This window comes from Vidua macroura, chromosome 3 (genome assembly GCF_024509145.1).
Source record: "Vidua macroura isolate BioBank_ID:100142 chromosome 3, ASM2450914v1, whole genome shotgun sequence".
NCBI lineage: Eukaryota > Metazoa > Chordata > Aves > Passeriformes > Viduidae > Vidua > Vidua macroura.
In genome coordinates this window covers 34,562,772-34,694,853 of record NC_071573.1, presented here as the reverse complement: position 1 = coordinate 34,694,853, position 132,082 = coordinate 34,562,772, and the positions used below count along the sequence as shown (strand labels likewise).

Genomic DNA, 132,082 nt, shown 5'->3' with positions numbered 1-132,082 from the left:
CACAGGATCAGCTACAATAAGACGACACCCCAGCACCAGAGGAGAAGTACACACAGAGAAAACATGCAAGAAACTGGAGAGTCAGAGTGCTTATTTTTTCCAGAGGAAACTATGTGTTTTCTGGCTCTCCTAGCTACAAGGGAACTGAGAAAAACCAGTAGGGATGGCCTGTCAGGTAGCAGAGAGGCTGGAGCACACAGGAAGCTCAGCAAGGACTAAAGAGCCAACACCTTCCCTTTCACAGAAGGCTCAGGACGAGCAGGAGCCTGTGCAGAGCTTCCCCGGCTCGCCCTGCTCAGAGGTCACACCAAGGAACCAAAATCTCTCAGAAGCAAGAGCACTGCCTGGATGTGGATTGACAACAGCACAGTGACACGTGTAGTTCTAGGCCAGGCACAGAACCATTCCTGCAGCTGAGTCACAGCACCAGGGAGCTGTGAGTGGGTGTGAAGCAGTTAGAGACCACAAGCCTACCAGGGGATGACTGTCAGAGATGACTGGTGGTTTTTGCTTTGAACCAGTCTGTGAGGAGTGCAGATATATGAATGCTGCTGTTTCTTTTACAAAGATAATGATTGGAGCCTTCTGGAGATTGTGTCCCTTTGTCTGTGAAGTCACAGTCACTTTACCTGTGAAATATGGGAGGTCAAAATGACTCAACATGAGATGACAGAGTCCACGACCAGCTACTGCCTTTGTGATCAGCATGCAAATATAAAAGCGTTGAACCACGGTAACAAGCACCTATTGAAGTGAGCCCAGACTTTTTTTTTATGGAAACACACATTTTAAAACAGAGAACAAATGATGGGTTGTGGCAGCAGCTCTCTGACCACAGAGAGCAAGCACAGACTCTCCGAGGCATTTTCCTGAGGAAGGCTGTGAGAAGATCAGTGAAAAGAATGAGAATAAATTCTTATCTCCACTTGTTGCACCTGCTGTTGTGCGCATGTGGAATGTGTAATGGAGATTTGTTTACCAAAGGGTGATTTCTTAATTAAACACTAGATGGTGTTCAGATGGATTGACCAATTAGGTCAAAGCTGTATTGGACTGGCTGTAAGGGTTACTGAGTTTCTGAATAAATATAGTATAAGATGATATAATAAAGCAATTAATTAGCCTCTGCAATCATGGAGTCAATGCTAATTATTACCCAGCTGGGGGCCTGTGGCCACAATGGGCTACATGAGGAGGGTTGCTCTCCGGACTAGAGAAGGTTCCAAGGAGACCTTATAGTGGCATTTCAGTACCTATAGGGCAGCTACAAGAGAGCTGGAGAGGGACTTTTGACAAGGACATGGAGTGATAGGACAAGGAGGTATAACTTCCAATTGACAAAGAATAGGTTTCAATTCGATGGTAGGAAGAAGGTCGTTACTGTGAGGGTGGTGAGACACTGGAACAGGCTGCCTAAAAAAACTTTTGGATGCCCCATCCCTGAAAACATTCAAGACCAAGTTGGAAGGGGTTCTCGAGCAACCTGATCTAGTGGGTGGCATCCCTGCCTGCCCACAGCAGGAGGCTCGGAAGCAGGTGAGCTTTAAGGCCCCTCCAACCTGATTCTATTTTCTGATTTGCTTGAGCCAGGAGTAGTCGGACACTGCTCCAAGGCTGAGTTATTGTCCTGCATATGACAGAAGCATACTGAACACTCACAGAATCACAGAATGGTTTGGGTTGGAAGGGACCTCAAAGACCATCTGATTCCATCTCCCCTGCCATGGGTAGAGCCATCTTCCACTAAACCAGGTTGCTCAGAGCCTCATCCAACCTGTCCTTGATACAAAACTTTTAGTGTAAGAAATAGTACCCGCCATCCAAAAGCAGTAGATTCACCTGACCTTGGGAAAAAAAGATGGAACTCATCCAACACTATCATTATGGAAAGAGCTATTTGCATTCATACTGGACAGACCTATGCAGTGGATTTCTATCTTCTCTGCTTTTAAAACCATACTTTTTGGGTACATCCATTAGAAACCATTCTAATGTTAGAACCATTAGAAAATAATGCTTTTTGGGTAGATCTTGGAAGAACATCTGGATACGCTGTGCATGACTTCATATATTACTTTTACCTTTTTGGGCAAAAAACCCAACTAGACTAGACATTTCATAAAATGTTTTTCATCCATCAGGACTTGCTTGAGATTTGTTGAAACATATGGCATAACAGTACCTCCTAAACAGAGGTATTTATTAAAGAAAACAGTTATAAATAGAGCTCCAAATAAACAGCTTTCAGTAAGAAAAGCTCTCCAGCTTTACCTCCAGGCTAGATCTTCCTTGGAGCACTGTGTGCCACACAGACGCCAACGGCTGAATAGTAGTGCAAAATATTACAGTGTCATTATGGTTTGCTTAAAACTGACTTTATACTGCTCCAGCTCTTCTTTTCCAAAACCAGTCCTTGGCCAAAACAAACTAGCAAAGCAAAAAAAGCCCACTGAGAACAGAATTTTTTATTCCAAAGAGGGTAACTAGAAAGACGGAGGAGAGGCTGACTGCTGGCATGGAAAATGGCTCAAAGACATCTGTTGAACAGCTGACCTCCACCCACTACACAATGGACTGAAACATCTACAAATTAGCTACTGAAACCCCCAGTTTACAGCTCAGTATTGTTTTAGTGCATTAAAGGGCTGTGGGTTAAACTGCTGGAGTTCAGCAATGAAAGCACAGGGACAGGCCAGAGTACTGGGGGTGCTGACCTCTTTAGTCTCACTATTCCCACCCACCATCCAGAGCGAAAATATTTTGAGAACCCAAGTTCAACAACCGTGCTCCGTACATTTAACATTACCAATATAAGCAATACTGAAGCATTTCACTGGTGCAATGGGATTCAGGGAGAAACACTGCTAAGGCCTAAGCTGCTCTGGAAACAGGTATGTGCAATGTACAAGAAATGTAAAATGTACATTTGCAACCCAACTTTAGCAACATTCCAATTTTACAAGCACTTTATGCAAATTAAACTGAAGGACTGGGACTGAGGTGCTTGCCTTACCACAGCAGTTTGCCTGCAGTCCCATGACAACATTGCAGCAAGGCAGAGTAATTGATGACTTAGCTTTATCATAGCAACCAAATTCTTCAAATTCTATTTTTTAAAATTTATTCTACTAAAACCAGATAGGGTTTGGAAGGATTGAACACCTGCCACTTTCTCTGTCCTTCACTTATTGCCCATCTGCAGCTGACAGAAGTGTTAAAGGATACAAATAGCAGAGGGAAGAAAAGCAGAGCAGCAAATCTTTTCTTTGATTTGCATAGTTTCTCCAGGCATAAATTCAGCAAAAAGCACAGATTTTCTCTCTAATGGTTTCCCTAGTCTAACAATTTGCAAAAGAAGCTAAGTCTAGAAGAATGGAATCTCTCATCCTCGATATCACGGGCATCTCAAAGGTTTCCACCTTTAATGCAGCATGGACTTCAGTATTAACTTCACACACAGGTATAAGAGAACTATGATATAAAGCTACCAAATCCCAAATGCCCAGATCAAACGAACACATACTCTTTAACTCATAAGGACATGGATGTAAAGTAGAAAAATTCAGGCCCTCTGTCGGCAAGATGTGCGTTTAGGACTCAAGAGACAAAAGATCATATACCACCTCTTCCTACCTAAGGTGTGACCTACAGCATCCTAAATTAGGCTTCCTCTTCTAACCCATTGGGAAGCCACATCTCCCTACCTTTGCTCTGTTGTAGTGATTACCTAAGTGAGCCTCACGGGCCCCTTTTCTTTTATATACAGACAGTTCTGACTGAAGAATTTTTTTTGTTTCCTTTTTTTTTTTAATAAAACCTGGAAATAAACATGTATGCCTCCCTCTCATAAGGCTCAGGTTCAGCTTGTGGTCTCTTATCACTGGCACTCTCATTATGAATGATTCAAGGCTGCTCCTGCCACAGAGGTCACTACTCCATCACAGGTCATTTGTCCAGCCTACACTGCGCTTGGCAGTTGTATTTTTAAATCTGTGTTTTGCATACTTGTAACAACTCACTGCATTAGTTCACTCAGAGCAATGGGACCATCTAGACATCAGGAACATAAACCACTTTAAATATTTGCTGTTGCAGAATAACCCCAGTCTGGAGTGCATCCACTATGAAGTAAGTGCCCTGGGTAACTTCAACTGTAAATCTCTTTTATTCTTAAATAATTTGTATTATGACTTACCATCTGATGCTGGGGGCTCTAGAAGAAATGGCATTGAGCCTGGGTGGGCAAAACACAGATACCTAGAGAACTCAAGAACAGGACAGGAACATCTTTCTTTCCCTGCTTTAATGCAATAAATCTCTCTGGCTCTCTAGCTCAGGCCTCTGCTCTGTCCCCAACACAGATAAAAGTGACCTCCATGATCTCATATTGTTCTGACCAAAACAGAGACAAACTCTGTCACTGAAGTGTGATCCAGGGCCTCGCAGACAGTCCATATAAACACTTTTGGATCTTATCCTGCCACATCAGTATTTCCATCACCATGGCTTTTAGGCACCACTCTTAAAACTCACACAAAAAGGCTCAGCCCTAGACATGCTCCTTCATGATCTGAAATCTTAATTCAGCACATTTGTTTTGTCCTCTTCTTTTCTTCTGAGCCAGAGTTAAGTTCCTCCAAATAAAGACAAACCTAAAGAAACTCGCATTTAGGCATTACTGAGAAATTGCCTTACGAATGCCCATTAAAACTGACAATCCAGATGAAGCCTGACCCAGAAGTCCCTAACTTGCTGATTGCTAGAAGCTAAAAGAGCTGTCCAGGAAAGTTCTTGCTGTTCTTCCCTCAGCACTTAAAAGGCCACTGTAGAGGATGAAGACAATTGTATCTCAGCTGAGAGTGTGCTTACTTTGTGTCTCATCATCACTCGAATCTTTTGAGGGAAGAGAAAATGGTCTTTTTGGTCTGTATCTTAGTTCTTCCTGTATTCAAACAGTGTCAAGAAACTGACCAAATTTTCAACATTGTGGTGGGGAAATGACACCTTTTCATATCCCAGAACCAAAAAGAAACACACATTTCTAGGATCTGTCCCAAATTTTGAATATTCCAATGTTTAAAAATTGGAATAAAATCAGATTCTCATGTTTTCTTACAAGTCACTGTAATTCCACCATTTCAAGAAAAGAAGGCAAAAAATCTTAACACAGACAATCACAATAAAAATAAGAACACTATTCTTTGAAAAGAACAGAATTTCATCAACTCCAGCTTCTCCAAGTGAAGTTGAGTACTCAGCACTATGACAACAACCTCCTGGCACACTGTTCAAGGTCAAAAGAAACTAGTGAGTGCTTGTGCAGTCTCCGAGAAGGGAGCAGATCCCACTCTCACCATCTGGCTGGAGCTCTTTGCAAGACAGGCACTTCCCATACAGAATCTCCAGGTTCTCCATTCGAGGTGGGCAGGCAGAGCACAGCCTGCCTCACTCTGACAATCCCCAGAACCACGCAGACCTTCAATTCATTACACCAAGAACCTGCTGCTGAGGTAATTTCGTCAACTCTATTCATTACCAACCTGTCCCAGAGGATTTTGCCAGGAAGAAGCTGAAGCACAGTGTTTCTGCTCCTGGGTGTTTCATTACTGCACAAGTTCTCACCTGAGTGACTTGCCCCTAAAAGAGATAAACATCTTGTTCAGCTGGAACTTCCTCGATAGCCAGAGCCCTCAGCAGGGCCAATCTTTTGTTCCTGTGACAACTATTGAGAGCATGTGTGCCTAGGAATTTGGATAAATTTTTGATTAAACATTAATGATCACAAGTAACAAGCATGTGGGACAGAGTTTGCCTATCTTTTCCCAATAAAGTTCAAGCTTATATATTCAATAAACTGATTTTTTGTCCAGGTATTCTTTCTACTACACACACAGTTAAGACCATATTGTCCTTGCCAAACAACTCTGTTTTTACTACCTGAAAACATCAATCTAATTCTCCATTCAGGGAGCCTTACTACACAATTATGATAAAATTGAGTGTTTTCTTTCCACCCTATAGAGAAAGAATCTCTTGGCCTGTGGCTCCAAATCCACTCTCCTCTGTGTTTCATGGCTGTTTTTTAAACTGTATTTGTTACAGCTATGGAATTGACTTTGTACCTTACAATTACTGCTGGCTTTGACAGTCACTACACACAGTCACTTAGGTTGGCAAATATTCTCTATCTGAAGCTGTAAATACAGATAAGTATTTTATTTTGAGTCCTTTACAATCACCTGCCTGGCACCCAGCAGCAATGCTAGGTATGACAAAAGCATCACAGCAAATAAATCCCTATTTCCCAATATTGCAAGTCATCCTTGTAAGGCTGGTATGCACATTCAAGAGACGTTTTATAATTAAGCCATTACAAAGATAACTATCTGCAACACTTCTCACTATCCAAAGCTTCAAGCAAAACGCCTGTCAGCAAGATGGAAACTCACCTCTGCTTTTTGCAGAGGTACTATTCTTGTTTCCCCTAAAATGCATTTTAATATCATAAAACTTTTTCTTTTCTTCCTCCGACATAAAAACAACCACCTTCCTTTCTCTACAGGCACTAGGTTCAGACAGATGTAGTTCTAGATGACCTTATGCCTAGAAGTCATAGTTTTAAGCAATTATAAGTAACCTATGATATGGAAATTATCTTGCTTTCTACTCTAACGGTTTTAGGGCCATTAGCAGGGGAGGTTTTAGATCCCCATCCAATGTGCAAGCCCAACCAAAACCACATTTTTAAGATTGTGGATGCTTATGTTTCTTTTGGTGTTTAGGAAACTTATTTTGCCACTTTGCCATGAGGTTTTTGGCCTAAACTTTGCAACACATAGTACATCAAAAATCATCCAAGACGTGCCTCCTTCAATCAGCACTACTTCAAGAAACTTGAAACTTTCATTCTGGGCTCCTACATGAATTTTGTATAAATGTAGCAATTGTTATGACCAAAGTATGAACACTGAAACAAACTGCTCCTTCAGACTATTTGCTGTAGTTTGCTTAAAATAAACTTAATTATAATACAATCTTAAAATGCTTAGATCAGTTCAGCCACGCAACTGCACATTCTTCTCAGTTAAGAGAGAACCCCACTGCCTTACACACACACCACATTAAACACACACCATGCACAAGGCATGTACTGCTGCTCATTGCCCACAGCTCCTCACAAACTGGTTCCACTCCAAATGAAGAATATCCAGAAACACAGTGTTTCTCTGGTATTTACCCCAGCAATCAGTTAATCTCAGAAATTCTGTGATGCATTCCATCTATTCCTTAACACACTATATTAAAATTAAGCAATAAGGCCATGCATGAGTTATTCTTGCAGTGAAGTAAATCCTTCTCTGGGCCTAACTAAAAACTGGAGTGACATCTGCTGTTTCGCATGCAGTTTTAGAAAGATTTTTCATTTAGCAGCTATTTTGATTAAACAGATGCAACAGATCTTCTTAACACCTAAAACCAGGACATGTGCACTCACAGTCCCCTCAGAATTCTGGTCTTCTGAAAACACTCATATAAAGAACTCCTTGAAGGGGTTTTACATTCACAAAGACATCAAGTGCATACTGCTTTTATAAATTTTATTTGATGCTATAATATTTCAGTACCCAAAGGAGGGTTTTGCACAGCAATTTTTGTTATTAGAAGTCTAAACTAATTTCTCTGCTGCTTTGCTTTGGGGATAAATTCTTTATTTGGAAAGGAAAAAAAAAAGAGAAAACTGGATTATTTGATATAGGGCTCAAGTATTCCCCTTTCTTAGCATTTTGTATTATATTCTTCTAATTAGTTAATGTCAAAGGTAAGAAACAGCAAGGGCATCTTCAGCTGTCTTAGCTATTACCCAAATAACCTTGTTTCAGCTGAAAACAACTTTCAATTAGAAATATTCCCAGCTGTAGAACATTAACACATTTGACTGGCCAGACCAAACAGTTTATGGAACAAACCAGAATAATTTATGGACAAATTCACAATTACAAGTAAAGCATCGTGACAGGACAGTTCAAAACCTGATTCAGCTAAGATATCTGGGTCAAACACAAAGCATGGAAGTCAGTGCCATGCTGATCACAACTACATAACACTTCAGTGATACAGGGACAGGCAGTTTCAAGACATGCTTCCTAAGATCATGATTTTAAATACCCAAAAAGAACTCAAGTAAAAACAAAAAAAATCTAATTTTCTTTTCCTCACCTCTGCTGGCAATCCCAAAGAAACACATACAGTATGCATACCAGGGTTAAGGTATGCAAAGTCAAGTGAAGAATTTGTCCTACCTTCATTAGTTACAGGAGAAATATTTCCTGGCTTGCTTAAAAATGAAGCAATGGAAAGCAGAAAAAAAGAAAAAGGGCTGGCATAGACAGACAGCCATGTGACCAGCTACCTGCTTAGCAGGTATAGTGCTGGTGCAAAGTAAACATAAATAAATTAAAACTCACTTTTCAGAGTCATCCCATGGACTGCAGCTCACATGATGATGGAGGGGCCATGGGTCAATCCTCTGTCTCTCTCCCATACATGCTGGTGTCCTCAGACCACTCCTGAGGAGACTTCACAGGTGTGGGTAGGTGGTTGTACTGTGGGAGCTCCCTCATGAAGCATTGCTGAGCCTTTCCCCTCTTCAAAGCTACTGGGAAGCAATCTCACCTTCCCAGAAAGTGCCCAAATCTTAGAAGCTCCCCGGTCTTTCAGCACACCATCGACCCTTGCTTCTCCACAGGTGGGATCTATCTCTGAGGGGAGCAGGGCAGCCTTTCACAGCTGCTCTGTGTAACAGCCATCAGGAACCATCAGCTTTATACCACCCTTGTCAAAGAGGAGCCAGGTTTTTCTCTGTCCATGACCTTTTTGAGGTCAGCTCTCTGGCTGGCTCATCTCCAGGGTGCCTATCCCTCCGGAAGCACTCACTGGACAAGGAAAAAAATCCCATTTTCCCAGCACCTTTCCCAGGACTAGGCTTTGCTGACAGCCCCAGTGCTCCTCCCTGGCTCCAGGTTTCATCAAACTCAGTGATTTTTGCACACCCTCCAGCAGCCTTCGTGAGGCCTCTCAAAATGGCTCCCTGTGAGGTACCTCAGGAGCCCATGGGGCAGCGCCTGGCTCCAGCAGCTGCCCCAGGCCTGTGGTGACTCTCCTTAAACACATCTGAAAAAGGGCAAAATGCCACTTTGCAGTGAGGAATTTAGGGGAGAAGAGTGGGAAATACAGCAGGAGAGGCTTATCTGGACACAGAAGGTTTTTCATCCCATTTCCTCCCTGTTGAGTTGAGGCATGAGCAAGTGGCTGGGCTGGCGCGTGGCAGGAGGAATATTAATTACAAAGATTAATAAATGAGGGTGAAATAGCTTTGGTTCTGGCTCTTAAATGAGTCACAAAGTCTTCCAAGAACTGAAGGTACCACAGTCCCTACAATTCCCTGGAAAAACCATTCAGCCATTGCCTGAGTGCACCATCCATCAGCAGGGCCTGCATAGCCCACACGCAAATGGTGACTCAAGGTCCTTCGGAGTCATTGCCGCAGATTAGGGAACTCCGTTTTCCCCAAACCTCACAGTTCTTTTATCAGGGATAACATATTAGTCTACCAATGTCAAAAAGCCTTAGAGACTAGATTTAATGGATTATAAAAAGAAGGTTACCAATCAGGAATAGTTGTTGACATCACAGTGCTGCCACACAAATGCTTAGCAGACATCATGTAATAGTATTTAATTGAGGGAAAAAAAAAAAAAAAAAAAGCAAGCAGCTAGTATTTAATGTGTACCTGAAGAGAGCTGCTGTTGTCTGGACAGAAAATAACAAGGACACTAGTAATCAGTTTCCAGAAGGCAGACACAAACAGCTGGGGTCTTCCAGGCACATGATAAAAGCTTTAATAAGAGCTTTTCATATGCAAGCAGATTTAAAAGCTCAAGTTTATAAAGATGTTTGCAGTAAGGTATGAAAATAAAATGTGTTTAATGATTAGGTCATGCAGCCCAATCCTGGAACCTGTTCCACAATTAATTTTATTGGTGCCTGGAATAATGACATGGTGGCTCGACTTGCAAACACTGTAACTACATTTCTGCTTCCAGCATAGAGAATAAATTTGTATATGCATTTGAGCTTATGATGTGCAAGACTCATTTAAACCAGGCAATGCATACAGACAAAAAGCAAAGGTATTTCTTAATTGAGAATTTAAGATCACAGTGTTACATAGCTGACATGGCTGGAAATGAATGTTCATACTTTCTGTGCATTATCAGTAGAATTATTAAAGTTTAATTTAATCTGAGGAATCTGTGGAAATCAGACACGACCAAGGTCATGATCAGAAAACACTTGTCTCCTAATACTTACGTAGTGCTAATTTTTCCCACTGAACTTCAAATGCCAAGGGGAACAGGAATAAAACCAGAGTGGCTTCTCAGAGGCATTACAGCTGAGGATATTTCATTCTGTCAGCTTTAAAACACAGGGGGAAACCTAACCGTTTTTGCACGCAAATTTTATTAGAAAACATCAAGTTCAAAAAAGTTACTTTATGCTGCTGTTAGATTAAGTCAAAATTCTTTTTACTTGGATTTTAAAAAGTATCCAAATCTGTACTCCTCCTGTGTTACCCCTTAAAGATGAGGCAACACTAAACACTAAAGGTTCAAACCTACTGTAGTACAACTGAGGACTGAACCTATATTGTCCATGAACAGCAGAGCAAGTTTCTTATCTGTCCTTTTTAGTCACAGTAGGAGGCAAAAATTCATTGTTATTAAAATTACCTATATATGAAAAAAAACTTTAGTTCAGGTATAAATGCATTTTTAGCTACTTACCAAAAATTAAATTTAATTATTTCATTTTTTAAACTGTGACTTTCTTTTTCGGGGAGAATAAAAACCATTGTCAGCTCTGATTCAAGACCTGTGATTTGACCTTTAGACACCAAGACAAAAGAACACTCACAACTACTTCTACTTGAATATTGTTTTAATTTTCACTTCACAGCTGTAGTCACTAAACTCAACATTTTCCACACTGCATAACAAGCTGCTATTATAGGAAATAAAACAGTATAATTCAGCACTCTGATCTGGAGAATCATAATTAGATGAAGTATTACCAAGATTCTTCTGTGCCTTAAGATATGCACCATCATTTGGCTTCGTTATTCCTGATGTTTTCATATAGTTCATGGCATATGGGAGGATCAAGATATGAAAACAGCCTTATTAGCTTTCAAGCCAGCTTTCAGCAGCCGCCATTCTCAACCCCTGTAACATTCTTGCACAAGTCCCCAAAGGATGCCTTACAGCACTGAAGCAATAATTTCAGGTCATAAAAAGATAAAGAGCTTTAAATAACTCTTAATTTTTTTTCCCAGTGAGAAAATGATTACTTATGTTCTCAAAATTAAAAGGACTTTGTACAAAAGGTCTGGAAAGATCTGGTTTTAATTACATGTTTCAAAACTGAGTTATACATAACAACTCTACTGCTTATATGCAGTAAAAAAATATATTAAAAACTTAAGAGACCAAGAAAAAAATAAGCAGACTAGACGACAACTGACTCGGATGTTTTCTGGAAACGCACCATGAATGATTTGTCCCGTGTGACTGAAAACAAAGAAGAAGAAAAGTGGCAAAGAAAATGAGCTTAAGTAAGAAAATGTAGCACCCTTTTTGATCTTGCATGCAAGCTGAGAATGAGAAAAAGTTTTGAACATTCAGTCTACAGTCTTATTTAAAGATCAAAACAAGTCTATGCAGCTTAAAGCCTTACTTCATTAAAAGAAGCCATGCACAGTCAAAGAGTGAATTGAATGGTAAGTGGGACATTCTTTCTTGAAGCTTTGCTTAAATGATAGAAACTTCATTACAGACTGCCCTGTATTCCCCAGAAGACAATCAAGGTCCACTTGACAAGAGTTTTTTCCATCCACTGTGCTATTTCTTTTCAAATCTTCTATTACCTACCTGCTACCTTAAGAGCTCCAGGTTGAGTTTCTATAACTTGTTAAATAAATTACATATATGAATTTAAATCTTTCATTGATTTAGAAATAAAAACTGCATATACATATAGTATACAGAGACAAACACTTCAGGACAAAATTAAAAACAAGTGGCTCAGTGTATTTGCTAAGCCTTTTTTACCTACAAAATTAAAAATACTAGTGATACAATTCTGCTGCAATATAAAAGTCTCTTTGAACGTGTAAAGCTTTTGCTGAGACTTCATAAACCCTAACACATAACATGTTTTCTCAGCAAGTGAATCTATTTTTCCCATTCCTTTGAAGATGCAACAGAGCTAACCAACATCCAAAACTTTCCTTAATGCAGAGGGAACAGGTTGAACATTTGAAAATGCTTGAGAGCACAGTAGGTTAACAATTTGAAAAGTATTCAATGGCCAGCTGTTGAACTTAAAATTTCTGTCTACTGTCCACATTCTAACCTATTCAAATATTTTAACACATTATACATTACCCTGCCTTCAATTCAGTATTGCCTTGCTATACAACTCAAATCACATAAGAACAGAGCTAATTTTGATCTTCAATTATGTATGAGAGATCCAAAATCAGGCTGGCTGTCTCCAGAGCTACTTGCAGGCCACTGCACTTGGCAGCAAAGCAATCCAGAGTCCGGAGGTCAGCAACCTTTACTGAGGGCTCTTTAGGACAGCCCTGTAAAATGGTAGAGCCAGACTGGCCTTGCAAAAAGCTCCAGCTGAGGTCCTCTGTGTTACCATTCACCCCACAGCCGCATTTTGAAACTAAATCTGACCACCTGGAGACACAGGGAGAACCTGAGGGAACAAACCAACAGTGTCCATAAACCACATCTGTCAGAACTTCTTCACCATCATGACTCAGAGAGCGAGCTACAGTCTCCAGGGAACGGCAAAACCCGTCAGCAACCAATTGGTACTGGGTCTGAGAACAACCCAGGTCTTTGAAAGTGCTGGCAGGCAGACTAGAACTCTAAAACAGAAACCAGAACCAGGAAAGCAAAGTTAGAACACTGTTTCACAGAAACAATTTAAAGCATGTATCATACTGCTGCTTTTATTCCCCCTAAAACAGATGGTTCATTTCTAATTAAAAAATGTTTAATTATTATCCCGCAATAGGAAAAGTCAAAGCAGAGTTCTGCATGATCATCTTTCCATATAAAAACTCTACATATTTTCAACACTTCAAAACATGCCTAAAGATCAACGAGTACAAATATAGTATTAAGTTTAAAAGATATAATTAAAACTGAGTGCTTCAAATAGACCCCTTTATTTTATATTAGTAGTTAGTAAAAATGCCACATTAATCTAGAAAGAATTTTACTGTTGCCGTGATTCTACATAAATTCTTGTTTCTTAAGTATATTAAGCATCTTTAAAACCCTTATGTCTTACATACCTTGTGTCTTATGTATGAAGCCAGGTGAGTTTCTGTACAGCCCCCTCCTAATAATGCCCAAGGTTCCTTCACTGTTAACTGTAACACGTGTTCTGCAGTTTCACAGACACGCTGAAAATCACATGAAATTCTTGTCAGACATACCACGATTAATAGGATTTGTCCCCATTGAAAAAAAACACTGGAATAAAATCTTCAGTAGTTTCTGGTACAGATTCCATAAACTTGAATTACATGTGGATATAAAGCTGCTGAGAGATTTCCAAGACCTTGTTCACTTAATGAGAAATTATCTTTATTTGTCCGCACTATGGAAAGGCAGAAATAAAAAGCTACATTTTAATCCTTCTTTTTCCAAAATAGGGCTATATATAAAAAGTCAATCAGTATCAATGGCATTTCCAGACAAACTGTTCAGTGCAAAACAATGCTTGACTATCATTGTATGTGTTGCTACTGGCTTTTTGTTAAGCAGTTTTGATTTTTATCTTCTCATAGACCAACTAATGAAAATGAAAATATTTATCCAGCACTGGCCTCAAGAACAGGTAAAAGATGTACCAGTCCCTAAACAACTTCCTGTATTAAAACAGAGGTATTAAATGAACATGAGCACTTCAAGGATTTTGAAATTCTGGAAACATATGAACTTAATTTATGTACTGAAAAAACTATGTTTATAAACTCAATCTATTTAATATTTCTCAGTACTTTTCCATTAAAAACTTGACTTTCCAAGAAAAGACTTGAAGAAAATTTGCCTACCTTCAATTCATCCCATGCTGTTTCACTTCTGTTACAGAGTATCAGGCTGCAGATAACTGTGTCCTCAGGAATTAGATGTAGAAAATGCTTTGAAGCAAAACTCTCAACGCACAAATCTTTCAAACTGCCGTAACAGCCAGGAGACAATGAATGTATGGAAGCTATAGGCTGTGAACCTGTCAATTAAAAAAGGAAAAAACAGTATGTGGTACCATCAGAACAGCTAGCTGATGCATTTCATAAAGCATAAACTTTATTCCTCTTGGCTTTTTAACTTCTATACATTGTTCAATACCTGTCATTTCAATTCACACAGGAAATCACAGAAACCAACACATTTTGAGTGCAAGACTTGGTGGCAATTTGAGATTAAAAAATAATTTTTTCATTTGTCTTGAATCAGTTTGAAAATAAACTGGAATTGGATATCCCTCATGCAGCAAGCAGTAATAACACCTGTGGTATGCCACCATCAGGGTCTGCACAGAAGACCTATTCATCTTGAAAAATGGTTTTTAGACTAGAAAAGAGCAACTCTTGTTCGGCAGCTGACGTAGAGGAAAATAAGAGACCTTCCTCTGCAATGACATCACCCCAGGTGACGCTCTCCTCACAATGACAACTCCAGGACAATGGTTTAGGCAGAGAACTGGTCTGTTACCTGTCACATGGCCCAGGGGCTCCATCAGAGACAGCCCAGCCCTGTCCACAGCCACAACACCGTTCTCCTTCAGGTACTGCTTCAAGGAGGGATGCATCACCTTCTGGCACACCACAAGGCCCACCTCATCCTTAACCAGTTGCTTTCCCACATTAAGCAACTGATTCAGCTCTGACACTTCCAGAGAAACTCCATGATGGACTGCTATAGTTCCTTCCTCAGGGTTAGAGCCATCACCTGACATGGACACACTGAAAAGTGCAATCTTGATCATGTTTGAACCAGTCCTTTTGACAGCAAGTGGTTTTCCCAGCTGGATTTCTGGCGCTTCTATCAGCAGTCCAGGAAGAACTGCAGAATCCACAACTCTTCTACCTTTCACAGGTATCACCACACACTTCCCTAAAACAGCATTAGTCTCAACATGACATGGAACAGTAAATATAAAAGCCTTTAAAACCAGCGAGGTGAGATGATGAACTTCAGTTTTATTAAGCATGCAAGCAGGTTTGCTTGTTAAAATGCTCTGTACCAAACAAACAAGAGTCTCAACACTGCTGAAATCCACAGACACCCGGCAACCACAGGCCTCAGATTTCAGGTGGTCCATGCACAGACTCAGAAGATGCTTGCTTATTTTAATGACAGTAAAAGGTGCAACGTTCAGGCTCCTGAAATTTTCAATGAAGCCACAGCAAAGAATGGCAGTGAATAAGCCACAGTCACTGAAACGTGACACGTGGTTCCGTACAGAGGCTGTCAGGACACGCAGCACAGGCTGGCTGATGGAAAGGTGCCCCAGGAGGGCTGAGGATTGGGAAGTGGTACAAACACAGCCCCCCACACCATTGTGGAGCTGTTTGAGTCGACCAGCAGGACCGTAGGAAGATTTTAATATCCCACTCAACAGACACAGTGACTGACTCACTGCATCTCTAGTTAACGGCTCACTAATAAATAATGGAGGCTTTTTAGCTTCAAGGCGAGACATTTTGAAGGCAAGATTTTAATTCTAGCCAAAAAAACATTTCATTTTTGCTTGGATCTATAATTCATTGCACTTTTATATTTTAAGAGCAGTACATTTTAATTATTTGCAGGTAAGGATTGTTATTTTCAGTGTGAAACAGTGTATATATAACATTCCTGAAACCACTCATCACAGCTCTCTTAAAACGAGGCTTAAATCATGTTGCAAAATGGATAAATAGCAGGAAGCTATTTCATTCCAGACGATCTTTTTTAACTTCTGAACGAGACTGAGCAGACTTTTTCGCAACATAGTTTACAAGCACGCTTCCTATATGGACACCTATAAGTGACAGTCCTGCCACAAGCAGAAAGTTCTTTCTACTCCAGGTAGTTTTCTTCATCTTTTCTGGCAACAGTCACAGATGAAAACGTTCAAGCTTAGTTACACCTACAATAAGAACCAGAAAGATATTAGAATGATCTTATGAAAATATTGTATAGCTTGACCTATTTTAGTTTTAACCAAAAAAAGTCACAGAAGGACAAATACTGCATCAAAAACGGTTTAGGTTGGAAAAGACCCTTGAAGTCAAGTCCTACTGTTACCCCAGCACTGCCAAGCCACCACTGAACCATGTCTCCAAATGCCACATCTATGCATCCATTAGATGACTCAGCCACCTCCCTGGGCAGCCTGTGCCAGTGTTTGACAACCCTTCCTGTGTGAAGACAGTTTTCCTAATACCCAATCTAAACCTCCCCTGGTGCAACCTGAGGCCACTTCCTCTTGTCCTAGCACTTGCTGCTCTGGAGAAGAGACCGACCCCCACTTTCCAGGTGGTCCTAGAAAACAGTAAGATTGCCCTGAGCCTTCTTTTCCTCAGGCTGAAGACCCCCAGCTCCCTCAGCACTCCTCACAGGACCACTGGCCTTCTTGGGAGTCATTCAGCACCTCAGTATTCTCTCTGAAGGCTGGTGTCCCTCACCACTGCTGAGCACAGGGGACAATCACTGCCAGCACACGCTGGCTCATGTTCAGGTGCTGTCACCAGCATTCCCAGGAATCTCTCCAGCCACTCTTCCCTGTAACTCAGCATGGATCTGTGACCCCAGCGCAGGACACAGCAGGACACAGGCCTTGTTGAACCTCCACTGGCCTATGCATTCTCATTTTTAACTGAGAAAATCTACTAATACGATTTTACTACAAACACAGAGAGTGCACCAATTATACCTATTTATTAACAACTTCAATTCTGACCACTGGTCTGTACTGTTATCAGCAGGTCTATAAGTAGCAGGCTACCATCAACTTCACTGAATTGCACTGAAGTATCAAAACTACAGTGATAGCCACCTGATTTTACTCAAGAACAAAAGAACTCAACTAGTCAGCAGTGCTTGCCAGGCAACAGAAACAACAGCTTTTGATGTTCAAACAAAGGTTTCTTACTTCAAGAGGCCCACAATGAAAGTTTTTCAGTTCTTATAACAGTAAAACTTAATGCTTATTTACATTTCTATGTGAACTCTACAGTATTTACACTCGTACTTCATTTTGTTTCATTCTCTGTTGTAATCACCATCCCTACTAACACAGAATATGTTACTATGTACAGTCACAATTATTTCTGGGCAGTTTTAAGCCTGAAAGGACACTGTTATAGATCCAGTCACATGAGTTTCATTACTGTCCTGAAGTTACTGGAGCTTGTTTTAAAGTATCTTAAGACACATAATACCCTCACTTAATTGAGCTCATCATGTGGGATTTAACAGTAGTTTTTGAGATTTATGATGCACTTTTTGGGTCCATGTAGGTACAAAAAATTAACTTAGTTGCAAAGTAGAATAAAACTCTGAAAGACTAAAGTTAGAACACCAAGGCTGTATGTTTGAAAATTCTCAATTAATTCATCTTCTGCCTCATAGACACATATACAACTAGTTAGACAACTTACCCAAAAATCAAAGTACTAATGCTATTTTTCTTTACTTTTGCGAGCACTTTGCATCATGAATGTCAGAATGTCACGTTCTGGAGAAAAATCCTCCGTCTTCACTTGGAAAATAGGACTGGACTTCAAGTAATACCATCCCCAGTGCACTAGCCCCAGGCTAGCTCCCATAACAATCAGAACTTTGTTGTCCTTCCAGAAGGTTTTAAGACCCATTGCAAACTGGCATCTACCTAGGTAAAAATAATTTATTATTTTAAACATATTCTAGAAATCCTTTTTTTTTTTTTGTTACTCTAAAATAACAACACTGAACAGATGAAGCTGAATGTTAATACCTTTAATTGCAATGCAGCAGATTACTAAAACACTAAACAAAAAGCCTTACTTTGTGAACAAAAAAAAAAAAAAAAGCACCTCAATTCAGACATTTTGAAATGTTAATTGCTGCATTTGCTTCGAGCTTTGGCATGCTAAAGCTTAAACACAACAAAGTTTTATCTAATTACAAGCACTACTGCCCAGATGGCAAGCATCTGAAGCCCAAAAGCAGGTTCAAAATACACCTTCCCCCCCCCCATAGTTAATACAATCCAATGAGTAGCTGAGCTCCTAAAGGAATACAAAACTTTGAAATTGCAGGCAAGGCAAGGTGTGAAGCTCCTGAAACCACTTTACCTTTGTGCAGCTTTGCCTGACCACCTTATAGTATTCAGAAGCGGCACCATTAGAAAGAGAGCAATAAATTAATCCTTATATAATAAGAAAGTGGGGGAAAAAATACTTTCCATAGGATTTCGCACGTATACTAATGTTTAATACCAAAATACCTCACTTGTTTGAGCGGCCACAAAGCTGTAACTCGGAGAGGAAAAGCTCCCACCCCCGCCCAACTCTATGCCCCTGACAGGTGTAACCCGGCCTTCCAACCACCCCTCCATCGCCACGGAGCCCTCCCAACCCACTCCTCCTCCTTCCCCGCGACCCAGCGACCTTGAAGCGCGGGCGGCTGAGGGGGCAGCGGCGCGCTCGGGTACAGACCGCGGGCACGGCGCACCTGAGGCTTCTCCGCGCTCTGGGAGCGAGAGAGAAAGGTGCTACCGAGGAGCTTTGCCGGGGAGGCGAGCACTCACCCACCCCCCAACACGTTCAAACGCCCCTCGGCAGGAAGCAGAGGCAGCGCAAGAAGCACGGCCCCGGACGTGCCGTGCCGTGCCGCACCGCCCCTCGGCGCCCGCCATTAGCCGAGCGCAGCGTCACTCGCGGCCCGGCCCGCCTCAGCCGATGGCGGCCATTTTGCGTGCGGGCAGCGCGGGGCGGACGGCGGCGACGGGCGCGGCCATTTTGGGTAGGGCAGAGGAGCGGCGGGAGGCGGGTGCGGCGTGGGGAGGGGTACGGCTGCCTTGTGCCGCCCGGCTCTTGCGGCCGCGCCTGGGGCTTCGGCCTCGCTTTTCTCCTCGGTTAAACCTCTGAGGGGATGCTCGGAGAGCCGGGGCTCTGGCGGCGGTGCCGGTCGGCTCCCACCGAGCCTCCCTCAGGCGCCGTCTCAGCCGCTCTTTCCCGTTCCTCATCCCCGTCCAGCCTGCCCAGGCATAAAAATATATGTATATATCTCTGATTTTTCTTCTTTGCATACCCGCTACTGTAGCCACTCTGCCTTACACCTGCGCCTAGCTGTCTGAAGCTTCCTGTGGGCGGGCAGAAGTGCCCCGGCCAAAACAAGTTCAAATAACTTTGTTCCCTGAACACTGCTTTTCGTTAGCTCGTCTGCTTTCCTGTATTCACTTTCCCTGTATTCATTCCTGTAAGTACCAGAAATACTCCTGTGAATACAGTTATACTTCTCCTATGTTCACTCTTCTCTCTACTCCTGCAGTTGCTGTCAAGAATATCTCGTTTTATATTTATTTGTGAATGAATGGGTTTGTTTTCAATTTCGTTTATAGTTGCAGAGTTTATGACTGTAGCCAAAAGACAAATATTTAATGCCTGATCTCCATGCAGAAAGGAGTATAATTTTTTTAATTGTATGGTAATTTTTCATTGCTAATTATATTCAGCTGTTCCACAAAAGTTAAAAAAGATAATAGAATCTGCTTGTGGCCCTCTGATGCTCCTCAGACCCTCTCCTCCCTCTAGTTCTAGGCAGTTCTGTGGTGACTGGGTTGTGTTTTGGAAACTGAATTGTTGAGCCTTAAAGTTGAATGGACAGTTTATGAATGAAGGAGTATGAATAACAATGAGGAGAAAAGCTGCTGACTGGATGGAAGAGTATTTTTCAAGGGTTAAGTGGAGTAATTGGCAGCAGTGGGCATAGAAATCCTGGATGGCAGATGGGAAGATCGTGGTGTGTCTTTTCAGAACTGTGGATGCTTTACTGGGTGTATGAGTAGCTGAGCATTGCACTGCTCATCCCAAGCTTAGGATCCGCTCCCAGAAACTGATAAGTGCTGGATGGGAAAGTTCAGAAAACTCCTCTTTTATGTTGTCATAGTTCATTTCGTACTACAAAAATAGTTAATATCAACTTACCCTACAGAATTCCTTAATTAGCGTTGTTCGTTTCTGCCGCTTTCAGGTGCCCCCTCTCTCCCATCTCTCAGACATGGGCAGTGGGTGAAGCTTGCTGCTGTATCTCCAAGTGTGTGCCAGGAGTTTTCAGTTCCTCCTCCGTCCCGAGCTCTGTATTTCCTTTCCACAGGAAGCTGCTTTGCTAAGGTAAGATGCTGTTCATCAGCTGGCAGAGGACACTTGGGTGACCATGTTTTCTGGCTTCTCCTGAGTACCCACTGCTCCATTTGACTCAAATTTAGGGAAGAAATGTTCTGCCGCGTTCTTTTTAAAGCGTGTCTCACTCTAGCTACAGGCAACCTATGTGTTTGATTCTAAATCATGTGTTCGTGCCCAACATTTTAGGTCTTGGAATACTACACATGCCGTATCAGGACATGTTTTTAGTATAAAAAAAAAATATATATATATATATAGTCTTTTGAGGAGTTTTTCTGCCATATTTGCTTATCTTCATATGTTTTTATGTGGTGTTTACTTTAGAGGTTTGCAATAGAAAAAGCATTCCATGAGACAGAATCTTGCTGTCAAACAGCAGCAGTTCTAACAGATCTGTGTTTTTGGTGTTTGGTGTTTTTTTAAACACAGGAAATGGCAAAGTATTTTGGGGCTAGTTGTTTTTTTTTTTTTTGCTTGAACAATTGGCGAGTGGTTTTCCTCATCTTCTGATGTCTTAGTATTGAGTATTTTTTCACCTGTGCCACTTCAGTGATTTCCCTGATGGTTCACACATAAAATATTTTCCTTTTTGTTTTCTGTGGATTTGCTTACATTTTGTCTGTCTGCTGTATTTCCTTTGTCTTATCTGTGTGGTCAGTGCAAAGAATGGGATAGTTGGCAAACTCCCAAAGTCAGCTTACTCCCAGTAAGAGCAAACTGAACCAAAGCTAACTTTTCTTGTGCGTCCTTTTCCTTTTTATGGTTTTCTTCTATTATTTTGTAAATTGTATGTGGAGGGGATTTCTGCCTGCCAGTAGTTTTCACATGAGTAGTAGCAGATGTGTTGCAACAGTATTATTCTGGAAATTAAACTGGTACCAGAAGGAAATCGGTGATGTCAGGCTAAGCGGAGCTTACTACATGACTGAACTGAACTAGGATGTCTCAAGTGGTCCAGAGCTCTGTCCTTTGCATTGTGTTTCTCAAAATTGCCATCAGTAAAGTTGTCAGGATTTAATCTGATAAAATGGAGACGTTTCCAGGGCTGTTTGGTGCAAGGGAGAATGATAGCGACATGGCACAAGGCATGATGGTATTCCAGCTTCTGTGTGCAGGACTGTTAAGAATCTTAAGATTAAAATCATGTGTGCTACAGAGTGTAGTCTTAAAGTGAGTGTTTATTTATCTTGTTTTGCACTTTTTTGAAGTTAAATAATGATAACAACTGAATTTTGAAACACGTAAGCATAGTGCCTGACAGAGACACGTATCCCCAGCCTGACGTGTGTCCTGAAACATCAACAGCTCTATTGCAGTACTTAACTATAACTTGAAGTATGCAATGAGAAATGTGTACACATTCCTCAATTTTTAATATTTGCACTCAGGATCCCAAATTAAGTGATTTAGGTCCTGTTTGGGATAAGCAAGGGAGAAGGATGTCCAAAGTTCACTTTACCTTTTTGCAAGCACCATAAGGCTTGGGTTATGCTGCTTTATGTGTGTAGTATAAAATTTTAAATCTACATAACGTGGATGTCTGGATGGACACCAGGTGAGCCAAAAGCTAGAGTTTCTTACTTGAAAGAATTCTTTGTATTTCCTATGTTGGATGCAAAGTGCCTCCAAAGTTATGAGGTTCACTAAAAGAAACCAACACAGGTAGCTAAGTAAATGTCCTTTAAATAAGAGTTTTCCTTGTTTTTCTAAAAGCAGAGTGTAGGGTTTGAAGAACAGTAGTCATGAAGGAATGGGCCACAGATGTAAAATTCATTCTCGATTGCTGTAGAGATCTGAGTGTTTCTCCAGTGCTGATCACTTTTAATTGGTATTTTTATAGGACCAGCTTACACTGACCTATCATGGCATCCAACAAATTTGTCATTAAGGTAAGTAGAATGTCATAGCTTTAAAAAAATAATAAATACTGCTTAGACCGTGTCTGTTGATACTAAAAGCGCATCCTTCAGGCTTCTGGTCATAGAAGCATACTTTACATGAGCTTTTTTCTCCCTCTAGAAGCAAACTAGGAATTGCTGCTGTATCATGGCAGAGTGTGTCTGGGGTCAGCTGAGGATTAAAAGGCTGTAACTAAAAATGATAAGTTGTGCAGTGAGAATTAGAAACTGCATGAATTCTCAATAAAACACTATTTGCTACTTGAAAATCTGAAGTAAAATTTTAGGTGGATTCTTTTCTTACTGTAATCTTGTAATACTATTTATGTACTTCCCAGGTCTAAGGGTTCCTGGTTAAAGGTGTAGCAATATTCTTAAAGTATTAATTTATTTGTTTCTTTTTTTGCCTCTTTTTCCATTTTCAGGGATTGCTTGTTTCACGTGCAGTAAAATGCTATTGAAGTTCATTTTGCAAACAGTCCTAGACTTTTAGTTACGTGCTGAAGAGCAAAACTTTTCAAAACATTCTGCAATAAGCATAACACTTCATAATTCTACTACTGTGACTATACCAACTAATCTATGACTAATTTGTGACTATACCAACTAATTCTACTACTGTGACTATACCAACTAATAAATAAACCCAATTGTGATTAGCACAACATATTATTCTCTTGGAAGTGTTTTTCCAGGAATTTTCATAAGACAACATGTTTTTGTTCTGTGGGTATGCATGGAATTTTTTTGGAGGGCAGCGATAAAATCCTTGCTGACTGATCAGGCTGTGAAAACTGTCAAAGCTTGGTTTCGTGGGTAACCAACCTGTTTAATGAGAAGACCAATCACTTAATTTTTGTGTGCTAAGTGCTCTTTTCCAAGCAAAACTGCTGTCATTTAGTGGGATCTTTGCTTTGTATTTTTACTGTTTAACAGGATTGTAAACCTTCAGAAGGTTAACAGTATCATATTATTCAGTGCTGCTGAGTTGATAGAGGGACTTAGAGGAGAAATATATTTGATTTTGAGCGCATTTTAGCTGATACTCTGAGTCTGTGCACCTCTGGTGTGGATAACAGGAGCTGAGGCTGAAGGCATTGCTTTTCTTTACTGAGAACTCTCAATATCATCAATATTCATGTAAGTGCCCAATAAGAAAAGTGTTGTGAGTTGGAATGTCTTTACTCAATAAAAAGCCTGAAGACTCTTGGTTTCTGACCTGCATCATTACAGCTTCATTATTCAGCAAGGATGTGTAACTGGTATTCAGCATGGACCTTGCAATCACCATGTTTAGCATCCCTGACTGCCTGAGCAAGGGCTAGGTTCTCATTGAGCATGTCTGTAGGTAAGCAGTATCACAGATAAAAGCTTTTGAAAATGCTAATGAAATACAACTTTTTCTTTCTTACAGTATTTGTGAAATGAGAGTAAGTTTTTGCATGTACCAAATGCTGAAAATTAACTTTGCCTTGACCTGATTGAAATTCACTTTGTGCACAGATTAACATATTACTTGTTAGGTCGGGGATTTTGTATGTCAAGTTTTGCTTCTTTAAATTCACTGAATTTGTATTTCATGTGACTATTTTCTAAGACTTTTCAGCTTTCACATAAGTTTTGCACAGATGATCCCCATGCAATAGATTCTCCATTAAAAACAATTCCTACTTGTCTCTGCAGGCAGAGTACAGAAAATACTATATTCTTTATTTTAGATTCCTTGTGCTTAAAGCTGATGGGAGTATTTTACTGAGTCTGAAAATGAAAAGCAAGTCCACAGGAGTGACATGAAGATAGAGCCCCTCTCCTGTGAGGAAAGGCTTAAGAGAATTGGGATTGTTCAGACTGGAGGAGGCTTCAGGGTGACCTAATTGTGGCCTTCCAGTACCTGGAAGGAGCCTACAAGAAAGGTGGAGAGGGGCTATTACTAGAGCATGTAGTGACAGGAAAAGGGGGAATGGTTTTAAACTGAAGGAGAGTAGGCTTAGATTAGGTATCAGGAAGAAATTCTTCATTATGAGGGAATGGTGATACACTGGAACAGGTAGGCAAGAAAAGTTGTGGATGCCCCATTCCTTGAAGTGTTCAAGGCTACTCAGAGCCCCATCCAGTCTGACCTGGTCTAGTGGAGGGTGTCCCTGCCCCTGGCAGAACGATAGAACTGGAGGAGGTATGGTTTCTAAGGTCCCTTTTAACCCAAACCACTATGTGATTCCATGATTCCATGTTTCAGGTGCCTTGCCTTGTCTTCTATATTCTCTATTTTTAAGCTTTTAGATTATGTAAACCTGTGTATGTGAATCTTTCTGGTAAGAGAATGAAAAGTTCAGGTTATCAGTCTGTCAAATCTTAGCCGACTATCAAGTAATAAAGTGGAAACTCCCTCTGATTTGTTTAACTTTGCTTCTTATTGATGTGTGTTTTTACCAGCGGATCTCTGCACCCTGGTGTAATGGTCGGTGACTTCCAGTGGAGGGAGCAATTGGTCTGTTTTTGAGATGCGAGCCTAAGCTTAGCTTTATGGGCCATTAAGAGAGATTAAAATAAACTAATTGATGCAGTAAAATAGCTTTAAACGTTAAAACAGAAACTACACTTAGGTCCTAAACACACATTCTTCACCTACCAAGCAGCTGGATGATATGGTCTTGTAATTTGCAATAGATAATACTTTATGCAAGTTAATTTGATCATCAGTTTTCTATTTTATATTGCTATTTCATAAGCAGTGTGTGGTAAAGTACCCCCACCATATGAATTTAATTAATCTTTCTCTGTGTGTTGCTAAAATGTTTTACTGCTGTTCTGAGAAATAAATCTTAACTTTAATTGGTGAGGCTTAAAGCAAAATCTTGAACTCTATATGGATTTCAAAAATAATATCACTAGGGCCTTGTTTAAAACTTTGGACAAAGTAGAAAGAATTCCTCTTCCAGAATTGTGTAAATTGACTTTATTCATGCCAAGCTGCAGAACTAAATATAGTAAATTTTATGGCTGCAATAGAAAATTTTCATTTACTGTTTTCTGCAATTTGTTCATTTGCCAAAGACAGATGAGTAACTTGTTACTACATTTCAATAGCTCAGCTCAAAGGGAAGCTTTTTTTTTTTTTTTTGCTCTGTTTCCTACGTGGAGCACTGTTCTGTCTCAGATTTGTAGGCCTCAGATTAAGATAATTGTAGTTTTAGTATTCCTTCTGGTCATTCAGCTCACTCTGCAATTGATTCTTCAGCATCCTTGCTCCTTGTTACCAATTTAAATTATTGCATGCTGGACATATATGTAACTTTTTTGATCCTTCCTACTAATTTTTTGCTTGCTTTAAGTGGCAAGTTCATTTCAAACAGCAAGCACAGCTTCTAGTTTTATATTGGGAACAAAGATGGAAATACTGGATATGATTGGACAGGAGAATGACAATTGTAGTATGATCAGCTTGTGTACTTTGTTTTTTTACATTGATGTATCTTAATGTAATCATTAAGATACTGACTTACAACCAAAGGCATCCTAATATTGGTCTTTTGAACCTTAGCAGTGCTCCATGAAAGAAAGTATGTGTAGCAAGAACATTGATTATAGAAAGCCATGTTCCTGTCAGTGTCCCAGTATGGACTGACAGCCCTGGCTGGGTCATTTTAGGGTCTGGTCACACACTTGTGGATTGTCTTGGGTGTGGAATAATAACACGAGAATTAATTTTGATATTTGCAATGTTTTCTTTCTTTAGCTACCAGTTGAAATGTAATACAGTAGCAGTACATTGGCAAAGATTTCTCTACCAGTTGTGCCCATCTGGATGATTCTTAGGTGACATCTCAGAGGGCTTGACAGATAAAAGTGCACATTTCTGTGAAAGTGTCCATTGAGATAGGTGATCAATATTCCTGTAAATATACAGTTAAGCCATAATATTTTTGTAAGAAATTGATGTGTTTTCTTCTTCTTGGGAATTGCTTGGAGAGAAAAAAAATGGAGATGAGTAGGTTTTCTTACCTGATTTTTTTATTTATTTCTGATCCCATATAGTGAGTGATAAAGGATAACAGATGTGTTTATGTAGTTTACATACTATATTAAGTCCACAGACACATGAGTGCAGTGCTCTTAAGTGGAGAGCGAGGATAAGGAATGTTTGCTGTTTGTATTTAAAGTAAATTTTTATATTATTGTGACTGCTCAGAGTTATGAGACTGATTCTACAGCTGCTTTTTTGTGTACATAGTTGTGAGCATGTTAGCATTCTGAGTTTTGGCTTGAGAATTAATCTTTTTTTAGAGAGTACTTAGTTAAATTAACCAATAAATACAGGATTTCTGATGTTCATTTCATTTACCCTTCACTGCAAAATGAAGATATTTTGTATGTGAAATTCCTGTGGTTGGAGTACTTATTTTGTTTTCAATAGAAACATGCTAAGGTTAGGTTTCTGTGATTTAAATAGAGTTTTTAAAAGTATTCTAAATCTAAAACTGAGGTGCTGGTGTTCTCCAAACAGATTAAGGGTTGTTGAGTTTTACATGTATTGTGTGTTCTTATATTTGCTGTTTGGGTCTTTAAAAATTAAGAAATGGTTATGTTAACCATTAAATAGTGGTTTTCTAGAGATTGAACATTCCTGAAGTGGTATTGCTCAGAACAGTTGGAAATACAGGTAGTTGAAATTGGTATTGTCAAGTAGCATTGCACTTCACTCAGCTGTCATATTTGTTTCTGTATAAATGGATAAAATAGGATACTTGTCTAAAAGAGCTTAGAAGTCTTAAACAAGATGATGAAAAAGGGGCAGGAGGGGATGTGATTTAAAATAGGAAGTGCAAACAATAGTAATGGCTAGAGGGACATCTATTTAGTTCTCTTTCTTAATGCTCCAGTAAAGTCCCAATTTCATGGGACCAGATATGGAACGGCTAAAGTGATGAGTAAATAAGTTCCAGAAGAAACAAAAGAGGAAGTTGGGAGGTAGAAGGGGGAGAAAAATTAAGTGTACAATATAATTCTAAATCTCCTGGAGTCAATGGATGTTTCCTCACTGACCTCAGAGGATTAATTTTCAAGCCTAGGGAAATGATGAGTGGATGAAGAGTTGAGAGATTAAAGTGTTAGCAGAAGGGGAAAGGAATAGGAAGCCAGAGGGATAAACAACAATAGTGGAAACACTGCTTTCACGGGGATCACTTCAAATAAAGAATAAAAGGATCATTCAACTTGTATTACTTCTTTTGGTAATTCAAATCTGGTTAGTTTTTAAAGTACCACTTGTGCATGAAAATCAGTTTTTTTGCTAAATGTGAGCACTGTACTGCTGTGGCAGTGATATGGCATTGTAAATACCCACCATACTAAGAAGTGTGGGGTTTTTTTTTAAATCTAATTAATTCAAAGATGTAACTTCCATGATACTTGCCACGTGCTTTATTTCTGACCAGCACTGCCAGATTTTACACCTCCACTGTTCGGCTTCATGGAGATCCTGATGGTGCTGCCTGTGTGACCCCAGAGTCCAGCCCTGGAGGAGGAAAGGATGGGAAACTTAGAAGCAGACTTGAATCTCCCTGAGTCCAGCAAAACAGAAGGGCTTAGCAGCGATGCTGCATGGGGTCACCAAATGCCTTTAGGTCCTGGGAGAGGCTTCACCTTATACTGTAGGTGACATTCTTCAATTCTTTCCAGTGGGTTCAGATGGAGGTTAGTAGGCTGGGAGGTAAACAGATCCATGTTTCATGCATTACCTGGTACAAACAGTTTCATGATGGAGAAATGCAGATTTTGCTCTTGATGGTATAATAATGAAAATTTATTATGTTTTTTGGTAATTTTTTATGTAGCCTCTCCTTACTTTGGACAATGTAGATGGATTCTAGTATGTGGGAGCTATCTGAATATTTGATGTAAGAGTGTATTCTGACAGGACTGCGGAGTAAATGGGAGAAGAGTGACTGACACCACATTTTCATTCTTTCCTGATGTTTCATCCATGTAGTTCACAACTTCCTTAAAAGGCATCTATTTTTAATAGCAAAATTATTGCTTAGTTTCAATTCTCAAATAAAAGCTTTGTTTCTGGACATTTTGTGTTCCAGTTTGGGGACATTTTGTGCTCCCTGCAGAGCTTACTCAGCCATGACTTTGCAGTATTTTTCTTGAGTCAGTAGCTAGACTTTTCCTTAAATAATGGTACCACAGCACATGGCCCCCTGTTTCATTGTTGTGCTGCAGTCATGGCTGTGCACAGGCGCCTATGATGCTCAGCTGTTGTGAAAACCCTTTAAACTGCTGATAAAATGATGACTCATGGTCACCTGATGAAAACAGATTCATTACCATGACTCCAGAAAGTTTAGCTCCCATGAAGTGTTTCACTTCCCATACTAGTTCTTCTAAAAGAGATGATGCTGCATTTATTTTCTAACAGTTGACAGCTGCCTAATTAAGTGCAACAGTGTGGTTGGAAAAAATTGGAATTCCAGCCTTCTTTTAATAATGGTTTAAGGAACTAAAATCTGTATGAGCTGCGAAGCAGTCGCCAATGTTCTTCACAGTGTTACTTGAAGTGATTTCTAATCAAATTATACATTTTGGATTTAATTTACCACTACCGAATTAAATTCTTTTTGCAGTGGATCTGACCCAAACCACACTGGAGTCAATGTGTATTGGATCAGAGCCTGTAGGAGTATATTGGTAGCATGCTGTAAGGACACACTAATTTATTCCATAAATGGTCTTCCTCAGTCCAATTTATCTGTGTTTTTAATGTATTGTGTTTGTATATAATGTCAGTGTGTAAGGAAGTTAGGTTTGAAAAATATGGAAAATAATACAGCCAAATAATAAAATATAAATGGATTTTAATTCCAGTATGAAAGGAGTAAAATGAAATCCTCTGTGTTGCTGACTTGTGATTCCCCAGGGATTGTGAAAGGATGGGTGAATTAAAATAGAAATATGAAAAAAATCTGTTACATTAGACTTGCAGGTGGATGATTTTATGTTATAAGGCAGAAAAAGGTTCTCAACAAGGATTTGAATATAGGGTAGTGTGGGATGGCTCATTGACTCTTAAATGATCAGGAGTTTGGTGATTTTTGTCCTTATCTAGTTTCCCTCTTTTGACTGGAAATATTTCTGACACACAATGCTTAAGAAAGTCACCATATTAAATTACTCCTAACATATATGACTGAAACTTGCTACAATGACTAATATAAACAGATGTTGGCTAAGTAATTAATGCTTTAAAATTTAACATGCAAACTCCTACATTTTTTTCTTTGTTACTTCTTCACTTCTACTTGGGTTTTTTTCCCATTTATTTTCCAACTGATTCATTTTAAACTTAGAAGATGAACATCATGTGTTTATTTTGTGCCAAAAACTTGCCTAGTTTGAAAAAGAATGATCTCATCAGAATTGAAAATTAGCTTCAGATATTAAAAAAAAGATACAAATAAGATGGATTTCTCAGCTGTTCTAATCAGTCATACAAACTTTGTCAACAAATTACATATGGAAGAGTCAGGGCTTGTTTGCATGGTGGTGTTTGTTTTTTCCCTGAATACCTCTCCATCATATTCATTACCACAAGCAATGTTGTAATGGAAAGGCAAAGTGTTGGAGATCTAATAAAGAAATTAAGTACATTAAGAAATAATGTTAAAAACCCTTTGAAATACAAGCCCCAGAATGGAGTGAAGAGGTCTCTTGATTGACAGAGGAGAACTCTTACTGCAGAACACAACTCTGGTACAGTGTGTCTGATTCAGGCCCTTCTGCTATTGTGTGGTGGTGTTTTTTTACAGAATCCATCTACTTCTGCCTTTGTTTAATGTTGCTTGGCCAAATGACAGAAAGAATAAACACCTTTCAATAAGGCATAGAAGTCAGGGCAGCTGTATGTGTTCGTTTACTCAGAGAGAGATGTGTGAGTGAAGGTGGCTCTTGCCAGGCTGTGGTCTTTGGCCCTTGGCATGTGAAGCTCACCTGTTGTTTATTTCCCTGCTTCAAGGAGTGCAGTGCTTTGAATGAAGCCTACATGAGAGGCAACTTTGCCGTCTTACTACACAACAGAGTTTGCAACTAACTGAAAGCTTTTCACTTGGGAAAGTGGGAAAAAATAGTTTGTGATCTAGATCATGTGCTGACATTTTGAACCAAAGTCTTCACTGCTGTGATTTGAGTTTTTTCCTGTTGGCTGTGTACACTTTGCTAGGGAAGTAGGGTCCATTTATGAAGCCTTAAGGGCAAGTGTCATCTTTCTTTGGTTTCTACTTTTTTGTCTTTGACCTTCACTGGGGTTCTTTGCTGGTTTTGCTATAGGTGTGTTTTACAGACAGATCCTCTTGTGTGTTTTACAGACAGATCCTCTTGCAGGACATCCTAAATCTCCAAGTTTCGGCAAAACTGAGATTTTATTCCTTTTTCTGTGTAACTTGCTGTGTACTATGAGATAGCATTCAAGTGGAGAATCACTGTAAAAATATTGCATCAAAGCTGGTTGGAGAATAGTCAGTAGTTAGTCTCGAGGGAGAATGGGAACAGAGATAAGGAAGAATGACACAGTGGTTTCCACCCAAGAAAATGTGTCATAGCCACAGAACATTTTTCTCAGCATTTTCATATCTTTGATGACTGAGGTTTGTAATGTTACTTCAATAATTTTATCCTCATTTTACTCTAAAACGTTATGTAGTAAGTAAGCCAAACTAAGCTCTGTTCTGTGTGCAAGGTCCTCTTTGCACATCCCTGGTTAGTTTCCAGGATTAGTACGATGCCTGGCATATCTGAGACCACTCGGCTGGTGAAACAATAGTTTATATAAGGTATAGTTAAATACAGTCTTTCAAGCTTGAGCCAATATTCTCCTGTTGTAAACTCCGAGTGTCTTTGTTCATTGAATAGCCCAGTGATTTAATAGCACTCATAATGGACCAAATATACAGGACTGTGGTTTATCCTGCTTTGTATCATACAGATAAAGTCTTAGAGAAGAGCAACATATAGATCTGAACAGAAAATATTTGCTGAACTTAAGAGCTGGGAAAGAGCTAACTCTTGGGCCATTAAAGAGGATCTGTTCAATGCAAAGATCCTAGGATGTGACAGTTAGTAGGGTCATGCAGAATGTAACTTTCCCTTCTTTATTTTGACATTCCTATTGCATAAAAATAGGAAGGAGAGTCATTTGAGCTGGAAAAGAGTGTGCTGCCCTGCCATAATAAGGTAATCTTCAGCAGTGGAAAACAAACCTACAAAGAGTTATTCATTCCCTCCGTGGTATTGTCTGCAAGTCTCTGGTTCTCATTTGCCTGGGTGTTAAACTGACACAGTCACAATCCATGGTTCAGGAATTTACAAACAACTTGGTTGATAGGATTAAGCCTGACACATCAAAAGTTGAAAATTAATCCCATAATTTAAAAAAGCAATCAAACAACAAAATATTCTCATCTAAAACAATGACTACAGAGTGTTTGAAGCATAACATTAAATAGCTGAATAGCAGAAAGCAGTGATTAAATCATTGGCTACCATGTGTGGAATTAAACAGCAGCATTGGTTTATAGATGTCTTCAGAAAATTGATAGAATTTGTTACTAGTTTTAAATGTTCGTATGTCAATTTATGTGTTGTTAATGTGCTTAATTAAATTGAATTGAATATTTAATTTTGCTTTTGTTATTTGGTGGAAATGGGTTGGTGTGTACAGATGACCTCAAAGGACAAAAAAATGTTAAGGAAAATGTGTCTTTGTCTATATCCCTTCACCCTGATAATTGGCAGGAATTTTGATTTGTAGAATATTTGGAGGATACAACTAGGGGTACTTTTTGATTATGAACTGGAAGGAGATTTAATTACAGATGCTTTGCATATTCTACATAGTTCAGAAAACTCTTTGCTAATTTGAAGCCATTTTCTGTAGGGTTATTAGAGATGGTTCATTTGTTGTTGCTATTTTGGAGAGGCCTATGTTATTAAGCATGTAGGAACTGTTGGGATTTAATCTGGTTTTATAAATTCCTACTTGAACTATGATACAGATTTTGGGAAGGAAAAATCCAGTGATGAAGAATACAATTAAAAATATTGTAAGTTCAGAAGTGAAATGATACTCGGTATTGCTAGAACCTGACTTTCTTGTGCAAGCATCAAGGAATCTCACAGTATTTCAACCTGTACACCTAGAAAATCACTTAAAGTTCTCTTGTTGGTAGCCAGTGCTCTGACAAGGTGAGGTAACTGGTTTTTATGTACCATTAAGAGGCAGCATTCACACTCCAAGCAGAGAACCTGAAGCTGGCAAAATATGATTTCCAGATTTGTAAGTAGGCTAGGGTATTTCAGCTGTTACGAAGCGGTAGGAGTACCAGTGATGATCACAGATTCTTAAAACCTAATAGAATATTTGATCTTCACTGTGGACTACAAATATAAAACTAGTTTAGGAGAGAATACTTCAAAAATTTTATCTACAGAGATACTGGTGACTTTAACTTGATACAAGTGGTAGTTTCATAAAAGGCAGGGTAATAGTACTTAAGAGTACGCCAAGATCGTCTACTCTGTAATACTGCCCAAATCCAAATTATCTCTGCTGCTGCTGGCTGCCATCATATTGGTACTTGGTTTTGAAATACCCCTTCTTTCTCTTTGGACTGCCACACAGATTGGTGCTTAGGCCCTGATCGACAAGTGGCTTGCTCATTTCTCTCATTTGACCATCTGCAAGTCAGTTCAGTGACCCTCAAGATGTTTAGATTAGTTTCCTTGTGTTCTCAGTAATGTGTTGGATCTCCTCAAAGTGTCCATATGCTACTTGTTTAAATGTTAAAATAGTTAGACATTAGTCCAAATCTGTTGAAACAAAATTCAGTTTAAATGCTGTGTTACCTATTACCTTACTAGTGTGGTGACAACCAGCAAAGCTTTGTAGTTTTCTTGTGAGCTGTGTGATGGAGGTTCCTGTGTATTTAGGGTGAGAATTCCAGGTTTTTCCACAAAGTGAAAACACTGTGAAAATTCCCTTCTGTGAGGGCTCATTCTCAGCAGCAAAGATCTCCCTTGCTGTTATTGTCATGTTTCCAGCAGCACTGTAAAGAGGCTTAAAAAGTAGACAGGAGTAGGGGAAGGTGTAAAGTGAAAAGTGGCAGGGTCAGGGAACAGGCTGTGGAAGGTCTGTCCTATGGGCTGGGAGCAACTGTGGCATCAGCTGTCACCTGTACAACTGCTGTTGAATTGCAGGGGAGTCTGTATTACTTTTAAAATTGCAGATAAATGCAGATAATAAGCATTAAAATGCAAAAAATTGCCATTAACTTCCTGAGGAACTGATTGCACATGAACAGATGATGGGATTGGAATGAGTACTTTGCTACCTGAAGAAAAAGGCAGTCTTGTACTGAATGCTTGTGTGTTCTGGAGTTTCCCTCTGTGACTTCCATAGGAAGGTTTTGCTGTCTGGCATTGAACAAAATGAATTCTCAGGTCTTCCTTTGTTGTTTGCAGCTATCTTCAACCAATCTATTAATATTTCTGGACTAGTGCAAAAGCTGAATATTTACGAATAATTCCACACTGAAGAAATTATGCAGCATAATGCTTTATTTACCAAAAATGACGGGTTCCAGCAGCCAGGCTCCAGGAGGCAGGCTGACAGCCAGTAGAGTTGTGGAAATCCGATAGTGCTGCTTGGATCTTCCTCCCTGGATCACTTGAGCCAAGGAGCCCCCTCCTCTGAGGAGTGGGCAGTGGGGATAGCACACTGTCATTCTGCCTGGTTACAGAGCTGCGCTGCTTCCTCCAGGAAGCTCAGAAGGACCCCTTTCAAGGGTCATTTACAGTTTGTGTTTGCAGTGAATTACCCTTCATACATATTTCTTTTCTATTGGCTCCTCGATCACTTCTCTAATTTGGGAAGTGTACTTTGAAAAACTTTCAGTGACATGTTTATTTTTCTTAAATGCTTATGGAACAGAAACTCAGCCTCATGAGGGATGTGTGTCCCAAATGGAATTAGAATGATCCCACAGTGTTAATTCTATTCATCAGTTACGCTTCTGATTTTTTTTCTCTTCTAACGTTAATCCTGTAATTTTAGAGAAGAAACTGTTTTGAAGAACTTTACTTTCTGTGCACGTATTAAATTATCAATAGGGTGTAAGCATGGGGAAAACTTAGAAAGTTATTTTTCCTTCCCCCTTCACCTTCCCACATATGCAGATGAACAATAGGACCAGAAATCTGTCTCAAACCTTTGGACAGATGCATTCTTGGTACAACCTTGTACTTTGAATTTTTTTTTTTTTTTTTTTTTTTTTTTTTAACTGAAATCTTAGGAATTTCAGCCATGGGTAGTGAGGTTCACAGATAAATGCTGGAAGGATGAGGGCCTCTGCTTTCTGTTGCTGGCTGTGGCAGGAAGTGTCAATTAGTGTTAAAAATACTGAGAGTTCATGCACTGAGTGATTGAAGTAAATATCTTTTGTTTATTCTGCATACTTGCCTTTTAAAGTTGCATGTTTGATTGCTAGACATAAGGAGTGGGAAGGTGGGGCAGTTTGATGCCCTTTACCTATTGGCAGTTCTTAGCTGTGTGTGAATGGTAAAGCTACTAATTGGTTTCCCTGTAGTACAGGGAGCTTGCATCTTCTTAATGATTTCACAGTGCTCTGTTTCCTCTGAAAGGCTTTGCTTTTTATTAAAAATAAAAAAAAAATGTTGCAGGAGATTTTTCCAGTGATTCCTAAGTAAATTAGTAGCAGCAATTTGTAGCAAAAATCAGCTAAGATTCAGCAGATTAGACGTTTAAGACAATTAGGAACTAGAGCTCCTAGCTCCTAATTGTATATAAATTAGAGTAATTTAATACATTTCATGTGATAAAACAATAGAAGTGAAATTACCATAGTTTCAGAATGTTTTGGCTTTTAGCAATGATGATGTTTGCTATTTTTAATTTCTTAATTTTATTTTCCTTTCTAAGCAATGTAAAGAGAAGAAAACTTCATTTTTGTGAAATATGAGTCCTTTAATTACTTTTAGAAAAGCTTTGTTTCTTTTTTATTTTAATTGATTTCTTGTAGAAAAGGAAATAAAAACTTTGTATGTAGGTACATGTATGTTGTAATGCTCATTTTCAGAAACTCAGATCTCAGTGCTTCTAATATTTGCAGTCTGGCATTGATTGTAAGCATAATAGGTTATTTCATGCTACTTCTCTTTAGATTCATGGTTATGATACTGAAATGTTAAGACCACACACAGACAAGATCTCCAGCCACTTACGCATGTAAACAGTCTGGCTTTTTACAAAGTGGAAAAATATTTCTTGTGCAGTATTTTTAACATGATCAGCACGTTAAGGCTTAATCTGCAACTGTGTCAACATTTCTTTGGCTGTAACCATTAGTTCTGTAGCCTCTTGATAATATGTAAAATGTGAGACTGGTTTGTTTACTACTGGGATTTGTCAGCAATTACTGTCTGCATTTAGCTTAGTGCTTTCAAATATATGATAAATCAAAGAGTTATTTTGCATCATCACTGTGGTTTTAGTAAAACAAAGGACTTTTTTTTTTTCCCCAGCTGGCTTTGGGACCTTCAAAGGGCCATTGGAGCAATAATTTTCATAAGTATTGTACTTATACCTGTTTGATACTGGTAGACACAGGTACAATACATTAAATAACCTTCTGCAGCTCCTGTTTGACAGGAATTTAGCTATAGGACAGGAATGTACATCTCTTTCAGCCTCAGTTATTGTGAGACCTGGCATAGCTTCAGCATAGCTGGCAATTTTTGTTTTGCTTATTTTTGTGTAATTAATGCATATTTTCAGCATTCTTCTTACCATCAGGAGCTGCAAGTGCAGTGGTCATGTGCAGTGTTATCTAACTGCCATATCATTTTCATTACAAGTTCTGATAGACAAATTCTTCATATGGATATGTATATATGGAGCTAATTAAGAATAAGAAGGCATAAAAGCATTTTAATGGACAACATATCTGTTCAAGTAATAAATATTTGGGTTTATATAGTGCCTTTATCTCTGTTCTCAAAGATAATTTATTAACATGTTTATGAATTTAGTTTCAATGTACTTTTGTGGTTTTGCAAGTAACAAAAAGAACAAACTCCCAAACTTATCAGACACATGTGCAGAACTTTGGTAACAATATTTTTGTTTAGTTAAAAGTAGGCTGTAAAATCAGTTAAACTTACCACTGCTCCTCAGAAGATTGCCGTTAATTAATTCTGTGATCTCAGGGGCACTTGGTTAAAATATTTCACCTGAGCTTTTTCTGTGACTTCATACAATTCTGTCATGTTTGTTTTTCTATTAGTATTTTACTTAAGATATATAAATAATGGCACATCAATCCATAAGATCGACTTTAGAAATCTCAAAATGCATATACTGTAATATGGATAAGGGAAATTGTTGGGGGAGTTCAGTTTTAGGGATAGTCAGCTGACAGAATAAGCTTTTATATGAAACTCTTAAAAGGCAAACCTGCATTTTTAAAGTCACTGTTATAAAGTATTTAATAAATGTGTCAATATTACTGAAGGTGATTAAGAAAGCTGTCAGGTTGCAGATGACTATCTAGTTCTTTTTAATACTTAAATGCTCTCTGCTGCTTAAATTCTGCTGCCATTTCTAAGCACCACTCACACCAGATGTTTTGTTACATTTGAATTAATCTTTTACCCAGTAAAACCCTAAGATACTGTTCTCCTAAACAGTATATTAACAAAGAGAATCGGTGTGTTTCATCATTCCTGTTCTGCTATCTGGTCTAGTTTCATTTCCTCTGATGAAAAAATGATAAATATAACTTATAAAGTGAGGCAGCAAAATTATCTCTATCAGTTAGTTAAAACTAAATTCTTGACAGCAGTTTTGTTTTCCAAGATTTTAAGCATTAAATATTAAATGTAATAACTTAAATTATTAATTTCCTGCTAAGAATTTGTTTAGTGAAATAGTTGAGTTTTTTACTTGTTTTTTCCCCTGCAAAGGTGTTACTTTGGTCATATTTACCAGCTCTGTATCCAAGTCTTTTGCATGGTAACAAATCCCAGGCTTTAAGAAGCAGCAGTAATTTTAAATGGGGTTTTGTGATGAGCCCTTTGCCCTTGGTTTGGATCTCTCCCCACCAAGTTACAGTTTTTAGATTCACTTTTCGTTTAGGAAAACCCTCTACTGACAGGGAATCTCCTGTGATCTTGGTGGCTCCTGCTGCACTGGTGATGAGAAGGGGGGAGATTGAGCCTCTCCAGTTTGAAAGTAAGGAAGAGAAAGGGTGGGATGATTTATTTAAACAAAATAAAAATTAAAAAAACAAAACAAAACAAAAAACCTGCTGAAGATCCTTGTTATTTATGGAGCAGAACCTGGGGGTAGTTGGCATGGGAATGGTCTACAGGGATATTCAGTAGTTTGTGTGAAGAACACAGACTGATGATTGGAGAGCAGTGGAGCAGGAATGAGGGGAAAATGGATGTGGATGTCAGTGCTGGAACAGGGATGTGCAGGCAGTGTCAAGCTGAGAACTGGACTAAAGGTATAGAGAAGGTTGGGAACAAGACAAAGTATGGAGCAGCAGGAGTAAAACAGGAATTCATAGTGGCTTGATAATGAGATGAGGATTAGGAGTAATAAATGATACTCAAACTGATGAAAAACCTCGAGTGGCAAGATTAATTGGTTGAAAAGCTGTTTTCAGCCACTTGGAGCAGGGAGGAGATCAGGAATATCCAGATGTCGGAAGGTGTAAATTCTGAGGGATGATGGGCACAGTTGTCTGTTTTATGTTTCATGCTCCCCTTTGCACCCCGAAAGGAGAACCTAAGGCCCCTGAGGTGTCACAGAGTGGCAAAATGTTTTCCAAAGAAAGGCTGATGGTTTACTGCACGTTAATTGTATTGATTCGGTCAGGGGAGATGTCTGTGGGCTTCCAATCCTGCCTGTTTCCCTGTGGGAGTCAATGTGTCACCAGATGGCAGATTTTCCTTAATCAGTTTTCCACCTGCCCTTTCCAAGGTCATATTCAGAGACGGTTTAACTTCCTAAGTGTACTTGCAGTCATCAAGGAGCATTCCTGGTGTCCTTGGCCTTTCTGGAAGTCTTTCTGTAGCATATTGTGATTGTGTTTTATTATAGCACTGCTTCACTCTGCCCATTTTCATACAGTCATATAAAACATTTCATACAAAAAGGGTGAATTTCTCATGATGGCTTTTAAACACTTGCACATTTACCTGAATTTTTGGAGAAATACTTGGTTGATAAAATTGAAGTTTTGTTGTGGGTTGTTGTTACTCTTCAGTATTTCTCTGAAGACCTAATGAAGGGAGGTTGAAGAGCATATTGAAAAACTTTAAGGACAGCAAGATTTGGAGCATCTAGCACTCCTACCATGTTGTAGTCATTAATAATAATGAATTAAAATGTTTACACACCCTGATCTCTATTGTTCTCTTTGATGTTCATTATATTACAGCAGATCACGAGTTCATTCTTTTTATCAGGCAAATAAGGAAATATTTCCTCTTCATTTATCTGTGTCCCTTAGCAACACAGTAGGTCTTATGCATTGTTGAATAACATGTGGCTTTGCTGCCTTTGCTATATACAAATGCTTGTCTTTCCATCTTTTTAAAAAGCCCTGAGTGGAACTTGGTTAATAAATTTGAGCAAAAAATAATACAAAGATATAAATATATGGCCATAGGTGACTACAACAAAGCTTAATAGTGTTCTTGGAGATGCTAAAGCCATGTATTTTTTTTTCTTTTTGTCTTGCTCTTATTAATGTGACTCAGATTAAATGGATGGTGTGATAACTTGTTCCTGTCTCTGTGGTTCTTGACATCCAGGAGCTGTAATCTGTTATGTGCTGTCATCTCTGTTCCTTAATTCCTTTTACCAAAGACAGTTGTGCAGCTAGCATGCTATCAAGTTAAAAAATGAGCTGTTGCTTTCCAAAGGGTAATTCCCTCTCAATCTGTAAAGTAGGTATGGTTTTTTGGTTTGTTTTTTTCCCCCTGTTGAATTTAATGGTAAAAAAAAATGTAGGTTTCTAAACTTAATTTATCCAGGGTACATGTTTCTATGTGGCTCTTAAAAAAGATGCAGACTTGTAGGAAGTGAAATCTCAGCCATAGCTGTTCTAGCTCTGCAAGTATTGTTAAAGTTCCTTAGTTGGCACTGTCTTTGGTAGGTGATTTTTGCAGCATGTGAGGCTTCATCCTTTGGATTCACTCCTGTGGTTTTCACACTTAAAATTGTATGACAGGATTGATTCTGTAACTAGTGAAATCACATTATATTTGTAGCATCTGCTGTCAGCAGACAAATATTTGAATATAGTAGCAGTAGCTACAAATATTTTAATATAAAATTCCTGACTTCTGCTAGGCATTGCTTAGGTTCCATCCAGAAATGTTATTGCTGTGTACAAAGAGGCCTTTCTCCTTGTGAGCGTGATCTCTTGAACACAGTGGATTTCCAGTAGAGTGGGTACAGGTCAGGATTGTACCAGGAAGGAAAGAAACTTTTTGCCCTGTAATATGATCTGTCAGTTGGAGAAATGCTTCACAGGTCTGTTCATCTGCTGCCTGCACAGGGTAAATCCTGCTGCTGCACTGCCTTTAGAAGAGAGGGGAAGTCTATTTCCTACAAATCATCGGAAAATTCATGTCTGAAGGTCTTCAGCAAAATGTATGTGGAGTTTTGCTGTTGAAGCTTATTGCAAAGTTTTTAAATGTTGAGAGTTGCACGTTGTCTGGGATTATTGTTAATTTTATTTGACCGTTTGAAAAATTTAATCAGGAATGTTAAACTTCTACTGGAACTACAAGCCTAAAGATACTGAAGGATAAGTTTTGTCCACAAGTACAACAATTGACAGTCTCTGTCTGTAAACTTGTTCTGCATCTATGCAGAGCTGTTACAATAGCAGAATCTGACCATGTATTTTAAAAATTGGTTCTTTTCCATTGCTTCTACTATTGGTAATATCCTTTGTTTTAGTGAGATGGATCATTAAGAACATTTTTTTAAAAATAGTTTTTTCTGAAGCATCTGTATCCAGAAGTACATACAGAAATCTTTATTATCGTAAAAGAAATTGTGAGAACAAGGTTATTAAACATAATGCAGACTGTAGTCTTAAAATCTGCTTCTGTACAATGCCAAATGGATCTTTAATTCTGCTGTTTCTATATGAGTGAAAGTGCTGTTGGCAAAGAAGGTTTATAGCTATAGATTCACGTAGAATTTTCTTCTAAAATTCCAGTTCTAACATTCTTTCTTGTGATATTGAACTGTAAGGATATTTAAAGCAGTTACTACTTTATTTCCCATGCATATTGAGTGACAGCACTGTTTGAAAACCCCTGGCAAAGAGACCTAAATACAAATCTTGTACTATCAAAATTTCAGTGGACTCTGGCAGGTTACATTTCTTTCATACTTCTGTCTTTCCTTTGAAAGAAAAACTTTCCCAGATGGTCATTGCAGGGTGCTGAATGAAACAGTAATTTTATGTAAGCATGTAAGTTCATAGCCCTGACAGAATTCCTTATTTGGGTGCTGGATTCTTTGCAGAGGTTTTTTTTTTTCATTTTTATCTTTACACTGTTAAATGAAGGCAAGTTGAGGGTAAGATTATCTGCAAGGTCACAGAGAAACTTAAGGCATGATGGGCAAAGGATCCTTTCCAGGTTGGAACTAGAAATAAACACAGAAAGAGAAGGATAGGGCCATACTGATAGTTATAAATTAAGTGTCAAGGTCTCAAATCTGGGAAGGGATCATCAGAATTTATAAAGTTCTATTTAAATAGTCCATTCTCCTCACTTCAGACATCTGTGACTGGTTATTGTTTGAGTGACCACCATGTACATTATACACAAAGGAATGTGTTTTTTGTAATATCTCTGCTAATGTGGCAGATAAAATCCCAGTGTTTGATAGCAGTGCCAAAGGGCAAAGAGGTGCTGAACAATATTCCTCATCTTTACCATAACTTTCCTTCCTGGAAAAACAGGATTTGACAGAGGGAAAATGAAGACCGAGATAAGGAGAAGTGGAAAGAGGCTTGGGAACTGAGCATGATAAATACCAGAACTTGAGCAAGCAGGGGGAAAAGTCTTCTCTTGGGCTGATGCACCAATTTTTTTTTATATTTTTTTTTTTTGGTTGATTACAAATAGGAGTTACATCTGCATGCTATGGCAATAAATTGAAAGGACTAGCAAGCTAAGGAACAGTTGTTTTTGTTGGCATGGAGTGTAATCTGGGCCTAGTTTTTACATCTCTAGTAACTGTTGCTTTGTGTAAAGTAAAATGCACTGGTGGTTTCATTAATGCAAATGCTGCATCAGTCTCAAAATTTCATTTTTCAAAGGAGCAGTATTGGAACTGATGATAATGATTTGCTTACTCCTCAGGAGAGATGAAGCAGCTGACAGTGATGATTCTCTCATTTTTATTGATTATGGGCATTAAGTTTCAGTACAGCAAGCAGGGAAGTTTGTAGCCTTTAAACTATTTCTTTCACCCTTGGAGAACTAAGCAGGTAGATACAGGTTATAGAAAATTAGGTGTGCTGCAGACATGTTAAGTAATTCAGTTTTAATTTTCAATTTTAACATCTTGCTGGGCAGACAAACATTGCAATTAAGCAAGATTTAATTCAGCCAGGTGACATCTTAGATAACCAATAATAGATGGCATAGCTGAATTTATTGAGCTGCTTTGTGCTGTCTGTTTTACTGTAGCTTTTGCCTGTTTAGAAGATGCATTAAGGAGGAATTTTGACCTTGGCAGGTGTGGAGAAAGTCTTGAATTTAAATTCAGGAAAATTTTCATGGAAGAATTAGGTAACCTACAGGAGTTTTGTGCAATAGGGTTACAGGTGGAGCAGGGAGAAAAAGAACCTGATGAATGTACAAATATATGTAATTTTTGATAGAAAATGATAAAAATAAGAATTTTAAGGGACTGTTTTACAGAAAGTAGTTTTTTTTTTTTTTTCCCCAGCAGTTTAATTAATTATAGGGGGAATCTGAAAGACAAGTGAAGTTCAGTCAGCCTCCTAAAGGACAAGGCATTAGCTTAAGCATGATTCTTAAGCATGCACACAATAGGACAGGATGCTAAGATGCATTTGTAGAGTTTTGCTATTTACTAATATGTTAAAAAGCTGACCTTTTTGAAACACGTGCATTAAGTTTGGAAACTAATTTTCCAGTGTTATCATGTTCTCAGCTGCATAAGAAACAAGAGGTATTAATATAGTTTATGAATTTATTTAGTTTTAGTTAATTTGTACTCTGCACTGGAATAAATACACAGAAAGCCACCTTTTAGAATATGTGTGAAGAATAAATTTCGGCAGATGTTGCTTGTGTTAAACTATCCTTGCTCTACATATGTGAGAGTGCCTTGAGTGATAGGAATAGAAATTTGTCAATGCAGTGTCTGACATCTGTGTTGGGCAAATTAGCACAAACTCCAGTGGGGCAGAATGAATGGATGTGGGGATCAGTGGAACACATTGGGAAAAAGTCAGAACACCCATTGTAAACAGAAGTCACATGCATCACAGTCTTCTGGCACCTTTACAGGAGAGAGTGAGTGTCAGGACAGGGAAATCTGGTTGCCATAACCCTTTCAGATCATCCAGAACGGATGGACAAGGGCCTTCACCAAATGCTGTTAGGTGAGCTGAAGGAGAAGGTCTGTGCACAGATCCCTGGCTGAAGGATGGAGGCAGTACTGGAGCTGAACAGAGAGCTCTGCGCAGATGCTGGATTTGTACTGGACCTGAGCAGGGAGCTGAGGTATGAAAGGTTAAAATGCAGCTGTACAAAAAGTCCCCAGTATTGAATGACATGATGGTGAACTAGAACATGTGATTCTTAGTACACTGTGATAGGATTTGAAAATATTCAAGCAGTTCTATAAACCAATTCACAAATTTTGGGAGAAAACAATCACTGATGACTTCCAAATACAGATGCAGCCTATGAGATATAAAACCCAGGGCCTCATGTTGACAAAAGTTTAATGCATCTGCTGAGGAAAGTATCATTATTTGCTTATGTTTTTAACCTCTTCTGTAGACTTCTTGTTGCTGTAAGAGCATACGGGTCAGTATGGACCCATTATAATGTTTTATATATTTAATGTCTACATTTTGTTGCATAAAATCAATGCTATTTATCATTTTCAGTGATTTTAATGTTTTCCACATGTATGAGGATTGGTGCTAATTATCACTGGAATTTTTCTAAGCATAATTGTGGGAAATATTTCCCACATATTTCCAATTAGTAACATAATCCATGGGAAACTTGGGGGGAAAAAATAATACAAAGACCTTGAAATGTAAAACTTAAACTTTTTTAAAAGGCATTTGCAAATAGGAGTTGAAATGCTAGGTACTGGTTGTCCTTTTTGATTGTACTAAAATTACATCCTTTTTTCTTTAAGGCAACAGCTTTTTTTTGATCCCACTGAAAATGAGAAATGTTTTTTTTTTGAGAATAAACCAGTCCTTCTTGCCATTCCACCCCTCTCATCTGTAAAATGGAGCTTCTCTTAAATTTTGGGACCCATGTTGTTTCTATTACTCTTCATAATAGGTGAAAATGAGAAATGTGTTACCCATGAGGTCTGTATATTGTATTTTTCCTTGTGTGTTCATGATGTGATTGACCACATGTGAATATAATACCTATCAGTGCACTTAGTGTGAAAAGGAATTATAGAAACTGAGAAAGCCAGTTAGAGATTGAGCTCTTCTTATGTAAAGTACTGAATTTGTTTCTTTAAATGTTTATTTTCATGTTAGAAACAATCATACTTTGTTTGGATCTTCCTTTCCCCTATTGGAAGAGACTGGAGTCAATTAAGTGATTTAAATAAATTTTTAGAAGAAAAATGAACTTCCCAACCTCAGAACTTCCCAACCTCAGAAACTGTGTTGTGGGAAGAGGAATATTTGCAGAAGGATTCACTTTTATGAATTAGAAACCTTTGGTGTGCCTGCTGGGGGCATGTAAATAAATATTGATTAACCTGTGCAATGTAATGCTGTATTCACCTGCCTCCCTTAGAGGTCAGGGATGGGTTCTTGGGGCCTCCTGAAGGCCCATGGTTGGAGCAGAGTCAGGTGCATTTTTTGAGCTGCATCTGATTTAAATTAAGGTCTTGTTATCCACCACCTGCTTCTCACTGCCCTGCTCTCCTCCCAGAGGTTACCAGTTAAGTTTGTTAGGAGAGATACATGAATAGTCACTCCCTGTTTATTCCTGTCAGACTTGGTAGATGGTGGGATGCATTTTAAAACAGATGTTGAATCAAAACTGTTTCAGGTAGGGGACAGTTCTACCTGCTCCGCTCTGGTTGGTGCTGACCTGTGGGAGATGTAAGATAGAGGCAGTCTGGAGCAAGGACAGACAAATGGGAAAGAGCTTCCTTTGCAAGTCATGTTTTAGTCCCAGGAGCCTTTGTGGTGACAGGCACTCCAACAGGTACTTTCCACAATCCATTCTTGCCTTTCACCAACTCCTCAGTGTTCAACTATGTTCATATTTTACATATTTTTATAAATTGCTTGTTGCTCCTATTATTTTTTCTTTTTATTTAAGCACAAAGTCTATTTGTTATATATCTGTTCAATGCCAGATGAAATGAATTTTTTTCCTTCGGCATTAAGAAAAAATTATATCCCTTTGCTTGTCAACTGGTAATTCCTTGAGGTTTTTGCTGATCTGTTTCCATTTTGATATATGATGTATTCTCCACCATTTGATTCTGCTTTTTCAGCAGTAAGATTTAGCACATCACTTGTGCTTTTGGAGGACTCATCTGTTTCTTCCCTTGTACCTCTGTAGATAAAGCATTGAATATTTTGTTGAATTTTCCTCTTCTTCTGCCCTGTGTTGACTTAATATGCTCCCACTTAATAGGAGGATTTTGTCCAAAGGGTGTCACTTTTGTAATACGCCTTTTTCAGCATGAGTCACTTTTTTCTTATGCTGTTTCTGAAAAAGCTTTCTTGCTGTTCTGAAACTTTCCTGGCTGGGTTTAGACAAATTAGTTAAAACATAGAGTTAAAAATATTTCTTTTACGTACTTGGAAAATGCAGTGTTTCAACCATTTCAGTAAATTTAACAATATTAAGAAGTTTGGCTTGCTACACCTTTTTAGCAAATAAAAATACTTTTGCTCTATGTATTTGTCTTAAAATCTGATCATGTGCAATTAATTTATCTTTAATCTGTTAAATTATTTTGGCATAAAGATTTAGCATCTGCAAGTATTTTACATTAAAACATGGGCTGCAGATGTTGGGCTTGGTTTTGTGTTGCCTCCTGCTTCCCCATTCAGTAGCTGTGTGCTGCGGTAGGTAGCATTGTCAGGAGAGGCAGGGAAGGAAGGGAATTTCAGTGCAGGTGAGACCTCATCTCTTAGAATAAAAAGGAATCTGAAATAATTGCAAAGTTGGATACGTGGAACAATTTCCTGCATGGGACCTGCCCTCACTTCCCCGTTCTGTTTTTGTGAGAGGGAAGTCAGCCCATCCCTGCAGCTGTTGGACAAATAACTCAGAAATATATTTGTGGGTGCATCATGTGCTGGAGAACTGCTGCTCCTTCATCTCAGCAATGGGCACCTTACCTTGTGAAACAAACACTGTGGTTTGTCTCTGCTTCACCTTATAGGAAGCTTGTGAATTGTGTTTTCGTGCTATCTGATGTCTGGTTTTATTTCCTCTGACAGAGTTTACATCAGAAGATACTGAGGGTGGTGTCTCCACCTATTTTTTATTGCACTTCATTTTCTGGTATATGCAGTAACTCATAAAATCAGGTGGTACATAGCTAATTTCTTCAGCCCTCTTGTATGGTGGCTCTTTTCATGCTGAACAAATCCATCAGTAGCTTGCCAACACATACTTGGTGATTTTTTTTTTTTTTTTTGATGCTTTAAAGTCTGGCAGATTAATATTAAAAAACATGTATTATTTAAATTACATTACATTGTATTAAATTACAGCATGTAAAGTATGTATGGGAAAACCTGTGAAAATCATTTAACAAGTTGAATGTCTGAAAAAGGCCCTCAAACCTTTTTATTACTGGCTGTAATTTCTTAAAAAAAAATATGTTGTCATGTTACAGTTGTCAATCTTTAGGAGTTCTGGAAGCTTTAGTAGTCATTGCAGTTGTTTTGATACTGATTGCTGTAGGACCTGATCATTACAAACTAAATAATTCAGCCATGCAGAGTGTTTTGTACAAGGTGTGTACAAGTTCCTTTTTTTTTCCACCTGGGGAAGAAACAAAATCCCAGAACTGACTTTGTAGCACCTGAAAGAATGTCCCCAACTCCAGTTTAGTACAGCAATGACAAGGCAATTCTTCTCATGAATTACCAAATTCATAATAGCAAAATTTTATCATTCTTATTAAAGATAGCTCAGGGTAAGAGCTCGGTAAGGTAATAATCTTTATCTGTACCCACTTACCAATGATCAGGTGATACGCAATAATATGGTATCTTGTGGCACTCTGTTGGTGTGGCAGAGCCCTAGGAACTTGTCTTTAAAAATTAACAATTAAGAATTTATTGCATTTGGGTAGATTGTGAATATTTTCACCTCCTCAGTTGATATGGCCATTCACCTTCCCCAGCCTGAAGTGCGATAAATGCAGGTTGTTGCAGACATGGATATTTCATCATCGCTTCCTCACAATGATTCAAAAAATACCATAATTTTTAGAATAATACTTTACAACAAGAGGGTGAAAGCAGCTTGTTGGAATCTCAAATTATCTTTTTATTATCTTGAGCAAATACTCTGCTGCTATTTCTGTTTTTCTGGATCAGTCCTGACACAGGCAGGGACATGGTATATCCTTTCAAAATGATGGTAAAATTGCACTGTTACTTGGAGACTTAGCCCCAAGGAAAAACTTGCTTTTTGCAATTGTTTTAGCTCCAACTACATGACTCCTTTCAATATGTGGGCTACAAAACCTCCTACGGAATTGGGATCAGACCAGCACAGATTGACAACCTAAATTAAGCTTAATTCTCTCATGCAATTTAGGCCTCTTTTTCAACATTGTACCTGATAGAGCAGTTCTTCAAGACCAGTTCAGATGTTTAGATTAAGTAATTACTTCTTAGCCTAGCTGTGGGTGATGAACTGAAGGCTCTGTTTGCACTGCAGCATTCTTAATGTTGCTAAAAACATGCAGCTCCTTCACCTCGGCAGGTACTTGGTTTTCTGAATGAGTTGTGTTCATTAATTTATTTTAATCTGTTGATTTGGGTGGATCACTCACAATTATATGCTTTAACAACAATTATATGCTTTTGTCCTTAATTTGAAAGTCTCCAGTATCATACACGGCTCCATCAGATCTGAAACTCCTTAGTGTTTTTTATGTTTTCCTAAGAGTTGAATCACTCACAAGTATTTCTTGTTTTCTTTTCCCTATCATTTCTTAAGTTTAATATCCTGTCCATCTGCATCTGTTAAGAGTCTAAAATGCTGCCTTGATGTTGCATCCTAGTTTCATGAGTTGTCAGGCCACATTTATCTGAGGGTTGTTCTAAAGGCTTGTTCTCTGCTTACACCTCTTTGCTTGGCATGGGAACCTCTCAATGTGATCTTAATGTGCCTATAGCTTATTGATTGAATTTTCAGATAACTGCTTCTTCTCTTCCACTAAAACACCAGAAAATTAAACACTCCTCCTTTCAGGAATTCCTCATACATAAACTGTTGTTCTAAAAAAAGTAAGCCAACCACTTGTGAAAGATTACTTAGATATAACTTGTATGCAGGTTGTAAAAGGGGAATTTTCTCCCTGCTTTTGGAAAGTCTGACTGCATTTTAGATTGTCCAATTCCTGCTGAATCTGTGTATAATTTAGTGCAGCTATCTTTGAGGATAGATGTTCTATTTAGAACCCATTATAGCATTGCCCTTGATCTGCTGCTCCCTTTTTACTGTTGCAGTGACCGCATAGATCTTTGAAAGCAGGAAATTTAAAAGATGTAGGTGATGTTAGCTGATGGCTATAATCTTTCTTTAATAAGAAGGATTTATTTGTTGAAACTGTTCTATGACTTCAGGATACAAATTTATGACAAAGTACAAGCTTTGTACAATTTCCAGAACCAAGCAGCTCTTATCCAGAAAAAAGGTCAAAAGTGGAATATATCCATTTTCCCCTCTGATATTTGCATCATATTTCTTGAGCATTTTGAAGAGTGGACTTGTTACATGATTTCCTAGAGGGATTCTGCTTTTGGCTTTTTCTGGAGGCCTCTCTCATCTGTTCTGCTCTGGTTTTGTATCAGCTGTTGAGAAATTTTGCTAGAATCGCCAACTGCTCTTGTTAGGTGAGCTCCTGATTAATCTTATGACAGCAAAACTGTTCACTGGTGACCCGTTGGTGCCTAAACCCCCCTGAAATAGAGAGATGGAGAAACATCTTGCTTTGAGCATTAACCAGGGGAGCACTATTTCTGTGAAATTTTGCTGTCTGGTGAAAAAAATTATATTATTTTTCCCCCCTCTCCTCCCTCTGATTTGTTGATTTTTTTTTTCCTCTAGAAAGATGACACCCCCCTCAAAAAATACAATAAAAAAAAACCCCTGGAGATTCTCGAGAAAAATATGTGGAAAAGTCATACACATATCAAATTGTAACTTTATCTGCTTAAAAGAATGAGAAATGTACAGTGTTAGCTGTCACCAAAATTCCTTTATCCCCTGATAGCCGTCAGCAGTGGTGGTGGCATAAATACCTATCCTAACTCCTGTGTTTATACAGGTTGAGGCATTTAAGTGTTGGAACAGTGTCCCTATGGTTTGGGAAACTGTGTATTACCTCAAATCATTTTGGTCCTAGACATGCTTGTAAGTGAAAGTTAAATTAATACTATATAATGACAAATACATCTTTTGTGCTGTATGCTCACTTGCTTAAGTGATTTTTGCCTCTTGCTATTGCTGTGTAAGAGGAAAAAGTCAAAATATTGCAGATCATTGGTGCTAATAGTATAAACAATAGGAAAACATATAATTTTCTTTGAGATCAGAAAGATAAAGGAGGAGAATAAACTTCTAATAAGCCTGGAGAATGTAAATTTTTTTATAATACAGTTGGCACAGTGTACAGACCAATGATTAATTGGTCATAATTATACTCAATGCTGTAGATATTAGAACTTGCATGACTCAGTGCAGAACACTTAATTGATTTTCAGAAAGAACTTAGAGAGGATGGAAAATATTCAAATTTTCCTGTTTACTTTAAGACAAGATATTTCACATAAGCTTATGTGTGGTTTATTTTATTTTTTTCCCACAAAATCTCTTGGCTGTGCTTTTGCATTCTGGAGACCAATGATACATCCTATCAATTTTGTCACAATGCCAGAAAGGGCTTCTAATGACATTTTTTGAGTGGTCATTGGGATCAAATCTATCTTTTCGTTTTAACTATAGACATCATCTAACAGTGGAGTAAAATTCTCTGTGTAACAACAGAGTAGCACTGTGCTCAGGGAAGAGGGAACAGTAGAAATTAACAGTCCCTGTATGTTCATCGTGGAGCAGTTCTGGAGTTTTGCGTGTGTGGGGGATGCAGCTCGGCTTCTTCCCGCCCATCCCAAAACCTGGCCAAATTCTCATGTTTCTGTTCCAACTCAGCTTCAGTGAGTTCTGACCCTCCAGTCCACATCTGTAATCACAGCAATGTATGTATCTTGGGAGGCTGGTTCTGCACGTGTCTGCTGTAATGATGCAGCACATTTGGAGTGCTGTAACTGAGTACAAACCCACCCTGCTCATGCCCAGCATCCCAAGGACTGTCTGGTCATAAAGACTGGTTTTATGCTGTTCACATGATGCAGTTTAAAGAAACAAGAGTACCCATGTAGGAAGCCCACTGATTGTAAAAATGGGTATAGCAATAAAAAGTATTTATTTGGGTTTATTTACTCATTGTGGAATTTTCAACAATAGTTCACCATCTAGTATGTGCTTCTTTCAAGGTTTCAGCAGGTTATGGGCAGATGACTTTGCTTGAATGACCACTTTGTGTTGGGTTTTGCTCTGTTTCCATGACATGTCTGGTTATATTTTCAATTTGCAGAGTCTATGAAGTGTTTGATGTATTTGTATAAACAATTTGATTTCTGAAAAGATGTTCTGAATTAAATGCCATAGCTGTACAACAATACACTAACAATATTCTGAGATCATTTAAAGCCCTTTGTTTAGTAACACAATGAATGTCATTAGACTGTTATAGTAAGAATGTGAACATTAAAAACAGCTTGTAAAAACGAAGATTTTTTTGAAATCTAGAATTATGGGGGATATTAACTTGGAGCATCTGCTTCTGTCTTTAATTTTTGAGTGAAATGTTTTCCTATTGATTCTTGACAAATGTGTTTCCCATCAAATCAGGCATTCAAGTTTCAGTTTTGACAATCACACCTCAAAAAACAATTTTCAGTGCAAATTTGGAGATGGATATTGAAAGCGTGAAATTAAAAGTTGCTGTTCTTTTTGTTTGCCTTTCAGTTGTGGTACTTAGGAGTCACAAGTTGCATCTTGCAGCCACACTGACTGGAAACACTTCCACTAAAATAAAAGCGAGTCTTTTCATGGAATTGTATGTCATCAGAATAAAAATAAAAATAGAAACTTCTATAAGAGCATCAGATCTGCTAATATAAACTGTGTATGTTTTCCCTCCACTTGCCTCTGTTCCCTGACATTATTTGTATTGGCATTTAGTCTGTACTTGTCCTTTGCTGCTGGAGCAGCCCAAGTTGTATTGAGCTGCTCAGTATAAGCATCATCCTCAGAGCTGTACCCTGTGAAGGCACATGAAGCATAGCTCAACTCAGGTGTAGCTCAGGAATGCAGGGGAGCCTGCATGGGAGCTGTTGCTCAGATCACGTCCAGGACTTAACAAAAATAGGAGGTAGTGAGGCTCGGGAAGAAGGCCTGTGCTCATGTTCTCTGAACTCCCCCTTTTCCTCTTTGCCTGTGCCAGTTATGCTTCCCTGTGTCCTGTTGTAAAGCTGTCCTGATTGTGTGGCAAAACTGTTGGCTTGTGGCTAGTGAAATATTTCCAGGTCTACAAAGGAGAGTGCTCCAAAGCTCAGAGGGATAGAAATCTTCCATTGGGAAACCTTGAATATTACAAGGGTTTATGCACTATTTATATCTGTTTTTTCTTTGAAGCACTACAAATGTTTGGTGTGTTTGTAAAATTTTCAAGATAATTTTAACTGTTCAATTGTATAGTTTTGAATGTGGTTAGTTATTTTCTTTTTTTCTCAATTGTTTCAAGATTGGCAACTGAGACAAACAGTGCCACTCAGAAGAAAATAATTAAAAACATTCTGTCTCCTTGAAAAACAGGTCTATACTTTGTATCTGTATCTATGTATAAAGTTTTGTAGTCAATAGAAAATTATACCAGTTAACATGGAGCATTTGATAATTAGAATTTTCTTGATGTACTTGTTTATTGTTATTAGTGCTGAACCATGAATAATCTACTGGCTTTCACTTTATAATCTGCAGCGTCTGCTGACTTTGAAGTTCAGTAGTCAATTTAAAGTTTGCTGGAGCTGACTAATGATTCACCAGAGATTTTTGTGAGATATTTTGTCATCCATTTAAAGCTTGGAAAAGTCTGCTGTTGCAGCCATCTGGCAATTCTTGGTTCTCTGGAGGAAAGAGAAGCCTTTTGATACAATAGATCAAAGCATTCTGCTCTTTCAGTGACTGATACCTATAAGTAACTTAGAAGTTTCTCAATGTATTTCACAATGCCTGTCTCGTTTGCCAAACTTTTGTATTCTAACTACAATACAATATTGGCCACGAATTACATTTTAATTATATTTGAATCATTATTTAGAGACGTCTGTTTGCAGTTGATTTACAGATCCAAGTGTTTTATTAACCAAGAGGTTTTAAATTTACCAAATAGGCTGTTGTGATTAATAAAATTGATGCTAAATCTTGTTGCTCTTAGAGCTAATGGTGTAGGTAAAGGTACTCTCAGCAACTGTACTTTTGCTACACCATAAGCCTGAGATATAGGTGTACCTATCAAGGAATTTCAGAAGTAGCTGATGTGTCTTGGCATGTAGCCTATATCATCCTAATAACTGTATATAGTCTTTAGTAATAGGTGAGCCTTATTATTTAACCACTCAAAGTACAGATGACAGATGTGTTAAGTACCAGATATCCACTGACAAGTCCTTCAAACTTGCTGTTCTTTACGTTAGGTAGCTTGGAGAAAGGAGAAGACTTCTAAGACGCTGAATTTTTAAGTACTCAATAAATTTAAAGCACCAGCTAAATAATTAATGTGGTACCAAATTTTCAGAAATAGTATCATGTGAGTTTGATGAAGGAATAGCTAATTTATCACACACTAAAATTTGCTTGAATTCAGATTTAAAAGCGGCATTTAGGTAGCAGAAGAAAATTCCACATACTTGTGCTTGTCATATGAACATTTCAGTGAGCTATCCAGGATAGATCTGCTGCTCTTGTTCCTTGCTAAGTCCACAATGATAAATTTGTAATTCCATACTCCATGAACTTCCATGATTTAATGTTCTGCCTGCTGTAACTCTGAATCAGATGCATGTGCTTACCTGATTGTTTATCTCCCTGTCTGCTCAACATGTGCTTCCTAGCAGCTACAGTTCAACATGTTTTTTCTTTTTTTTTTTTTCTCCCAGTGTAGGAACTTTGCTGTCTTGGTGGATGTTCATATTTTCCCTCAAGGCTCCAGTAAAGACACCAGCTGGTTTTCAGATCATGAGAAAGAGGTACAACAAATATCAATTCTACTTCAAAAGTATATGGCTGCAGGGAAAAAGTTGAATTGCCTTGAACTATTCAGGATTTTTCAGCATTAGGAGAATATTGTTAGTGATACCTAACCATCAGCAGTTGCCATGGGACCCCTAAGTAAACCATATGTGCTTTTTGGGTCACCAGTGACCGCTTTAAATTTGCTTTTTAATTTTTAAACTCTGTGTGTGTGCACATTCATTCATGCATGCCTGTATGATGTGTGGATTCTTCTGACTTAACTTTTCATTTAAAAATATGTTTCTCATGAATGCTTGTAAATTATCCTGACTGATATAAACCAGATTGTGGCAGGTATCATTTTGTTGGTGAAAAATCTTCCTATTAATTTTTTTTCCTCATTCTGAGAAGTGTAAATGATGTTGCATTTAGAGGATGCAAGAAAACATAAATATGCAAGATAAACTGTAGTAGAACTGTTGCCTCTTATGAAAAGAAACTTCCATTATTTTTAAGTATGTCGTGTATATCATGATGAAATTGTGGAAAATCAGAACAGCAAATTTCTGCCTGTAACTTTGATCAGATTGTAGAGAAATCACAGAAGATCTTGTGCTGCGTTGCCGACGGGAGCTTTCCCTTATGTATGGGAACTTGAGAAGTTCCCTGTTGAAAAGGAAGGCAGGACGTGTTTGGGATGCCTGTGGACTTTCCCGCAAGTCTCCCTTACGGTCATTTTCAGCAGATAGCTTCTCTAATAATGCCATCATTAACTTGTCACTGCACAGCATCCCCAGACATCTCAGAGTCATACATTTCAGTGAAATTAAAAGAAACAATGCGTTAATATCCTGAGGGAGCAAAAGCAGAGTATTTTGCAGGATGTAGTTCATCTGATTTGTGCTTTATTAAACAGAGAAATAAGAAAATAGGGAAAATCAGTTTTTTTTATGGCTAAATGAATGCTCATTACCTTTTCTATTTATAACCAGTTTTACTCTCCTGGTTATCTGAGTTTTAAACGTTCTCAAAATGTATTTTGTAAGACTGCCAAAACAAAAGAGATTAATTTCAGGAAATTAGCTCATGATTGATTTAATAAAGAGGCATGACAGGACAGCATTCGGTGCATTTCTGTGACTGCATGTTTTGAGAGAAGTACAAAGGTTGCATATTTTCAGCAACTGAGAAGTGTGAGTCAAATAGCTTTGCAATTCACTTCCTGAAAGTTCTGTGCAGAATCTTTGTGTGAGGGGAGAAAAGGTCCTAAAGAAAGATTATTCCAACGTATTTTTTATGAGAGCTTTTACATGTTCATCACAAGCGGTTTTCTGCATTTTTGTTATTTCTAAACTCTGAAAAATGCTCATGGTGGTGCAGCCCTCTCTGCCTGTCTGTGGGAAATGTGGATGCCTCTGTAACAAGCACAATTCCTGCTGATCCCCTGCTTGCCCTGGCTGAAAATCATGGGCTTGAGCTCAAGGATCCTGGTGATGCTGTCCCAGGGGCCCTTTGGCTGCTGGCTCTTTGGAGCGCGTGCTGTGGAGGGCAGGATGGAACAGCACCAGTGCCCAAAGCATGGCCCTGGTGTGAGGAAATACAGCTGGGTATTGGAATGACCACCATGGCACGCTGCTGTGGCCAGTTGGATATAGAGGATTCCTGGGATTGCTGTGAGATGCTGCAGTTTTTCAGTTTTTCCCCTCTTTCTGCCCTTCCAAATTCCCTACCCTTTCTTTCATACCCCTTTTCCCCTGGAATGGCAAAGTCAAAGTTTTCTCTTTGCTCTCTGAGGTCTACATGGTTCTTCGTGGGGAGCTGTTTAAATCATGTTTCCATAAGGCTAACAAGTAAAATATGTTCCATGTACATGAAGGAAGTGCAAGGTAATGTTACTGCTGTGGAAGGAACCAAAGACACACCATGTTTCTGCTGCTTTCGAGACCTTCTCGTTCTAACCCCAACACAAGCCCATGAAGGAATGTGTAATGGGAGCACTTTAATGAGTTAAACAGAAGGATAAGCAAATACAGAAATTTATAATGGTGCTCTACAAGCAGAAAGGAAAATGGATTTCTTACTGAAAAGACAAAATACTGGCTGTGACTGACTAATGTATATGCCCTGCTTTCATTTAGAGCAATGCATTAAAATTTTGTTGTTCTGGGTACTTTCTACATTAATCAAAAGGAAATTCCAAGGCAAGATAGTTTAGATACTACTTACATAATTTTATCTATTACCCTAACACATTATAGAGGTGAAATTATATTTTTGTGTGCTGCAAAGTATCATTGCTGTGAGCACATAGTTATGGACAATGGAAAATGAGAATACTGAGGGGAAAGTCTCAAGTGTGTGTGTGTGTATTAAGCTTAAAACTTACTCTGGTATTCAAGAGATGAATTTTTGCTTTTTACTCCAAGTATTTTTTTTTCTGGGCAATTCTGGCAGAAGGTTTTGTTCTTCCTGAGTTCTATGTGATTTTATTGTGCTTTGTTGAAGAAAGTATGAAAGATATGAACAGTTATGTTTAGGAGCAGAAAAATCTAAATTAATTAGAGCAATTAAGTTGCTGTGACCTAATTTGCTCCATCTTATCCACCCTCCCCAATCCCCCTCTCTCCCCCAAATTACTCACAATTGGAGCAAAATATCTATTGTGGTTTATCAGGATTCTTGTAGAGAAATAGTGTGTTGACAATTCCTGAGAGGATTTTTGCTAAAATTTTGCTTAAATACCTAGTGTTGTGATACATTTTTAACATGTATTTTTTCCTACTTTGCATGCATATGAAACTAATTTCTGATTTTAAAAAGTTAGTATTGTAATATAATGTATTTCATCTGCCAAGTAAGAATTTCATAATGTATTTCTTCTTTTGTTCTTTAGAAAAATTGTTTGAGTCCCCTCCTTGTTCCCATCCATTTCCTAATTCATGTGCTTCTCCTCTCAGTGTTTTTCCTCTTAATGGAAGAGGGGGTAATTTTGTATTGGTTTCTGCTGTGTGCCTGTGGGCGTTTCTGTAAATTTAGATCAAACCAGGCCAGTGGTTTCTCTTTCAGGAGGTCTGCAAGCTGCTAGAAGAAGTTGTTGCTTCAAGGGTCAAACACTACTTGGAGGCACCTAAACAACGTGGTCAGTGGAAATCCATGCAACAAGGATCATCTGGGCCTTTGTTTCTTACTGGTAAAAGGAACTATTTAACTTAGTGTGCAATAAAGTGTCGTGGAAAATACTGTTCTTTATTTTTTCTGTGAGAAATTTGCTATCAGGAAGGCCTGAAATAGTTGATATTTTGGTCTGGAATTACTTCAGCTATGTTAGTGAAAAAATTAAGTGGATTTTAATTTTCTGTGTTGCTTAAAAGTGAACATAATGCTGGTATTACTAGTCTGAGAGCCTATCATTAGAACTAAACAAAAAAAAACAAAACCAAAAACTTACACAATCCTTAGTCCTGCAAAATTGATTGAAATCTTCCTGGTTAGTTAAATCTTCTTTTCACTCACCCATTTAGTTTGCAATTTTTAAATAGAGAGATATTATCTTTAGTTCTCCTTTTACTTTTGGCAATCTGTTCAGTCTTAAAAAGTTGGTGTGATGTGATAAATGACATTTGTCATTTCACCAGTGCTACTGCAGGCCTGGCAGCAGCATCCATGACCCTGGAAGTGCAGAGATTAAGAGCCTTCACTCATTTGGAACTTGTTTTTTGTATGTGTGAGGGTGCTGAGGCCAGCGGGTGCCATTTCAGTACATTACATTTTAAACTAAAGATCTCTGTGGCTTGGGCCTTGCTGTTAGATCAGCTTTGGAGCTCAATGGCTGCCAGTTTTTGTTTAATACCATATCATTGTTGGTATAATGCTGGGGTTTACAATTGATAGGCTTATCTGTTGGTCTTATATCATATCAGCAATTTATCTTTAAATAGTTCTTAGGCAAAAAAATACTGGTGTTTGTTACTAGCCTGGAGCAGGTCATAAACTTGTCTCAGAAAAGAGGGGCTGCAGTAGTAAAGTTCTGTGCTGACCATGCTTTGTCACTTTTCCTTAAATACAGGTGAGATCTCTACTGGAGTATGGCTTCTGCAATGCATGTGATTACATACATTAGATCATCACTATGCTCATAAATTTCACAATTCAACATGTATTATATGAACAGTTTCAATAGGGAACAAATTCTTTGCCTCTTAAAATGCTTTCCATTGTTAAAAAAGGTGTGTTCGTATAGAATGCTGGTTGGTGGTTGGAGCTTTACATGCTATTGTCAATAATAATGATAAAACACAGGTTATATACTGTATGGTTGGCTTATTATTGCAAACTTTTAGGCATATATGGGAGCCAGGTTCTTCTGGCATGACATGGGCTTTTTCCCACCCCTCAAGAACACAATACCACATAAGTAAGAAGTGCTTCAGGCCACTAAAGGATTTCCAAAACCTTTTCTTCCTTGCAAGTCGTAACTACATTTTATCCCTTTAAAATATTGTTATTGTTTGTCAAGCACATGAACTTTCAGACCCCTGTACTTTTCTGATTGTGAGTGAACATTACAGGTGGTGAGATTGGAATTTTTAAGATCTGTTGAGGTTTTTCTGTGTTTTCTTTTATGAAGGGATGTTTTTTATTATTTATTTTTTAAAGTTTCCTGCCTCAGTAAAAAGTAGATTTTGAAAAAATTATGATTTTATAAGGTGAAATTGCCAGACTGACAGGTTGTTTTTGTATATGTGGGTAGATGCAACACTAATTTAAGTGTGTTTGTTAGAATTTAGGGTCTTCTTTTTTCTTTCATATCATGAACTTTTCAGTAAAAATACTGGTATGCTGTCTTAGGGTTGGGAGCTGATCTTCTGCTTGACTCTTCCCCTTGTTTCCTGAAAATTAAAAACTTAGGGATATGCATTTGAGGAGGTCATCAGTAATATCAGTGACAGTTTTTGATTAAAGGATATTTACTTTGGATGAGGCAGAGTGACTGTTCCATCAGTTTTCTGTGGTTAATCTCACTGTCATTAATTAACAATAAAGAACTAAAGGAAGAAAACAGGCCGTGATAACGAACATTCATGTTCAGCTTCACTTCCAAAGCCAACTCTTTCTTTTTCTCTCAGCCTGCTTTGCTCAAGGCTGTAATTTGTAAGAAAGGAGTGCTTTGTTCAAGCCCAAGAATCAAGTTTCTTCAAGTTCCATTGGAGTCTGTTCTTACCTGGGAAGGAAATAACAGAATAGGTGGGTGTTCACTGGGTCCTGCCTCTAAGGATGACCCTTTGAGGTGAGCCACAGGGACAGGGGGCTGCACCAGCTACCTCTTGTGTTGTGCCCTCCTCTCTGGGATCATGGTTTCTGTTTGTGGGCTGCAGGGAGATGGGTTTGTGTTGTTCACACAGATGAAGTGCCATATTGCAGGCCACTGCTTGGCTGGCAGGGTTTTGTACCACACAAAGGAATGCAGGAGCCCGGTGTGCTCCATGGAGGTGCTGCTGGGGAAAGGCTTCAGCTGCAGCTCTTGCTGTGTTTGGAACTTAGGAAGAGTTTCTGAGTTCTTCAAGCTCTGTCTGGTTTCTTTTGCTCCAAGTTATTCAAGTCAGTGTGGAGTTGTGCTGCTGTAAACCCCCTTCTCTTGTAAGGAGGTGTGTATCTACAGAGGGATCCTTCACAGGATTATTAACTGCTTGCTTATTCTTTCCAGTGCTCCGGGTCAGTAGTCCACCCCTGCCTGTAGTTGCATCGTTTCAAGTCAATTTTAACTAGTCTTCTGTACACACTGCAGAATTTATTCAAAATTTCTTGAAAAGAGAATTATTAGACCAGTATTAATAAGATTTTATATAGCCTTTAATGTCAAGGCATGTTGTATTAGGTTTCATTTCAGAACTAGAAGCCAAGCTACCTTAAGACTTGTTAAGTCTTCTACTTCCTTACTACTATAACAATTTGAAGAGAAAATTTTCACCTATCACAGCTTCTTTTTAGTATTAACATTATATTATGTTTAATATTAATAGTGATACTACCTTTCATTTTTTTGTGACACTTAATGTAAATATCCATGCAAGTTACTTGTTAATTTACATTTCTTTTCCATTTGAGTTACACCCACACTGCAGTGTGTGGTGGGTCTCATACCAGCTCATTAGGAAATCTGTGGGTGTTACACACAGGAGAAGAAAGAAAGAAGGAAAGAATGGAAAAATGAGAGAAAGTAGCCAAGACAAGCAAGTTCTTCCTATTCTTCCTTCTGTCTGAACAATTTCCACACCCTTCCCAAATGGCCAGTATAAAAAATTTGCCAAAGTAAGCTTTAATTTAGTCCTTGAACATAGGCTTTGGTATAAACTCTCTGTTCCTTGTGTTTAATTAATGTCCAAATGTGTTTGACTTCGGTTTATTTTATTTTTTTAAAGAGAAATTTAAAATGGGGTGGATTTTCAAGGGCTGAATTTTGCCTGCATCCCATCTGCATGGCCAAAATCATGCAAGAAGGGAATCGGCCAGGTATGGCTTGTGATTGCATTATTTGAAGTTTCATGTTCTACAGAAGGTGTCTGATTTTGATCAAGAGCAGTGAGAATGAAGAGGAGACTACAGAGGTCTGAGTAGAGGTATTAAATACAGGAGAAATGGCAAAGGGAGAACTGAAAACAATAAGGAAGAAGGTGAGGTTTACAACGGCACAGAGGAAACAATAAGGAGAAGTGAAAAAAAAAAAGTGGCTGATAGAAATATCAATGTTAGAAATGGAAGGAAGGAAGAAGGTATATTGTAAGCTGACCTTCTTCCCCCTCTTGAGGGAGGAAAAAGTTAATTATGTTTTTCATACAAGTAATTTTCAGATCTACTTTCATTCCTTCCCTAGCATCCTTGCTGTTTTTCTTGGCTTGAAGGTGGGACATTTTTGCTCTGATTTCAGATCTTTTTATTGTACAGTCTCTTCTACAGTGAAAATAATTAGAGAGCATGCTGTCACATGGCACAGTGAGCTCCCAGCTTGATTTTATCTGCTTTCCCTGGGACTCTGTGTACTTTTTAATGTATTTTTAACTTTCTCCTCTCATGAAATGGAGCTTACTGTGATCATGTTTCCTGAGTCCATCTTTTCACCCAGTTGCTTTTTGCAAATGTGACTGTACTTTATTAACAGGTAGAAGTCTCAGACTTGAATTTCTCAGACATTAGCTTCTTATAAGCTTAATAAAATGACAAACTGGAGGAGGTACAAGAGGTGTTATGAGTAGTTCAGCCATACAAAGATCTGGAGTCAAAGTTCATGTCTAATTTAGTATAAAGAAAAACACATAAGATGCAATTTCATAAGAAAATACATCTCTCTTGCTTATGAAACGATTTTTTTGGCTCCTGCAAGCACACAAAAATATACAATAAATCATGATGGTAAATATTCCAAACTCTTTTGGCCTTGCATTTTAATTTGAACATGATGATGTTTTTAAGGGAAACACCCTTTTCAGACTGCCCAGTTTGCTTTAGGAGTTGCTGTAGGACATGAATTGTGTGAAATGCTTGTAGGCTATGTCCCACATTATAATCCTGTAACAGCAAAACTGATTCATTCCCACCCTTCCAGCTCAGCTGTTAACTCATGCTCCTCTGCTGTGAAACTGTTTGGTTGGCTTTGAACTAGAATCTTTTAACTTGCCTTGCTTGAACAGCAACTCTACAACACTTCGATGGGTGCTGCCACAGGGGTCTGGGGAGGAATCTTTCCAATGAACTTGAGATTTGGAGTTGTACATTTTAATATCTGTCTCTCAGAAGAATTACATTGCAGCTCTCTGCAATGGACTCATTTATGATTTGTGGCCAAGTCCTGCAGATCTGTGTGAACTTTAAACTTACATTCATCTGTCTGTGACAACAGAGCTCCCTGAAGTATGCAGTAACTTATGCAATAACTTATGAAAAATGTTTTGGTTAGTATTTTGTACTTAATAGTTCCTGGTTTTGCTTTAGATTACTTCCCTCCCCCCTGCCCCCCCCCCCCCCCCCCCAATTTTCTACAGCCAGATAATGGGGAATAAGAGTATCTTTTTTTCACCAAAGCATTCTTCTTCTAGAAGAACAAGAATATATATCTGAACCCTTTTTTTTGTCATTTTGTTTTTATCTCAGGGTAATGGGTATTTGACAAGAACAAAAGAAATGTCCGTACTTACACACTCTTGGGGTGTTTTCTTTATTTGTGATTTTTTTCCTATCTTACCTTAGATTGTAATACAATAGAGCTGGGAAGAATGCCAAGAAGGGCAACAGAGATGATCTAAGATGAGGAAATGCAATACAGGGAACAGTTAAGTGTGCCTGGACTCTTCAGCCTGGAAAATATATCAATTATGGGGAATACAACCAAGATCTATGAAATAATTTCTTGTCTCATTCTCTTCCAGTTTGAGAACAAGGGCGTATCAAATGAATGGAAATGCTGTGGTGGTTATGAGAGCTGTGGAACTCTTTGCCAAAGGATAACAGATATGATAAAGGCTTGTGCTGCATCTACAGCAACATGGGAGAGTATTCCAGGGAGGGTGCAGAATCTCCTCTGTTGCGCTAAAGGCCTGAGCTGAGAGGGTTTGGAGCCTGGCAGAGTATCAGGGAAGTAACTATGTGCACTTGGCTATTGTATTTCAGGGTCCCCTTTAGGCATTTTACAGCCAAGGTAGGTCTTTGGTCTTCTCCTGTGTGGCCTTTCTTACCATTGTGCCCCTCTGAAAAGGAGGCCTCATTCAGTCAGAGTCAGTGAGCGTCAGAGGCTGTGAGGAACTTCTGCACTGCCTAGACTGAAGAATCTGCCTTTGGAACGATCTTCTGTGGTGACACTGATACTGGCAGAGGCCTCAGCAATGGCTCTCCCTGTCTTACATGGGATGTTTGCAGTTGCAGCATCAGCTGGGTTGAATATGTTCTCCATATTTTACTTCTTCCCTGGTGGCAGCTCCTCATAAAATTACTTATGGTCTTGGGTAAGAAATGAAATGTTGTATTTATTTTAAAGATGTCCTTAATAAAGTGTTTTATATAGGTAGTATTGGATTGAAAAAAACAACAGGACAGTTGTTTAATTTGGTGTATTCTTGTAAAAAAAGAAGAATTTGATGTTGGTTTTGAAACAGTCTCGACCTCTACCCTTAAAATACTCCCTGCCTTAATGCATTGTATCACTTTCTCTTGCTTTCATCTTATTTCCATTTGTTTGTCTCTTCTTCTCATATGACTTTTTTCACTTTATGAAAAGAAAAAATAGTATGGAAATGAGTCCTAGTTATGTGTGTGTGCAAAAAGAAGTGTTTGCATGCACAAACAGCTACTCTCTTACATATCTGTATGAGCTATAAAGGTCTTCCTTTATCATCCAAATATTTCTGCAGAATGATTTTGCTGTTAGTACTTCAGTTTATGCAATGACACATATATTAATGCAAATTTAAAGTTTATCTTTGGAGTTTTCTTTCTATAGTTAGGCAAAAAATCAGCATCCATTAATCATGTGTCTTTACAAAGTGGAGTGGTGTGTCTCAGTTTCTCAGAGTTGGCTGGAAGTTAATAGATAATTTATCTCTATCAGTTAAAAATGAAGTTTAGGGTACTAGTTTGATGCAGGTGTTTCAAGTTAGGCAAGATGAACCCCACCTTTAATTTCTGATTTGATACTCACCTGAGAATATCAAAGTGACTCTCATCTAGGCCAGGGAATGTACCCTTGGAAAGAGTCCTTGGCATGCTTGTTCCAAGTGGGAATTCAGTGTTTTTGGAGGGCACATGAAGCCAATTTGAAAACCTGTCCCTAAGCACTATTTCTTACTTGATTGCCTTACTCTTCTTTGCCACATCTTTTCCTCTTGGAGGTGCTCTTCGTGTGTGCTCTCTGTAGGTTTTACAGCTTCTCCAGTCCCTTGGAATCAGGAATACAGAGGATGGATTCTCAGTGTCCAGCTCATGGACTTCTTTTAGCACTAGGCACAGCTGGAAGAGGTTTGGTTTGGGGTTTTTTGAGTGCTCACTGTTTTGGTTGAAATGTTTTGATTCTAAAAATTAACTAGGTTTAATAGCTTATTTTGTCTTTAGTTCAACTTTGCGTTAAATGAGATTTAAAAAAAAAAAAGGATTGATTCTTACTTTGAAATTAACTACTGAGTTCCTTTTAAAAAAAAAGTGCTCTTTATTAAATGTTTTAAAGAAAGCAATATTGTTTTGGTTAAAATGTAAGCAAGAAGGAATAGGGATTTGAAATAAAACCTAAAAGAAATGTGATTTCCCTAGAAATGTTCAGAGGAATTTACTTAATTGCAACCAGAAGTTTGACCTGGAAGTGTAACGCTTTGACCTTTTAGCTGTCTGGCTTCCTAAATGTGTTGTTTTGCTCTCTTTAAACTGTGAGAAAATCTCTTTTATACATCTTTAACCCTTGCCTTACCTTAAACTCTCAGTAAAAATCTGCAAGCAATCACCAGCAAAAGAAAAATGATCATGATATTTTAAGAAAAAAAAAATATCTGTAGCTATGTATTGAGCATTGAAGTCCTTTTTATTTTCATTTTAACTGGAAGTAATTGGGGATATAATTTCACTGTTAAATATGAGTAGGAATTTTTTTTAAAACTTTCCATGCTACCATATTACACAATAATACTCTCCTTTGTTCTTAAGTTTCATTATCATATGACCAAGGTAGAAATTACAGCTTTTAAAATTGCAAACATTTTTGTGGGTTTATTCATATTTGGAATTTTTTTATAAGTCTTTATGGGAATCTGTCAAGATAGAAATGGAGGGCCAATTCCTGAGAAAAATTATGCCTCTTTTTCTCTATGTTAGTAGCTTAGTGAAAGCAGTTCTGGATGGTTTGATTCACCACTGAGTACCAGGTATGTTGTGGTTACTACACACAAAGTATTTCTGTGGACTACAAAGGCACAGTGGCAGACCACAAACAAAACTAACCCCACGAAGCTTTGCAGAGCCCATGCCTTAATTTAGTAAAAAAAAAAAAAAAAAAAAAAAAGAGATAATTAAATAAAAATTTAGTAGTGTAGCGAATAATAAAGACTCTTACTTGAAAATGGGAGGAAGAAAGTTCAGTGTAATCTTGGCTCTGTTGTGGACTTAGAACTTGATGTATCCATGAACTTCAGACAGATCAGAGATGTTCTAATGCACAGCAAATTACACATATTCAGGGAGAAACATTCCATATTCACTGTACAAATCCATGTTTAAATGCCAAAATTTACTTTAGAGGGAATAGTAGATGATAGTTTTGTATTTGTTTACTGAGTATCTTTCTCTTATTCCTTTAATTAGGATATTTAGTTTTGTGGGGTTTTTTTATGTGCCCATATATGGGTCATAGAATATGGGCAATCCCTGTGTTTTGTCTGCTGTTTTCTTGCCATGGCAAAAGATAGGATTGTGGAATTTGGTCTTTTGCATAAAAGACCTTAAGTTTGCCATTTAGTTTTGAGGAAGAGGGTGTTCTGTGTACTTTGGTTTTTTTTACTTGGCATCTGTTAAGGTCATGTCAGAAATAAAGGCTGCTGAGCTCTGCCATTCAGGTGGTCCCTTATAACACCGTGTTCTTGAGTGAGCTAAAATGATTGGTTTTATACAAACCATTTTGCAGTCAGTCTCCAGCTCTTTGCACCAGAGCCAGAGCTGAGCTGGTGGCATTGGGCAGATGCTCCCAATCATGGTTGTTCTTGGTCTCTTTTAGTGGTATCCTCTTTGCATCAGAGCTTGTGAGAGCCAAAGGACATCCAGACTTATTTGGAAATAGAGCCTTTCAGCAGCTGATTTAGTTAAGGTCTGTTTACCAGCATTTAAAAAGAGAAAATACGGAAGGCTCTATTGTGGTACTTTCCACCTATTTGCTACGCCCCAGAATTTCCTTCTGTTCAGAGTTGTTGCAAATCTATCAAGAGTCTGTTGTGTGAAAAGACAAAAACCTGTGAACCCCTGGCACAACTTGCTTTATTCAGACAACAGCCTGAAACTGCAGGTTCAAGTCCACACATGTCTTTTAGAACTCACGTTCTTTTGAAGTGTCCTCTAGATGTTAGGGTAGGAAAGGAGTTATGACCATCAACATCTACCTCTTAGCTCCACTAGGATATCCTAACAGGAATCCTCAAAAAAATTAAATGGAAGAATATTTTTTGCTATATATCAAGATCACCTTTGAAGAAGCTATGTTTTCATGTTTAAGCCACTTCTTTAAAGTTCTGTGGAATATACCTGCTCCATGTTGGTCTTTCCCTCTCGTTCTCTCCCATCATGTCTGCAGTGGCAGTGTTGGGCTTTTTCACCAAGCCCAGAGGTGTTGTAGCCCTGTGATACAATATATTCCTGACATTTTTAGTGACCCTTGCCTAGAGACCTTGTTATTGGTGGAAGATGAAAGGCTTGGCAGCTGTGGGAGCTCTAGGGTTAAACCCCTTTCCTCTTGGGGGTAGAAGTTTTGCAGAAGTTATTTCCTCTTGCCAGGGGAAAAAAAATGGTGCCTGGAGACCTGTGAAAGGTTTGATTGACTTTATTTGAAAAATCTTTCAGCGTCCTAATATTGGCACCAGCGATTTTGCTGTTCTAATGAACACTTAAGGGGAACCACTCATGTCTGATAAATTCCAAGAGGCTCATTTCCACATTTTGGTTGAGTTTTTGTGCTTGAAGAAACTGTTTTGTAGAGATTCCTCACCCTTAAAATACAAAATCCTCCATTTCAAGTACTTCATGGTATCAAAAAATTTCCTGCAGCTCATGGATTTCTTCAAAGAAAAACCACAGAGCCAGGCTGAAAGGACATACTTTGTGAAAGAGGCACATGCTGTATTATGCATTCCCTAGTGTGCTGTGAGTCAAACTTGGGTCCATCACAGTGTCTGTATCTCATTTGAGCCAGAATCTGCCGTCCTTTATCACTGTGCGTTCAGTGATGTGAGTGGTTGGGCCATTTGGGAAGAGCTGTGTCTGGCCAGTCTGTGGGACGTACTTGTCCTGATGTGCAAAAGTGGCACTAGCCAATTGAACTGAACCCCATCGCAGTGCAGGCACTTGGAAGAGACTTGGGCTTCTCCTGGGTTGCTGACTTGTCAGACAGTGTTTACCGCAGGGTTTGTGTTCCAGCTCCCTCTGCCTTTTGGCTGGTAGCAACAGATGCCTTTCTCAGCCTTTTTCTTGGTTGTTGTGCTCATTCCAGTGGTTAAAGAAGTCCAGGCGCGTGGCTTTCTCTGGAATACAAGTTTAGATGTTCAAAACAGGGAGCATTCCTAAATAGCTTTCAGTTCATGCCCATCATGTGCAATTAATAATGTGGTTATTGAGTCTGAGATCAACAAAAGGGTGAAGTGAAATCTCATGTCCTGTTAGAAAACAGTTGTCTGTGGTAAAGGTGCGCTGGCCATCAAATCTATTGCTCTATATCTATCTGCTTGAATGCCTTGGCAGGTGCTGCTGGCTGTTACTGCTCATACATTATGGATGGATATGGATTTTCCAGGAATGGATCAGCCTTCCTCTCCATCCTTAAGTAGTATTGCAGGGAAGATGGTCTTTTTCCTTCAGAGCTGGTGTGTTCCCAGGACCTCCATCAGAGGCATTACTCATCTTGCAGCCAGATGGTCTCAGATGTGCTTTTCCTTATTCTTTCCTCCAGAGCAGCATTCTGCTCTCTGAGCAGAACTCAGCCAGCCTGAGAAATGCCTTATCCTGGATGCAGTTTGGCCAGGATAATTCTGATTTTGCAGTGAATTCCACACCTCTCCTGCTAGACGAGAGCCCTACAACCCTGCCATAGGATTTCTCAAAATGGCTCGGGCCAGTTTTGCAGTTTGTGGCTCATACTCTGAATGGTTTGGACAGTGGGCTGTGTCTAGGCTATCCAGGTTCTGATGGCAGGGAGGGTTCTTCCACCTTCTTTGAGCTGAAGGCAGACTGTATGGAAAGAATGGATGCTATCCTGACATGTTTGCCCATTCTTTGCTGTATGAAACTTTGAAGTGGGAGAAGATGCTTCTTGTTTAAAAAATATGAAGTGAATTCCAGAAGAGGCTTTGGAAATCTCAGCAGCTTTTTGTATGTGATGTTGTGCATCTGCTGTCCCTATCTTAGACTTGGCTTTAAACTTAAATGCCAGTATTTCATCTGAATCTCTTCTAAACTAGAATTGGCAGCCTACTCTGCAGCACATGGTATGGAGTTGGGGATTTTTGGGAAGGAAAGCTGCACAGTTAACAGTAGGTTTAGAATGAAATGTTCCTTTTTTATTTCATTTACAAACGATCAGGACTTTTGATTCTGTGGTGAATAATTTTAAGTGGAGAAATAGGAGTGTTAAAAAGCAGTGTAATAATATGTCTATAGAGCACTTTGAAGATGAAAAGATCTATATACTGTAAACATTATTACTGGTATAGCCTAATCTGTGTGGAAAAATTAATCAAGCATGAGCTAAGTGTAGATTTTTTTTTTAATGTACAGTTTAGTGTTTCAGAAAATCTAATGTACCCCTGTATTTGCTTTCACATTGTAACATTAGAAGTTTATCCTCTTCTATTTTTAATGTGTGTTGCAATGATTTACTTTATTGTTACTTTCCAAAAGCAGAGTCAGTCCTAATCCACAACAACCTTTCAGAAATGTGAAGTGACTAGGCGGGGAGAGAAAATAGGTATGATATAAAAATACCATGTGATGAGAATTGGGTGCCTGTCAGATGTGGAAATATTTTGGGGGCAGTTGGCCTTAGGCTTGTGCTGTGGCTTTGGACAAGCCTGGAGTGAAGCAGGGAGCCAGGCAGGTGCCAGGTGGTGCTGGGGAGTGAACACCTGCCAGGCTGCTCCAGATAACTCAGCAGCTCAGAGGCATTTTCCCAGGCTCCCAGCTGAATGGTCCATAAGAGCCGTGGGAGAGGGCTTCTCACTACTCCACACTGCACCACAGCCACCTCTTGGCAGCCTTCTAGAAGCTCAAGGCAGCCTGGCTGTGTCTCCCTTGGAAAAGAAGTGTCGCTGGTTAGCCTTACGGGAGAGCTGGTGCCTGATACTTCCTCTCAGTGCCGTGGGACTCTGAAGTACAACAAACAGGGCCAATTACTGTTCCCTTAAAAGGCAGTGCTCACTGGTGCCTATTTCAGCTGAACATGAACTGTGGCTTTTCTAGAACCACTTCTGTGCAGTCTCCTTTTGGGTTTCAGGGTCTGTTTATTTCCTTGGGGTTGATTTGTTTGTTTGTTTTTCTGTTTGTTTTTGGACCCTGGATCTGATGATTTAGAATGCTCAGTTTTGAAACAAGAAAAACAAAACTTCAGGTCACTAAATACAATTTTATTTCTTCCTGTGTTCTGGTAATCCACAAAGGGAACTTTGTCTGTGTTGCATGGTGAAGGAGAAATTGAAGATGGGATCAGCTAGGTTTGCTAAGTCCAGGATGTGTGCACTTTCTGCATTGCTGGAAGAAAAACTGTCTATAGCTTGAGGTTCAAACTTCTGCGTTGTGCTCAAAAGAAGTTAGTGATGGAGCATTTGGTGCATATCAGTTGGTCTGTTCTTCCCTGAGATCATTAAAAGATTTAAACTCATGCTGAGTAACTGTGTAGAAAGCTTAAAAAGCTGTGAGTTGCATGGGCTTCTTGGGTAAGAAGGTTTTCTTGGGGGTCTTATTTTTAAGTTTCTTTCTTCATGAAGCAGAATAGTTAATTGGATAATATATTTCCCCACAAGGAAGTTGAAAGAGGATATCACCATTTTTATTGTTCTACAGTAACTCTGACAGCTTTAAAACTGGGGGAGTTTTTCAAACTCCAACTGACCACAGAGTAGCTCTTATGTCACATGCAATAGGGTTTCAAAACATTTAATGAGTGTAGCTGTGTGATACTTTCAAAATGCAGGTATCTGAAATGTAGCACATCTTAATATTTTCTCAGGCTTAGCACCAAGTAACAGCAAGTATTTGTTCAGGCCTTTTCAGCAAAGTAGTAAATAATCATGGAAACTAAAATGATTTTTTAGTGTTAGTCCCTCTGGGCTGAGCTTACCAGCTCAGGTGCAATTCTCTCTGAAGGCTTTATAAGACTTTCAGACTTGAGCTGATGCTGCAGAAATAATTTGTAGAGGTGTCTTGATCTCTTACATAATTATTTATTTTGTCAGATCTGTTCTCTTCCACAGAACAGTAGCTGGCTGAATCAAGGGCCTCTAAGGAGAATTTGAAACTCTGTTCAGTCAATCACATGTGCTTAAACACTTAACCTCTCAGAGAATACCAGAACAGCAAGAAAAATAAACAGATATAGATGTCACCAATCTGTAAAAGAATTTCAAGAATAAAGCATCCTGCTTTTCCTGTGAAAAACAAACATTCACACTTTTTCATTTTAGATTCCTTTCAAAAAAAAACCCAAAACATATGGAATATTGCTGAAAAATGGAAGTGGAAAGAAAAACTTTTAATATTTACTGTATGAAGATTTGTTTTCCGAGTTGTACTTTTAGGAATGCTACTTTCTTAGCTTTTCAAGGTCACAAGTGGAGTATGTTGTTATCACACTAATAACTTATCTATATACAGGGCAAATTCTTTGATTTGACTAAGCCTACTAACAGTGATAAAGAAGTGCAGATGCCAAACTGGAAATACCTAAAAGTAATTTTCCTTAATTGTTCTTTTAAGTAAACAGTTAATAAAGCTGATGGATTGCATCCAAATTTTTCTCTAGAGCTCATCATTTTTAAGGGATGGTTCAGCTTGTTACATCTTGACTCGATCGCTAAAAGGAAGTCAAATTTTGGGTGTCTTCCTGAGGGGAAGGAAAAAAGATGGCTGATAAATTTCAAAGGGATTGATTGTGATTGATAACTGTAGTTCTTAATGAGAGCTGAGGTTCAAGGGCACTTGATGGTGAGCACCAGGAGATCTTGTAGAAGTAGGAGAGAAGGGGACCCTTCAGGAGGACATGCATTTATACTTAGAAATAGGACATGCCTTGGCACTTGCTCTGTAGGGATTGAGACTGGAACAAGCAAGCTTTCCTTCTTTTTAAATGGTTAGATTATAAAAACAGCATTAGCACTTAATATTCTAACTTACCTGTGCTAATTGCACCTAGGGTAGCTGACTGTCTTCAAAGCATCAATAATTTAAGTCTTGCGAACCCCATCCACGTTAGGGGAAATGTCATCAACCCTCTTTCACACTTTGATTTCAGTGAGGTGCACAGGGAGACTGGGGAGGATGAGTCACAGATGTCAGAATTTTGCACTTTCAGTGGGAGTCAGGTTGCTGAATACCTTCATGAATGAAGTGCTAACTGATTTACCAGGGTCATTTGGGAATTTAAGTAGAACAAAAGTAAAAGGTGATGTCCTAATACTCTCTCAACCATAATATAATCTTTTCTGTCCGTTTCCTACACTGCTGATGCACAAGGATTTCTGTCATTCTTGGGAATAGTAGGTAGAAAAAGCCTCTGGAGGTTACAGATACCTGCTGAGTCAGCCAGGCCAGCTCGGGCTGCTGTACATACTGAAGAGTTCAAATGTGGCCGTTTCTCACCTCATTCAATGGAACTGTAGAATTGAGCCCCTTGCATGTTTGGGTTTCTTTGTAGTTACCTTTTTTTCCCTGCCGGATCTGCCACCTTCCTCTAGAAGGCAGTTAAGTAAATGGATATCTGTACTGTTCCTACAACATTCTACAAATGTGTCTGAAAGCATTGACACTGCACTATGAAGTGACCATGACTCCACACTATTAAGTAAATGACACCTCTGATCAATTAATTAATTTAATTTCTGTGGTTGGATTCCAGAACTTGGTGGTTATTAATTTGTCTAGATTTTTGCCCTGTTTCAGGCACTAATTTCTTGAGACTTCAGTATGAGAATTTGGCAGTTTCTTTTGAAAAATATTCCATTAAAGTTACCTTTTCCTTTGTATCGTTGAGCTGCTGCTGCTTCCTCTCTATCCAGTCTTAGCAGATGTGCAGCACTTTGAGACCAGAATGCCCAAGATACCCTTACACTTAATATTATCCCTTTGTTTTATGTTGCAGCCAACAGTTTGCACATTACTGCCTACTTTATGAAGAGATGGGTTAATCTCCGTTGTGCTCTAGGGAAACATTATCGTGGTAAGAAATCAGTTTCTTACAGAGTTACTTAGAGGAGAAAGAAAGGGAACATAACTAAGACACTGTCAGATTTTCATCTACTTAAATCAAAATTGCTGTCAGAGCTTGGGTTTTTTGGTCGGATTTTTTTGGTTTGCATTTTAAAAGGAAGGTTTCCTGAAAACAACAAGAAAAAAATAAAAAAAGAGAAGTGATTCTTGAGATAAGATGGATTTTTTTTTTTTAACTTAATTTTAAATTTGTGTATGCCTTGCCCCAGGGTAATCAGCTAAGCCTCACCAAATTCTGTAAGTATGACAAGACTCAGCATTTTCCTGAGTCTCTGCAGGGTGAATCAAGCAGAGGTTGCAGCATGAATCACTCCATTATTGCTCGAGTGTCTTGTGACATCAATATGCAATACAAGTGTATGCAGGAAAGGCTTTCATTCACCACACACCTACAAAATCCTGACGTAGGTGATGTCATTGGACCAGGTCTTCTCTTCATGTTTTCTCAAGCCAGGATGCTCTGGAAGGAAGAGGGAGATCAATCCTCTCCTGCCAGCACCAATGCAAAGGAGCTGTAATGATCACTGCCCTCTGCGCTGATCTCTTGGCATTAAACAAAAAAAAGCAAAGTCCTTAACAATCCTGAATAATTGAATGGATATTTTAAAATAATTGATTGTTTTTGTAGGATTCATTATATTCATAAATGTTTAAATCTGTCTTCAAATGCCAACTGGTTGTTTTCTACGTCCATATTGGCTGAAGAGATCATTGTTGACTTTAAATATTTTGTCAAATTTGTCCTTTTAGAACAGAATTTCCAAGTGTCTGCATTGGAATCTCAATATTGTTTGCTGTCTATTAAATTTGAACCGTTCCAAAGCATCAATGAATACCTAAAGATACCTGCATTTTGCTAGCCAGCAGATAAGATTGTTATAAAATGTAACAATAAAAGTATATTACTGGAAGCAACTTGCCCTCCTCTTCAGTTCTACAAAAAAACTGTGAGATCAACCTGATAGGTTTTTTTCTGCAAGCCTTGTCTCCTTCTTGTCCCACAAAAAATAGAGTGTTATGGCTTTGTTCTGAAATACAACAAATTTCAAAAATTTTTAATTCTCTTTTTATAAAAACAAAACCCAGCAACCAAAAAAATCAGAGCTGAAAATATGAGGATACTGATCTGGAAATAATTCCATATGTAAACAAGAAAATAGCTAGCTGTGCTCTTCCCATAGCATTGCCAGGTACTGAATAAAACTTTGTCTCATCTGTTCTAATCTGAGAGCCCTTCAATTTTTAATCCTTTGTGAATAGAAACTTTGTTGTGTCCGTAACAAGCCATGTGATCATGAGTAAAATGTCTAATTCAGTAGTAGTTAACCACTTTGTTTAATGATTTTGAAAATCTCTATAACCCAAGTGTGAAACTCTCTGCCCTGGCCTTATGCTGAGGTTTGATGCCAAGCCCTGGCTGAATGTTGTTCTGGGCTACAAACCTAATGTACAGCTTTTGTGATGAAAAGGTTCATCACCAGAACAGCACAAAAGAAATCCTTGTTAAGTGGTTTGTCTGTTGGTTCTGTCTGGTCTTCCAGTCTGGGGGTGCAGGTGGACTAATTTGCAGCCATGACTGTCCTCTTGGGAACTCAGTTTATTCTGCTTATTGATTTTTTGGAATGCTTTATAAAAACAAAACAAAAGGAGGGGTGGCATGTTGAAGAGAGTAGGTGAAAAGCTTGAGAGGTACATTAAATGAGTTAGTGTGAAATTAAAAATTAAGTAATTTTGTGTACTAAAATAACATGTATATTGTTGTTATGAGTGGTTTTGAAAGTGGTTATTTTTGTAATCCTCTTTTCAATTCTTTTTGTGTAGAGCTCCGTGTGTTTCCAGAGAAATTTATCGTTTGTGTCAGTAAACTTGACTTTGATCCAAGTGCTTGGACATGTGACAGTGTTGGATTGGTAGGTACAAAACTGTTCTATAAATTTTGGGTTTTTTAATAGAAATGAAGCAAATATTTATATATACAGATGTAGTTATTTAAGTATTTGTTACTGTCATCTTGGCACCAGAAATCACTTGAATAGTTGGGCCAAAGTATGGGCATCCTAAAATGAGCCTAAGGGAGGCAAAAATGGGAATTTTGAAAGCTCAGCATTTTCTGAGCCTTATAAGTCTTAGAGAAAAAGACCATGTGTTTAGAAAGCTGGATATGATTTTAGCACCTTGATTTAAGGATCTTTTTTTCTTTTATATTTTGTCCTTGTAACATTTTGTTTTCCAAAATTATAATGTAGCTGTTTGTAATGTCCCCAGGTTTCTTGTACGTTTTTTTAGCACTTGTTCTGCACAGCAACTCAAGCGGATCAGTGCTGGCCCTGCTGGGGAACAAAATCCCCAAACATTTATGGAGGAAAAGGCACTGGTGTGTTGTTAAATACCATAAGCAATTCTCCTAAAATATTTCATCCTGAAGGCTTCATCTGGGTCAAAGGCTTCTGAATTTTATCCTGCAGTTAAGTGCTGATTGTCTCAGGAGTGCTCACATGGGCCCAGGTGCCACTCTGTGGCTCACACTGAGGGTCACAATTACACCCTGAGGTCTGGATGGATTTTAGGAGTTGATCTCACATGTAATAAAGTGTATTTGACCCTTGAAAAAACATATTTTCTTTCACTCACTCAACTCCTTTTTTTTTTTTCCCATTACCAGGCACGGTATTCATATATGTAATGCTGAATGCAGATTTTCTTGTTTCCATTCCTAGCTTGGTACATACCCTTAAGTGTCAAAGAATCAAGCCAATGATTTTTGCACTCTCAGAAAGAAACCTATCTCCCTGCTCTAGAAGTACTTTGCTCTTTGGAGAATTATTACTTTTTCAGTATTGTCTTGAAAACTACTTAATGCTTGAAGTAGAAAATTTTATCTCTGCATTTTGACTGAGAAATAATTGTGGGGCTTTTTCTTGCTTAAGTAACTCTTACGAGAGATCCAATTCCCTCATTTGGTATTTTTCATCTTTCCATAAAATAAGAGCTGAGAAGTTTTCTTTAGCTTTTCTTGTGATCTTGTGTGGGAAGAAGGTGGCAAATTTAAAAATTCAGTGTTAGGGAATTTAGCTTTACTATTTCAAAATTGGATCTTGATCTGTGGAAACTCCTTGTTGTTTAAAAGGCAAGTTTAAATGCTTTTATATTTAAAAAGAAAACATATCTTAGTGAGCTGATAACCTAATCAACAATCAAGTCTTGGGAGTTTGCTTTGTGCACAGCCCTGGCTGGGATGGTCAGTGTAGTGTGTTGGGAGGAGGGAATGAGAAAAAGTTAGCCCTGAGCATCTTCCCAGATTTTAAGAACTTAGCAAGATGGGAGCAGACCCTCAGCTAATGTTTTGGAGCATCTGTTTAATTCTTACCACTCTCACTTAAAGGGTCCACTCCAGACTGTTTTGTTGTTCCAGGATTCCTAATGCGTGTTAGGATCACATTTGTCACATACTCCAGCTGAGTACTTCACCAAACTGGGAGAGTGTTTGATTGCCACTGAAAGTTTTTCAAGTTTTTGGCACTCCAAAAGAAAGGCAAAGAATCTGTGCTTCGTGTGTGTCTGCTTTTCTCCATGCAGTTGAGCCCTGAGTAGGCTGGAACTCTAAACTCTGCCCTACAAAAGACCACCCAGAAGACCTTTCTGTTGATACACTCTGCAGATTCTGTCATGGGCTGAAAATGAGGCTGTGTTTTGTTTTCTTCTGTATGTTGTTTGGGTTTGAATAATGCCACAGTGTTGGATACAAGTTCTTTTAAACCTTTCATGAACTCACACCCTTGGATTTGAGGGCCTGTTTGTGTTTTACAAAAGCAGTTAACCATACATTAATGGAGACTTTGTCACTTTCCTGTGTTACTGTGATTGTGATTGACCTAGTCAAGACTTAGTGATTATGCATTTTTTTAAACTGTAGTTACACTGATTTATGGCCTGGGTCAAGCTTTCATTCCTGAGCTCTGTCAAGAAAAATCAGGTTCAGTGTTCCCCTTTCCCATTACTTGGAACCAGTTTTATCTCAGCCTGGTGCAGGTTTCCTTCACTGACCCCAGCTCTCATCCTTCACCTGTCTTCAGCCCTTCATTCTTTGCCTTTTCACTGCTTTTTAGGCAGTTCTGTGTTTCTCTGAAATAGGCTGTGCTTAAACCACAAGTTTCAAGGGATATAGCATCTATGAAATGAAATTTTAATGTCCTTCACCTTAGGAAAGATTATAATTAGGTTGCTTTTGAGATATTCACAAGCACAAACATCAGCATCAGTGGGAGAACCAATTTTAATCCTTCTGTAATGCCTCATGTAAGACTAAGGTTAGGGTGGATTAGACACTCTGTCAAATTAGCTTTAAGGATAAACTAATAAAATATTTTAGAGCACCTCTAAGGAGCAGTGATAAAATAAACCAGGAAAATCTATCAATATGTAATTTTTAGGATGTATTTATAAATGGGTGTGTGTGGTTATGTTTAAAACTCAGGTTACAGGCAGTAATAAGCATTTTGGAAGAAGGGAAATCTCTAGTAAAGAAACAATATAGCAAGTTATTGAAATTACACAAGCAAATTAAAAGTCTTAAGGAAGATATGCAAGAATAGGCTGAGTGATTAATACTAAGTTTAACATAAAACCATTGTTTCCTGTTTTACCAAACTATGTTTGTAATCTTGAATAGTTTTATCTTGAAAAAGAAGACAGTTTTGGGAACATGGCAAAAGAGGAAACCCAAGGAAATATATAAGAGCTCTGGAGAGATTAGTCATCTTTGTCAGTGACGACATTTTCTTGATTATTATTATGTAGAGAGTTAAAATGGAAAATTGGAAATGGGTTATCTGGGGAAGCAGTGGAAATGGGTGGAAGGCTTATGAGCATTTGAAAATGTGCAAACAATGGAGTATTCATTGATAACTACATTGGCTTTATACCAGAATCTATGGAGGAAGCATTTCTAGGGAAAGCATGAAGGAGGTTAAGCTAAAGATGATATTAAAGTGGAAATTTGAAATTACTCTTTGAGTAAAATCAGAAAAGAAAGTGAGGAGTAGGAGATTCTATCTTGATTAAAAAGATCTCAGGTTTTCCACTGAACTTTGTTAAGTTACAGAGAACATTAGACAAAAGTAGGATTCTGTTCCAGCAGAATATTGTTCTTTAAAAACCAAACCAACCAAAACAAACCCTTCACGATACACACAGAGAAAAAAGTGCTAAAGATGTGCCCAGTGCTTTTTTAAATCCCCAGTAGGGAAATAAACTACTTCATCTTCTTCATACATGTCTGATTTATAAGTTGTGTCATTGTAATACTTTTCAGGAGCATTAGAGAATTCTCATTCTTAAAACTCTTAAGAGTCTTAGTGACAGGGTCTGCTTGGGTTTTGATTATGCTGGGAAGAGACTTCTGGTTCTTTCATACAAACATGAAACGTAGCTGTAATTAACAGATATGTCCCACTGGAGTGTATACTGCTGGAATAGTGTGTCTATTGGAATGTAGAATGAAAACTTCAGAAAGCAGCAATTTGTAAAGATTAGTACAGGACTTTATGTGGAATTTAGTTGTCGTAAATGCTTTAAAGACTTATTGTTAAGTGATATCAGATTGGGTAGGGGAAGAAGGAAATGCTATGAAATAGAATTGCACAATTCACACCGTAAGTACAAATATATATCTCTCTATATACATATACATATATATATATGTGTGTGTGTGTGTATAAAATATTACAGTGAAGCTGCTGTGCTGGTGGCTACTACTGAAAAGGTCACTCCACATCCCCTCTACATCCAGCCACATATTCCTTTCCTTTCCTTTCTGGGTACAATGGACCAAGTGATTCTTCAGCTGAGAATGAATTAGTTCATTGACTTGATCTAGGAGAAAATTATTTATTTGTGAAGTTTCTCTGGTTTTCATTGGAGGATTAGTTTTCCATCATGTCAGTTCACTGAACCAACTCATCCTGTACCCACACATTTGCCAACTGTGATGCAAAAAAATATTGCAGGAGCACGCAGCCAGGATTTGGATGAATGGAGCCGAAGCAACCTTTAGGTAGCAGCTGAGAGTTACCTGGGCTTGAAAGTAACATCCACTACATTTTAATGTTACATTTCTTGTAATATTTGTCTTGTTGCTAGCTTTTTTATATCACTGTCCTTTTTGAATTTTATAAAATCTAGTTTTCTGGGATTTTAGATAATGTGCTGAATTCTTTTCAGTCATTATAGGAAACAGGAAAAAAACATTAAGACGTAGTTGGTAAATATGACCAGGGTTCACTACTTCTTTCAAAAAGGTAGAGAGGGGAAACTGCAGACTAATGAACTTTGTCCAAATACCACATTAGTGGAACAGGCAGAGAATTGCTTGGGTGAGTTTTCGCTTTTGACTCTTCAAACTTCTGTCACTTTTTTTTACTTATCCTTCATGTTTTGTACTCCTCCTGCCTTCTCTTCCTTGGGCATTCCTATCTTCAGTGTTTGTCAGTGCTGGGGTCATTCAGTGATCCCTCTGAAAACAAGGGGTGTTTTTGGTTTGAATTTTTGTTGTTTGCATGCTTCACTTTCAGCCAGATCCCTTCAGTGTTGATCCTTGGCAGGACCACGTGTTGGGTAAGAGTGAGACTTCCCTTTCATTGTTGGTGAAGCTTTCAATTAGCTTCAGTCATTAGGCTGCTGTCTCTGAGAAACTGCATCTCAGAGGAACGATCCTGAAGTCTTTGACTTGGTCATAAAAAGAAAATTACAGCAGTATTCCCTTTTGTCCTGACTGTCTGCCTCTTCTCCTTGGAGATCCCTACTCCCGCAGCAGCGTTTGCCAGAAGGGCTGCATGCCTGCATCTCGTCTTTCTGGGTATCACAGTCTTGTGGATTCGTGCACACCAAGCTTCCCTGGATGGGAGCAGCTGGGGCGTATGTGTGCTCCCTTCTGCCAGCTCTGAGTGGGGCAGGAACCTCCTGCAGAAGGGGAGGGAGGAGACCTGAGAGCAGTGATGCTGGGAATTGCCTCAGTGAGATTTGTCTGAACTTGTTGCAGTTTCTTCTCTTAGCTTACAAACGGATTTATTTTCTGCATGGCAAACGTTTCACAGCTGTCTGCTGCATTAACTATCCAGAGAAGTGGGCAAATGATGAAATGAAAACTGACACAATTATTTCAATTAGTCAAGACCAGAGAAGGCTTTGGAGAATTTCAGAGAAACCTCCCAGAGCTGCCTCTCTAGGCACTAGGGCTGTAAATGAAAATCATCTGTTGATAAATGCACGGTATTTTTACTGAAAAGAGCAATTGCCGTGTTCATGCAAACTGCTGAGTGAATTAACTGTGTGATGGCTGGAAAAAGGCCAAGATATTGCTGCAAGGAATTCATTGGAAAACCTTTGTTCTGTAGCTTAATTTATCTGAAAAGCAGACAGAATATTAGAGTTTGTATGGAATGAAATAAAAAGTAATATTTATTGCCTTAAAGCTAACAAGTGGAATACGCCCTCAATAAAAGTGTACCTCATTATGCAAAATCAGGTGAAGCAGAGCAGAAATATAGATGGTCCTGTTGCTGCAGTATAAATGATTAAGGTACTAAAATGATTTCCATATGAAGCAATCCTCAAAAAGTAAGCACAAATTGAGTAATCTTTTACTCATTTTGGTAGTTGCTTTTTATATGAGTGCTCCAGTTGATTTAAATCTAACTACTTAGCAGCGTTCATAAGATCCCATTTGTCAAAGCCTTGTGGTTATTTAAGATATTATCATCTGTCATCATCCTTTCACCTCCCTCATTTTCCTCTCCCCTCTCACTGTTGCTGTCACAGCTTATACTGGTGGTTCATGTGGATTTGACCTGATTATCTGCTCTTTCCTCTCTGCAGGCTTGGAGAGGATGGGCACCTCTGGCAGTGGGGCGGGGGGAAGGCTGGCAGGGATCACTTTAAAGCTGCAGGGAGCTAAAGATTTTATTTAGCTGTGGTGCATCTGCAAGATTTTGATGGCTCTATGATTTGAAAAGGTTTAACTTACTTAAGGTTTTGATAATAATTCTTGATATTCCTGTTGGGCAAGGAATATTTGACAGGATTTTAAAAAATTGTTTTAGGAGCAATCTGTTCTTCAGTCTACAGAAGAAATCTCTTAGAACTACTAGGATGTTCATAACTTGACTGAACAGGAAACTGAAATATATGATGGTAAAGTTCATGGCAGGATTTTCGAACAATATTTAATGATTTGAAATTATTTGGAGGAACAGATCCCCAGTGTGGGCTCAGAAGTCTTGGGGGTTTTCAGGGTGGTGGTACTGGTGTTGGTTTTGGAAACAAAGTTAAGACATTAAATTGTTGAACAGTAATTATTTCCTGAGCTGTGCAGTTCTTGTTTTACATATTTTGGGTTTTTATAACTGGTGAGGTCAAGAGTATTAGTTATTCTTTACAACGTCTTCTCCAGGTGTTACTGCATATTGTGATTGCATAAAAGAACAAAAGAGCATAAAGTTGATGTGTTTTTTTCCCAGATTTTTTTTCCTGTAAGTATCAAAGTGTTGGGCGTCTGAATCACACTGTATACATCATGTGCTCCAAGGAGTATTCTCTTATGTCATATAACCTATGCTATGTCTGGAAAGGCAAGTGGAAAGTTTGCTTTAGTGTTGCTGGTGGGTGATGCTGAGGGACATCTGCACTTGCTGACCCCATACCCAGTGAGGTTTGGTGGGCACATAGAGAATCCTTATGCCAGGCTGTGAAAAGCTGTAGTACAGGATTACAGGAGGGCCTGTCTCAGATATTCTCTCTTGATTTGTAAGCTGGAGAAAGGGGATGAGCATAAATACAAAATATAAAATTGCTATTCCCTTATTTATAAAAATCTCTTTCAAGTATGAAATGTGTGTGTTGCATGCATATCCTCTTTCATAATTACTGGAGTCAGGAACCTAAAAATTGATGGAAATGGCTGGCTGAAGATGCATGCTTATAAGACATTGGTTTCCTTTAAGGTAGAAATTTACTGTTAATATGCTTTAGATTTTTCTTTAGTGTCATTGAGAGACATTATTTTGGTTGAAAAGCTGTTGTCTATTCCTCCATTTCTTATCAGTGGACACTTTCTCTGAAGATAGAATCTGAGTCTTGTAGCATCAGTATATAAAATCAGAATGATTAATAGCTCAATTACTTAACATTAATTTTAGCAGTTCTTGCCTTCAAGCAAATGCACACAGCCTGTGTCACGTGCTGCTCAGTATGTAAATAAATCAGTTGTTTCGGGAGCACTTCTGTGCCTTTAGAAAGTATGATGGGGTATTTTCTCTCTGTGTTACACATAGGTCTGATTCATAAAAAGGCTCCCCTGCAGCTTGTTGAGTTTTAGGAAAAAATCACATTTCATTTGTTCTCTGCTATTTACAGCAGGATTCTTCTCTCTTCTTTAATGGGTGCTCAAATGCAAATCTAGAGAGCTCTGAATTTCTTACACTCGGAAGAGTCTGGGATTCCTCCTATATGTGAAATACAGTTAAAATCTAAACCAAATACTTCAAAAGGAAGAAGGCATTTTCCTCATAGAAGTCATATGCCTTAAGCTAATCTGGTGATGCCTGGGGGACCTTTGGAATGTTTGTGATTGCCAAGACTTATGTATTGAGTGAGAAACTTGGGTTTGCACCTTGTGTTTTGAGAAAGTGGAATGTGTATCACAGGGGCTTGTAACAGATTGGGCCAATGCTTGGACTAACTAGTACAGAACATAGAGTCTCCTGACGAGCAGAACTGAAAATCCATGGTGTCACATGAAAGGAATTTTGGTGGTAGATAATGAAGACTATACTGATCCAGGAGTTTGATTTTGCCTTTGTGCTAGGTCATGGGAGGGTTGAACAGTTCTGCTCCTCGTAGACAGATGCAGTTTGCTCTGATTGTTACATTCTTTTCAAGCATGAAACTGGAGTATTTTTGAAAACCACCAGCATTCCTTAAAAATACTTATTTCAAAGGCAACACTAGAATTCCAGTGTAATGTGGAATGGTCCTTAATGGTTTTTACTGGAATTGACTGACTTTTAGAGCAGGACAGTCAACTTTAAAATGTAGAGCAATATTCCACAGCTCTAATCAAGGAACTCTGTTTCAGGTTGCAAATAATATCCATTTCTGTACTTGGAGAACTTCTGCAAGTGTTTTATGATGTGGTTGGAGTTCATAAGTAGAACTGCCGGGACTGATGCATTACTATATTGGAAATGCAAAGAAATTTGCATCTTGAAACTGTGGGAAGCTTTTCCATCATGTGGGCTGGGAGAGGGCAAGAGATGAGACCCAGAGTCCTGGGTCTCAGACCCAGACCCAGGGTCTCTGTCACTTGTTTATCAGTTAGATTGTAATGTCTGATTCATCCTTCCCTCAGAAGCCTCCTCACTTGCTTTAAGGAGCCCTTTTTGTTTATCAGATTGGAAGGAGTCCTTTCTGACCTCTGATCTGCCCGTCATCTGTCAGGACACCTCTGAAACCTAAAGGTTATCTTTTGTTGGTTGAGCTCATGATGCAGCTTAGAATGACACTAAGAGAAATCATCCAATTGCAAGCTTACATAAAGCTCCCCTAAATAAGTGTTTCTGTCTTATCACTAATTTTATTGTGTGTGCCCAGGATAATACTTTAGTTCATAGCTTTGCCTTTATTATTATATTTATAGTCCCCTGCCATTTTCCACCATGATATAAAAATTGATTTCTTGAACCCGCTGATGTATTCTATTAAGTATTTTTGATGAGCCACATTGATAAATGCATCTTAAAAACTGTGTTTTTTATTATGGGGTTGGGAACCAGACATGAAATTTAATTATCTCTTAGTCTTACTTTATTGGTACATAAGCTTGTGGCACTGAGAAGAGTGAGAGACAACTAGCAAGCATGATACCAGAGAGGCAGGAAAGGGGGGCAGCAGTGTTCACTTGGAAAATTTTCTTTCAACCCAGTATTAGACAGGAAAAAAAGAAAGAAGAGAGTATTGGTATGAGTATATTGTCATGCTGGAAAGGCCAAAACTTTCACTCTGCTTCAGGGTAATGAGTTCCTTTTCAGGATAAGGGTTCCTCACAAGTGCCCATCCATGGATAGTTCTTTAATAGATACTTAATACCGTGCTGCTGAGTTCAGCTGTCCTGGAGAGAGCTGGAGACAGCAGTGAATGCTACTTTTACAGTTCTGAGGGTTTCTTTTTCAGCTTGAGTGTGTTGTAAGTGGAGTAAGATAGCCAAAAAAAAAAAAAAAAAAAAAAAATCTTCAATTTGATAAACCTTACAGGAAGTATATTCTGTGCCTACCAGTGTGCCTGATGTTTCTCTTTAGGTTTTGATAGAGATTTTTCTTCCCCCAGACATCTCTTTGGAGAAGTATTAAGGATCTTGAAATCAGGTTTGGGGAGGCCAGTGTCATGAGCAGGTAGGCAGGTAAAACTTTGTAAGCTCCACTTTTACAGGCCCTTCTCTGCAGTTTGAGTGACAAAGAGGACTGAGCTTACCCTGGGATTTTAAGAGCACATATTTCTAATGAAACTTGGCAGTTCAAGGGCTAGAGAAGCATTTTAATCTTTTGTGCCCACCCAGTCTCTATACAAATGTAAATATGTCTGTCTTTAACAATTTGCCAAGAAATGTGGTTTTAATTTGTTAGCAGCAATCACACTCCCTGCAGCTCTTTCAGAGTCGAGTTGCAAGTCTGGCGGTGCTTTGACGTTTTTCTCTGTCATGGTGTCATTGTTTATATGATGTCTGCTTCTGCTGTCCTCCCTTTTATGCCTGGAATATTTTTCTTTAATTATTTCACTGTCTAAAAGGAATCTGGGATTACTAGACAGGATGAGAGCAGATTAGCTTTTTTTCTTTCTTTATCAAGTCCAGAAGTTCCCATAGGAAATAAATAGTATTCAAAAACAGACAGTGTGTTTTATTTTTTTTTAATTAACTAAAATTATTAAGTCTAATAAAGAAAATAAAGGAAGTATCACCAATAATGGCTTTGTGTCTTAGTAGTATATGGAGTGCCCACTGTTGTTATTTATGACTCCCTCTGCCTTCTATTGTGGACTTATTCCAGCCTTAGGGAGTTTACATCACTACTAATAGCAAAAGGCTCTCTGGTTCCCACAGAGTCTTTCAGAGCCTGACTCATATGCCTTGTGTTAATTGTTCAGCTCTCAAAATACAGCACTTACAGGGTGTGGTTCCGAGGGGAAAATCTACTGTACATAGAGGGCATGTTCAGAAGTGTTTCACATATAAATCATTTTGATTTTTACTTTTTTTGATGCCTTAACCCTTTCTGTCACTGCTTTGTGTGGTAAGTTACTTGAAAGCAAAACAGAAGGTCGATGACAGCGCAGTGAGGGAATGTGTTAGCCCTGCAACTTGGGGCCATTAGCTCCAGCCTGACTCAACTCACAAGTGCTGTGATTTTGTCATCCGTGCCTCTCTGCAGGGTCTGCTCCTCACAGCCTGGCAGGACCATCCCAGTCCTGCAGGGTCCAGAGTCACATGCAAGTCAGAGCTGGGGATTATGCCTTATCTGCAGTAGGGAGTACGTGGGGGCAGGAGCTATCCCCAGTCCTTCCCTGGATTTTGTGCCAAGGGCTCCTTTCCATGCATTACTTACCACAGTGACAAGAGTTGCCTTAGTGGGCTGCTGATCCTGGCCTGCTTGGCGTGCTGGGGGCTGAAGAAGATTTAACAGAACTAACCTAACCCGTTTCCACCCTGCAGGAACTCAGATGGACTCTGACTCTCTGGCCAAGTACAAGTGCTCTCCAGCTGCTTTGATGCAGGATGATTGTGCAAGACCCTTCAGCCTCCAAATTGTGTGGCTGTTACTGGAAATCAGAATAGTTTCTACAGACTTTGCAGTCTCTGCCTTCTCTTAAGATTAGCATAATGCTCGAGTATCTTAGTAGTATTTCTGTCTTTAATAGCTTACAAAGTATGAAAATATATTTAGTCAAATTAGGGGAATCTACCTCCAGCAAGAATAGAAGCAGCAATTAATCCCTCAGATTAAACTAGTTAAGCTTGATTTCTGAGGCTGGGAATCACATTGCATGTATGCTCTATGTGTTTTCTGCCTGCTGTAAACACACTTGTTGCACCACAAGTGGACAGAACTTGGTGCATGGCTCAGTGTGCACATTTGTGTAACTTGTCTCTGAAAGGAAGGCTCAGAACAGCTGTAGCTTTTCTAAGTGGCAAATTGGCTTTACTTCTTTGCCTGACTACCCTTCTTCTGCTTGCAAAATAGGAAGCTGTTTTCATTGGCTATTTCTTCTGGAAAGAGCATGGAGGTCCCCCATGACCTCTCCTCTAAAACAGAAATAAAAATGGGCAGGGCTTACTCTCCCCTAAGTGACAGGCTCCCGAGGGGTGTTCCAGGCAGGGGTCATGTACAGGTTGTGGTCTTGTGCCTCTGCTGGCTGTCTCTGTGTCCCTCAGTTCTTCCACACCACCTGGTTCTAGTGCCTTACCAAGGAATGGGCTAGACCAGCACTCCCTGCTTTTGGGGAGCCCTGTCAGAGGCTGCATCATGGAGGCTGAGGGAGAAAAGTGCTCTCAAAGACAAGGATGTGCACAAAGCCTCTTCTCCTCTTGACTTCACCACTTCTTTTTCCTCTCCTCCGTAGCCTCAGAGATAATACTTTTTTTGGAGTGTGCAGTAACTAATGGTGAAATCATCAAACACCCCTTCTCTGACTAAGATTGTTTCATTGTGAAAGGAAGTGCTCACAGCCTGAAGAAAAAGAGCATTTTCCTTCCCTCCCACTCGCCCCAACCTCATATTATATAAAAGGATGGTGCTGCTGTTAGCTGAGACCAGAAAGAATTCCCCTGTTGTTCTGTAGTAGCCAACCACTACAAGTTGCGAGCGTTTAAATGTTAGAATTAAAAGTTTTAACCCTTGCCTTGTTCAATGAGCAAATAACACTGTGTATGTTTTTTTGTAAGTATGGAAAATTATGGGAATTCCTCTGAGAATAAGTGTATAGACCACTGCGCCAGTCAGTCTCTTCAGGAAAAAAGACTGACAAGCACGCTCCTGTCTACAAGAGAGATTGCTGGTATTTGTCACAGTTTGAGCCACAAAGATGTCAAATATTTGCCAACAGTTTCCTCAGATGGTTTGGAAAGCTACATCCTTTACATTGCAGTCTTGTTTGCTTGTGGTGTATTTTAGCATACAAAATATGTTGCTTGGGAGTCAGGGGGACGGAACTGACTAGACTCCCAAATATTAAAAGATTAAAAATAATTGTTTCTTTTAGACTGCTCAGATCAAAATAATAAAGAACAGCTGTAAATCTTAGTATTAGAAATGGAGCTTTCTGTTGAATAATCATAGCTTGATGTGTCATGCTTTAAACCTGTACTTTCTTTTGGAGCAGAAAGAAGAACTTTCCAATGGGACATCTGAATATTTTACTGAATCTGCTGAGAACAAGAAGCTTAAGATTAATCTGAGTGAAGAAATAAAGCAAGACACCCTGAGAAAAATGTATACCGCTATTCTTTCTAAGCCTTTGAATTTATAATTGGTAAAATTTGGTTTGGTAGAATCTAGCTCATGAAATAAAATTTTAAATAATATAAAATTTTAAATAATATAAACTACTTTACAAAAGATTGTTTTAAATTACTGAAAGATTACTACTGTAGTGTGGATAAGCACATAAAATGATTGTTGTTGTTTTTTACAGCATGGAGAAAGCTATTACAACCCACATAGATATCACACGTAGCATTAGGCAGAGTCAAAACAGGCTGTTTTTCCTTGAATGAAGCTCTGAGCCAAAATAAATCGTGATGCTTGAATCAGGTGTAAAACACTTCACAAATATTTTTTTGTTGTTCATTTTGAGACTCTGGATCAATAGTCAAAGTTAAAGAGTATCCCTGGTGGAGTGGATGGGGAGGATGAGCTGATCAGCTGAACTTGTCACTGCTCCATGTGGTACCAGGACTCCATCCCAACTTGTGTAAGATGCCATCAGCCCCAAATCACCTGTGAAATCAGGGATTTGCTGTGAACCCTGGCAACTTTTCTTTTTACCACTGTTGTCTCATCTGTGTTGTCTTTAGCAATGAGATTAGCTTTGGAGGTATGCAGCTCTCCCTGTTTGGGATGAGCCCTCTTTGAGAGGAGTTAGATGTGCTGTCCTGGGAACTGCTTGGCAGCAGTGGGGCAGCAAAAAGTGGTATCAGCTTGGGGCCATCTCTAGCAATGTGTTTAGACTCAAAATGCAGCTTCAGGACTTGGGCATAAAGTTCATCTTATGGGCTCTGTGAAATCCAGATCCATAGGTAACACACTGCTGAGGAGTGTTTGTGTACTGACACTCCATCAGGTCCCTTGTGATCCCATTTTCCTGTATAATTCCTTTCAGAATATCATCTACTTGCATTACCTAAGTCCTTGCCAGATGAATGGACTTGATACTAGATGAGTAGTGGTTAACTTTAAAGCAATGCTTTGAAATGTCCTGGGAAAAATTCCAGAGGAACATTCTAAAATAGAGATTAGGAGCTCTCACACAGAGGCACACTCACTGCTTCTCCCCACCTGCCCCCTCTGTCCTGTAGCTATGCATTATACATGTGGATATATGGGAACGGTTTGCAATCATTTAGGCACTTAGGAAATGCTATTTTATCTAGCCAGTTCAAAAAGGAATTCAATATACTTCTGCTCTGTTGACCTTTAACATCTGTAATGAATCCAGTTCTGCCTCTTGGAAAAGAGTGTGAACTCACTCCTTCATGGCTTAGCCATTAATAAATAGGGTTCTCCCATAGCACAGTGGAAAATCAGATGGATAACGCTTGATACTATCCACACTAGACAAACATTGCTGCTTGTCAGGATGATACACAGGGATTTTTTCCATGCTCAGAAAGAGGGTGGCCCAAGTGGTGTTTCAGAGTTGGAAAAACAGTAAATGGGATCAGTAAAGGTTCTTTTTTAATTTAAAAAACAAAATTCCTTTTTTATTGCAGTGTGAAGAGGACAAAACCAAGGAGAAGTAGTGCAAGCAAACCTCAAATCAGCAAGGACTCCAAGAAAGTGTGTCTTGGCTGGGCAGACTCACAGACAGAGAACAGAAAGAGTGACTGTGAGACTTCTCTCAGTGCTCAGTCTGCTGTGAAACGTAGGAGCCCCAGCCTGCTGAAGGACTGCACAAACACAGCTGAAAGCAGCTTGGGGCTTCCTGTGTTAGAGCAGAGAAATTATGTTAATCAGAGACAGCCAGAAGATGTTCGCAGCCAGCAAAAACCTCACTCTCTAGAGTGGTCAGAGGCGAGTCTTCTAAGTGAGGGCCCTCCTTGCAGCTCTGAGTCAGCTCTGCCAGCTCCAAAGCAAAGTCAGAGAGTGACCAAAACACAGGCTCAGCTCGAGACCTGTGGTTCAGAGGAAAAGTTGAAGCATTTCACAAAAGTGTCCTCTGAAGGGACTTCTTTAACTTCTATCAATACAGAAATGAGTGTGTGTGATGATAATTGTTTGGGTCCATTCCTGGAGGAGAAGACACCTCTTAATTTCAGGTTGTTTTCAAAGCAAGACATGACAAAGACTGTGGTTGACCAGAAGTCATTGACTTTGAGAAAAAAACCCTCCTGGTCTCTTTTTGTGGGCATCAGTGGAGTGCAGACAAGCCAAAATGAGCCAAGCACAGCCCCTGAAGAGCTGCCTGCAGTGCCAACATCATGTCTAGAACTGCACCCTGTGTCTTCAAAGAAGATTTCCCAAAAAAGAAAAAAAGAAGTGGAAAATGGTCTTGGGAAGTTAAAACTGCGAAGGCTTAAGAAGTCAAAATCTGAAATACTGCCTTGATAGCATGGGTGGTCAGCCAAGGTTGTGCCTAAGCAAAGAGCAGGAAGCAATTCAAAATGATGGAAAACAATAAAATACAAAATGAAAATTAGAGAACACATTAAGAAAATATAGTTAACTAAGGATCTTAGTCATTTGGCACTGTAATAAAGGTAATCCTTTTAAGTCTTTAGGAATTAGTCACGATTATGGCACAAGTCAGCATCATATTTATAGAAAGAAAAATCTCTTATAAAGTAATATTTGCTAAGCAAAATTTTAGATTTATTCATATTCAGTGCTATTAAAAAGTCATATCAGCTGCTAACAGCAAAAGTTAAACCCCCTGTTAGCAGCTGCAGTTATTTGATATCTTGCTTGTTTCTGAGCATGTAGTTTGTTTCAGTAAAAAATTAACCCTTTCTCTGTATTAGAAAGTTTGTGGTTTACTCACATGATCTTTACAGCAATAAAGCAAATTAAGTTTATTTCAAATAACTCTTTAACCAGGATTAATAGCTAATGATTTGAGGCCCACTTTTTCAGAGAAGTTTAAAAATAACTAGTTTCTGCTTGTGTAGTTTTGATATGAACATTTAATTCTAGCACATCTTGTGGATACAAATCATGCATTCAGTCTTGTGGAACAATGAAGGTTTCTTCTATATATTTAGATTTATATATTTATACCTGGGTGTGCAAACATCGTTCTTGGGTGAAGTTCACATATAAGCATGCATACACATCTTCATGGATACATGTTTCAAAATCAGGCCTTGCTTGTGTGCAAGGGCAACACGCTGGTTTTCATGTGGAAGTAATACCAGAGTTAAATCTTATTTTAAGATAAATTTTAATTTCACTGTTCTTGTTCATACTGCTTCTTAAATTTAAATGCTAATGAGCTAAGGAAATGTGCCTTTTTTATTTCATGCTTATCTTTTTTAAATGTGTAGAATAAATGTATAAGCTGTTTTCTTTCATCATTCTTAAGCTCAGTGTGACCAGAGCCCCTGAGCCAGCAGTGCCCTGGCATCCAGTAGGGCCAGCCATGTCCTTGGCATGCAGCAGGCCCAGGAGGGGACTGTCCCACTCTGCTCTGGCCTCGAGGGCTGGGGACAGTTGTGGGCACTAGAATGTAAAAATAGATATAAAGGTGTTTGAGAACATCCAAAGGAGTGCACAAGGGTGGTGAAGGCCTTGAGGGGAAGCCGTGTGAGGAGCAGCACTGGGTCTGTTCAGCCTGGAGAGGAGGAGACTGAGGGGAGACCTCTTTGCAGCTACAGCTTCCTGGTGAGGGGAACAGGAGGGGCAGGCACTGATCTCTTCTGTGTGGTGACAGTGACAGGAACTGAGGGAATGGCCTGAAGTTGTGTCAGGGCAGGTTTAGGTTGGATTTCAGGAAGAGGTTTTCTACCCACAACGTGGTTGGGCACTGAGTAGGCTCCCCAGAGGAGTAGTCACTGCACCAAGCCTAGTGGAGCTCAAGAAGCATTTTATAACAATGCTCCCATGCACAGGTGAGATTGTTGGGGTGTCCTTTGCAGGGCCAGGAGCTGGATTTCGATGATCCTTGTGAATCCCTTCCAGCTTAGCATTATTCTGTGCTCTATGATTTTGTGTAAAGTAATTTAGAAAAATCTCAGTGGCATTTACTTATGACTGTGATCTCCTCATTGATGTTAAGGAGATGATTCACATCCAGGAGCATTAGACTTGGTGGTGTAACCCAGGTCCTGATGAGAGTTAGCAGCTCTGCAGCTGACAGCAAGACACTGCTGATTGTACAGCTTCCTCCTGCTGGAGGTGATTTCTGCTCTTGCTGCAAATGAAGAAGATTCTGCATGTGTCTGGAGGACATGTTCTCTTTTTTCTCTTAGCTCTTTGGGTGATGTTTCTCAGTGCTTTGCAGTCAGGTTGCAAATTCTTACCCAGGTCCAGGCTCTGCTAAAAGGTCTTTCCCAGTACCAGCAAAACCAAGGCTGCAAAGAACCTGGTTTGGAGGAAGAGCCTGAGGTATGTTCCCTGTTGTCTTTTTTATGCACTGGAAATACTGGGCCAGGAAGGGAGTCAAAAGCACCTTTTCTGATGGACTTGAAAGAGGTATAGGGATATAAGTATTTATCAGAAAAATTCGAGTAGTTAGAATAATTTGATAGTTTATATTAAAGTCTTAGCATACATAATTCAAGTATCAGAAACCAGAGGGCAACCACATATAGTTTTTATCATCCCATACTGTTACTATGTGTGTATATATATATGTATGTATGTATGTATGTATTAACCTTATAATTACAATTTTGTTTTAATCTTGACTGAATAACATACCTGCCTGCACCCTTTCAAATGAGGGTCATACATTTAGAGGGGGCTTAGGTAGGTTAAACCATTGTCTGTGTAGCTAAGAACACTTGGTTTTTCCTTTAGGATATTTTGTTATGTTAGTTAAAATGCTGGTTTTATCTCTTTTCTGATGCCTGGGAACATCCCTTTTTCAAAGTGGTCATGCAACAGTGAGAGATGTAAGGTGACTGAGGATGTTAGAGGCTGGAGAGTCAGAACAAAGACAGCTGAGCATTCTCACAAGTCCACAGTGGCATCATTCTTTTTGTCCTTACTGTCTTGGTAAGTTCTAGGCTCTTGGGAGCTGTGTATTTTTGAGCTTCGTTACTATCAAAAGCTGTGTCTTGGATCCTCTCAGAAATGCAGCTATTTAGGGAAAAGGCTTTGAATTCAGGGTAATTTCTGGAGTTTAGAAGGTGTTGCTGCTCAAAACTGCTGCTTTCTTTTGTCTGTGCAGCAGGACTTTTATACCAGCTTCTCTTTTGCAAACCTGGTGGTGCAGGAACACCAGGCTTGTGTCCATGTCTCTCTCATCTCTCTGCTTCAAGCCCAGGGTTATTTTCTCAGACTTCGCTTTTTTCTTTATCACCCATCCACCTGCACCCAGAGGATTGGCACAGGTGTGGTCTGACATGCTCTAGGACCACAAACCTGATTTCCTAAATGAGGTTTAGGGAGAAAAAAGGGAACTGGAAACTGAGCTGGAGTAAAATTAGTTTGCAAGTCTTGGCTTTCTATTACCAAATTGTTTCTGAGCAGCACTAGCATACCTTTCTGTAAAAGTAATGAATATTTAATATCTGTTCTCTTTTGAAATTGCCATTGAAGCACAGAAACAATATCTTTGGTTCATTTTTTATCCTAAACCAGACAGCTTTGGTGGATTATTATGTTTAGTGAATCATCTGGTTCATTTGGTCTATGCTTTTGCTGATAATGAAACAGTTGTTTCCTAGTGAAACACTTTCTAATGTGTGCAGATGATCTTTTCCATTATCCTTTACATCAAAGCAGTTAAAAATATTTGTTTAGTGGACTTTTTTGGTTAAACATCTATCAAAAGCTAGACCAGCCTTCTATATAATCATTTATAAAGAGGAAGCAGCTCATGTGAAATCTCTCTTGCCCAGTGTTGGTTGGTAGGAAGGTTTTTAGTATCCCAAGATCTTGTGGGTACTAAGCTTTGTGCTGGTTCTGGTGTTACCTGCCAGGTAAGCACCCAGACCTTCCCTCCTACAGAAGATTTTGACCAAGTGAAGTGTTAAGTAGCTTCTGAAGGTGTTTCTTTGGTCAGTGTGACCTTCCTTCCCTCTCCCTGCTCAGCATGTGGATTGCACTGGATCATGTAATTGGCATTTGCATCATCATCTCATTGTCTATTGACTTGAAAATGGTTTCTTCCTAAAGAAAAAAAAAATCAGGGAAATATTTTTCTGTTTGCAGTTGGAATAAGAAAGATGTGAAGTATAGACTTGCCCAGATTGCATGGTATGAGTAGTTATCTCCTTGGCTTTATCAGTATCCAGGGAAAGGTTCTTTATTCAAACAGGCTACAGCAAACAGAGGCAATAACTCTAGGCCTTTTTGCCAGCAGTGGGAAGTGTGGGTTGGCCTCAGAAATTAGCTTTAATAAAAGGCACTTCTTTGCTTTGTGCTTTTTTTCTCCTTTAATAAACATAAACTTGCTGGCAGTAACCCAGGTGAAGGAGAAGATGTGGGCTGCGGGAATGGCTGCGCATTGAGCCTTTCATCAGAGGATTGTCAAAGCGCTCAGCAGCTGAACCTGGAGGGAGCTGGAAGTGCTTATTCTGACAGCTGGGGCAGCACTGAGGGAAGAGCTGTTTCCAAGGTAATGCAAACTGGTTAAGGAATAGCAAATTCTTTCATCAACTCACACAAGTCCTTTTGTCCACCTGTTTCACCCAGATAATTAAAGTCGAGCCTGGTAGTGCATGACCTCGTCCTTTACAGTGGCAATTAGGTGACATTTTTAGGTAGGGACTTTTTGTTTGTTTGGTGTTGCCTCATGCTGAGAAATCCTAATAGTTTTGGAAGTGATGGAGTGTCACAAGGTATTTCAGCTGTAACCTGGAATTTGTTCGGGAAATTAGCCACAACTGTCCTACCTTCTTTACTATCCACTTAAATTATTCCAGAGCTGGGAATCTGTTCCTTTGAGAGCTGACAGTGCACTTTTTGTAAAGGACAATTTCAGTGATTTGCTCCCATTCTGTCCAAGTTAAATCTTTTCGTACAGCAGCAGGAATTGGTACTCTAGCTCCATAACTTCCTTACTTTCTGGCATAATAATTATCTTTTTTATTTATGCATCAGATCTTTAAAGAAACCTATCTTGAGCTCTAATTCTAGAGCTGGGCATACCCCTTTTTAATATTAATATGATCTCACGGTGCTAGAATTAAAGGAATAGAGATTTATTTCTCCACCCTGTAGGGAAACTGGTTGAAACAATTTGCACATCACAGAAGGCACTCGCTGGCAGATCTCGGCTGGGACTCCAGTCTGACGCCGTCTGATCCCACATGGCCCTGCTGCTGCCTGGTGCCAGGAAAGCACTGCTGAACCATCCAGAACCTGCACCCCTCTCCTCCTCCTCTGCCCCAGAAACTGCAGTTCATCCTTGCACAGCTTTTTCACTGGGTTTTCCCTCTATTGGGATAAATTACTGACCTTGGCAAGCAAGCTCAGTGTGCACTGGCAAACAGTAGCTACGATGGCCATTGCTGTCAATGCTGAAAGAAGAGGAAGCCAAAAAACTCTTAAATAAACTCAAATATTCTTGCTTCTGTTAGAAGAGGACGGGGAGGTTATGCAATCACTTCCATCTTCTGGGGAGGAAAAGGCTGAATTTGGTACTTCCCTTGTCAGAACTTCTCATCTTGGCAGGCACTCCTAAAAACTGTGAAGGCTCTGCCTTGTGACTCTGCAGATGGCAGAGCAGCACTCTGGACCTGGGATAGCTGGGAGGCAGGGCTGGATCCAGCCTGAGGGCTGGCAGATAAGGAGCAGAAGCCTGCAGTCTTCAAGGAGCAGCAGGGAGCATAACCCTGTACATTTCAGCTTGGCAGGGAGCTGATTAATAACATTAACTCTTGTTGTGCAGGTGTCAGCTGGTGTGAGAACAGGGGGTGTGTCTGTGCAAAGGAAAATGGTTTCACCAGGGCATGGCTGGAGATGCCGTCGCATGTTTGGGCCCCAGCCTGGTTCACGTTCCCCTGGCCTGAGGGGCTTCAGGTCCCAGCGCTCCCAGCTGCCCTTGGCTCCTGCCAGTACTGCAGAGGGAGCCGTTCCCAAGGCTGGCATTCCCAGTGACATGAATGTATTGGTGTGAAGACTGATGTAACCTGCACCATCAGCACCTTTCCCAGGTACCTCTACATAAGATGGGCCCTTTCCATGTGGAGGTGCAGAGCTTTGATGTGGCCGTGTTCAGCTCAGGTTGAACCAAACCCAGATTCAGCAGGTTCCATTAGTTGAAGGTAGAGCAAGGCTCAGAGTGCTAAGGGGAGCCATTTCATTTCATTTCATTTCATTTCATTTCATTTCATTTCATTTCATTTCATTTCATTTCATTTCATTTCTTGTATGCTTAAATGGCAGCTCAGGTAGCACACATTTTTCAATGCTTAGATTAAGAAGGATCCAAAGAACAAACTTCAGTAGCAGTGGGAAACTTCTCCTGACTAAACAGAATGTATCTTCCCTGAGTAGTAAAAGTGTGAACTGGCAAAGCATGATTTCCACAAAAATAAATGTGCTCTGGTATTCTAAGAGGGAAGCCCTAAACTTCATGTTTCTATTTATTTTCATGGCAACGGAAACCGACTTCATGGACCAGCCCCCAGCCTGGTGGTGGATCTGGGCTTTGAGGGACTGTCCTTGTGTTACAGTCACCAGTGTAAGTTCTGGAGTTACCACTGAGATAGGAGGATTAATTAAAAATACCATCCTGACAATTGTGTAGAATTATCTGACTGCCCCCTGTACAACTTGCGTGATTCTAATTTTCTAACACCATGGGATAGTGACAAAGTGAGGAAAATCCATGGGGAAATGGGGAAAAGCACGGTGTGTGTGGAGGAGCTCTGCAGTAACAAAACAGAGCACAGGAAAGGCTGTTTTGAAGCTTGAGGAACCCAGGTTTTGCTTTCATTGAGTCTTCAGAGACCTAAACAGCTTTTTCACTACATACACGCCTTGTTAAATGATTAAGTCTGTAAATCGAAATGGCCTCAGTAGGTTTTCAAGAAGCCTGACAACTAAGTGTTCCCAGAAAAAGCAAATGCCCTATTTTAATTATTTTTTGCTTAATGGAAGGCAGACACTTAAAAATTCCTACAAATTGAGGTATGTTTGAGCCCTTTGGAAGAAGTGGCTGGTTTCTGTATCCTTGAATTTGAGACCCATGTGAACAGTAGACAGCAGGAAGATCGTTAATTCAACATTAAAAGTACAGGAAAACAGTCAGGGAACAGCCCAGCTTTGCCCTTTAGAGGCAGGTAGAAGATTCCATTATCTTTAAGTAGCTTTTTGGACATGACTTGTTTGCTTTATTGCAGATTTAGAAGTCAGGGAACAAAGGGAAATAAATACTTGTGGGATTTGTTTGATGAGGAATTATTGAAGTGGTCAGCTGAAGCCAATGGTGTTGGACTTCCCCTTCAGGAGGCAGTAAACTAAACAGGCTCCAGTACCTGCCCTGTGTGGTGTGTGAGTGTGAAGAGTAAAAGCAGCACCCAGCTAAAGTAGAGTAGCCACAATGGAAATCTTCTAAAGCAAGTTTAAAATAAAAATATAATACTAATTAGATTTTATCAATTTTTTTTGACAGCTGTAAAAAAAGTACAGAAGAAAATATTTCTCTCTCAGGTTTTGTTAGTATTCAGTGTATTCATATCGCAGCAATCTGTATATAAAATACCTGTTTATTATTACAAACAAATACAGAAGCAAAGGCCTAACCTTGCAGTCGGTTGGTTTAACTATTTTTCAATGAACTTGTTACACAGTTAATTGTTCCTTCAGCTTTGCAGTAGCCCCTTAGCAGAACAGTTTTGCAGCTTCATCAGAACATGGTAAAACCAGAGCAGACTCTGAGCCAGCCAGCCCCTGGACATAGGTGGGAGGGGCAGCATTAGTTCAGCATTCAAAGCCATAGTGTTGAATACTTTCAGAGTTTATTTTATGCTTTACAAAGCGCTTTTTGCCCGTTAGAAATCAGCATCATCTATGGATCCCTTCCCATCCAGGTCAGCACTTTGGATCTTGCCTAGCTACTTAGATTTGGTTCCTATCTGGGGGAAGCTCATTGGCCCGTGCAGGGTAAACTCGTTGCACAGGTGCAGCCACACCACCCTCTCTCAGAACACTGAGGGACATTGGCCAAGAGGCAGTGAGAACAAGGGACATGCTGCTTTCAATCCTCCTCAGTGCCACCGGGAGCCAGAGGGGAACGTGTAATCATCTAACAAAAAACTGACTCCACCAAAGGCAGGGGCAGGTCCTGGAAACCTCCAGCAGCACCTGCCCTGGCTTTTGCACAACTGACTGGCCAGGAGCACCTCCGAGCTCAATAATCTCCACGCTCTTTTATGTTTTCATACAAAAAATTTAATAAATATTACTTTTCAAGATTTATTGCCAGGAACAACACATCAAAGATGCATTTTCATATAACACTAATATCACAATACAAGGTATCTTCATGATCTCAATGGTTAACCACTGAGATGACTATCTTTATAAGCCTTTTGATCTTAAACATCGTAATAGCACTTTGATTTCCTCACTTGTTAAGGCGGGCAGTGTAATCTATGGCAAACCTACACAGTGATCTTACTGGACATTCTACTGTTCAAGTATTCAACAACTAGCTTATTAGAATACTCCCTAAATGCAGTAGATTACAAAAAAAGTCAAATCTACAAGTGGTTCAGTATTACATATTCATGGTGAGAAAAAAATAATTAGAATTTACAAAATAAGATTGCTGTGTTTCCAACTTCACACACTAATTTGATATTTTTAATTACATGCAACCACTCACATTTCATCTACATAAAGTAATAGCTCAGTTTTGTTCCCTTAAACTGCTTCTTAGCAGATTATCTGCCTGTCACTCGGTTTTCAAGTCTAAAGCAGCAAAAAAAATTTCTAGTCTAATTCTCTAAACTGCCTCAGTCAGTACTTACAAATAGTCTTGAAGTGATACTATGGAAGGTGTTTCAAACGTTTGACATTGTACAAAAACCAGCATCAAGGCATGAAAGCCCATCCTATTAAAAATAAACTATTTTAGAACACCTTAGTTTTGGCATATAGGCAACATGTAACAAGAAAATAAATTCAAAATAGAGAAGCCACGAGCTTACAATGCTATCAAAAACCTTCAACTCTAAACACATACATATAAATAAAAAGGAATGATATTTTAAGGCTCTTGATTATTAAGTTAATAAATCAAATATACACAGTGATTAATAAAAAAAGAATTATTTACATATCTATACAAACTTCTATTTTTGACACATTTTCCTCTTTAAATTCTTCATTTACCAGCAACTGCTGACAAGTTCCCCCCACCCGCCCCCAACAAAAATACAATAAAAAAATAAATAATAAACTTATTTTTGATAATTGCTGTGGTTCCGAGCTGCAAAGGCACTTTCAAATACAGAACTAGTTGTACGTCACCATAAAACCAATATACAAAAAATTCAAATTCAATAAATATAAATAAAATGTATTATTCTAAAGAAACCGTATAAATCGGAACATCTGGCAGAAAAAAAAAAATGAACACTAAGGAAGAGTAATAAGGCTATGTAATACCTTATGGAACATTTCCATGATGGATCAGCTGCAGCTGAATTTACAGGAGGGCACTTTTGACTAGTTTTGCATAGATGTGAAATGCAGCATTGGTATTCCAGCCAACCACAGCAACTATCATTGCCAGTGTAAGCCAGCTTGTCCAAACTTAAATTAACACAGGGATTCTAAGTAAATAATAGCCTTAGACTCAAATATTACACAACAGTTTAAGAACTACAAGCTCTTGAGTGCCTTTATAATGATACTCAAAGGCCCTGCATGGCAGCACCCCACCATCTGCTATACAATGTACTCCATCCGATTTAGGCTTTGTGCACTTTCCAAGTCTCTGTTGTCCTGTTTATTTGTCCAGTTTGGGTGTTTTGTAGGGGTGCTGTTGGGGGGCTTTTCATCTCTGTCTACCAAAGTGTAGGCTGGCTGCTTGGCAAATCGGGCCTTCTGCTGGTGCTTGTCCATGTCATCCTCCTCCACCTCAGAGTTGTGTGTCCTTATTTTGGCGATTTTAGAGTTTTTGTTTTCATAGTCTTTAATGGGGACAGTATTTGCTCCGTGTTTCTCAATGGGGTTTTTGATCTGGTTCAGCTGCTCCCTTACATTGTTGGTGGTGTTGTCGTCAGAGGCCGTGTGGGTGTGGCTGCTCTGCTTTCGGCGCTTTCGGATGCACCAGTAAAACACGGTGACCAGGCAACAGATCCAGGCTACTGTCAGCACCGAGCTCAGCAAAGGCACCAGGAAATCTGGAAGAGACAGGAGACAGTTAGTCCTGCTGCAAACCACGGGGGACACTTTGGGATGTCTCAAAAGAAAAGAAATCTCGGTTCTTATGCCTTGTTACTTCCCGTATTTCTCCACGAGGAGCATGGAAGTCTAGCAGCCCTTTTGCCAGGTTAGACCACTGGTTTGGCAAACTTTGGAAAGTTTTTTAGTGTTTTTAGCAATAAAAAGACCTTGGGTGCAAAGCCTCCCCACTGTTCCTGATGAACAGGGACTTGCTGAAAGTCTCCAAAGGGAGGAAAGGCTCTTCCCCTTGGCAGGGGTGCTGTAGGCAGGGCAAGGGGCAGGAGCTGGGGGCCAAGGAGCAGCTCACCCGTTTTGCTCTTGGCCGGCCGCCGCTGCACCCTGACTTCGGCGACAGCAGCGATGAGGGTGTTGTTCCCGTCGCGCTTACTGACGAGGTCGATGATCTTATCTGTGATGTCTTTGATGGGGTTTTCATCCTCCCCAATGTCTTCTGCAGACTGCAGGAGGAGGCACACAATTAACACCAAGCACCACATCAGATGCACAGGGGAACCTGCTATTTATAAACCTTCAGAGGCAGTGAAGGCTCTTGCTGCTGTTCATATTATAACAAAACAGAATCAAAGGCCTGCTGTGGGCAGAAAGTAGTGACTCAGAATTCTTGTTCTCATCCTTAAAAAGACCAAACCCGCCCCCCCCCCCCAAAAGCAAGAGTGTAACAGAGAAATGTTTTACTCCCCCTATTACAGTTGCCCCTGCATGGCAGCTTTCAGGTACACACATTTAACCAGAATTCCTTTCCTGTTCTTAAAGGGTATCAGGATGGAAACTAAACCACAAGAAGTGCCAACAAAGCCAGGAATTAATATTTTTATGAAATCCACATGTTGCACACATAACCAAGCAATTAACTACTAAGACATTTAAAATATTCCAGGAATACTTACAATAGCAACATGGATTTCATTATTTGCCAAGTGGGAAGGCTCACAGGTAATATAGATGGAATATTCAACAGAAACATTCTTCAGAATATTCAGATTCCTCAGTTCACTGCAAACATGCTCTGTGGTAAGGCCCTGGAGGATACAAAAAAATACATTGGTTTTTTTAAAATACATATGCACACGAACACACAGATATAAGATTTGTTTGGGATTTTTTTGTTTGCCCTGAAGTAAGAGTTCTCAAGAAAAGGAGGTGGAATTCCCTCCAACCTAGCTTTTTTTCTTCTCTAGTCAAAAAAGCATTTAGGCTGCAAGGCTATATTAAATCCTTCTCTGCTTTTTGTTTTCTTTGATAAGGAGGCGGAGTCAGCTTTTGCTGCAGTTTTCCCTATGGAAAACATCATTCCATGCTCTGGGAATGAGTCTGTGTGTGCCACAGCCCAGCGAGCTGCTGTTACTTACCGGGGCCATCATTTCTTTGTTAAAGGTGAAGGTGATGTTGGCACAGTTGTCCTGGTAGTAGGAATCTGAGTTGCACTTGGTCCTCACAGGCTGCTGGTTGGAGGGCCAGCATTCCCCCACGGCAGCACACGGGTGGGTGAAGCAGTGGTCGTCCCGCACAGGGACACAGGCGTGGCCAGTGGGGCACTCGCTGGGGCCCTTGCCATGCAGGACACAAGGCCGAGGGCCACACCAGACCTAGGAGAGGATGAATACTGGTGAGAATCCACTGGCTAGAGGACAGAAGATGGTGTAAGCCAAACCACAGCACAGCTGTACCTTAGAACAGGTGACTTTTCCATTCAGACACTGACAGGTATTGCAGTCATCATCCCACTTAGTCCCATCTGGCATGACTCGAACACTGGTAATGCAAGGCCTTCCTGTAACTGAAGAGAGATTGAACAGGATTATAAGCTAAAAATGGGAAACAAAAGCCTTTTTGAAGTTCATCTAAACTTCCCACTAAGTTGATTCTTCAATAAGGATACTTGCTTTAAGAAACAACAGATAGTACGCCCCAAAACCAACCCCATCCAACCACAAACCCATCAATGTGCAATTATACAGATCTTGCTACAAGTGCTAGGATCAGCTCTGGCATCTGGAATACCTTCTTGGCATCCTGGACCACTGCGACCCGGGGGGCAAATGCAACGGTACCCATTAATTTCATCTACACATGTAGCTCCAAAGGCACAGGGCGAGGACTGGCATTCATTGATGTCTATGATGGGAAGGAGAGGAAACAGAACAGTTACTCCATAGTATCCTTTTGTTTTGTCAGGAAAAAAGCAAACATGGGATAGAATTGCCTACTGGAACTTTATGTTCATTTTCTAGTGTCTACTGGGACATAGATTCCTGCTTGCAGCACCAGTATAACCTCAGAAAAGTCCTTTGACGTTTCTGCTGTGTGGCACTAACAAAGATCAAAACCTGACCCCTGTGGCTACTCGAGCTTTCCAGGGCAAGGACACATTCCTTCCTACAGAGACACACTTCCTCTCCCTTCTGATGTGCTCCAGTTTTGTCCCCCACTAGATTCTTCAACTGATGTCAATGTTAAACCCTTCCCAGCTCTATTGCTGCTGTGGGACTTCTATTCCATGGCTGTTATTTTAAAAAGTGTCCTCCTACCTGTAATTATTATTAAATTACAGGGAAGCGCATACATCACCTCAGGGCTTGGAGGTGGATTATTAATTGACAAGGTTTTTGGCTGGCACACTTTCATCTCAAGCAGAAGCCTGGGCCATACAAACACAAGGGAAGGCTGTCCCAAAGGGCATTTTACCCACTCGGCTGAACCAAGAGCTCTAGCTGAATGACTTTAAATTTCTTTTGTTTTCAGTGTGATTCCTGCCTTCTCCAAATCTGCTACAGATCCAGTTATGGATAGAGAAGACACAAGACACCTATCACTCATCTGATCTACTACTTAACTTAATTGATTGTCTTGCAACGAGATTCAAGCGAGACAAAAACTGAGGCAGAGAGCCATCTGAACACTCACTGATCCTGCAGTCAGGCCCGGCGAAGCCTGGAGCACACTCACAGCGGTACCAGTTCTCTCCATCCACACAAGTGCCACTGTTGTAACTGTGGAGAATTATCACAGGCATTACAAACTGCTACAGATAAAAGGAACCCAGAATTCTAAAGCAATTAAAAAAGCAAATAATAAACATAGCAAACTTACCAAGGATGAGGACTGCAGTCATTTGTGTCTGTAAAGCAAAGACAGACAGCATTAAACATGTAGACTTTGGCTAATACAGCTCTACTGGCAGTAAAGAATGATCAAACTTCCCCTAATGCCCAAGTTATACTTAGCTCAACTTTAACAAAAATATGCTGAAATTCTCTACTAAATTGATTCCAGGCTTGTACCACAAAATTTGTTAACTACATTGTGGAACACATGTACGCAGGAAGAGATCCTTGTAAAGAATCTAACGGGGGGGGGGGGGGGTAAAAAAAGTGGAAGCAGACAGAGCTGCTTGTAGAAAAAGAATGCAGAAGAAAACAAGACAACATCTGTCTCCACTTAGCTCATTTGCAACTTTCTCATGCCCAGGTCAAGGCTGTATCACATAAAGTCATTAAAAACAAAGATTCAGGTGATGCTAAAGCCTACATCAAACAAGCTTTCCCTTCTGGATTCAATCTTGACTCCAAGGGCGACAGGATGAGCTCATGTTCACATCATGCAACACTCTGGAAGAGTTCAAGCAGAGCTGACTTACTCTGGGTGCATGTGGGTCCTTCCCAGCCCTCCTTGCAGACACAAGTGAAGGAGTCCCCGCTGACTACACAGGTACCACCGTTGTGACAGGGGTTTGGCAGGCAGCTGCTGTTCCTCGCTGTAACACAAACAACATTTGCCGCTCAGTTGTTAGAAAGCCGTCAAGCCTGAGCCAAGAGGAACAGCTGAAGTCAGAGCTGCAGCACTGCATCTGCTTCCTGGTGATTGTGCAGGCTATTTACCTATGTTACAAGTGGCTCCTTCCCATCCTGCAGGACACATACACTTGAAAGTGTCCCCCTCGTCACAGCACGTCCCCCCGTTGTTGCACGTTGCCTCATCACACTGGCTGTCACCTGTGGAAAACCCAAACTATCCTTAATGCTGGTGCTCCCTTAGGGCAATGAGTTCAAGCAGCCTATTAGAGCATGTCTGTTATGTTTTGGAAATGCTGAACTTACGGGAGTGGCAAGTTTTTCCTTTCCATCCGTTTTTACATTCACAGAAGAAGTCGTTGACCAAGTCTCGGCAAGTTCCTCCATTCTGGCAAGGGTTTTTACTGCAGTCATTAATATCTGGATATGTTAAGGAGAGAAAACAAGCTCAGCGATGTTTACAGAACTGACAAACACAATGCTTGAAAGGAGCATAACCCATTCCTAATTCTGGCCTGTGTTTCAATTGTGGAATAAATACTTAAAGTCAGTATTTTAAAGTTTTAAGCACTGTCACATAGAAGAAGACTCTTTCACCCCAGTCCTCCAATTTGTTTTCATTTTGTTTGTAATCTTGTTTCAGTAAAAAAAGCAGTGAAAAGGCCTATTACATAAACTACCGTGTTAGAAAGGGGAAGGGAGCAGAGCTCTCAACTCTTCTTCTGTTCCTGAGATTGACAAAATGCAAGTATGATATGCAGACAGGCCATAAAGTGGCATCTACTGATACAAAGGTTTTCTTCCTGGAATTCTCCAAAGGATAGAGCAGAAAACTCAACAGTGAGAGAGCCAGGTTCTAAACCCAGTCCAACTTTGTAACTTGGGCTTAGTTTCAATACAAAAGATTGGGACTTGGTAGGAGGACCTGGTCCTCCATGGCCTTTGAAGCAGAGTTTATTGACATAGGTCACTGTTATCTTAAGACAGTACCAGCCATTCTTTCCCAATGTTTTCCCAAGAGATCTTTATATGTGCTGAAGGATGGATAACTTACTTGTTTCACAATATGTTCCTTCCCATCCATCACTACAAATACATTTGTAGGAGTTGATGCCATCAATGCAAGTGCCACCATTTTTACAGGGGTTGCTTTCACAGTCATTGATATCTGCAACAGTTGGGAAGAAAGAAGAGGATTAAAAAAAGAGGGGAAAAAAAGTCAAACTAAAAGTACAGCTACTAGGAGTCATTATCTTACTGCACACTGTTTTGGTGCTACTTCCATTTTTAATAATACCCTTTGGAAAGGAAGGGTTACAAGCAAGATGACAAATGGGTAAAAAACTGCACAAGGTGATGAACCTGTCATTATTAAAAAAAAATAAAATTCAGGAGTCCCTAAGATCCACGTTAAACCCTGCTATTAACTCCCTCAGACCTTGTACACATAAGGTTTTTAACAACATACAATTCAAGGCCAGATGGGTCATTGCTGTGAACCTTCCCCAAGGCCTTCCACTCTGCCTTGCCCAAGAGTGATCTGAAAACTTACAGCAGTTCCAAGGTTCACTAAGTCACAATGAAGAAACCTTAAAGAGGTCTGGGAGGGAAGGATGGAATCTTTTCCCAGTAAGAGTGGGGGACAGTAACATACATTCTCTTTTTTGCTCTTACTCTCATGACAGTAGGTGCCAGTGAATCCTTTGTTGCATTCACAGGTGAATTTTCCACCCGCTTGGCTCTTGCACTTCCCGTGAGGACCACAAACATTGGAAGAGATGTAGCGAACCCCTTCAGGTGTGCTGTTGGAAGCCACTGCCACCGTGCAGCTGTCAATTACTGCAGAAAAGCAGAGACCAGCATGAGAATTACCCATGGAACCCAATTCCTCAAGAGCAACACTTTCACTTCCAGCCATGGATGTTTAGAAGACACTCGTGCCATTGAATCATTTAGGTTGGAAAAGACCTTTAAGATCATTGAGCAAAACCATAAACATATGACTACAAATATGTTTGCTGCTTTAAAATAACATTGGACTCTGCCAACTGCACATAAAATAATCACAGCATCTTATCTGATGATTACTGGAACACATCCATGGCCTGGAATAAATGCATCAGGCTATTTGCTACCTGTGCTTTCTGTCCACAATGACATAATGCTGTCTTTCAAGAGCTGATACTTAAAATATCACACATCTTTTCACACAGAGAGAGGCCTAAGGCAGAGGGCAAAATTCAGCCTCTTTATAGCAGAGCTATTCCAGTGACTCCCCTGCTGGAGCTGTGTTAGGGCTCCAGTGACGCCGGGGCAGAATTATTGCCAGACATTGCCCTTTACCCGCAAGGGAACACGAACCTTCACATGGAGTGGTGCGGCAGTGATCCTTCAGGTGGGAGCAGTTCTTCCCTTCATAATCCTCGGGGCAGTTACAGAAATAGTCCATGGCAAGATTGAAGCACTGGGCACCGTTCTGGCACGGATTTGGCTCACAATAATCTATGTCCAGCTGTAAGTAGTGCACAGAGAGGGAAGGGAAATGGGAAGGGGGGGAAGGGAGTGAGGGAAAGCTGAGTGAAAGAGGTTTATCATGGCTTTCCCTCACCACGACAGGCTGACATTGTGGAATCCGACCTTTTTATCTGCTGCCTCAAAGAATCATTCATAGCACACAGAGTTTAGTCCCGCTCACCACTATTCTGGCAGACAACTCTCGATACTGAACTGCCAAAGTTAATAGTGAGAGCTCCACAAAGCCTGACGTGCAAACTCTGCAGTCTGCCTAACAAAGAGAATCCTCCCCAGCCTGTCAGGGGTTTGTTGGTTTCTTCCCACCCCTCCCCACAATATACATTAATCAAGCACTTTCTTGGCAGATTGGCAGCGATATCAAGTACAACTTTATACTATGCTTCAATGGATGCAAGGCATTCCGTGCTCAGATCCGGAGCGTCGGAACAAACGGCACTGGCTGAGGGCCTGCCTTTCACCCAGCCTTCTTACCTGACAGAGGTTTCCTGAGAAACCAGCGGGACACAGACATTGGAATCCATTGATTTCATCCTGGCAGTGACCCCCATTCATGCAAGGGTTACTTGCACATTCATTGATGTCTTTCTCACAGTGATCTCCTGCATAGCCAGGTGAACAGATACACCGATAACCATTAACCAAGTCCTGGGAAAGAACAAAAAAAAGTTTCAGAGTTAACGTTGTTCCTCCCTTGATATATTCTTATTAAGAAAAAAAATTTTTAAAAAGTTAAAAAAATACCATCTTATTATGTTCAAAATATTTAGAGGGGAAAAAACAAATACACACACAGACCACCCAGTCCCAGTTTACATTCTTAATTTCCAGGCAGGATACATTAATCCACAGGTTGAAGGGTAGTGCCTACAGTTCCAGTAGGTAGTTTGCACAACCACCAGCTCGTTCACTGGCGACACTGGCAGTGAAAATGAGTCATTTACTGAAGTTATATTTTTTTTGCCATTACTGTTCTACAGACATATCTCAACATGCTGTAGCATGACATAGGCCCTCCCCCAACTTAGACATGACCATTTGTACCAGCTATTTGCTATTTTCCAAACTTTTTGTGCTTCAACTCAAATGTTTTAGTTATTATTGCAAGTCTTGGGGAAACCAAAGTAAAACAAGAACGACTTACCCGACAGGATCCTCCATTCTGACATTGTCCACGACAGTCGTTAATATCTGCAATAAAATTAGCATGGTTAGAAGGCAAAAATATATTTACACTAGATAGAGAGTTCAGGTCTCTCTAAAACTGCAGCTAGATAAACTTTTTGTCAAGTTTCCTGCATGCCTTCCTTGAGATAAGGTTATTATAATGGGTGGGAAACCTTTTGTGATACTTCTAGGAGAGGCAGCAAAACTTCACATCATTGTTTTAGTCCCTTTATCAGAATATAGCTATGGTACAGGCTAATGACTTTGATAAAATTGTGTATTTTCATTCTGCACCAACTACTCCCTTTCTAAAAACATCAACTGCTGGGGCTCTGCCCAGTGTTTAAATTGAGCTCAGAACTCAGGGGCACACACACATATGCCCAAAGAACTGGCCTTTAACAAACCCAAGAGTATGGACACTTACTTATATCACAGTTGTGGCCAGACCAGCCAGTAATGCAGTCACAGTAGTAGCTGCCAATCAGGTTCCTGCAAGAGTTGGCATTGACACAGGGCTTGCCCTCACATTCATTGGCATCTGGAAAACCAAGGGGAGCATTCAGGGGGGAAGGGAGAAGCTCACGCCCCAGCAATAACCAGCAGTTCCTCCAGAGCTAAGAGGAACTTGCAGCGTACAGCCGGGATTAACGTGACTTGAAGGAACAGAAGTCAATCATCAGCCTCTGAAGGCTCTTTCAGGTTCTCTGCAATTAGAACATACAGGCTACGCTAATTATTTCACAATTACCCAGCCACTCATTACGAGCAACTTGCCCCCACACACGTATCTGAGCTGAGCATTCTGAAAGAGGAATGCTGCAGCCTGGTCATTGGGATGAGTGTGTTGTGTAAAGAATGCAGCCAGCTCGCTCTCAGTGAAATCATCCCCATTTTGGAACCCAGCTGTGAGCTCCTGGGTCTGGAGGAGTTGATATGGTTGAGAAGATACAGCAACTTTCTCACAGGGTTAAGGGAAAGAAGCACATGTGGGGGCGGGACCGGGAGGTACAACAGGCAGCCTCCCCACTTCAGGGCAGTTCTGGTTTGAAGGATGCCTCTGGTTAACTATTTCCTTCAAGTGCCAGCAGGCAGAAGCAAGGTGATGGAAGCCACACTGCTCTTGGACACTGTACTAGACCTCAGTCCTGCAAAGAGACACTGAATGTCTTCTATGTGCCAAAATACATCCACAGGCTTCAGAAACGTGACTGTGAGTAATGCAGGACCACAATCCCTTTTGCATTTATCTTTTTCAGCCCTGGAACAACACTGGATGAAGAGAAAGCAGTTCTTACCTAGCTGGCACGTTTTGCCAGTCCACTGAGGTGGGCAAATACACTTAAATCCATCAACTAGATCTTGGCAAGTTCCTCCGTGACCACAGGGATTTGGAGAACAATCATCAATATCTGTAATGCAGAATAAGGAGAGGCTTAGCTCCAGTACCAGATTGGCAGTGGCAGTAACTGACAAGTCTGACAAATGGTTGCTGCTACTCAGGTTTTCCCTGAGGAACAGAAGAACAACAACAGGACTTCTACTTGGAATTTACAGGTTATCTTTCATAGCAGCAAAAGCCTCATTTAAAGAGAGGAGTAATGTGAAAAGGGGGTTCAAAGCACTGGGGAAAAAAGGCCCTGTGGCCTTTTTGCAAGTGGAAGTCCTATTTGGCTCCAGCAAGTCCCTCAAAACAGCATTTTTAACAAGGGGAAGAGAGTGAACAGGGGTGTAAATGGCTGCTGGGAAGCAATGCTCAGACTGGGAAAGGTTAAGTAGTCTGCCCTGTAAGGTTATGAGGGATTGGAAAGACTGATCAAAACCAGCAAAATGGCACATTTTTAATAAACACTGAAAAGGTCTCACTATCAGTGCAAGTTGGTCCAGCCCAGCCAGGAGCACACACACATTCGAATCCCGTGGATGTCTCCAGGCAGCTTCCCCCGTTGTGACAAGGGTCGGAGAGGCAGGCGTGCTCCGCTGCACAGGGACAGAAGGACATCAGGGCAGAGGCTACAGCAATGCCACCACAAGCCACCCCTGCTCCCTCCACATGCTTCTGCTCTGGACACACCATCAGCACTGTTGCTGCACTGTGCTCCTGCAAGAACCAGGAATTTCCTAGCTTGCAGAAAGTCTTGTTCCACGTTAAGCTCACCAGCACACTGACTGGCACCTGCTGGAGCCATGGCCAGATAGGGTGGCTCGCAGTGACCTCCCCAGTGAGCAGAAGGCTGATGTTCAGAGACACCAAACGTCCATGATAAAGCATGAGAATAGGAAAGGCTGCATGTTTGTACCCAGCCCTGACTGGGTACACTACAAATTGAGTTTTCTTCCATCTCATAATGTGCATCCAAAACTAGCCACCAAAAGCTGGCAAGAATTAACTGTCAGGCAGCAGCTCCATCCAACACTTACCAATTTCACAGTTCTGTCCTGAGTAGCCCTCAGGGCAGGAACACTGGTATTTGTCAGGGCCAGTGTTGCTGCAGGTACCACCATTCAAGCAGGGTGGGTGAGTTCCACAGTAGTTCAGATCTGCAAGAGGGGAGGAGCATTAAAGACAGGCTGGAAAGTTACAGGAACATCACCACGTGCTTTGTTCTGCTTTACAGAGCCTTTACAGAATGTATGCCCAGAGAGGAGTGGGACAGGACAGGGACAAGCTAAGGAGAGATGCTAACCATGCTGGCATAGCAGTGGGGACAAGGGCAGGCAGCTGAGGGCCAGCACACTGCCAGCACGTTTCGGCAGCTTGCTGAGCCCCGTGTGCACTCCCCGCCAGCGCTGACATCCCAGTGTGACACGGCCCTCTGGGATTAGCATACCTTTGTCACAGAGCTGACCACCCCAGTTGGTTTCACAGAGGCACTGCCATGGTTCAATGCAAGTGCCATGGACACATCCCGGGTGTGGAATGCACTTATCACAGTACTGGCCTTGCCATCCATACTGACACCTTCAGTTAAAGAGGAAAAAAAGGAAAAAAAAAAAATCAGAACAGGGAAACAAACCCAAACCCATCGCAGTTGCTGTATGTAGATATGAGTGTGCAACGCCAAAGCTTGAAGAAAGGTTGGGAAGTGGGGGAGAAGGGCAGGATGAGGGGAGGGGAGAAGCTATTCAAGGATTGTTTGATGGTTTCTTGTAAACAAACATTTTGGTAGTTTTGCCAAGGTCTCTGTAGCCAGCCTCCTGACAAAAGAATAACTGTTCTGAGAAAACCAGCATGAGGCCATTTAGCACAATAACACTCTTTTGGAGCCTCATATAAATGTGGCAGAGAGGGTGGGTGTGCACTACAAATCAATCTCTGGACTTTGACAGGGCGCTTTATAAATTGAGGGGGGAAGAAAAAGTCAGTGGAAACAATAGTTATCCAGAGATCCTCATGAATACAAGGTTCCAGGCGTTTCAGCTATGCTGTGTTTGCAGGAAGACAAACAAAACATAACCAGCAACTCTGAGCCCTTGGCAAGGCAGTGGCAAAACATGGAGAGTTCCCTGCCCTCTCAGAAGCCACCCTTATTCTGAATGGAGAGAGACATACAGAGCCAGTACGGACTGGGCCACAGTCAGGGATGGAAGAAAGCAGCACAGCAGGATTTTACACGTGTTCAAAGATCAGCTGTCGGTGTGCTTCTGAGTTTGATTTATGCTAATAACCTCTTTTCAGGGAACAACTAAATCATGTCCAATTCTGAGAAACACTGATGTCTGAAGAATTTAGTACTATTTGAATTCTTTATTGTCACCATCAATGAGCTACCTGAATTCCCTACTTAAAAGGAAGATGTTCTTTTCAAGTAAAGCCCCCTTAAGGGAAAGCTTATTTTGGTTTTCATTTAGTTCTCACTAGCAAGACAGATGAAGGATCCTTCAGATTAAAGTGGATCTATAGATAGGAACAAGCAAAACAAGTTGAAAATTAAAAGCAAGGGTTTTTTGAGGTACTGTATTTCATTAACAGGTCCTGAGAGTAATTGATCAGCAGCAATTAAGCACTAAGCTGTCACTAAATTATGAAAACAAACCTCAGCTCTACAGAAGTCAGCTAAGCTTTCTATTTGTAAAACCCCCCACTATTCTTCTGCTGGCAATTTCTTCTCATGGGAAAAAGCCAGAAGGATCTATCCAATGGATAATCACACACAGCCAGTGGTAAGTCTGACTTCCCTTCTAAAAATCTCAGGTGACAAACTGCATCCTAATTAACTTTTTTTCTTTAATAGCTATCAAAATAGCAGCCTTTTCAAAGTCAATGGGAAATTCTTATTAGTGTGTGCGTTAAAAAAAGCCAGTCAGGGCATAGAACATGAAAAAAACCCAGAGAAGGCAAAACAACCTCCCTCAAGTAGCTCTTGGAAAATCCTTCTGTACAGGACATATAATGACAATGCACAAAGATCAAAATTTAGGACCAGACCCTTTTAATTTGTATTGCAGTCAAAGCAACTTGCCTGTGAGCTTGCATGCAGTCCAAACTAAGGGACCTCACCTGCAAAAGCAGGTATCCAAATTCAGGATTGATTTTACTCCCATCAAATCAAAGTGGTTGTGGGTTTTGTTTTCTTTAGGACAAGTGTAAAGAAAGCAAAATCATTAAAAAGCCCCACACCACACAGGAAAAAAAATCAAGAGCTTTACAGCCAAAGGTACTACTTCAAACATCACTTCAAAACATAACAAACAAAATTGGATAAGGCTATGGGCATTTAGGGAAAGAAAAAATGGCATATCAATTCCAGAGAAAGATTCACAGTAATAACTTGTGTTTAATAACATGCATACAGCAGTTTCTCATGAGAAATTTAAAGTTAACTTTCCTTGTATAGTGATTCATGAGTAAAAAAATGTTTAGTTGGCTGGCCTGCATTGAAGAAAGTGACTGGCAGCAAAAGGGAAAAGGATATTTTAAGAACGTTTGAAAGTTGTCTGTTGTACCAGAACAGAGAGCAGATTCTGCTCAGATGTTATTTTTAAACCCTGTTGCATTTGTAGCATACAAGCTATATGACTCATCAAAACTTAAAAGAAAATAAAATCTTGTTTCTGTGTTCACTTTAAAGATAGTGGTCTAACTTGGCAAGCAGAAGTTATCTGAAAGCACCAGAAGGACAGCATTGTTTCAAGACTATGCAAATCAAGTGTGGGAAAGTTGCACCTTAAGTAAATAAGAGCACTAGTGCATGTCTGGGCAGTGAGTGGGAGGCAACAGACTTAGAAAGAGAAAGGGAAGAAAAAAAATCTGGAAACAAAGCCTGTTGTTCTGACTAGGAGACAGCAACCCCTACAAGGCATGTTTATTCTGATGACAGCAGCACAAATCACTGGTAGCCCTGACTGATATGTTCCTCTCACCATCTGGCCCCCCCATACTTCCTACTGCTTGTTAGGCTTTTTTTTTAATTAAAAAAGATTTAGATTTGGTTCTCTGGGGGTTAACCAGTTTATATCAGTGCTGTTGAACATTAAAATCGCAGGACAAGTGACAACAGTCCATTCCCTGGCTGGACTTTCACTTTGCCACGGTTCTGTGAGGATGAGAGATTACTTCCTACCTCACTTTCAGACGGTTCCTTGGTAATTTTTTTGTTTTGTTTTGTTTTGAAGCATGAATTACAGAAGCAGAAAAAATGAATGAGTCCCTATGGCTGTTTAGGCTGAATTCTAATAGAATAGTCTGTCAGACACTCCAGATTCAGTTCCTGTTGGAACTCTAGTCCACTTCATGCAAAGGTTTCCAGCAACAGAGGATCCACCAATATGCTTGTTAGTAAGAAAAATTACCTTCTATTCCTTCAAACTTCTGAGTCTTATTCAGGAATACCCAAAATTCACTTTTAACCCTTCCTACACAGGATCAATATGAACATTTTTGTAACCTCAGAAGCTCTCAGTTGTAAACAGAAATGATAAAGGGTTACATGCAGCAACTTGGAACCTGTCTGTTGATAAAGAATACCCACGTTTAATATCTACTACCACTCTAAGGGTAAGGGACAAGACTTTCCTGTGCTGTAAATATGTGCTGCATTTTTTAAGGCATTCCAGATATTTAATTGTTGGGTTATGGATAAAATCTGCTTTCCATTGTCTCCTTGCCAGGACAGAAGGGACTTCAAAGCACAGCAACAAAATTTGGCATTCATCAGAGCCCACTGACAAGATTTCATCCCAGCCATTAACCTCTCAGCACTCGGAGCCAGGCTTACAATGGGAAAGGAACCCAGAGATTTAACTAATCCCATTCTAAAGAATGCTTGACTTTTGCCTACTGATGGAAGAAACCAGGGGGTGGGAGGGAAGAAGGGGGTAACACTTAAAGGGAGAAGAAGACAGAAAAGCCACACTTTACTGCAAGCTTGGAATTGAAGAAAACCTATTAATCAGGCTTCTGGAAAAAACATAGTCACCAAACATTTGCACTATTTGTGCAGAAACAATTAGTTAGTGCTCATTAGGCAGCATTCACACGATTTATCCCATAGCCCTCTCTCCCTCAGTGCCACCACTTCACAAACCCAAAGCTTCTTAAAATTATCAGTGCATTAAGACTGCCCCCCCCCCCCCTTATTCTGGGCAAGTCAGCATGAATAATGTGTCTTGCTTAAACCCACAACATCCAAAACGCCCTCCCTCACCAGTCCTATTTTATTTAGCATCACTTATTTAATTAGTTGGGGAGGGGTGGGGGGAAAGCAAGGAGGGATAGGAAGCATTTACCTGCACTCTCCTGGAATTGTGCAAGAACCATGCTTGGGGCTACATCCCTGACGACAAATAGCTGTTAAAACAACAAAAAAGGAGAGTATCAGCACACTGCTCACTTCTGGTGCCTTCACACTCGTGGGAACATTTTAATCTCTAACCAGCACTGTAATCCTGCTGAATCCAAGGTTTTAACCAGTATCTCCTATCAAGTCTACTGGAAGGACAATCAATGTAGGTGTTTCCCGGGGATAGGAAATCTATCAGCTTTTCCTTTCTATAGGAAATCTGTTCCTCTGACTTTGCAGAGGAATCGTTCCTAGAGCTGTTCAAAGAGCTGTTTTCATGTGGGAGAAACCATCGTGCCTTGCAGAGCTCAGGTCACTTGGAGTCTACAGGCTTCCTTTCTCTGTCTTTTGCAGGTGATCTGGGCCACTCTCCCTGGCTTTACACCTAATTCAAAGCAGCTTTTAACTACTCTGGATTTAGTTTTGGCTAAACTATCTGAACAGATAGGATATCAAGATGAGCAACAATTCAAATTGCAGGTAAACTCAGTCATTGAGACAGGTTGATAGTCCGTTCCTGAGTCCTGGTTTCTCCTTCCCCAATTACCTAGGTAGGAGCCATTTGCTAGTAAACATGTTGAACATGATCTCAGGTGGAACAAACAAGCCTGGGACTTTTCAAACACCAAAGCTTTGCACTTGCCAGGTCAGCTCTAAAACAAGTCTCGCCTTCCTGCTTGTCTTGAAGTTCTGCACCAAAGGGGAAATCCTTTTTGAAGTCAGCAGCAGAACTCCCATTGAAGTCAGTGGGCTGGGTTTTCTTCCCAAGGGCAAAGATGTGGATAATCAGAGAAAGAACACATCTGCTAAGTGCCCAGTACTCTCTCCAAGACTTTAAGGCAAGGCAGAAACTACTCGTCTGTCTCCTGCCCCCAGCTCTTACTGTAAAGAGCTGGTCACTGTCCCATCAGTCCTCAGCCCCCTGTCTGCACTATCTGACCCCTGAATGCAACCTGGATAGGCCGCCCTCAAATCCCTCCCAGTCCCACTGGTCTGCAGGTTGAGCATTTGTCACAAACCTTTGTTGCACTCTGGTCCCATCCAGCCTTCCAAGCAGGTCTTGTTGCCATTCTGGTCGCAGGTGTGGTGTGTGAAGAAGTCATCTCTGGGTCGGCAGAACTTGTTGCAGCCGAAGCCATAGTAATGTTCTGCACACGTCACGCGGATCTGGTACTCAAAGTGCGCAACTCCCGCGTTGTGTTTGAGAGTCTGCCACTGGCGGCTGGGATTGATCATGCCAGAGTGGGAAGCCTTCTCAATAATGCGGTCGGGGTCTGCAGGCACAAAAGATGTCAGAGTTAAACTTTCCTTTAGGTCTTGTCATTGACTCCCACATCACAGCTCTCCAGCTTCACAGTCAAGACTCTCTGAGGCAGCCAGTCGGTTTTATTAACTTTCTGTTTCAGACAGTCAGATAAGGCTGCCCTGGAGCTACAAACCATTAACTGAAACACACATACAGCATTATCAAACTGAACCAAGCTTGAAATCAAAAGGGACTGTTCAGTTACTGCCAATCACTTACCCCTTTTGCAGTGTAAGGGCATCCACTAAGAATTCATACAGTTCATGACTAAAGAAAATTCAGCTCCAACAGACTGGTACAAAATGTGTTTTCCCCTGCTCCTTCGTTAATGGCACTAGTTTTGTTTTCAACGGGAGCATTTACAAAAACAGCATACTACAATAGCCAATAAAGCCATGTCTACTGGCTGAACATAGGCACTGCAGAAGGTTTGCAGCCTTTTCCTTATGTGCAAACACTGAATTGAAAACTACCAACTCCAGCATTCAGACAACATCGGCAATCTCACCAGATTTTGGCTGAGAAATACCATGGAAGTCCTGTCTTCAGACAGCAGCTGAGAGTACAAAGTCAAGATGACTAGAGCTCAAAGAAGAGGACTCATACTACTGCATATATAGATCCCCTTCCTCTCTACAGAGCATTTCAAAGTTTAGGTTTGCACTTGACATTTAGTTCTGGCAGAAGTGTTCTAGCTTTCAGAGCCATACAACTGTCTAAATTATGGCTTGAAATAATATTTCACATTTGCTTGGAACATTGTATATATCTGTGGATTTCACTTTGTAGTCCAGGTCTTGTGACTTAAACGATCTGACACTGCCTTACGACCTGCTGCTACCCAGCACTCGACTGCTGAGTGAAAGTTTATCATAAAACAGCCAAAATATCCTTGCAGACTGAGTTCAAAACCAACAGTGAGTACATGGGAGCATAATCCAGCGACAGAAGAATTTGAGGTAGGAAGGCAGCTTGCCAATGATGTGTTAGCAGTGTGTGAAGTATCGGCACTTCTGAGCATTAAGAATTAAAATGTACTGATGTGCTGCTTACAACTACTAAAGAACCTTCTGGGATTTTACATAAGACAGAGCTGAAGACTAATGAAGTTGTTACTAAAGCCATAAGATCACACATGGGCAGTTTTTAATCTAAGATACTTTTAAATGTTTTGCTAAGGACCTTTGAGTTGCAGCTTTCAAAACAGAACTTCCCGACAGGATTCTCAAGCCTCAGATACCCATTATGGATCCACCACTACGTCCTGCCTGCTTGTCTGCAGCTTGGAATGAAGTCAAAGCTCTTGCTGCATAACCACACAAGAGTGTCAATACTTAGATGTTGTGAGCAGCTGCCCATTTTTGGGGGTATTTGTGACTTGAGACTACAGCATTCATTATGTGTTTACAGTGTGAAATAAAGGGCAACAACTTCTTAGTCACCTTCTGGTATTTCTGGTACTATAATATTTTTCCATTTAAGTCAGTTTTTATTATTCATTGGCACTAAGCCCCCAACTCCACAACTATGTGTCAGACTTTCAAATGCAGGCAGGCCTTTATTAATTTAAATCCCATTCACAGGTAACATGGATGCCTAAGGACCTTTCCATACTGGTACATCCAGAGCAATATCACATTCTGTGCTGTGCAGGTGTAAGGCTCTTAGATCTCATCAGCAAGATTATTGACTAATTCTAAGAGGTACTAAAGCAGATGCATATCTGCTCATCTTGAATGGGGCTAGTCTGGCAATTACAGTTCCACTCATGCGTGCTGGAGATGCCTCTGCTGCACTTGCCAAGATTACACTCCATCCACAGCACAGCTGGAAAGCAAAGGCACTTCCCCAAACACCGAGTGTGCATAAAGACATCCTGCTCCTTGTGAGTAGAACAACTTTATCCTCTCCTGTAAGTGGCAGAAGAAAAGCAGAACGACACTCAATTTAGTTTTGCAAGCCAGCCCCCCCACCTCCACCCCCACCCTTGTTCTTGCTTTTCCAGTCTTTTCCTGTTCCCCTTGGGAACATACCACTGACAACTATTTCAGTCCTTGGCACCAGAAAAGGAGTTGCCTTGAAAATGTGCTCTTTCCTTCTGCCTCTGCTCTTTCATTCCTCTCCTATCTGCCAGCTCATCAGGAAGCTTGTCCTTGCTGTATGTGTATGACCTCTCACTCCAGCCATCAGCTCTTTGGACACCTTAACCACAGCCTGAACTCAAATGGAAACAACCTTTTAAGTCCACTGGATTTCATTTTTTTTGCAGGTGCTCAGATGAAACCCAGCTGCAGTTTCCCTCTGGATCATGGATAAAATGTCTTCCACTGGATACACATTTTAAAGCTACCCCCATCCACATGAATTCAAACGTATTCTCACAGGTTTAAGCTCCCTTTCCATTAGCCATCACCCACAGTTTTCACAATGAAGCGCTGGCATGTTCCTTCTTGTACAAGATCTCCTCCACCCTTGCCTATTCCCACCTGTCAGTGTGCACTTACACAAGGGTGCTGACCCAGACTCCAGGGGAGGCATTGCAACAACCCTGCCATTCTTAGCCCGCACCAACCACGGTTTCAGTTTTATAGGAAGCAATCCCAACACAGCAGAATGGTTAAGTAAATAAAAAGCAGCAGTCAGCCAGGCTTGAGACAAAGGGATCTTCTGAACTCTACTGCCTTCATCTGACTCAGAACCCCATGCTTTGATAGAAAGGTTAGAGGAAGCATTAACCCATTAGAAACTGATGAAGTGGAAGAGAGAGGCTTTCTGTACATCTTGGGCTTCCGCTCCGCACTTCACTGTCAAGAGACTCTGTTGGTTTTATTCACTTCTTGTGGCTACACTTCAAAGCTATAAATCCCTCTTTTTATTCAGTGGGCAAGTGTATCAAAGGTTTTAGACACAAGGAAATGAGACATTTTGACTGCCCACCTTTGCCTTTCAGTGCTCCAGTGTCTGGAAATTATAACTATGCAGCATCAGGAAGCCAAAACAACAACAGAAAAAGCCCAGACTTCTCTGAGCAGTTTGGGTGGCCAAGGACAGCACAGTTATTTTTGAAAGTCTTTGTTTCAGACAGCTTCCAGCCACGGCTTGGTTTACATTTTGAAGTCTCTTATGCCTGCCTGGAATTCACATGCAACTGATACCAGTAATTTACAATAGCTCTTTGACATAATTTGAGATGCAATGTCAGCCCATTAGCTTTATGTATGAAGCAACAGTAGCAAGATGGCAACCAGACAAGAACCAGAGTAAGAAAACCATTTGAGTTGAATCTTGGCTCCAACAAAGCATGATTCTCATCAACTTCAACAGGGCCAGAATTTAACTGCAAGCCACTCTTGGAAGTGAGACAAGAGAGAGTATGTGGTAAAGCGAACGTAGGAGGAGTGGAATGTAGGGGGGGGAAGGAAGCATCCACTTGAGGATCTTCTAACAACTGCATTGATCAGAGGATGCTTTCAGAGCTACTGAAAAGTCACACAAGGCCTACTAAACCCACTTTTATTGTTGAGAGCTCTCACGGGGTCTTTACGATTCAGTGGCAATTCGGGCAAAAGAAAATCCTGGACATCAAAAAACCCCACTCTTCTCATTATATGATGACAATTGTTTAGTTCTAATAATTTTCTTAACTAGTTCTTCAAGCCTTACTCTGCAGCTCTGGGAAAGCTGACTAAGTCAAGCCGTGCAGCACAAAGAAGAAGTTTTGTGCAGTGCAGCGACTCAAGTGACCTACAGATGGATAAGAGACATTAAAGCTGGAGCAGGAATGCAGATCAGGAACATATGCAAGAGCATGTCTGCACTTGGTCAAATGCACTGCTGAGAAATGAGGCAATTTTGTCTGAAGACAATTGTACTTCCAGAACATGAAAGCAAAGAAAGGGTTCATTGTGTAGCTTTGGAAATGCAGCTGTTTAATGAAAAAAGATGAGCTCTAACAATAGTAAAAGTGGCACAGACCCAGTCTGAAACAACTCCCAGACCCTACTATAAACAAGACTTTCATTTTGAATTCAGGCACCTTCCATTTTTAATATTTCACTGCTGCTGCAGCATCTACTTTATTCTCCTCCATATAACACTCTATATCCAAGAAATCCCCCAGCCACTGCTCCATGACTGTGCTCAGGTAGAGTCTGAAATCTCAGGTACTGCAGCAGTGCTGAATGAGGCTGGTTGTGGCTACCCCTGACAGGCCACAAGATTTATCTCAAGTAACAACTGCTTTTCTGGAATGAAGAATTAATAGGATGCACCATGTACATTAAAAAAAATATAAGGAGCAGATCTGCACACAGTAGTTCCTAAGCTATGCACTCTTCACCAATTAAAACATAAAAGCACAGCACTGTGCACACTTCTCCAAAGCCTTTCTCTCACGAGGCGTGAAGCCCATTTCATTCCTCCATGGCTGCCACCTTAGCATTCCAAAGCAGACTGCAAGAAGCTGCTGTAAGATTTCTGTAAGATGGACCACTGTGCTGCTGCTTCCTTGCTGAAGAAAAAGGCCTGTTGTGTCAACAAAAGCTTTATGAGTTCAGATTCACACTCTCTCCTGTGGCTTTTACCACACACACACTGTTAAAGCCCTAGGTTCAAGTAGAGCTGATTTTGCCTACCTCCTTAAGTAACAGCAGGCAAAAAGCACAACAGCTCATGTGCCAGAAGACCCTGTGCAGCTTCCCCTAGACACGGGAAAAGCTGAACAGAATGGTTCTGAAACCAACCAGAGACATTCCAGGAGAAAGATCCCCACCCTTGATTTTCAGCCAGCTCTACCAGGTGGCATCTAGTAAATATTTTTTCAGCCCCTGCATATAAACCCCCAGCCATCCAACTCCCAAGGAAGAACTTGTAGTAACTCCTCTTTCTCATCTACAGTCATTAGATGGATGGATATCAAGTCTTAGGCAGATTTTAAGTTGTTTTCTTTTTTTAAAGCAGTAAACTCAGTTTTGAGAAGTGCTTAGTTTATAGAGAGGTCTCAGGTGAACAAGACTTAGGCTTCTGAATATTGGTCCCAATTAAAAAGACCAAAACAAGACCAGAAAACCAAACAAAGAAACCTGAAGAAATCCCTTGGCTTTTACTCTCCCAGAGGAGAAAGAAGGAATTAACAGCATCTATTTTTAGGCATCACACCATTGGTGCCTAGGTGAGCAAGCTACTCACCCTCTGCAGTCAATGGGAGTGAGACAGGCTGCTGCAGATCCTGGAGGAACTGCTCCAAGCTGTTTGGGGGAGACCTTTTCCCTCTCCTTGTGCTCTAAGTCACAGCAAGCTGGTGAGGCTCCCAGAGGCCTTTCAGTGCCCGGGAAACAGAGGTGTCAGAACTAAATAAGCCAGAGGAAGGAATACTTACTTGTGGAGTTATCATTGTAATCCCATGCCTCAACAAGCAATGTGTAGGATCTCTGCAAAAGAGAAATATGAGTTAATTTCAAAGCCACACATGACTAAGGGAAAAAAAAAAAAAAACCTGCCTGCAATTTTAATTAAAATGAAAAATTCTGGTCTCTGCCCCAAAGCAGATACTTGAACACAGAAATAGGTAAAAGATTATGCTTGAGACAAACATGATCTTCTTGAAACTCCGTAAGGTACCTTATCCAGTCTGACTTAGAAGACCTTTCACCTTGGATAGCTCATCTTTGTCATCATTAAAGCATCTTATGTACTTAACCAGGAAGTACAGACTTTGACACTGCACTCCAGACGATATGTGGGACAATTGCACATGGAAGACAGCACCAGGATGGCACAGCAGCATCAAAAAACCCCAAACCAAACCCCCACTCTCAAAAACTGCTTCAAAAGAATTTTAGTTACGGAAAAATAGTCTCGATGTCCCTTCCCCCAGCCATCCTGAAAGCAAGAAGTGTTGCTAAGATTACTGTGCCCTGCCTTGACAGCGCAATCTCCAGGGACTTTGCTTTTCAGCACCCCCTTTGAAAGCTTTGTCTGCATGAGGGCCATGGCAGCTCCCACAAGTATCAGGTAACGGAGGAAGGACTGATGGATATGGGAAGGGGGTGGGGTGAGAGAGAAGCATTGTAAAACACGGCTAAGATCAGCCTCCTTGGAAGAGCAGGGAAAAGGAAGCCGCGCTATCCACCCGTGTCCCTTTTACAGATGCTCCAAGCTGCCAATGAGCTCTGTAGCACTCCAGCAATAATAATCATAAGCATAAACTGACTGAAGTGACTCCATGGGCTGGAAAGATGCCAGCTATTACATCTAAGCCACCTTTATCTTCAATCCTAACTTGAGAACAAGACCCATTAAAACATCTCCTCCTCCTCCAGCTCTACCCCGAGATATTATTATCCAGGCTGTATCTTTCAAAGTTGCCATTTAGCCAGCCATATCCAAACTTACACAATGATTAAAAACCAAAACAAAACCCCTCCTCTCCAGAAGGGGGGGGGGAAAAAAAAAGCTGAGGGAAAATAAGCAAAAAATATGACTTCCAAAGTAAAAAATATACTAACTACAGATAAGGCAATAAATGTAACATCTTTCTGGAGAGCAGAACAACACTACAAAAAAAAAAAAACTGTGAAGAGTTTTGATGCTTTGTCATAGCAATTGTGCATTTGGAAGGTTTATTTCTCCTTAATTGTGTCCATGTTCAGTCACAGGCTGCTCATTTGTGGTCTGAGTGCCTCTCTGTAACAGAGGCCAAAATACAGTTCTGAGAGTGAGCTGCTACAAGGTGCACAGGGGTAAGGCAGAACTCAGAGTTCTGAAGAGGAGAGGAAACAAAAAAGGAGGGAAAAAAAAAGAAAAAAAGAGAAGAATTGGAGCAGACTGATTTCTCAGGACTGGACACAGCATGAGGCTCTGAATGAAAACCCAGTTTGTGATGGACACTGGCTTGCTGTATAGCCTAAATATGTTTCATATTCAAAGCAGACCAGGATTCCATTCTGTTCACTGATAACTGTGGGAAAATGCTTCCAAAAGTAAGCAAAGCTGGGCAAGCCAGGACATGCACCCAAACTTCTATGCAGAGCCTCCATTGGCCTGAACCATTTTTGGTTAATATTTCATGAAAAGTTATTTGTTACTTGTTTCTATTCTAGAGCAAGTCTGACAACTTGCAAGAAACTCTGAAAATCAAATAAACCAAAGTACATCTCGATCATCTAACACTGCTTAAAACAGATTTAAGAAGTCCTTGCACAAGTCAGTGGTGAAAAAAAAAAAAAGAACCAAAACAAACAAACAAAACCAGAATAGAACTCCCGAGCCATATTAGAGATGCAGATTGCACTATCTTGAGTGCTTCCTCAGTGGTTTAATTACCAACATTAAGCAGCACAAGCTGAACATGTTACTGCAAGCTTGACAAAAAATATTATGATATAGAGAATGAATTATGACAACTACCACTACTTCCAATAAAGTTAAGGATGTTTTCCTTTCGGCCTTGCATAATTGTTTTGGAAGATATTTTGTCTAAACTCATAGCAACAGTTCCCTGCTGGTTCTCAGGACTGTTTACCAACACACCTAGCCCTTAAGGAAAGGAAAGGCTGAATCCTAACTGTGAGTGCTACTGTTGCTAGATACTTGTGTGACCACTTTCCACTACCACACAGAAGTTTAGTTAAGAGAGAGGAGATGCTTCAGCTGAACTGGATGTAAACAAAAGGCAGTGGGAACAGACCTACCCTGGCAATTCCCTTGTTTCTAACTGCCCCCTCTCATTTTGTCTAAATGTATTAAATGAAGAGTCTCTGTCCTGAAAAGGGGTGATACAAAGAATGGCATTTGATCCCTTGGCTCTGTCCCTCTCAGCATGGGGAAAAGACCAAAAAGACCCAAGACATTGTGTTCAGAATGGGACACTTTTAAACAAAAGCCACACAGACACCCAGAGCCTCACACCAGTAGCAAACCCTCTTCAACAATCCAGCTATCACATACCTCTAGCTAATTCCCTCAGCCCCCACCCAAAAAAGCAGTTCTGTGCAAAGCCGCACTGTTGAGATTTTTTTAGAAGTGCATATCATCCCCACTCTATAGATCAAGGATTCAGATATCTCAGGAATGACTGCTTACAGTGTGGAGGTTTAGATTTTCCCATGCCCATAGATGACCTCTGCCCATCTTTGAATAAATATATATATCCAGACACAAGAATTCCACATTGTGCACCTTATTCCATCAAAACGATGTCCTAGGCAACAAGGCAGCAGTGAACTCTCCAGAGTCACACCCAATTAGCCACTGTAAACCTGAGCTTGACCAGAAGGCAGGGATTCTGGCTTAAAAGGAAAGACAGCTTGAAAGTAGCAGCAAGTCCTTAAACTTTGCAGATCAGCCCAGAGGACTGAAAGGCAGCATGGCCAGAATTTCAGCAGAACTTCTGTGAGTGAAGCTAGGAGAGGATGGAAATGGTCAAGTTCACACTCCAAGAAACAAAGCATCAGTGTGCAAGAGCTGTTTTCCTCAATGACAAGACACTGTGTCTTGATCCACTGATGGTACAGCTCAAGAGACTGTGCAGACCCAAAACCCATCAGTAACTGTCCCTTTAAAGGATCTCAAAGGACAATGCAACCTCCTTTCTGGTTATTTAAATGAATCCTGGCAGCTGCAGGTAAACAGGTGTTTAAAGCTCTCTGCTTGATTACCTTCTTCCCTCCCTTCATCCAGACATCCACCCAAAGGAGGTGCTTTTGTCCTCTGGCTTCTAAAGGCACTCTGCAAGTCAGTGGGCCAGAGCAAGATTAAAATATCCTGCTCCTCAGCTGAAGCACTGCCTCCGTTTTCAAAGGGCTTGCAACTCGTCTAACTCCTTTCCCTCCTACCACTGTGGTTAGAGCATGCAAGAGCTTTGCTGAGCATGTGAAACCATGACTAGACAAATGCAGTGGGAAGTTTTGCATTCAGAGTGCTGTGCCTGCTCCTCCTCTGCCAAACAAGGAGAGCAGGTTAAGCTCAGCCACCTTCTCCTCACGCTCTGCACAGCTGTGAACACCAGCTTGGGAATGGTGCTCACACACACCCTGTCTGCACCCAGGGCGGATGCTGAGGACACTGGCACAGCAGGCCCCAGGAGTCCAGTTGTGACAAATGCAAGAAGGAAACTGAGGCATGTTCCAGCATGCCCAGGGGCCAGGAAGGAGGGCATCTCTGAGCAGGGTTAAAGCTAGCTACAAACCCACTTCCTCTGAACAGCACCAGGACTGTCACTTGGGTACCCTGTCACTCCATGATGATACTACACAGATGCATCACCACATTGTGCCATGGTTGGTCAACTTTGACAACTGAATATCCTTCAAAGGAGTTAAAGGCAACTGGCTCCTCACCCAGAGGATATGCAAACATACTCCAGAAAAGGAGGAAAACCACCTAACCCTCTTAACCTTTTGTGAAATGGAACATCATCAGGAAGCTGTTCCTTGGGACAGCCTACGTAAGGACAAGGCAACACCCTACAAAGCTGTTACTCCCTCAACCCCGTGTATATAAACACAGCCCAAGCCGTGGCAATCTCTCTCACGCCTCAAGCCTATGGCCAAGAGTTCAGCTGAATCCCGAGCAGGCAGCCCAGCCAAGAGCCTCATCAGAATATGCCCACACCAAAACACAGCATGCTGCTCCTTTAGGCTTCATTCTGAGCAGCTCCTTTGTTGCTCTAAAGTGCCAGTAAACCCTGCACTGCCACAGAAAGGAGACATGAAAACGAATTGAACCATATCAGCAGCTCCAGGAGCGACCTGCCCCCCATCCTGCCTTGGCAAGGGAAAGCAGCAGCCGAAGTCAAGACCTTCACCGCACCAGCACAGCCACCCTCCTGCCAAATGATGAAGGACACAAAAGTACCGCTATCCAAACTATGCATACGCTTAAGCATCCAGTAAACCAGGCTGATCTCTGATCTGGCAAGCCTGCTGGAATAATGAGTATCCTGTGAATACATAATGTGCTGAAGTTGCCATTGTGTGAAGTAAGTCCATGGTTTGTCTGGGAGCCGAGCAATGCTGAGTCTACTGCTGCTTCCTGTTGCTTGTCCTGTATTAGCATTATTTTTGGATAGGCCCCATTATGTTCTGTAATCCTCACTGCAGTCAGTATGGCCACACTATTGTTCTTGGTTAATATTAGCAGTCAATGCCTCTGTCTGGGTGGCCGGACTACAATGTATTCCAATCATAAAACTAGCATGCATTAACTGGACAATGTACTGGGCTCAGGGGGAGACTTGGGGTCTTCCCTCCACCCCTTCTTTAAAAAAAAAAGAAAAAAGAGGTAAAAAAAAAAGTATAGCAGATTCTTTTTTCCCCTTTTTTTAAAACTAATGATTTCAAGTGATCTCAGCTACCAGAGTGCTTCATACAACAGCAGCATTTTAATCAGCACCTTATCTAGTTACAGAGTTATTTTCTCACGGAGCCCCACTTGTCAAAGAGCAGAAGATAGGCCAAAATGTCAATGGTTGCTTTCAACCTTCCCCAACAAGCAGATTACCTGCCCTTATCAGTCCCCCTACCTGTTTAAAGCATCCCACTGATAATTAAATGCACCAGTTACAAAAGGGTGGCAAGGTTAATAGACAGAATACCTAGTAGCCAGCCAAGCAAAACAGTCAGGTTCACATGGAGCAAGCCTGAACAAGAAGCCTTTCTACTTATTTACCTAAGTACCTAAGAACTGGGTTGAGCTGGTAAAGGACTCTGGATGTTTGACTATTTACAAACCACTTTAACCACTTCTATCCACTTTTTGCAGTTTCTTCTGAACACTACAAGAATAATGAGTGTAATTTACGCTGCAGAATAGTGACCACAAGAACCATGAGCTCCACAGACTAACAAGAAACAAATGCAACAGCTTCTAGTTTTGACATCTTTCCTTGTGTTAAGACACAGGGGTTACCAGTTAAATTATTAGAACTGAGTCAATTAACACATAAAACTTCTGTTCATCTAGAGAAATTCAAAGGCAAGCTTAGTTTCAGTTTTCAAAACCAATCCTGTCATTTGTGTTATCTACAGACACCTCTCCTTATCTATAGAGAAGTACTTTTAAGAACTGTAGCTTAAGGCTTTTGCTTCACAGAGCATCACAATTGCATTAGGAGTGAAGTTGGAATAAACCCACATTCACCAGCTTTAGAACCAGGAGACTTGTATTCCAGCCTCCAGCCCACTGGGAAGCAATGTTTCCTTGAGTGAACTGCAACTTTAAGCATAAAGCATCAATTTTATGCAATTCATTTTCAGCCATGCTGACTTCCAGCTGCATAAACAAGCTGACATTGCTAGATGTGTATAGCCTGAGAAAGTTTAGGAATAACCTTCAGTATCAAGCCCAATCCAGCTGCCACTGAAGTTAAACTGGAGCAGGCCTTTATTATAACAAGAACAAAAATTCTAAGAACAGGCAAGATGAGGATTTATTTTTAGACATATTATGTTAATATAGTCAAATGGATTTACCATGAAGATGAAGCTCTGAACTGGCTCAAACATAAAAAAAAAAAAAAAACAAACTCCTTAAACATGTAAGAAGTCCAAAACCTCTGAATGGCTGCATCACTTCTCTCCAGTCCTGGGAAAAAAACAGCCCTGTGATGCTAATTATGCTTCAGATGTCACTTAATACTCCCAGCTCTGTTTTGAATAGTAATCCTAGGTAAAGCATTACACTTGGAGTGCTAAGATTTATTCTTATATTATTAATCAACAATAAATTACAGAGTATGGATTTGATTAATATGCATTTTGTTATTATAAGAATTTCTTCTGATCTGCCCATGCTCCAAGATGACTTATCATGCATTGTTCAAGAAAAGCTTGAAAAATAATCTAGCATTTGCTTCTACAAGTTTTCAAGAAGTTAACTGGAGGGAGAGAAGAAACAAAATCAAAAGCCAAATTTTAGTCTTATGACTGACATACTGAGCTTAAAAGAAAAAAGAAAAGGAGGTGGATGCAGTGATATTTTTTTCTCAGATTCAAAAGGCTGTTACTTTAATATCAGGTGCAGATTAGTATTTTGGACACATCTTGTGTCAAGAGAGAGGAAAAAAGTTCACAAAGCTTAAAAAACACTAAAGCTCTTTTAGTATGTCTCTCTAGCCACGGAAAACAATGCCTACCCAGGAAACATATTTTACATCTTCAGGAATCAGGACCACTAAGATTTGTCATGAAAAAGTCGCTAGGCTGACTATTTTATTTTTTTAGGTTGACTATTTTTATTTTAAAGTTGAAATAAGATGTTCAAAACTCTTTTAAATTGTACTTTATGCTAAACTCACTGAGATGCTGGAGGGTTTTTTTCCACCTTAGTAGTTTCCTGGTGTGTTGGTGCAATTGGCCCCAATATTAAGTAATTACAAGGAGCATAATTTTGGAATAAACAAGCTGTTTGAAATTGGAGCTATGCATACCAAAGGAATTGCCAAGTTTGACCTTCTTACTCAGTCTCGCCAAACCCCCAGAAGATCTTTCTTTACATAAAAGCAAAGTGTAGTGTTAAGTTTTGCTTAGTTAATTGATGCTCAGCTCCCTCAAGGTGCAGCACACATCACACTTGGGGTTCTTTAAGAAAGGCCAAAGGTTTGATTCATGTGAGAGAAGAGCATGTGTCTGCCTTGGAATCAAACTTGTTCAGACAGAACACTTTGACAAGTGGAACATGGAAATGCTTTTGTTCCATACTTTTTTATATGGCTTCATAAAGCCAAGCTTGCCTGTCAAGAAAGTCAATGAAGTCTCAAAATGAATGCAAGAAGCAAGCCTAGGTGCATTTTACTTTTTTAAATCATCATCACTATTGTTTCAATGCACTGAAGAACTACCAGTACTGCAGGGGTAGCTTTCTGATCTACTCCAGTTCCTTTATGCTGGGCTGCTGCCCTGTTTCCTAGCAACTTACTCAAACCTCCCATCACTTAAATTAATTTATGGCCCACCGTCTCCACACCCATTACTCACAGGGGAATGTATCAAAACTGACAAGAGCAAACTCCATAAGTTATTAATAAGACTCTGACACTTCAAATCTACATTACAACTGCAAGCTCCCTCTAACAATACTTTTAAAGCAACCCATTCTCTCCCCTTCCTCTCCTGCATGATGAATAAAGGCCTCTAATGCAATGCAACTATTTTTCACAAATGGCATAAGGGGGCAGCTTGACATGGGAAGAGGCTTTTTCTTTTTTTTTTTTTTTTTAAGTAGTCAAGGCAACAAGACTTCTGAATGTTACTACTGATTCAAGCTGGAACATCCAAGAAAAGTCTCCCTTGGAGAGTAGAACACAATCCAGAGAAGGGCATGAATTTTCAAGTGCAATATGATTAACATTTTGGTCTAGCTCTTATTATCTCTACTATAATTTTCAGCTGAATGTAGTCAAAGATACCTCTCGTGATCAGCCACATGAGTAAATGCAATGCTAATCTCAAGCTCTTACTGAAGTCAACAGTATTCAGCCACCTAAAGATTTTTTTAAGTTCTGAAATTTCAGCATCAGATTAGAGCCTAAATTAAGTTTACTACTTTATCCGTAGAGCTTTGAAAATGCCTGAAATGATTTGTGTACACAATTTTAGTACAAATGAGAGCTTTGCCACATTAGATATTCTTTTGTTCAAATGCCATTTGGAAGTCACAATGGCTAGCATAAAAGCTGTGTCCTGTGGAAGCCAAAGCTGGGAAGCAGGCTTGATAATTGCACATGGACTATCATCAGAGTCTCAAAAAGTGCATTTCTGCCTAGGAAAATGCAAAAGCTTATTCCAAAATTCCAGGCTTATGAACCAAGTGTCTCAAGTTGTTGAGTTTTACCCATTTCAAAGGTTGCGCTGGAGTTTTGCTGCTCCTGCTCCAGGATTCCAGTGCTGAATGAGATTCAGTGGGACAATAGAAGCATTTATTTTACTAAGATGCAGGCAAGCTTAAGAGACTTCTCTCAGGGTCCCTACCCCCAAACCCACCCTCTACACACGGATTTCCCTTCCCAGTCCTATGAAGAGAGAGGCTGCTAGAAGGAACATGTTTGGTTTTCACGACATTTTTATATGCATACCTATAGATTCAAGGCAGTAAGATTACTTGTGCTAGTTTAAAAAAAATCCTTGATGTACCTGACTTCTCTGACAAAAGTCAAAATCTGCAACACAAGCACTACAGCCATTGGCAGAGCTTCAAATACCTCAGATTTTTACAAAGCCCTTTATCCCTTTGATGGCATATTTGATAACAGTTTTATCTCATTTCATGTTAGAGAAAAAAAAAAAGAGAAAGAAAAGAGAAAGAAATAAAGGACAGGCTTGTACTTCCAACAGAAAATACTTTAGTTAACTCTGCTATTGTACTTCGTAATACTATCTCCTTAAAAACGGAGACTTAATTTCTGCCTTGTGCCTCTTCAGCCCTCGATATTCCACAAGTCCCGAATGACAGAGGAGGCAGGTAGGAGGCAGTACAGGACACTTGAAGAGCACACGACTGCCTGCAGCACTTGGCAGCAGGACCACAAAGTGGGTGTCTACACCACAACTGGAGAAGGAATGCTTTTGGGGCGGGCTTTTCTCCCCCCAGAAGAAATCCAGGCCCTCCCAGCAACCAGTCCTTATCTGACTATGAAGGGATAAGCTTTGGAGGGTGCTTCCACCTTGCCAGCAGCGATAGTGGCAGAGGATAGGAAATGAGATTCACCCCTCCCCCCCCTGCATGCACATTCAGGGCCCTCCTCCCCTCCCAAAAATGACCTTAGGCATCTAGGTTAGGATGACTGGATTTACAAAACTGCTGAGCATCAACATACCCCAAGGCAGTTGGTAGGAAATTGTCTGCTCAGCGCCTTTGGAGAAGGGGTGTGTGTGGCAGAGGGGAAACAGTTTTGTTTCCTAGGTGATCTCAAAATACAAGTTTTAGGAGCAGAAATTTGGGAGCGTTCAGCATTTGTACCACAGCATCCCAGAGAGGCACCTCAAAAGCCAGACAGGAGCCCCCCAGATCAGTCACCCCCAGGTTTTGTTCGCCTGCATGAGGCATTGCCGGGCACAAAAACCGTGCACCTCCTGCCATCCAAGGCCATGGCACTCGTCCATGTCCATAGATCCTGGGGCCCTGGAGCCTGCCTCTGTGGGTCTGGCCTGAGTGATGGTCATTTTGGAAAGATGGTCCTCACTTTCTCTGCAGGGAGCTGAGGGCTCTCTACAGAGCTGACCATCAAAGCTTCAACCCTCCTGAGCACCCCAGAAGAAACAAGCAGCAGCGATATCTGAGTATCTTTTCCAGCCAACAACAAAGCAGGATCACCAATGAAGGAAGGGATCACCCATCCTCCAGCTCTCTGCTCTACGGGGCTGACCAGTATTTACTAGAGTGGACAACGCTGGAAAAGTGCCTGGCAAAAAGCCCCACCTCCTTAAGCCGCTGAGTTTTGCACACAACTAGAGGGAAGCCAGAATCTCTGGACCACAAGAGGCAGGTAGGCAGGAAAAGGTGCGCTGTGGGGAGGAGTGGGTGAAGTGCGCCAAAAGCTAAAGCCACGCTTTTCTCAGTCTTTAGCTTCTGGAGTCCACAAGCATGCCCAAACTTCCCAGGGAAGCTGGCAGCTACTTCACCAAGAACAGCAACAGCAGCTCCCATCCACACCGAACAGTGCAGTGAGATTTCCCCTTGGGAGAAGCAGGAAGCCTTCCCAAACACGCTCCAGGGAAGGAGGCCAGCTATGACACACACTTTTCACACGGGATCCCTGTACAGCCCCTAACCCACTGCTCTTCTGGCTTAAGCCCAAGACTTCACTGGTTAAGAAAAAAAAAAAAAGAAATAAAATGAACTTCTGACCTTCTGAGTCTCAAGAGACTTATTCATGCTGTAAAGTGCAGAGATACTGGGTTTGCTTCCCTGACCCATTTAGATCCCCCTCACTGCACATCTGACTTTCAAATTTAACAGGCTGTGCATTGTGAGCCCCAGGGAACAAAAACAAAACACCACTACATTTTACTCATTTCTGTGCTGCGGATTCCCAATGCTCTTGCCAAGATGCCTGCTCCCTCCCAAATCCTGATCCCTCTTCCCTTGGCACAAGAAGTTGGAGTTCAGCTCACTAAGGACATCTCAAGCACCATCCAACAGACCCAGAGCCAGAGCAGCTCAAGCAACTCACCGGCCAGGCGAAGCTGAAGGGGATAACGATCCGGTTCTTTTCATTATTCCGGTTGTACTTTAAATTGAAGGTATTTCCTCCGATGACAGGAGTGGATTTGGATCCGAAGCTGCAAGGACCACCAGCAGTGACCCGCGATTGATACTCCTTCAGGCAAACTTTAAAATAGGTGTCACACTCATCTCTGGTGCATTTTTTATCTCCTGGGTTTCGGGTGCCATCGCAGCAATTTCCATTTTGCAGTTCACCATTCACATTTTGCATGGATAAAATCTCCAACTCAAACTGTCCCGATGCTAAAGTCACCTGTTAATCCCAAGAAAGAACCGAAGGGAAAAAAAAAAACCAAAACAAACAAAACAAACAAACAAAAAAAAAAAAAAAAAAAAAAAGAAAAAAAAAGAAAAAGAAACAAGAGACAGACAGTTACCTAACTTTTTCCCCAAACACAATCTACAACTCTGAAGACAGGAAAAAGTCATTTTAAGTGTGCTTTCAAGAAGCACATGCATAACATTAAAAATAAAACAAAGCCAACCACTCCAAGCTTTTCCCTATCAGACATCCACGGGAAGGGGTCATAAATCAGCCCAACTAAATAACGCCACTAATGCCAAAAAACAACCTTAAATGCCAGCTCCGAAAAAAATAGCGTGAGGAAGGCTTCTAAATTGTTAGGAAATTAAACTAAACTAAACCAGGAGTGCATACGGGAGGAGCAAACCCAGCAAAACGATGTAGCTCATAATGCACTGTCTGGAAAGGCACCCAACAACCCCTCCGCCTCCTCCGGGTGCAGCTGAGTCGGGGACGGCTGGAGCTGCCCAGCTGAGACTCAGACCCCGCTCATTAATCACCCCAGCAATGCTGCTATTATTAAAAAAAAAAAAAAAAGTATTAGGGAAAAAAAAAGGGGGGGGGGGGGAAGTGATTTTTTTGGGGAAAATAAAAGCGATTTGCAGTAATCGCGTTTCTCTTTCCCAGGAATTAAGCCTTGCTGCAAGGAGCACTCCCGCGTTTGCCATCTCCAGAGAGAAGTTAGGGCAGCAGCTCCGCTCCGGCCGGAGGAGCCGTGCAGAAGCTCCCGTCCGGGATCTCCCAAACCCATCTCCCGCAAGCGCCGCAGAAGTGCGCCAAGCCGGCCGGAGCGGCCCGCGCCGTGCCCCGGTACGTACCTCGGCCCGCAGTGCCAGGAGCAGGGTGAGGATGGAGCACGCCGCCGCGGCTGCCCGCCGGGGCGCACGCATGCCGCCGTCGCACTGCCCGCCCGCCCGCCTGCAGGGCCGCCGCCGCCGCTCGCTCCGGGTCGGGACGGGACGGGACAGGACGGGGAGGGCCAGGAGGGAGGAGGAGAAGAAGGAGGCGGAGGAGCTGGTGGAGGAGGAGGAGGTGCCGCTGCTGCTGCTGCTGCCGCCGCCGCCGCCCCGCTCTAATATACCGCGGCGCACCCGCGCCGGACAACGCCGCTTTTCAAGCGCTTTCAATAGCGCCCCGCTCTTCAATGCAAAGCAGCCCGGCCTCCTTTTATCCGCCTTATTCTCTCGCCTCCCCTCTTTTCTTTCCCTTTTCTTCTCTCTGTCTCTCCTTTTTTTTTTTTTTTTGTTTTTTTTTGTTTTTGTTTTATTATGGCGATTATGATCCCAGTCCTTTTATTTCTTGCGGCGGAACCCCTCGCCCCCCCGAGACACACACACACACACACACACACGCACGCACGCGCACACACACACAAACACACGCACGCACGCACACTCACTCACTCACACACACACGCAAGCACATGCAGCACACGCACCGCCCCGCAGCCGCCCGCCCGTCTGGGACCGCCGCCGCCGCTCCGCTTCATCTAGCCCAGGGCAGCAGGCGCATGCGCTCATCCATATGCATGAGGGGGACAGCAGGAGGAGGGAGCAGAGGAGGGGAATGGCACGGGCAGGGGAAGGCAGGTACCGGCG

The 132,082-nt window shown here is 40.4% G+C and overlaps 3 protein-coding genes across 6 annotated transcripts; 1 reads left to right on the top strand and 2 right to left on the bottom strand.

The window, feature by feature from the left end:
- Positions 1 to 10,980: 10,980 nt before the first annotated feature.
- LOC128805777 (molecular chaperone MKKS-like) lies at positions 10,981 to 15,849 on the bottom strand. Its single transcript, XM_053974683.1, has 4 exons — positions 14,859 to 15,849; positions 14,198 to 14,373; positions 13,433 to 13,543; positions 10,981 to 13,000 (listed from the first exon to the last, which is right to left on the bottom strand). Exons 1-4 carry the CDS (start codon positions 15,847 to 15,849, stop codon positions 12,560 to 12,562), a joined length of 1,719 nt encoding a protein of 572 aa, XP_053830658.1. The 3' UTR covers positions 10,981 to 12,559.
- A 3,190-nt stretch (positions 15,850 to 19,039) lies between these two features.
- On the top strand, positions 19,040 to 89,353 carry SLX4IP (SLX4 interacting protein). 4 transcript variants are annotated; one of them, XM_053974685.1, is made up of 10 exons: positions 19,093 to 19,136; positions 19,437 to 19,592; positions 20,367 to 20,506; positions 22,359 to 22,407; positions 53,253 to 53,342; positions 56,395 to 56,518; positions 71,405 to 71,482; positions 73,354 to 73,442; positions 85,957 to 86,066; positions 87,566 to 89,353. In XM_053974685.1, the coding sequence occupies exons 4-10, from the start codon at positions 22,381 to 22,383 to the stop codon at positions 88,398 to 88,400; spliced, it is 1,353 nt and encodes a 450-aa protein (XP_053830660.1). In that variant the 5' UTR covers positions 19,093 to 19,136; positions 19,437 to 19,592; positions 20,367 to 20,506; positions 22,359 to 22,380; the 3' UTR covers positions 88,401 to 89,353. The 4 variants fall into 4 exon arrangements, with proteins under 4 accessions (XP_053830661.1, XP_053830660.1, XP_053830659.1 ...); XM_053974686.1 differs by lacking the exon at positions 19,437 to 19,592 and having other exon boundaries at positions 19,040 to 19,136; XM_053974684.1 differs by lacking the exon at positions 19,093 to 19,136 and having other exon boundaries at positions 19,159 to 19,592.
- Positions 89,354 to 96,366: 7,013 nt separating this feature from the next.
- On the bottom strand, positions 96,367 to 131,379 carry JAG1 (jagged canonical Notch ligand 1). The gene is made up of 26 exons (XM_053974682.1): positions 131,303 to 131,379; positions 130,128 to 130,433; positions 119,337 to 119,388; positions 113,673 to 113,927; positions 112,601 to 112,661; positions 108,703 to 108,833; positions 108,293 to 108,412; positions 107,738 to 107,851; positions 107,170 to 107,283; positions 106,299 to 106,412; positions 105,849 to 105,895; positions 105,179 to 105,352; positions 104,534 to 104,684; positions 103,847 to 104,011; positions 103,227 to 103,340; positions 102,479 to 102,592; positions 102,260 to 102,373; positions 102,019 to 102,135; positions 101,472 to 101,499; positions 101,286 to 101,371; positions 100,383 to 100,496; positions 100,049 to 100,158; positions 99,731 to 99,967; positions 99,269 to 99,400; positions 98,668 to 98,818; positions 96,367 to 98,317 (listed from the first exon to the last, which is right to left on the bottom strand). Exons 1-26 carry the CDS (start codon positions 131,372 to 131,374, stop codon positions 97,860 to 97,862), a joined length of 3,651 nt encoding a protein of 1,216 aa, XP_053830657.1. The 5' UTR covers positions 131,375 to 131,379; the 3' UTR covers positions 96,367 to 97,859.
- Between the last annotated feature and the right edge of the window lie 703 nt (positions 131,380 to 132,082).

Coding starts and splice junctions, on each gene's coding strand:
- LOC128805777 (XM_053974683.1), bottom strand. CDS start 15,849: ATGTCTCGCCTTGAAGCTAAAAAGCCTCCATTATTTATTAGTGAGCCG. Junction 13,544..14,197: donor CAGCATGGGATGAATTGAAG/GTAGGCAAATTT, acceptor TGTGATTTTCAG/CGTGTCTGTGAAACTGCAGA. Junction 13,001..13,432: donor CTTCATACATAAGACACAAG/GTATGTAAGACA, acceptor TTTCTGTTTTAG/AGTTCTAGTCTGCCTGCCAG.
- SLX4IP (XM_053974686.1), top strand. CDS start 22,381: ATGGCATCCAACAAATTTGTCATTAAG. Junction 53,343..56,394: donor TTTCAGATCATGAGAAAGAG/GTACAACAAATA, acceptor TTTCTCTTTCAG/GAGGTCTGCAAGCTGCTAGA. Junction 56,519..71,404: donor TGGGCCTTTGTTTCTTACTG/GTAAAAGGAACT, acceptor TTTATGTTGCAG/CCAACAGTTTGCACATTACT.
- JAG1 (XM_053974682.1), bottom strand. CDS start 131,374: ATGCGTGCGCCCCGGCGGGCAGCCGCGGCGGCGTGCTCCATCCTCACC. Junction 130,434..131,302: donor TCCTGGCACTGCGGGCCGAG/GTACGTACCGGG, acceptor TGGGATTAACAG/GTGACTTTAGCATCGGGACA. Junction 105,896..106,298: donor TGGCCACAACTGTGATATAA/GTAAGTGTCCAT, acceptor ATTTTATTGCAG/ATATTAACGACTGTCGTGGA.